Here is a 144,179-nt window from a genome sequence, read left to right as displayed (position 1 = left end):
TTTGGCAACAGGAAACATTCAACTCAGTTTCCTCTGAAAAGTAGAACTCGGGGAGATCTTATTTTTGCATATTCTTCTTTATAACTGGAAAGTTATCAATTTTTTGATCAGGAGTTTGTATTTCCTTTATAATTAAAAACATTCATACTTTTTAACACTGTGTCAAGGCCACAGTTTTATTTTTAATTTTTTTTAAGGCTGCACTGCTCAGCATTTGACTTCCCTGGTGGCTCAGATGGTAAAGCGTCTGCCTACAATGCGGGAGATCCGGGTTCGATCCCTGGGTTGGGAAGATCCTCTGGAGAAGGAAATGGCAACCCACTCCAGCACTCTTGCCTGGAAAATCCCATGGACGGAGGAGCCTGGTAGGCTACAGTCCATGGGGTCACAAAGAGTAGGACACAACTGAGTGACTTCCTGATCATTCACAATCTCAGTTCCGCAGCCAAGAATCAAGCCCGTGCCCCCTACATTAGGAGCATAAAGTCTTTAGCCACTGGACTGCCAGGGAAGCATCAGGGCCACGGTTTTAAACAATCTACCCCTGAGGAATAGGAAGGAAATATTATTCCTTACTACTCTATATATTACTTATTACTCTCTCTATATATTCTCACTTATTACTATATATATTTATACTTTAGAATTTCAAATGTGCATGAAATTAAAACATTTTAAGACTTTCGAAACACTGTCATAAAAGAGGAGAAACAAATAGTTGATGTTGCATTCTCTGATGTTCAGCATTAAGTGCCAGGCACAAGGATATAAAGTCCTTGCCCTTGGAGTGTAAAGAGATGGGACATAATGCAAAATTGTTTCTAAGTGCTAACCCCGTGTACAAAGTAAAAATCATGGCACACGTTATAAGGCCCTTGGGACTGATAAGAAACAAAGTAATTCGATACTTTCTAGAGCAGTGTCAGTGGGCTTCTGGGGACAGGTTTTAGAAATGAAGGAAAGATTGAATGATGGTAAAAAGAAGGCATCAAGTGTAAACCACTCACCTGAAATCACTACTGGGACAAAACGCACTTTATAGTAAAGTGCTTAGGAGTCCATGCTCTAAAGTCATTAACATATGGGTATGAATCCTGTCTCTGTCTCTTCACATTGTGTAGTCTTCGGTAAATCACTCAATCTTGAAAGGGGATAATGGTAATATTTGCTACATAAAGTCTCACAAGAATTAACTCTGATGCTACATGTAAAACATTTAGTTGGGTACCTGGCATAATGTCAGTGTTCAATAAATACTTATTTTTACTTGTCAAGTTGCATTTATGTCTGTTATAAAATATAAATGTAGCAAACATGGGCCTCCATAAGTTCAATTAATATTTACAGTCTATTCCTAGTTGTTTATGCTAATATAAAATAACATAGCATGAAAATAAAGATTCATTACAATAAATGCTTTGAGAACACCATGCCTGCAGATATGCTACAAAATGTATGAGATATTATCCCTGCCTTAAACACTAATTTGCAAACAAGATTTTAAAAGATATGTAACAATACAGGTCAGCTAATGCCGTGTTCCAAATGCGTGATTTGGATCAAAGTGGTTCTGGAGATTGAGGGTTAAAGAAATCACTGAGCACAGAAAGAACGAGGAAAGATGTTTCAGGAATAAGATTTGAATTGATCTGAAGAATAGGTAGGACTTACGAAAGTCAAGAAAGGAAAAGGGCATCCGGGGGAGGGAAAATGTGATAAACAGAGCTAGAAACAAAAAAATGCACCTCATCTAAATGAACATGGTGTCCTGGACTGTATCCTAGGAGAGCCAAAGGACATCAGCAGGGAAACGGGTGTTTAGTTAAGAGTAACATATTGATGTTGTTTTGTTAGTTTGGGAAAATGGCACATGATAATGTAAGATGTCAACATTTAGAGAAACATTTAGGTGAGGAGTACAGTCTATTCATCAGTATCCCAGGGAGACTGGTTCCCGAACAGTATTCCTGTGGATACCAAAATCTGGGGATGCTCAAGTCCCCTATATAAAATAATGTAATATTTGCCTAGAACATAGGTACAACCTCCTGTATACTTTAAATCATCTCTAGGTTATTTGTAATGCCTAATCCAGTGGAAGTACTATGCAATTACAATTGATGGCTTGTGAGAAGTTTTGCTTTGGGGAATTTTTTGGAATTGTTTTAAAAAGTATTTCCATTCATAGTGGTTGAAATCTACAGTTGCAAAACCTCCAGATTCAATGGGTGAACCATGTGTAGAAACTCTCTCTACCATCTCCTTCTCTATAAATCTAAAATTACTCCAAATTAAAGCTTATCTTTAAAAATGAGTTTGTGGAAAAGTAAACAAATATAACCAAAGCTCAGAATTTGGTTAGGAAAATACTGGTGAATTTAAACGAATGGGTGGGATAAGGGACAAAATAGCAGACAACTATGCAAGCCTGGCGGGAGACTTTGGACTTCCGCAGTCCTTGGTCACTGAATGTAGACAGGTGGTCACGTGTCTGAAGGAGAAAGGGGCAGAGCCAGCCTTGAAACGGGCGCTCTGTCCCCATAGAGGCTTGAATGTTATCATTATTAGTTTGTAATTGTTCAATCCCACACTCCCTGAAAAACAAATAACACACATTTTCGCTTTCATATTTTCCCTGGTTATTAAAATCCTAACGCTGGGTTAAATGGAACCAGAACTCACAGAACCTTTCAGAGTTCATAGAACAAACTCTAAATCAAAACGGAACCAGGACACACAGATCCTTCTGGAGTCCATGCCAAGACGTACAGATCCTTCCAGCAAACAACTGAACAAACTGATTAAATGGAACCGGAACTCACAGAACTTTCCAGGGCCCACTGAGCAAACTCAATTCAATCACAACTCACAGAATCTTCCAGAATCCACTGAGCCAACTCAGAATTAAATGGAACCAGAGCTCACACAACCGTCGGAAGCTCACTGAGCAAGCTCAGAATTCAACCGCACCAGAACACACAGAACCGTCCAGAACCCACCAAGAGAACTTTAAATTAAACAAGCAGAACTCACCCGGAAGCTCTGGGCTCGCAGAACCTTCGGCAGGCGGCCAGGCATCCCTCCGCATCCGCATGAGCTGCGCTGTGCTCGCCAGTCCCGGCAGCCCAGCTTCTTTGACTCCTGCGGCCCCCAGAGACAGCACACACCGCGCTGCTTTGCGTCGCTGCCTCTCACTGAAGTGGGGTCGGGGGCTGAATGCTCCTCCTCCTTGTGGACCACGAGCCCACCCGTTGGCATCACCTGGACCTTGTTAAAGTCCTGCATCCTAGGCCTTCGGCAGCAGATGGTTAGGGAATCTGCATTCGACAAGGTTTCTCAATTATCTGTAGCTATATAACAAACCACTCCAAAACGGAGATGTTAAACCAGCAAACATTTACGATCTCACACCTTTGCCGAGGGTCAGGGAACACCTTCATTGGAGGGCTCCTGCTGAGTGCTTCCTAAGGCTGCAGTGGTGTTGCGTTAGTTGCTCAGTCATGCCTGCCTCTTGCGACCCCGTGGACGGTAGCCCGCCAGACTACTGTCTCCCTGGAATTTTCCAGGCAAGAATACTGGCGTGGGTTGCCATTTCCTTCTCCAGGGGATCTTCCCGACGCAGGAATCCAACCTAGGTCTTCTGCATTGCAGGCGGATTTTTACCAACTGAACTAGGAGGGAAGCCCCTGCAGTAGGCCGTGGCCAAGGTTTTCCTCGGTGGTGGGGGAATGTCCACTCACTGCCTGGCCAGTTAATACTAGTGTGACCAGAGACGACAGCTCTTCATCGCGGGGCCTCTCCTCCCAACAGGACAACATGGCAGGTGGGGTCCCACGGCAATGGTCCAAGAGGGAGCCAGGAGGACATCCCAGCGCCTCCAAAGTCGCCTGTGTGGTTACACAGGTCATGTGTAATGACATGACCTGCCTCACTCAGCCCGGGAGGGACACCCAGGGCCGGGACTCCCGACCAGCAGGCTCACTGGGGCCGACCTGAGGCTACCGACCCTGCCCAGTATAGTCGGGGAAGCACCAGCTTCACCCAGAGCTCACAGCCCTGATGCGTGGGGGCTGGGAAGGTTTTTGAGATTCCTTGCCACTGGCAGGATGCAGGGCCTCCTTCAGAGTAATGGGCTGCTCGCACTGTCCAGTCTGGAAAAGCCTCACCCGGCTCTTGCTGCAGATGCCAGAAGGATGAACACATCGAGACTCACTGACCCGCTGACATGAGGGCTAATTGAACACCATGGTGGCTTGTGAGCACCACTGTCTTCCCAAGGAGCCTAGGTGACTGGCTCTCCCACTGGCATCTCCATCCCTCTGCCTCCCATCAACACAATTTCTATGTTTTCCGTTTTGGTGGGTGTGAAATGGATCTCATAGTTATCATGTGAATTCTCAAGATTAGTTACTAAGGCTTACTAGCCATTTAGAGTTGCTTTGTGTGACATGCCCATTTTTCTACTATGGGGTTTCTTTCTTGACTATTGACATCTTTTATATATTTTGGATACTAATCTTTAGCAGTTACATGTGTTACAAACAAATAACAATTCTGCTGCTGGGGTAAACTCCCAGAGGCTGGGGAGATGCAGGTAACTGATTGACTCCTCCCCCCGCCCCACGCCCCAACCCTAATCATTCAAGCCTTCATGACTTGGCCTCACTCAATAGCCATAGTCTTGGAGCGGACTTTTTCTTTATGAAAAATTAGTATTGGAATGAGGTGCCGCTTCTGCTGTATAGCCAAGAACAACCCCTTGGAGGATACTGCTTCCTTGTAAAGAAGGATGAAAAATCAACAAAGCCCCAAGTTATGGAAATGTGAGGCAAACAGGCAGTCCTGCCAGTGAAAGTTTACGTGTAGATGTGGGTGTGTAAAATGACTGTGTTTGTTGCTTACCAACATTTGACTTTCTCCTTTAGGCGCAAGGGGAAGATCCCTTGTTGGGAGGAGTCGAGGTGGTCCCATCCTGAAGGAGTGAAGCTGGCTCTATGGGGAAGATTTATTTCAACACCTCAGGATGCTGGGGCTGGGTTTTTTCCAACATGGCCCGCCTGGCACTGTGCTAAGCTTTAAGGGGAAATGGCTGGGCGTGTGACTATGATGTTAAAGAGAAGTGTCCTCAGGGTTCAGGGGGACGCTACTGGGGTGATGGAAAGAACAGAGCTGAATCAATAGGAGTCTCTCAGCAAGCATGAACAGGTTTCCTGCCATCAGAGTGTGCAGGACCACCTGTAACCTCCCATGGCAGAGACCCAAGGCCTGGCGTTCGTGGACTGGTCACACTTCCTGGTTTTCTCTCTCTTCCTGGCTTCTTGCTGCAGAACCGATCCGCTTTGAACTAAGTTCTAGTGTCCCAACCCAAGTAAGGTGGTTGGGGGAGGCTCTGGGAAATGAGGAGACTTCCTGTCACTGAGGGCAGGTGGGTGCTCAAGCAATACACTGAATAAATAAAAGGTGAAGTGTTTATACTTCAAGCTAGTATGTGGATCACTCCAGACACACTACTGACACAGATTTCAACCCAGTGAGTCATTTCCCTTACGGTCTCTCTCTAAGTTTCTTAAATGTATTCCCATAACACCTGCAGTTAAGCTCAGTGTTTCTGGGAATGTAAGAAGCAAAACAGATCTCTGAGAAAAATGGACCCACAGGGTAATAATGAGGGCTTTGAGAACGGGAAATCTGCATGTTCTGGTCTGGTTCTTTATGCTTCTTCTTGCTCACCTCCCAGCAGGCTGCCTGTCTGAATCCGTCTGTAAGGACACTTGCAGGATCCTCTAGGTTAGCCATTCCATGAAAGAGTTCTGTGCTCCTTAGTGACCTACAGGAGGGCCAGTTAGAAGCTCAGTAAATATTTATTTAAAAAGATGAATCTAGAGCGCTAAGAGACATGAAAGTATCTAAATACTACCATGTAGGATTGAAGATGAATGATGGTTCATTTCTGCCCATTGAAAACCCTATAGGGAGGGACCAGTTTCCTCGGAGAAGATTTGGTGCAAGGAAGGAACACATTAATACAGATACCCTGCGGAGAAAGCCTGTGTGATGGAAGGCTTCGGTCTAGGTCTCTCGGAGTTAAAATGAGCCAAAGAACATTTGCTTACTGACAAGTATCCATATCAAGAGGAAATAGAGAGCTTCAAAGAAAGGGAAGTAAACCTCAATATTCTGGGCCTGATGCCAGATATTCTAGCACATGAAAGATGACCGACAAAGGAGACAACACCTCGAGACCTATTCCAGACTGTATATTTTCCTCCCTTTGTGGGTCAGCTGCTGTTGAGTAATGTGTGTCCAGGAAGTAATAGAGAATGTGAGGAAAGATGTTTTCTGCCGCTCTCTCTGTAACTCTAGGAGCCACACTGTCAGGAAGGCTTGAGGTCCAAGTCATGTTGTGATGTCTAGACTATGTGAGAAGAAACAGGATGATGGTAAGATGTAGCTTATCCAAGGATGCTTGTGGCTGAACATGTATTAATAGTTTGATCCCCCTCCCCCCAAAGTGACTGGAAAGGCCAAGGCAGCCTCCGTGCTGTGCTGTGCTCAGTTGCTCAGTCCTGTCTGACTCTTTGCAACCCCATGCACTGTAGCCTGCCAGGCCCCTCTGTCCATGGGATTCTCAAGGCAAGAATACTGGAGTGGGTTGCCATGCCCTCCTCCAGGAAATCTTCCCAATCCAGGGATCAGAACCCTGGTCTCCCACATTGCAGGTGGATTCTTTACTGTCTGAGCCACCAGGGAAGCCCCAAGGTAGCCTCTACTTACTGGGAAAGAGGAATATTTTATCTTTTTTTTTTTAATTGTTGCCAGGTTAGGAAACTATTGTTGCAGGTTTTCTGGGACTTTGTACCATGTTTTTCTCCTTAGGCTAATATAGAGAATGATCTAGTAAATCACCTGTATCTTGCTACTTGTTCAAGTTTCCCTGGTGGCTCAGAGTCAGACATGACTGAGTGATTAATACTAACTCTTGCTACTTGTAGCAGGGGAAGAGTTTTGAAAAATGTAGAATTTTGAAAAGGCACAGGGTTTATCTGATCTGAAAGGTTTATACCTAATTCAGGCAGAGTGGGGAGGCTTTCTGCAAAGATGAGAACTGCAAAGCATTGGAGTCTGAAAGACTGAAAGAGCTATGGGCTCTAAAAATCTTGAGTAGAAAAATAAACACATTTAGGGAATGCAAACTAGGATAGCCACTATGGAGAACAGTGTGGAGATTCCTTAAAAAACTGGAAATAGAACTGCCATACAACCCAACAATCCCATTGCTGGGCATACACACCAAGCAAACCAGAATTGAAAGAGACACGTGTACCCCAATGTTCATCACAGCACTGTTTACAATAGCCAGGACATGGAAGCAACCTAGATGTCCATCAGCAGACGAATGGATTAGAAAACTATTGTACATATACACAATGGAGTATTACTCAGCCATTAAAAAGAATACATTTGAATCAGTTCTAATGAGGTGGATGAAACCAGAGCCTATTATACAGAGTGAAGTAAGCTAGAAAGAAAAACACCAACACGGTATACTAATGCATATATATGGAATTTAGAAAGATGGTAACGATAACCCTGTATGCGAGACAGCAAAAGAGACACAGATGTATAGAAAAGTCTTTTGGACTCTGTGGGAGAGGGCAAGGGTGGGATGATTTGGGAGAATAGCATTGAAACATGTATATTATCATATGTGAAACAAATCGCCAGTCCAGGTTCAATGCATGATATAGGATGCTCAGGGCTGGTGCACTGGGATGACCCAGAGGGATGGTATGGGAAGGGAGGGGAGAGGGGATTCAGGATGGGGAACACGTGTACACCTATGGCAGATTCATGTCAATGTATAGCAAAACCAATACAATATTGTAAAGAAATTAAAATAAATAAATTTATATTTAAAAAAGAAAACAAAAAAGAAAAAGAAACACATTTAGAAAATTTATTCATGCAGGCTGAGTTCTCACTACTGTAAAAGTAGAGGTAAGATTTAGCAGGCGACAACATTTTTACAGTTTATATGCTTTTCCTTATTAGTGAAAGGACCATTTAAGGAAAGCAATTTGGCAAAAGAATAAACTTGTAGTGAGGCTGTTTTACACAATTAGCATTATTGACATTTAGGAAGCCTTAGTAGAATAAAGTTAATAAAATTAATAACAGGTATTCATCATGTTGTTCAGTTTTGGTTCAGTGTATTCCTTTATTAAATAAATATTTCAGCATAAATAGTATATTGATCACTTACGAAAGGAAACCCAGAGCCCAAACATCTGAGTTTAAAGTAACAGTTGGGGAGTTGCTTCCTTTGCAAATCTGTGCTGAGCGCCTGTGGTGGGGCCGACCCTGTAGCGGGTCTCTTGAACACACGGCTGAGCAACACCTAGGCACTTGCCTCGTAAGCAGCTCATATAATCCAGGCAGGAGATGCTCACACAAAGGCAATTCATAAAATAGGGGACACTGAGTTCGTGCCGAGTGGCAGCCTGCACTATACGTAATTCTCACAATCTTACCATAGAAGGCCTATTAATCCATTTCCTAGATGACACAAGGAGCATCAGCTCCTTGCCCAATCTCACAGGGCTAACCTGGCTCCATAGCTCTTGAAGCTTTCCTCTGGTTATGTGTAATATATACAATGATGGGCCTGTAAGTCATGGACACACGCACAGTATTATAAAAGCACGGAAGCAGCACTTTTGACTAGGTTGGTGGGAATAATGAGGGAACGCTTCCTAGAGGAAGCCAGGCCAGACGGAAATCCTAAAAGATGTATGAGTATTAACGTTACCAGCCAGGGTTCTCGGCCTTCCCCAATCGATAGAAATTGACCAGAGGCCAGACAAGAAATTCAGGCAAGGCTTTACTGGGGCCCCTGCTGCAGCAAGTGTGAACTCAGACAACAGGGTGCCTTGCTTGCTTGCTCCCTCAGGGGCCTGAACTTGTTCCTTATATGCGGTGAGTGGGTGAGTGGCTGGGCATCGGGCTGGAGGGGAGCTTAAGGCGTTTTGCCCACCCCTCTGGTGCTGTTGAGTGCAGGCGACGACAATGTGCAGTGCCCTGCCTTTACTCCTGGCTCCTCAGAAGTGGCAGTTAGGGTTTCTGGTCTCTTTGCATCTTTTAGGTCAGGAATTTGCTCCAACTGTGCATATATGCAATTGTTTTCCTTCTCATACAGTTTCTTTGCATTTTGTTGCTCAAGGAGCGGTGTGTCCAGGTGCTAGCACTGCAGCCCTGGGTCCCAGGTCCCACCCCGTCTCAGTAAGTTGATGGTTGAGGGGAGGTAGGCAGGAACTGGTGCTGGAGAGCCCTGTGAACCTTCCCACGGAGCTTGGACTTCTCCCTGTTTTCAGGGAGAGTCTACCAAAAGGTTTTAAGCTGGGAAACAACACGGCCAGACTTTTAGATCCATCTTCTCTGGTGGCTTTTCAGAGCGGTGGATCTCAGAATTGAGCATTTCTCTGAGGGCTTTTGGGTTTCCTTGGTGGCTCAGCTGGTAAAGAATCTGCCTGCGATGCGAGAGACCTGGGTCTGATCCCTGGGTTCAGTCCCTGGGTTGGGAAGATCCCCTGGAGAAGGGAACAGCTACCCACTCCAGTGTTCTGGCCTGGAGAATGTCATGGACTGTACAGTCCATGGGGGTCCCAAAGACACATGACTGAGCAACTTTTACTTTCACTGAGGGCTTTCAAAACAGAGGGCTGGGCCCCATTTCCTGAGTTTCTCCTCCAGTCACCTTGGTGTGAGGCCTGAGAATTTGCATTCCTAACAAGCGATACTGCTGTGGCTGCAGGCGCCACACTTGGAGACCTCCACTATTGTTGTGCAGGATGTATTTGAAGGGGGTGAGGCTGGAGACCATTTAGGAGGCTAATATCAGTAATTTAGGAAAGAGAAAAGGAACATCTAAAGTCTAGAACTAGAGTGTAAGCTCTATGAGAACAGGAATTTTGTCTTTATTTAATTCTGTATTTCCACCATCAAGATTACTGTCTGAAAGTGAACGTGTGAGTCACTCAGTCATGTCCGACTCTTTGCTATCACATGGACTGCAGCCCAGCAGGCTCCTCTGTCTGTGGGATTCCCCAGGCAAGAATATCGGAAGGGGTTGCCATTGCCTTTCCTAAGGGATCTTCCCAACCCCAGGATCAAAACCGGGCTCCTACATTGCAGGCAGATTCTTTACCACCTGAGCCAACACAGAAGCCTCGATTACTGTCTAGCACATAGTAAGTGCTCAATAGGCGTTCACAGAAAAAAAGATGGAGTTCCAGGTTCCTAACCTGGATGACTATGAGTGATGCCATGAATAGTGGTAGATACTACAGGATGAACGTCAGCTTCGGGATGAAGATGGTGATATGTTTTGGATATGTTGCATCTGAAGAATGTGTGAGAGCTCCAGGGGAATAAAATCATGACAGTTGGGTGTGAGAATCTAAAGCCCAGAGCGTGAGAGCTCTGGGCCAGAGATACCCGTTAGGACCCTACTGGCAGTGGATAGCTGGTAGTTAGAGCCAGGAGATTAGTCAGTGAACTTGTTCGAGTGGAACAGTTGGAGTGAGAAGAGCCAAGAGTAAACAGTGAAGCACCACAATGTATGGAACAAGGAAAGAAGAAGGAAGACAGAGGAGATGGTCAGAGACGCAGGAGAGAGCTAGGGGAGTGCAGTCATGGGAGTCAGGGGTTTTAATTATTTGCTTTACTTTTTATTATATAAAATTCCACACATAAAAAAGAGTGGAAAGAGTAATATGATTCCCATAGAGCCCTCAACAATGGTTAACTCACAACCAATCTTATTTCACTTATATTTCTACCCAGTTCCTCCTGCCAACTAAATGATACTATTTTTTAAACGAAAAACACACATCGTATTTGTTCATTAGCAAATATTTCAGTACATGTCTCTGAAAGGGAAGAGCTCTTTACACAAACAGCACCAGTATGTTAATTCAACTAGTCCTCTAGTTGAATGGATATTTGGGTTGTTTCCAGTCTTTTACAAAGTTTTTGAGAATGAAGGAACAGCTTGTAGTGCCCAGTGAATCTGAGCCATCTAATGGAAGACATTAACATATTCATTGGATTTTGCAATACGAAGGTCAGTGAAATCTTAACCAGGGCTAAGGTATACATACACAAACTACCCAGCAGTATGCAGTACCGAGCTTGGCAAGGCTGACATCATGGTGCAAACAGATATCAGAATACAATGGGTCACTGGGTGACCGTAAGAAAATGGAGGCGTCAGGACGTATAAACTACTCTTTGAACAAGTTGGACAGGAAAGGACACAGAATTGTAACTGGATAAGCATTTGGAAATAAGGGGTTTTATTGTGGGGGGGCTCTGTTTTCTATATTTATGAATGTATTAGAAGATATACAGCATGTATGGAGATATAGAGTTAAAATGAAAAAAGAAATGTGGATGGCAGAGAAATGCTGTAACTCTTCATTTTTGAAGAGAAGACTTGCAGTTGTTGAACGTATGGTTGGACAATCTAAATATGTAACAAGCATCTTTAAAAAAAAAAATTTCCTGAAATGTATAGGAACTCAAAGTCGCCATGAAAAGGCAACTTTCACTGGCCTAATCGTTGTCCCCTTGAAGCTTATTATAAAAGAGGCATTTATCCTTACAACAGCATTCTATGATCTTTGCTACATTTCTATCACTGCTGCCTAGCCGAAACCACCATCTTTTCTTGAGACCTCCATAGTAGCCTCTGAACTGCCAGCCTGCTTTCATTCTTTATTCTTATGTGGTTCCCCTTTTCTACAGAGGACCTGGGAAAATGTAACTCAGATCCTGCCTCTCCCCTGCTTTAAACCATTTAGTTCAGTTCAGTTTAGTTCAGTCACTCAGCCATGTCCGATTCTTTGCAACCCCATGAATTGCAGCAAGCCAGGCCTCCCTGTCCATCACCAACTCCTGGAGTTCAGGAGTTCACTCAAATTCACGTCCATCAAGTCGGTGATGCCATCCAGCCATCTCATCCTCTGTCATCCCCTTCTCCTCCTGCCCCCAATCCCTCCCAGCATCAAAGTCTTCTCCAATGAGTCAACTCTTAGCACAAGGTGGCCAAAGTACTGGAGTTTCAGCTTTAGCATCATTCCTTCCAAAGAAATCCCAGGGCTGATCTCCTTCAGAATGGACTGGTTGGATCTCCTTGCAGTCCAAGGGACTCTCAAGAGTCTTCTCCAACACCACAGGTCAAAAGCATCAATTCTTTGGCGCTCAGCTTTCTTCACAGTCCAACTCTCACATCCATACATGACCACAGGAAAAACCATAGCCTTGACTAGATGGACTTTTGTTGGCAAAGTAATGTCTCTGCTTTTGAATATGTTATCTAGGTTGGTCATCACTTTCCTTCCAAGGAGTCAGCGTCTTTTAATTTCATGGCTGCAATCACCATCCACAGTGATTTTGGAGCCCCCAAAAATAAAGTCTGCCACTGTTTCCACTGTTTCCCCATCTATTTCCCATGAAGTGATGGGACGGGATGCCATGATCTTCGTTTTCTGAATGTTGAGCTTTAAGCCAACTTTTTCACTCTCCTCTTTCACTTTCATCAAGAGGCTTTTTAGTTCCTCTTCACTTTAAACCATTCAGTGACTCCCTATTGCAGTTGAAAAAGACTCCAAAGTCCTTGGAAGAGCGTGCAGATGATGATTTGTAACTTTTTCCGTCTCCTCTCTCTGTCCACATCTTAGCTCAAAGCTCTTCCCTAGAAGGGCCATCTCTGGCTGCCCTACCTAAAACAGAACCCTGCCCATTCCCTAAAGTCACTATTTATCACCACGTCCTGTTTGTCCCCCTGGCTTAAATGATCACATCTTCACTCACCTTGTGTTCATTGTCTGTCTCCCCAATGAAAACACAGACCAACCGAAAGGAAAAGCTTTTAGTTCATTGTAGTACCCCGAGGCTTTAAGCAATGCCCAGAACACAGTAGCCACTCAACAGACATTTACTGACTCTATTAATACTGTTCTTTGACTCTTGCAAGGACCTGTTATCTTTGTACCACTTATTTTCTCTCCTTTGCTTTTACACAAAGCATTTCAACTGAACAATTATGACTATGGGGAATCAAACTTTGAAATGGACAAGATGGAGTGTGAGTTCCTTAACAACAAAATGCAATCTTTAGGGAGCTTTATATAAGCAGAGTGGAGTATCCCTGAGTTAACTGGAAAAAAAAAAATCCTGATCGCCTTGCCTCAAGTGGAAAAGTGCAACATTAGCCTTCCTTTTGAAAGATGAGATAACTTGGAGTATGTGCAGATGGAGAGTGGAAGAATCCTTTAGGGAACCAGAAGAAGGGTGTTCTTGGTGAAGGAGTAACCCTTTTGATCCAGCTATAGAGATAACTTGCAACCCACAATGCTAATGCCTGAGACTGCCTACTTTGGAGGCAAAGTATTAGCAAGCCAATTTGGCTACAGATCTATGGCTAAATATTCCAAGCTACTTTATGGATAATGAAGATTGTGTTTTGAGTTCCACGTCCCTGACGTTTGGGTTTGGTTATTGTTTGTCCCCATACTCAGGAGACAAAGGAAGTGTTATTTATCAGCTATCCTCCAAAAATTCTTGAGAAGACAGTGGCTTAAATGTGATTGATTCAGTTGGATATCCAAGCCTTATAGAGCAATTATTGCTGATCATTGTTTTAATTTTCAAATAAGTTTCCTCATCACAATGGCTATAGTCAGAAAACATTAGCTAGAGTAAATTATAAAAAGCAAGATTTTTAAAAGAAATATCTCATATAAGAAAAAGGTTGACTGTATTTACACAGCGGACTTGGAAGGTGATGCCTGTGTCATGCCATGCTCAGCTGTTTCAGTCACGTTCGACTCTGTGAGACTCTATGGACTGTAGCCCTCCAGGCTCCTCTGTCCATGGGATTCTCCAGGCAAGAATACTGGAGTGGGTTGCCATGCCCCTCTCCAAGGGAACTTCCCAACCCAGGGATCAAAGCTACATTTCCTGTGTCTTCTGCACTGCAATAAGTTTCTTTTTTTTTTTTCTCTCTTTTTAAAAAAATTTTTTTAAATTGAAGGATAGTCATGTATGGATGTGAGAGTTGGACTATAAAGAAAGCTGAGCGCCAAAGAATTGATGCTTTTGAACTGTGGTGTTGGAGAAGACTCTTGAGAGTCCCTTGGACTGCAAGGAGATCCAACCAGTCCATCCTAAAGGAAATCAGTCCTAAATATTCATTGGAAGGACTGATGCTGAAGCTGAAATTCCAATACTTTGGCCACCTGATGCAAAGAACTGACTCATTTGATAATACCCTGATGCTGGGAAAGATTGAAGGCAGGAGGAGAAGGGGATGACAGAGGATGAGATGGTTGTATGGCATCACCGACTCAATGGCCATGAGTTTGAGTAAACTCCAGGAGTTAGTGATGGACAGGAAGGCCTGGAGTGCTGCAGTCCATGGGGTCGCAAAGAGTTGGACATGAACGAGCGACTGAACTGAACTGAATTGCTTTACAATATTGGTTTGATTGCTGCCATACATCAACATGAATCAGCCATAGGTATATATATGTCCCCTGTCTCTTGAACCTCCCTCCCACCTCCCATCCTTTCCCACCCCTCTCGGCTGTTACAGAGCCCCGGTTTGACTTCCCTGAGATACAGCAAATTTCCATTGGCTTTCTATTTTATATACAGTAGTGTATACACTTCCTTGCTACTCTTTCCATTTGTCTCACCCTCTCCTTCCTCTCTCCCCCATCGTGTCCACAAGTCTGTTTTCTATGTCTGCGTCACCATTGCTGCCCTGCAAACAGGTTCATCAGTACCATCTTTCTAGATTCCGTATATATGCGTTAATATAGGATATCTGTTTTTCTCTTTCTGACTTACTGAACTCTATATAATAGGCTCTAGTTTCATCCACTTCATTAGAACAGACTCAGATGTGATCCTTTTCATGGCTGAGTACTATTCCATTGCATATATGCACCACAACTTCTTTATCCATTCATCTGTCGATGGACATCTAGGTTGCTTCCATGTCCTAGCTATTGTGAATAGTGCTGCAATGAACATTGGGTACATGCCTCTTTTTCTATTTTGTTAATATGCCTAGAAGTGGTATTGCTGGGTTGTATGGTAGTTTTATTCCTAGTTTTTAAAGGAATCTTCCTACTGTCTTCCAAAGTGGCTGTATCAATTTATATTCTCACCAGCTGTTGGAAAGCATTCTCTTTTCTCCACAGCCTCTCCAGCACTTGTTTGTGGATTTTTTTGATGATGGCCATTTTGATCAGCGTGAGGTGGTCTCTCATTGTAGTTTTTATTTGCATTTCTTTAATAATGAATCTAGTCAAGGCTATGGTTTTTCCTGTGGTCATGTATGGATGTGAGAGTTGGACTGTGAAGAAGGCTGAGCACCAAAGAACTGATGCTTTTGAACTGTGGTGTTGGAGAAGACTCTTGAGAGTCCCTTGGACTGTAAGGAGATCCAACCAGTCCATTCTGAAGGAGATCAGCCCTGGGATTTCTTTGGAAGGAATGATGCTAAAGCTGGAACTTCAGTACTTTGGCCACCTCATGCGAAGAGTTGACTCATTGGAAAAGACTCTGATGCTGGGAGGGATTGGGGGCAGGAGGAGAAGGGGACGACAGAGGATGAGATGGCTGGATGGCATCACTGACTCAATGGATGTGAGTCTGAGTGAACTCCAGGAGTTGGTGATGGACAGGGAGGCCTGGTGTGCTGCAATTCATGGGGTCGCAAAGAGTTGGACACGACTGAGCGACTGAATTGAACTGAACTGAACTGAATAATGAGTGATGCTGAGCATTTTTTCATGTGTTGATTAGCCATCTGTATGTCTTCTTTGGAGAAATGTCTGTTTAGGCCTTTTGCCCACTTTTGATTCCCAGGGTAGGCCAGATGGCTTCACAAGTGAATTCTATCAAACATTTAGAGGCGAGCTAACGCCTATCCTTCTGAAATTCTTCCAAACTTGCAACAGAAAGAATACTTCCAAACTCACTCTATGAGGCCACCATCACCCTGATACCAAAACCAGACAAAAACATCACACACAAAAAGAAAACTACAAGCCAATATCACTGATGAAGATAAATGCAAAAATCCTCAACTAATTCTAGCAAACAGAATTCAACAACACATTAAAAAGATCAAGTTGGGTTTATCCCTAGGGATGCAAGGATTCTTCAATATATGCAAATCAATAAGTATGATACACCATGTTAACAAATTGAAAGATTAAAAACTTTATGATAATCTCAAGAAATGCAGAAGAAGCTTTCAACAAAATTCAGCACCCATTTATGATAAAAACTCTTCAAAAAATGGGCATAGAAGGAATCTACCTTAACATAATAAAGGCCATATACAACAAATCCATAGCAAACTTATTCTCAATGGTGAGAAATTGAAGGTATTCCGAGATCGTGAATAAGACGAGGGTGCCCACCCTCATCACTATTATTCAACATAGTTTTGGAGGTCCTAGTATGGCAATCAGACAAGAAAAAGAAGTAAAAGGAAATCACATTGGAAAGGAAGAAGTAAAACTCTCACTATTTGCAGGAAGATTCTTTACCGCCACTGGGAAAGCCCTTCAAGGTGATAAAACAGTACTAAAAATTCCAGTCCTTGAGACCTTTCACTATTCAGCTAAAACTATCACAATATTGTTAATTGGCTCTACCCCAATACAAAATAAAAAGTTTTAAAAAATAAAATAAAAATGTTTTAAATAAATGAAAACCAAATTTTAAAAGATATCATCCAAAGAAATATAAAGTTAAAGACAAGTTTAATGGAAAATTTCAAAGGCTTCTCTGTCACTTATTAGTTTATCATAAGAGAAAGATAAAGAAAGATCTAAAAGTACAACTTGTGACTTTGTTTCTGATGCTCATTTTGAAATACCCTAAATTGTATTTTTGAGGTAAAATCCCATAGGTGAGGTCATCATGTTCACCAGCCCTTGAAATTTACTTTCCAGTTTCTGGCTCAGCTCCTGAAATCATTCTTCTTATGTTCTCTCTCCAAACCAAAGGGAAGGCAGTCTTTGTGCCTATCAATGCTGTGTTCTCAAGGGCCTGGTTGTGTTCAAAAAGGACAGCAAAAACAAGACTTACCTAAGGAGTCTCCTCTTTTAGGGGTGAAACACCATCAGTTCCTCCTTATGATCAGGAGGAGAAAATGTTCCCCTGTACTCTTTTTCCAGGAATGCATTTTGAAAGAAGAAACTATTTCAAGAATTTTTATACCTCAGTAGAGTTAGACCTTAACTCAAAAAATCTGGTCTGTCTTTGCGATAGCTTGATATGACAGATGTCTAAACACAAAATGTAGGAGCTGTTTCTGCACATGTGTGAGTCTTACCAGAAGAGAATATTTTTACATAAAACTTTTTCAAGTTCCAGAACAGAAACTTATTAGTGTTTTATGACATCCTTAGCTTAATACCAAAGACAAACTTTTACAATTTCTAGGAATATAATAAAACCTAATATAAATGGATATGCCTAACATCTTTACACGGAGAAGACAATGGCACCCCACTCCAGTACTCTTGCCTGGAAAATCCCACGGACGGAGGAGCCTGGTAGGCTCCAGTCCATGCAGTCGCTAAGAGTCGGACACAACTGAGTGACTTCACTTAAAAGAGGAGTGTTGTTAATATGCCAAGTACTTCAAAAGATTATCTGCTGAAGTGTTCACAAGCCGCAACCATTGTAACGTCAGAGATAAATGACAAATACGGAAGGGCTTCCCAGGTGGCGCAAGTAGTACCAATGCAGGTAGAATAAGAGACGTGGGTTGAATCCCTGGGTTGGGAAGATTCCCTGGAGGAGGGCATCTCCACTCCAGTATTCTCACCTGGAGAATCCCAAGGACAGAGGAGCCTGGTGGGCTACAGTCCATAGGGTCACAAAGAGTCAGATAGGACTGAGGTGACTTAGCATGCATGCAGAGTGTGGAAGATGAGAAGCCTTCTGCAGCAGGGACTTCTTTTAGCTACCTATCCAATATTCAGCAGGATGCTGGTGTATATGTCTAACAACAACAATAAAGAAAGTCTTAATTTTTTGGTGTTTGTCAGTTTTTGTGGTGTAAATGTTCCCATTGTGACATACTTCAGGCTACCAATGTGTTTAACAACCACCTTGTTAAAAAAAAAAAACAAAACCTGGAAATTTAACCATTAGCTCTCACAAGCCAGAATGAGCTATTTGGAGCACATCACTGCATTCATCCTCCTCTTTTTCATTACTAACAGAACTTCCATTTTGTTGCACTGACAATTTTCGAAGATTAAAAACAAAAGAAAGGCGTTTCCCAGTCATTTTTTTCCCCCCAAGTCATTCTTGAAAACACACCATAAGACATGCGCTGATGAGAAGTGGGCACAAGTCATGGTGGCCGTGGTGCTAGTGGTGTGATCCTTACCAGAGCTTCAGAGTGAGTCACCCTTAGTGTCCTTATCCTTTCCTTTCTCCTGCCTGGAATGCAGACATGATGACTGGAGCTGCAGCAGCCATTTTATAATCAACAGTGAGAGAGGAAGAGCAAGGAGATCACAGAGACCTTGGCCCTGACATCTTTGAGTTGCCTTACCACCTCTGAAATTCTTATTTCTGATCTTTTTGCTTGTTTTTTTTTTGTTTGTTTGTTTGCTTGTCTTTCCTTATAAGAAAACACATTCCTATATTGCTTAAGCAACTGTTTTGTGTCAAAGGTAGCCAAAGCCCATCTTTTACCTTGGGCAAACTTATCAATGGATGTAGACCTCATGAAAAGAAATTGCTACCAAAAGCAAACATGTTTAATTTCTTTTCTGGATATCACATAGCCATTAAAACTTCTAAAGACTGACCAATCCACTAAATATTTTGTTGGAATAAGCCTACCTAAAATAGTTGACTTTGGATGCAGAAATTGTATCTCAACACAGCACCACGAATGTTCAGTGAAAAGAATATTGGCTATCATTATTGAACACCTCCAGTGTACCAGATACCACGTTAAGCACTGTAGAAGCATCAGCATACTTGCTGTGTGACCTTGGGCAACTCACTTAACATTCTGATGCTTTTCTTGTCTATTAAATGGAGATAATGTAATAACTATATCATAGCGTTGTTTTGAAAGATAAAGGAGTTAATAATATCTATGTAAGGTGTTCAAAGCAATCCCTGACAAACAGTAAACACTAAATAAATGTTAGCTATTATTAGCATGGTTATTATTTGCCACAAACACTATTGGATAGGCACTGTTATTACCAGCAGATGAGGGTAAGGGCATCTGTTTCATAGGGAGGTTGTGAGACTACCAGGAGATGATGCCTCTCAAGTGTTTAGCATCGTGCCAGGCAAACGTTCAATAAACTCCAGCTATGATGCAACCCACTCCAATGTTCTTGCCTGGAGAATCCCAGGGACGGTGGAGCCTGGTGGGCTGCCGTCTATGGGGTCACACAGAGTCGGACACAACTGAAGCAGCTTAGCAGCAGCAGCATGATGAGTTCAATACAGAACAGCACTCAGATGAGACTCTTCAGTGAGATCTGTGCCAAAATAGTGTGAAGGAAAAAAGTAGTTTTGTGGGGATGGGCGTGGGTGGAGGGTCGGGAAGGGAAGGTTAGTGTTATTCATCTATCCCTATAACATACTCATGGTGCCTTGTGATAGATAATTAAGCTGTCAGAGAATGAGTGATATTTGACATGCAATACATATGAAACAAATATATGGACATGACAAGAAGGAAAAGGAGCAAGAAGGCCTCGGTTTGGGGGCTTTGGCATAGCGAAGAGAGAACTCGGGCTCAGGGAACCTGGAGCTGGCCCTGATTCTGCCACTTACTGGTTTTTGACTTTGGGCAAAGTATTTAACTTTTCACTTCCCTCACTTGTTAAAATGAGAATTCTGAACTCGATGCACTCATCCATCCAACTTTTCGTTGTCTGTTAATTAATTCGTCCATGTATTTGGCTTCACCAGGTCTCAGTTGTGGCATGCAGGATGTTCAGTTGCGGCATTCGAACTCTCAGTTGCGCCATGTGGGATCTGGTTCCCTGAACAGGGACTGAAACCAGGCCCCCTGCATTGGGAGCACAGAGTCTCAGCTGCTGGACTACCAGGGAAGTCCCACTTCAACCAATAAAAGTAGGAATTTTGTTTGTTTAGTATCTAGGAGGTGATGTTGGACCATAAGGAATAGGCCAAATTTTGGAAACTGGAGGTGCTGGTTCATACACCAAGTATGAATGCTGCTGCTGCTGCTAAGTCGCTTCAGTCATGTTCGACTCTGTGCGACCCCACAGATGGCAGCCTATCAGGCTCCGCCGTCCCTGGGATTCTCCAGGCAAGAACACTGGAGTGGGTTGCCATATCCTTCTCCAGTGCATGAAAGTGAAGAGTGAAAGTGAAGTCACTGAGTTGTGTCCGACTCTTCGAGACCCCATGGACTGCAGCCCACCAGGCTCCTCCATCCATGGGATTTTCCAGGCAAGAGTATTGGAGTGGGTTGCCATTGCCTTCTCCGAAGTATGAATGCAGGACATAATATTTAGATGCATTGGGGTAATACTGTTGCAAATTTGCCAGCATTTTGCTTGAGAGTATGAGTGAGACCAGGAAGGAAATGTGAGTCAGGGTCATGCTTTGAGAACCTTGGGTACCAGGCCTTGAAGTTAGAAGTGTATTGGAAGCACTGCTAAACTATTGAACTTTTCTCTTTTTTTAATATTTATTTATTTGGTTATACCAGATCTTAGTTGCTCCATGGGGAATCTTTGATCTTTGTTGCAGCATTTGCATTTGGGATCTTTTTTTTTTCCCTTGATATGGCATTAGGACTTTAGTTGCAGGATGTCGGATTTAGTTCCCAGACCAGGGATTGGACCTGAGTGCCCTGCATTAGGAGTGTGGAGTCTTAGCCACTGGATCATCAGGGAAGTCCTCATTGAACTTTTCTGCCCAAATCACTCCCCTTGGGAGATTATTTCAGAAAGCAGAATTTTTTAAGGATCACCTGAGGTATGGAGGAGGGTTGGGGGACCACTCTAGAGATTTAGGCATGAGATCAAAGCAACTAGAGGCATGGGAAAGGAAGGATATGAGACAGTGTCAAGAAGGATGGGAGTATCACATGGAAGGGATGAACCCATGGAAATTCTCCCACATGATTTCATTAGTAAGGCATTGACGTGACAGTTCAGCAGTTTAGTGCAGAGCCATTCATTCTTGGCACGACCTAGGGGTCTGAACATTTGTTAGGTGAATTTGGAAACAACAGTTTGAATGGTAGGTGGTAAACTCATAAACTCAGGGATCAGCCTTTGTTAACAACGGTTGAATTAACAGGTCAGATAAGCAAAGAGAACCCTATCGATTTATTATAGTTTTGGAATTCAGTAGCTTTAATATTCACTGTGAGTTTGGGGGGATAGCAATATTGAAATTCCTTGTGGTAGAAAAAGGGAGGACGGTCTTCAAAGGCCTATCACTAGATGCAGCAAGTACTACCTGACCCAAATGGAAATGTGGTCTCAGAGAATAATCCTAAGCAAGGATTCTAGAAGGCCTCACACACTTCAGAAACTGTTGAAATTCTTCCAAAATTCTTCTGTCCCCGGGATATTTATCATCAAATGTCCACATAGAACTTTTACAGAGTGTACAGACTGTTTTGAAACTCTTAAGGCTAACAGCTTTTGGGAAATTCTTAGAAGTATCATTAGATCTGAAATTTAGAGTTGAGAGTAACGACCAACATGAGAAAAAAAAGCATTACTGTGAAGTATGCTCTCCTCTGGGCTTCCCAGGTGATGCTAGTAGTAAATAAACTGACTGCCAATACAGATAGACGAAACAGACTCATTCGATCCCTGGACTGGGAAGATCCCCTGGAGGAGGGCATGGCAACCCACTCTAGTATTCTTGCCTGGATAATCCCATGGACAGAGGAGCCTGGAGGCGGCAGTCCAAAAGGTCACACAGAGCCAGACACGACTGAAGCAACTTAGCACGCATGCCCGCACGCACATGCTCTACTTTAAGAAAGATGCCCATTGGAATTTTCACAGCCATTCTATTACAGATTTCTTTCTTCAGCAAATATTTGAGTGTCTACAGTGATAGGTCTGTGCAAACTTTGAGGATGTAATGAAAAACAAACTAAATAGAGCTCCCACCTTCATATTACTTAGAAGGCTGTAGTCTTCCCATGAATACTCAACAACATACCTAAATTTGTCTATAACTACAAGCAGTTCAAAAGCTCTCTGGAGGGAAGGGTATGATGAGAGAAGAAAGGGATATTAACATCCAAAATGTATGAATCTCGCCACCCCATTATCGCTGGAACATGCCCCCCCTTACTTTGCCTCCTGCTTCCTTTTTCCTTCAAGTTTTACTGAGATGTGATTGATACCAGCACTGTATAAGTTTCAAGTGCACAGCATAATGATTTGAATGACATACATCATGAAATGATGAGCGCAATAAGTTTAGTGAACATCCATCATCTCGCCTAGATATAAAATGAAGGGAACTCTTCCTTTATTAATGTGAAGAACACCGAACCAGTGATCCTTGGCAGGCTCCTTCCTGGGAAACATTCACTTCAATTCACTTAAAAAGCTGATACACAAACTCTACATTGCATTTATTTTTTCTGTAGAACCATCTCTTGACATAAGCTTTTGGGTTCAAAGTTTGCATGTATAAAATTTGCAGCCAATTTTACCCACCTTTTGGTAAGTGATTAATGATTGATGGACAAACTGCTTACATAGCAGAATGAATTTGTCTTCTGTCCCGTGATACCTGCTTTTCTGTGAGGATCTGGTCCACCTCCCTTGCTCAGCCCATCCACTTTCTCTGATCATACTGCTGAATCTTGTCATTATCCCAGACTCTCCCAGCTCCATGATTTTAATCTCCAGCATCCCATTCTCATACTGTTCCTCAGCTTTGGGAGTGGTTCCCAGCTCCAGCAATGGTTACAGCCCTCCCCCACCCCAGACCATCATTCCTTTGATCTTCTCACCTTTCCATCATCAGCACACTCTCCTGTGTCCTCTCCTCCCTCCTTATCACAGCTTTTCAGAGTCTCTCCCTTGCCTACACCCTCTGCTTTCTGATCCTGGTTCCCTCCATCACATCCACTTGCAAAACCCCAGCTCTGCCCCTTAGGCCGACCGAGGCTAGAGGGAAAGCCACAGCCATGCTGACTGGCCTTGCTTTAAATTCATGACCACTAACCTCAAACAGGCACTTAATAGTGCTGCCTGGCAAATTTGCTCTCAAACTCTTCCCAGAAGAGAACCCTCTCAGTCTGGTCCTCTCTCTTCCAACCTCCAGCATCTCTTCCACCCTTACCAGTTCTCAGGAAGTAGGGTCTGTGGTTATTTCACCAAGATAAGAGAAGCAGAGACAAGAGAACGTCCCTGTGTTTCCAGCTCTGCAGTCACCAGCCCGTGTGTGGCTGGCTTCACACACTTCCTTCCTCTGCTAGCATCTCCCCGCTTCAGCACGGAGGCTCCTGGCTCTTCCGTGAAAGGGAAAAGAGGACTCAGCGTCAGGGTCCTTTGCGCTTAGAAAATCTCACTGCAAATCCCGTGGTAGACTCCTTCTTCCTTTAGGACTTCTTGACAAGAAGGTTTTCCCTGCTCCATGGACATAGCAGGGCTTCCCAGGTGGCACTAAAGGTAAAGAATCCGCCTGCCAAGCTAGGAGACAACGCAGGTTCGACCACTGAGTAGGGAAGCTTTGCTGGAGGAGGCCATGGCACCCCACTCCAGGATTCTTGCTGGGAGCACCCCATGGATAGAGAAGATCGGCGAGCATTCTTGCAGACTGATTCATTCACTCATTCATTTCTCCAACAGTGTCAGGCTCTGCTCTAGGCACAGCGGTACAGCGATGAATAGGCACGGAATCCTGCAGTTTTGGTGAGGGAGGTACTTAGGTAGTGATAAGTGAAGTGTCCACGCCAAGCAGGGAACGAGGATACAAAGTGTATGTATCTGGTGGAGATGTGGTGGTTGTGGGGTGAGATTTTTGAAGTGACCGGGGTAGGCCTCATTGAAAGAGGAATGTTTAAGTGAAGACGGGAGAGAGGTGACGGAGAGTCCCGCGTAGGCATCTGAGGGAAGGGCTTTCCAGGGAGAAAGCAGCTGGTGCAAAGGTCCTGAGGTGTGAGTGTGGCCCGGGTGATTCCGAGACTTGTGAGATCACGGTGACTCAAGGAAGGAGCAAGGGATAGAGCAGAACAGGTCAGGAGAGGAAAGGGAGGCAGGAAGGAAAGTTCATGAAGGGCCTTCTCCACACTGCGAGAACTTTTGGGTGAAGTGAGTCAAGGGAAGACTTGGGAGCATACAATGACATCAAGGCAACCCACATTCAAGTTTCCACAACTGTCTCAACAAGGTCCTTTTAAAAATAGTTCAACTTTCTATTGCCATTGAAAGAAATAGCTGGCACCTGGGGCAAAATCAAATTTCATAGCATGTGTGGACATGAGTTTGGGTAAACTCCGGGAGTTGGTGATGGACAGGGAGGTCTGGCATGCAGTCCATGGGGTCGCAAAGAGTCAGACACGACTGAGCGACTGAAATGAACTATGCTATTAGTAATTATCATTTGGGGCTACTAGGCTGTGCTGGGAAAGGTCATCTATAGGTTAAAAAAATTAACAGCTCTATGTCTTTTTACAGCTTCCCCCCAGAATCCAGGATCCAAACATGGATTAATTATCATGTCTTTTTAAAAAACAGCTTTATTGAAATAAAATGGACATGTCATGTAAGTTGCCCACTTAAAGTGTACTGTTCAATGAGCTTTAGTATATCTGTACAGAGTTGAGCAATCATGATCACAGTCTAATTTCATTTTATTTATTCATTTATTTTGGCTGCACTGGGTCTTAGTTGCAATATGTGTGCTAAGTCGCTTCAGTTGTGCCCGACTCTGTGACCCTGAGGACTGTAGCCTGCCAGGCTCCTGTGTCCATGGGATTCTCCAGGCAAGAATACTGGAGAAGGGTGTCATCCCTTCCTCCAGGGGATCTTCCCAACCCAGGGATGGAACCCATGTCTCCTGCATTGACAGGCGGATTCTTTACCTCTAGCGTCACCTGGGAAGCAGTTGCAGTATGCAGGATCTTCATTTGAGGCATGCCGGCTCTAGTTCCCTGACCAGGGCTTGAACCCTGGCCCCCTGCTTTGCGAGCATGGAATAGCAGCCATTGGATCACCAGGGAAGACCCAGACTAATTTTAGAACATTTTTGTCACCCCCTAAAGAAACTTCATAACCTTTGGTTATCACACCCCACCCTCAGCCCTTCCATTCCCCCAAACATAGGCAACTATCACTCTACCTTCCAGTAGGAGCACCTGTCCCCGATATTTTGTATAAATGAAAGCTTACAACCTGTGGTCTTTCATGTCTGGCTTCTTTCACTTCGCATAGTGTTTTCAAGTTTCATCCATGTAGCTTGTGTCAGTGCTTCATTCCTTTTTATGACTGATGGGGAAACAGTGGAAACAGTGTGAGACTTTATTTTGGGGGCTCCAAAACCACTGCAGATGGTGATTGAAGCCATGAAATTAAAAGATGCTTACTCCTTGGAAGGAAAGTTATGACCACCCTAGAGAGCATATTCAAAAGCAGAAACATTACTTTGCCAACAAAAGTCCATCTAGTCAAGGCTATGGTTTTTCCAGTGGTCATGTATGGATGTGAGAGTTGGACTGTGAAGAAAGCTGAGTGCTGAAGAATTGATGCTTTTGAACTGAAGTGTTGGAGAAGACTCTTGAGAGTCTCTTGAACTGCAAGGAGATCCTACCAGTCCATTCAAAAGGAGATCAGTCCTGGGTGTTCGTTGGAAGGATTGATGCTGAAGCTGAAACTCCAATACTTTGGCCACCTCAGGCAAAGAGTTGACTCATTGGAAAAGACTCTGATGCTGGGAGGGATTGGGGGCAGGAGGCGAAGGGGACGACAGAGGATGAGATGGCCGAATGGCATCACCGACTCGATGGACATGAGTTTGGGTGAACTCCGGGAGTTAGTTGGTCATGGACGGGGAGGCCTGGCGTGCTGCGATTCATGGGGTCGCAGAGTCGGACACGACTGAGTGACTGAACTGAACTGAATGTTCCATTGTATGGATATAGCATACTCTCTTTATTAAAGGAGGGTTTGAGCAGAGGAATGACCTGATCAGAGTGGCATTTAACAAGGCTCACTCCAACTATTGTTTCAAGGAGTAGAGAATGAAGAATTGTGTCAAATGTTGATTTTAGGGAAAATGAGATGAGGCCCAAAAATTGATCTGTAATTGCTCAAATCATTTAATGAAGAAATTAGCAGAAATAGTCTGATCTGTGTATAAACACGGTTTACATATTTCGGGGGACTTGTTGCATTTCCTGTGAATAATTAAACATGGAATGCAGAAATAATAAAATAGCTAATAAATAAGAATTTCAAATGAATGTGCACATGTAAAAGTACACGAACAATTGGAGAGTACCATTAATTTTCTAAAAATACTGGTGGTAATGGTTCTTTTGGTACTCGTGAAATTTATTCCTCAGAATAATTATTCGCCTCTAAACATAATTCATCATTATGGTAATTATCCAAGATTTCGTGCCAGCTTACAGAGAGCTGGCCAAGAGAAAAATTAAATCTTACAAAAAGACACTGTCAATGTCTATGCAGATCAGGTTGCTGGGAGTTAGTTCGTTTTATTTGGGGAAGTTCGTGACATTTGAAAGACTTAGAAACTGGATGGAAAAATTGTTAAGTTATATTGTGGTATTTGTCATCTGGAGCAACGAGGTAACCAACTGGCATCATTAGATCCCGAACTGGCATAAAACACACGTATTGATTGATTCAAGGTTTGCTATAAACACAGGCAATAGTCATTAGGTTATCCAGTTCTGGGTACGAGCAACTTTTGGGGCTTGCAAATCACTGAGTAAGTGAAGGGCAAGGAAAACTAGACAGTAAAAAGGCGAGGCTCGAAAGGTAATTGTCAAAATGCACTCTGCGTTTCCAATGCGGTTCGGTGGGCACGGTGGGAGTGTAGATGAACATTTCGGAAATAAACACTGAAGGCGAAACTTGACCGGCAGGTAAGGCACAAGTCCGTTCCCCCTGGACTCAAGGAGGCAGGGGCAGTAGTGTTTTCTCCTTGGAACAAGCGGGGCGTGGGGCTGGAGGCGGGGGAGGCGGCGCGGGCTCAGCGCTCGCTCCGGCAGGGCGGGGAATTTGGAGAGGATCCCTGGTCGGGCGGCGGTGGCGCGCGGGTGCGCGTGTGAGCGAGCGAGCAGGCGGGCGGGCGAGTGCGCCGAGTATTGGCAGCCGAGGAGTGGAGGCTGGGCGGCTCCGACTCCCTGACGCCAGCGCGACCAGATCAATCCAGGCTCCGGGAGCGAGCGAGCGGGCGAGCGAGCGGGCGGGCGGGAGGAGGAAGGAGAGGCCGAGCCGCTGAGCCCGGGCCGAGGCTCGGGGAGGGACCCTGCGAGCGCAGCGCGGCGCAGCGCCCGGTCGCCCGGACCGGGGCCGCGGGGGACCCGGCTCGCCCGGCCAACTCGTGCGCCCGCGCGGATGGGCGCGCAGCCAACCCGGTAAAATGAAACAGACCCGAACCCAACTTTCCCCTCCGCCGCGTCCCCGCCCTCCCCTCGGCGCCCCGGGCTTTCCAGCGCCGCCGCCTCGGGCTGGGGCGGGCGCGGGCGGGCCGGGTGGCCGCGACGGAGCGCGGGGCCGGTGGCGCGGACTGCGGCGGGGAGGGGGTCTCTTCCCCGCGTGGGGCGGATCGGGGGACCCCCACCCCCGCCCATGATGGCGCCTCCCGGCCGCTCTAAAGGAGCAAACCTGCCACCTTTTGCCCTCGGCGCCGGACCAGCCGGGCTGGGCTCGGGCCGCGGTGCCCCGCGCGTCTTTGTTGGGTCTGCGGTGGGGAACCGCGCTCCGAGGCTCCTGGGCTCCCGGCCCTGGCTGCGCCCGGCCCTCCGCGGCCACCCTCCCCCTCCGCCCGTTCCCCTTTCCCTTCCTGCAGCCGGGCCTGGGCAGTCGGCGCGGCCCGCGGGCCCATTGTGTCCCGCGCCGGCCCGGGCGACCCCTGTAGGAGTCGGAGGGCGGCCGCCGGCGCTGCCCTTTCCGCGGAGCCGGGCTTGCGCCAGGGGGACACCCGGTGCCGTGGGTCCCTCCGCGTGCGGGGCGGGCTCCCTCCTCTACCCCCACTAGCCTCTTGGGGGTCGAGGTCAAGGAAAGTTCGCACCGAAATTCCCTCTAATTTATTCAAAGGTCTGGCGGCGGCGGCGTGTAGATTTTTTTTTTTCTCTTCCGCCTACCCCCCCTCCCCCGCGCAGAGTCTCAGAGTGTCGTCTCATTCCTTTCCCTTTCCCGGATTCGATTGCCTCACTGCATGTGTGTTTGTGAGTTCGCGGTGCAACAACTGTTCATTTACTCTGCGCTTGGTCTTTGTTAAGTGTTTCTCGGGGTTGTTGCTGCGGGAAGGTGGGGGTGGTGGGTGTGAAAGATGTGGGCTTGTTTTTCTAGTTGATTAATATATATATATTTATATATGAAGGCTTCCAGGGAGAGCGTTTTCTTGATGTACTTTGGGAAGGGCGGGGGAACCGATGCCTGCAGGATCTTACAACTACAGTAGCTGCGGCTTTTGTTTATTTTGCGGCGCGGACGTTGCTTCCATGCACTTGCAAGATCGCCGGTAAGGCACTTCCCTTTCTGAAAATCCGGGCGCGTCTCCCAACCATCTCCCGAGAAAGCATCGTTGTTCAAAGGGCTGTGACAACCGGCCGCCTGTTTGTTTCCCCTGAGGTTCTCTTGCCATTGTAGCTGAAGTTTCTTGAGTAGGTGGAATGACACAGAAGTTGCCTGATTTCTCGGTGTGCTGTTTCTGCTGCTGAAACTTTGAGCACGCCGCTCAATAGCAGAATGCCTTGATTTCAGAACATTTCTCTCTCTCGTGGCCTGCCGTGGATAGCGTGCTTACATTCAGGAACACAATGAGAAAACTGTTCTCTGCGCTGTGTTGATTTTTCATCTTGTTTCTAATAACCGCCTGATGCTTTATTGGAGGTAGGTGAGCTGTACTGGAGCCACGATTGAAAAAGAATCGGGACCGAATCAATGTTCACGGCCCCGGGATTTTTCAGTGGTTTAAATATTTTGCATCAGTGTTACTCTGTTGGAGGGGCCAGGCCTGAATATGCTGTAACTGATTTAAGTGTTTGTGCTCTCCTCTCCCTCCGTCCTTCCCGTTTGCAGTTATTTGATATTTCTGTGCAGGTGGTGTACATTTGTGCACTATTGCAATTCTTTAGGAAACTATAACCAGGGTCTTGGGAGGTGGTTTTCTAGAGGCGGGTGATGCCAAAGTCTCTGGAGGATCCGGGCAGGATCAGGTTTCTTCTGAGGGTTAGGGATTTGTCCTTGATTTAGTTTTGACCGGTCCAGCCATAGGTATGTAACAGAATACATTTTTCCTTTTTTCAGTGTCCTTTGGTGTTATACCCCTGAGGAGCTGATGACCTTTGCATTTTAGAGAATTGACAATTTTTAGGCCATTTAAAATGTTAACTTATTATACCTCTTGGAATTCAGTTTTCTACTAAGCTCAATGAAGCATTAAAAGGAAGTATCTCATTTTTCCAAATACATTTATTAGTTGAAAACTAAATTGCAGTTTGTAATTTTGATTTCTAGTAATTCTGGGTTTAATAACTTGGTTAGATTGGAAAAAGAATAAACTTGAGTGTAATTAGATGAGTGTATTTAAGCTGCAGTCACCGCCATAATCAAGGCCAAGTTGTGTGTGTATAAAAGATCTCATTTGTGTAGTCTTACAAGGCTAATGGAGGCATCATTGAGGCTTTATAAATAATGTAAGTTGTGTATAATGTAGAGTCTCCAGAGACGGCACAGAAAGCATCATTACCAGCCTTTTCAACCTGCTTGAGATCTTAAATTGATTTACAGCACTGAACTGGTGCAAAATGATACATCAGGATGACATGGGGTCAGCCTGTAAAAGTCTATGATGTCAGCCTATTAGTTCAGTCATCATAATTAAACCATATTACAGGGGCAGCTGAGCAGGAGTCTGGCGTTATCCTTCAGATATGGGTGGTACATGGATTCTGTTTATAGCGGAAATGCGGAACTGGTGAGGAACGGTCGCATTTCTGGAAGAGAAGAAAGGCTTACAGAACTCTGAGTTTCTGAAAAGAATTGAAGATAAATTAAGGGATGTTAAGTCTTCGTTAAGTAGCTTTCCATTTGGTAGTGGACAAGCAGATGCTTTGGGGGTGCTGATAAGGACCTTTGCAGCTCTGATCCCTGCACTGAATCATGCTTCATGTGAGCTTGAATTTAACTTGGCCTAAGGGACCTTCTAAAAAGAACCACATACTTCGCATCTCTGATCCTTAACATGGAGTTGCACTATATTGATGTATCCGCTGGTACGTTATTTCTTGAACTAATTAGAGTTACCAGCTCTCTACTGGAAACAGAGACACTAATATTTGAATTGAACATATGAACAGTTCAGGAAAAGAAGATCCTTATTTTTTGCTTAAATTTCTGGCACTCCTTATTCAGCGTATCTGTCATCTGGGGATGACAATCTGGTAGCCATATTGTGCTGTCCAATCTGGTAGCCATAACCACATGTGGGTATTTAAATTGGAATTAATTAAAATGAAATAAAAATTCATCTTCCCAGCAGCACTAGCCACATTTCAAATGCTCAGCTAATGTGGCTAGTGGCTACCACATGGCACAAGGTATACACAGAATGTTCGCATCGTCACAGATGGACAGTGTTGGACGCTGCCCCTCTAGAACCTTCGCCTCTCCTCGCCCTTGCTTTCTACCCATCTTTCAGCTGCTACTCTGCCTGTTACGTCTGTGGATGAGTTTGTAGGGTCAGAGACAGAAAGAGCTCCATCACTTAATTTTGCTGTTTTACTAGTTGCTTTTGTTAAAAAAAAAAAAAAAAAAACGCTTGGAAGTAACCATTGAAGCTGCTGTGTAAAGTGAGGTTGACTTTTCTGTGGATCCTATTTATCATTGGTGTCATGGACTCTAATTTGATTTGGAGCTTTGGGAAGGAGAAATAATGGTAGCTGATTTTTTTTTTTTCCCCCAGGTTTTTACCGTATCCTTGTCTTTAATGCTCGTATCTCATTTAAGCCTCAAAGCTTCCCTAAATACTGTTGTCACATTTTACAGGTAAGGAAACTGAGTTCAGAGCAATTCATTGTCTTGCCTCAGGCTACATAACTAGTGGTTATATTCTTAGCAGTGATAGGAACCAGGCAGCCTCACTCTAGATTCTGTCTTTTTTTTTTAAACTGTTCTCCCCCTTTTAACTTACTTTTTAAAATTGGAGGGTAATTGCTTTACAGTGCTGTGTTAGTTTGCTGTACAACAATGTGAATCAGCTTTAAGTATATATGGGATCTTTTCTCATAGCTCAGTGGGTAAAAAGAATCTGCCTGAAAGGCAGGAGACCAGGGTTTGATTCCTGAGTCGGGAAGATCCCCTGGAGAAGGAAATGGCAGTCCAGTATTCCTTCCTGGAGAATCTCATGGACAGAGGACCCTGGCAGGCTACAATCCATGGGGTTGCAAGAATCAGACACGACTTAGCAACTAAACCACCACCATAATATATGCTTCTTTCTTGAGTCTCCCCCCACCCACCCATAGAGCCTCGCTTTTAAATATATTAATATATCTAGGGTACCTAACTCATCATTGTTCTGCTGGGCTTTATTATTCTGGTATAGTCGTAACTTTACTTTTATTTTTACACTTTTAGGCAAATTTGCCTTCTCTTATTGTGCTCTACTGGGTCATTTTCTGTTGTCCTTTAAGTGCTTAAGAACGGAAATAATAATGATCCTATGTATCTAAGCAGGACATAATTGGAGGAATAATTCTGGCATAAAAGTAATGCATTTCAAAGCCAAATTAGTTTTATCTCTGCTCTTCTGGAAACCTATCACTTTCTTTTCCCTTGCTCTTTTCTTATATACATCACAAACTGATGGTGCTAAAAAAATGTTCCAGGAGTTCTGTGTATCTCATTAAAATTAATCTTCCTTTAGTTGGTAAACACTGCATCTTGAGATGCAAATCGTTCACCGCAAATTCCTTGGAAAACTTTTTTCTTTACATTTAGTGTCTACTTTAGTGTAGTTTTGTAGTTCAGCCATTGTTAAATTTGGGTGGAGGGCAGGGCCATCAGGGCTGTTTAAGAAATCTGATGAAACCCTGGATCCTCTGTCTCACTTGCATCCTCTAATCCAAACATGCTTATTTGCTCTGGTAAGCTTGTGTGTACAAAAAGTACCCTAATTGCGTGATATTTCAGGTGAAGGACATCCATGGGCCTGCCTTGCCAAGTGTGCTTATAAACACAGGATTTGTAATTTCCTTTACAAAGAGTAGAGATACTGAGTGTTAGAAACTGCTCGGATGACTTTCTGCTCCAGTTGGTTCCTATCGAGTTGAGCGATCGGGATCAGGGAGGGACGGCGGACTTGCCTGAAGTCACCAGCCAGTGATTGGAGGAGGGAAGCCCATACTTGGATGACTCTCACTGTCAAGTTCCCAGGTGTTTGTTTTTTATCCACCATGCCTGCGGTGTTTCTGGGCTTCCCTGGTGGCTAAGATGGTAAAGAATCCGCCTGTAGTGCAGGAGACGCTTTATTCCTGGGTTGGGAAGATCCCCTGGAGAAGGGAATGGCAACCCACTCCAGTATTCTTGCCTGGAGGATCCCATAGACAGAGGAACCTGGTGGGCTACAGTCCACAGGGTTGCAAAGGGTTGGACATGACTGAGCAGCTAACACTTTCACAGTGCTCCTGGGGCTTTTGGTCTGATCATATCCAGTGTTAATTGGAGAAGGGAGGAAAGAAGAATTTTTTGGCATCATACTGACTGTGTGCCCAGTATTGTTTGAGATGAGATGATAAGGGATAAAGTCTGATAGCCTCACAGAGACTTTTTTACACATTAAAATTGATTTTTTTTTTAAGAGAAGGAAAAGAAAATGCCTCATTTAATCAATGAAACCTTTCTAGAAAATGGGAGATCCAAGATACAAAGCTCAAATGAAATCAGCTCAAGATTGAGGTATTTAGGGAAGGAGCTAGGGGGTACTAGGGAGAGAATTGGAAGGTCTAAGGAGAAAAAGGATAATTTAAATATAACAAGGTAGAGAAATTTGACATTAGTTATAAAATGACATTGAGGTTGATGAAGTTTCTCCTGTTGTTGTACTTCTGTTTGTGGTTTTTCTTGTCTATTTGAACCGCTGTTACCGGTTTATTGTAAAAGGGTATGTAGGTCAGGAACAGCCAGATGGGAGAGATGCACAGGAGAGGGTACCAGAAAAAGTGCTCCATGCCCTCTGCAGGCACCCCACTCTCATAGCATCTTTTTTTTTTTTTTAAACCAAGGCTTGCTATTTGTTTGGCAGCATCAGATCTTAGTTGCCACACATGGGATCTTTGTGGTGGCACATGGACTCTCTAGCTGTGGCTTGCGGGCTTAGTTGCTCCGTGCCATGTGGGATCTTAGTTCCCCAACCAGGCATTGAACCCGCGTCCCCTGCATTGTAAGATGGACTCTTAACCACTGGACCCCCGGGGATATTCCCTCTAAGAGCGTCTTAATGTGTATTCACCAGCCTGGAGGCTCTAGTCTTAAACATTTTGGTACCAAGACGAGCAGGACATGCTTTGATAGCAAATAGAGGCACCTCCGCTTTGCCTTGAACTGAAGTCTCTTGACTCTTTATATCCATTTTCTGTTATTACCTCGTAGTGCAGCTATTCTGCCTAATCTGGTGATCTGTCATCTGATTTGCTGCAAAAATACCTGAGGTATTTTTAATACTTCTTCTGGAGTTACTTTCTTTAAAAAGAAAACAAAAAAAGCTAAGCTAAGTTGCATGAATGTGTTTACTTAAAATCTAAGTCTAAATCTTCACTTTGGTGTTCATTATTTTTTTTTTACATTTTAATAGTCATTAGTAACAGAAGAATCTCCACTAGTATTTACATAGTACAAAAAAAGCTGTTATTACCCCTAAAATGTGATATAGCAGTCATCCTTCATAACAGCAAGAGAACAAGAGTAAAATACCTTCGTGTTATAATTCACACTAATTTTGCTAGTTTTTAATTTGAACATTACAATGAAGACCTTAAATTATAAATTGATGTGGTATGTTTAGAAATTAAATTACAAAATAATACAAATCCTTTTAAAGTATAATGTGCCAACAAAGTTTAGGATTCAGGTTTCAGATTAGGCAAACAGTTTGATTCTGTGAAGTGTGTAAAGTTTGGAAGGAAGAAGGTAGGAAGAAAATAAATTATTTCACAAACTTTTTTTAAAAGATCAAAAAAAGATACAGTGTTTAAACAGATAAGTTAATGTTCTACCTTGTTGGGTCCAACATACAGAAAATACTTACCTTTTTTTTTTTAAGCAAACTGTGTTCCTTATTAAGATAGTGTCAGTTTTAAAGACATACTGCTGATCCTAGGCAAAAAAGTAACATTTACAGCTATTGCTGGCTGACTTGCAAAAGTAGCAGGCCCTGTAGAACATTCATTTGCATAATGAAAACTGCCTTTCAGTCGGGAAAAACCAGTCTTTAATAAACAGTTCAACTCCAGTAACTGCATCAGGTTTTTAGGCAGATACTAGAAAGTGCAGTATTTGAGCAGTTTAACTTAACATCTTTGTGATTTTTTAATAATCTAAAATGAGAACTTTAGGGAACATCTTTGTGATTTTTTAATAAGCTAAAATGAGAACTTTAGGGAAAATTCCCTCTTGAAGATAAAGCTTCAGCCTACGGTTTAAGGGAGTTCATGCCTGGCAATTCTCCCAAATCTCTGCTTGGTTCGTGTGCTTAGATAGGAGCCTTATTTAGAACCCAGGTCTATGGTGTGTGGATTGATTTCTTAACTAGTTTTCTTGAGACAGACAAGCGTGCGTTTCAAGGAACACATATAACATACACAACAGTTAATTATGCATTTATATGCTTTTAACCTCATAATGAAAATAAAAATTCACTAATGTCATGTTTGCAAAAAGGATGGAGGAGTCTAGCTTTTGATTCAAAAATATATGCATACTTATTTAATGCTTTATTTGTAGTTTCCTTTTAATTTTAGGGCAGCTATGTTGTATTTTTTCCTACAATCTCAAATAGTTAGGGTATAGTTACTCAAAGTATTCATTCATTTTACCTCTCCTTGTCTATCTTTTGTGGTTTCTTTGCAGTGTGCTTTTGCAAAGTGGAAGTTATTTCAGACCTCTATAGTTTTGTTTTGTTTTGTTTTTTTTAGTTTCAAATACCACAAGAGAAAAAAGGGAACTAATTATCTTTCAAGTATTATAATTAGGCATTAAATTAAGTCATTATTTAGTTAGCTAAATGCAAGATCTTTTTGGTTTTTTTTCAACTGAAAGAGAACATGTCTTTTTAATGAAGGAGAAGGGTATGAAATGTCTCCTTACTTGATAATTTTGATGTAGTATAGTAATGAGCATATGCTTCACTTAGTCACCAAATCTTTATTAGTTCAGAGTGGCTCAGTAATTAGTGAGAAGACAGGAAAAAGTGAAAAATTAGATGTAATACTGCAAGAGTTATTACATAGTGTTAATAATATAGGGGTAAGTTGTACAGAGAGCACACATGAGGTCTTCTGTGGTGTGGAAGGACCTGTAGGTTTGCATGGGTCAAAGAATGAGACATGGGGGCAGAGGAGCGGCTTGGAAGACTGAAGGGAACATAAGCATTAAGAGAACTTTCTGCCGTGATAGAAATGTTCTGTAACTAACGCTGTTCAGTACTATAGCTGCTCATGACAAGTGGCTGTTGAGCATTTAAAATATGGCTAGTGCAACTGGGGACTACATTTTTAATTTTCGTTAACTTCTGTTTAAATAGCTACCTAATTAACAATGAGCTCTCTTTTTGGACAGCACAGATCTGGAGGCGAGCATGCAGCTCCAGAGGGTATTCCCACAGGGCGTATTCCTGACGGGGTCCTACAGGGCAGCGGTCCCCAACCATTTTGGCACCAGGGACCAGTTTCATCCAAAACAGTTTTTCCACAGACAGAGGTGGGGGTGGGGGATGGTTTGGGGATGGTTCAAGCTCATTACATTTATTATGCACTACCAACGTAATGTGCACTTTCTGTTATTAGTACATTGTGATATATAATGAAGTACATACAACTCACCATAGTGCAGAATCAGACCGTCAGGCATTAGCTTCTCGCAAGGAGCATGCAGCCGAGATCCCTCACATGCCCAGTTCTCAGCAGGGTTCGGGCTCCTTTGAGAATCTAGCGCCATCTGCTAATCTGATGGGAGGCGGAGCTCAGGCCACAACTGGAGTGCTGGGGAACAGCTGTAAATACAAATAAAGCTTCCCTCGTTCACCCACTGCTCGCCGCTCACGTCCTGCTATGTGGCCCAGTTCTTCACTGTGGGTTGTTGTGCCTGGAGTTGGGGACCCCTGATGTAGAGTGAGGTAGGAGAGGTGTTCCCCAAGGGGAAATTGGGTGAGGATTTGAGGACCTCAGCATGCCTGAATAAGGAAGCATTGGGAAGTCACTGAAGGTGTTTGAACATGCAGTTTACGCTGGAGAGGGTAAAGCCCATGTGCCAGCAGATTGATAAGAAAGCACTTTGAGTTCTCTCTCTGATGCAGTGGGTTTTGTGAGTGAAAAAGTTATTTGACTATAGAGTAATGGGAAAGAGAGATGTCAGAGATTATGCTTAAGCCTCCAGTCTGTGCGTGCATAGTTACTTAGTCGTGTCCAGCTCTTCGACTGTGGCCCTTTGGGCTCCTCTGTCCATGGGATTCTTCAGGCAAGAATACTGGAGTAGGTTGCTGTTTCCTTCTCCACGGGATCTTCCTGACCCAGGGATCAAACCTGTGTCTCCTGCATCTCCTGCGTTAGCAGGCAGATTCTTGACCATTGGGTCAACTGGGAAGCCCTTCCAACATGAGTGGGTAGAAAATTAATAAAGCTTTTACTTAAGAATAGAGAAGAACTGGTTGTGGAAGGAAGGTTGTGTGAATGATAAATTAGAACTGACAGGTTGAATGTAACGTGGTGTACCCAAGTATTCTACAGGCAAGTTAGAGACACATAGCTAAGCTAAAGTCTGTGGAGGGCTCGGAGCTTTCTGAGGACTCCACATAGTAAGCTGCTGGGAAGGACAGTGGAACATCTAGGAATGGATGGGCATTCGGAGAGGGTCATGAATGCAGAAAATGAGAGCTGGTGGGTGGACCCTTCACTGATGCCCACAGTTAGGAACTGGTAGACAGGAGAGGCATGTTGGAAGTAGACCAAAGAAGGAACTGGAAGAAAGGTGTGGGGTCAGAGGCATTAAACTAGGAAGCCACAAGGAGAGGGATCCTAGAGGAATCTCTGGGGAGTGTATTGTGTGGTTCAGGGTGAAGGAGAGGAGGTCAGCGTTCATCAACTGAATGCAGCTGAGGTGAAGAGGCTGCGTATATTAAGAGAAATAGTCTTATATACCCTCGAGTGACTTACGTTTCAAAATTGATGAGACTTCTTCATATTTGAAGGTTGAGGGAAAGAAATTAATGGACAAAGAACCAGCACAGATGATGGAGTTAGTGATCTGGAGACGGTGATGAAACCACAGTCATGGCAAGGAGGGAGACTGTGGAAGAGGCAGATTGGGGTCCATAGAAGAGAGGGAGGCAGATGGCAGCGCTCATGCCAGCTTGCGCTGGTTTCCCCGGCAGTGGAGGAGACAGGTCAGTCCCTCCATTGGGATAGTGAGTGGGAGTGGAGGATCAGAAACCGGTACTGAAAGTGTGAGAATACTGGAGACGTTTGGGAATAACCATCATCGGTGGCATGCTAGGAAATCTATGGAGAACTTAAAGTTTGAACAGCCTAGGGAAGCCTGGGGTAGAGCTTGATGTGACTGTAGAGCGGACTAGTAATTGTTGCTTTTTAATGTTGATACAACTTTGTGGCCTGAAAGCAAGGTTGAAGAGCACTGGCAGAGATGATTCTGGCCTGGGGAGAGCAAACAGGTTAGGAAATGAGGCATTAGAGTCAGGTTGCCTGGGTTTAAGTCCATACTCCTAACATTTACTTACCTTTTTTTTTTTTTTTAAACTTTGAGAAAGCTACCATTAACTTTTGAACGTCAAGTTTCCTCATCTGAAAAATAGAGATAGTAGTCTCAGCCTCAGGATTGATATAGTAAAATGAGTTATCCTTCCATATTTCATCCAAGATGCTGCTAGTCAAAGATGCTATTTCATATGCAGCTGAGGGACCACGTACCATTAATTGTAAATTTCCTGGTTTGGAGCGGGTGCATCTTGCTGTCAGCGACGTAAAGAATACATGAAGGACTTAGCCTGGGGCCTGGCACATAGTGAGCATTCAGAAAATGATAGTGTTCATTTGTAAGAGGCAATGTGATTTTGGAGTCTAGAATGTTAACGAGAGCAATATGGAATCCAATATAGATAAGGGGTCACAGGTTCTAAGGAGTCTTATGCATTAAATGAATTGAAAAGGGTTAAGCAATGAGAATCCTGATAAATGAAATTGTAAAATATCAGGTTTGGGAATTTGTAGAGCAAGTGTTTCCCTGACAATTCCAGATAAATCTTTTTAAGAAAAGTATAATTGAATTAAGAAAAGAATCTCCTTTGATGATTTTTTAAAAGCTGTTTAAGTTGCCCAGAGCTTTTGAAAGTATTCTGAAATTTATCTTTGTGCTTATCTTTCAGTGTTCATCAGTGTTAAAAAAAATTTTTTTTGACTCGGAGAATGCATGCTCAGTGCAGAAAACTTCTGGCATGGATTCTTGTCGTAATGTTAGAGTGGAAGGGGGAGATTGATTCTTGATAGTCATTGATTGAGTGAATTGATTGTCATTTTCAAAAGATAGTGGAAGGGTAGTATATACATTGAACATCTGTGTGACCAAGCACACATTGATGAATGACCACACACAAAAACACAACCTTTCAAATCTGCAGCAAGTTACTTTTCTTTGTAAGAAACGTTTTAAATCAATAGAAAATACACCCCTGCAGAAAATTGGTACATGGACCTAGAGAGTATCATACCAAGTAAAGTCAGACAGACAAAGACAAACATCACAGGATGTTATTTATACGTGGAATCTAAGAATATAATACAGTGACCTTAACTGCAGAACAGAAACAAACTCACAGACAGAAAATAAGCTTACGGTTTCCAAAGGTGAAAGTGAGGGAAGGATGAACTAGCGATTTGGGGTTAACAGATACACACTACTGTATATAAAATAGATAATCACTGTGTAGTACAGGAAGCTGTATTTCATGTCTTGGTATAGCTTGTACTGGTTCGTCACTGTTCAGTCTCTAAATCATGTCTGACGCTTATGACCCCGTGGATGGCAGCACACCAGGCTTCCCAGTCCTTCACTATCTCCCAGAGTTTGCTCAGATTCATGTTCGTTGAGTTGGCGATACTATCCCACCATCTCACCCTCTGCTGTCCTCTTTGCCTTTTGCCTTCGATCTTTCCAGTGAGTTGGCTCTTTGCAGACTGTAGCCTGCCAGGCTGCTCTGTCCGTGGAATTCTCCAGGCAAAAGTCCTGGAGTGGGTAGCCATTCCCTTCTCCAGGGGATCTTCCCGATCCAGGGATTGAACCCAGGTCTCCTGCACTGCAGGTGGATTCATTACCGTCTGAGCCACTGGGGAAGCCCAGTTTATAATGGAAAAGAATCTAAAAAGAATATAATCGAAATCATTTTGCTGTACACCTGAAACACTATTAACCAACTATGCCTCAATAAAAAATAAATTCTGATAAAGTTGGTAAAGGGCATGAGCAAGCAATTCACAAACAAATGCAAACTAATAGCAGTGAGATGTTCTGCTGTGTCCTGGATGAGACTCTTCATTGGAATGGGGACAGTGTCTTCTCTTTTACTTAACTGTATCATTCTTGGGGACCAGGAAGGATCAGTCTAGGGAAACTGCGCTTTTCTTCCTGAAGGAAAGGAAGCCAAAATTTCCCCGCCTCCTGAGAGAAGCAGGAGTACAAAGAGGTACCCAATAAATCTAAGTTGGCATTTTAGGAGACAAGTCAGCTCCATCCCATTTCCTTAATGTTGCCCCACGCCCCTCATGACTTTGGGCTCGGAGTCTCCTTGTTAGCACATGAGCTGTTCCCGACACTTCGGGGCTGCCAGTTCCAGGCAGTGTCTCAGTCAGCTGGCATGATCAGTGCACCTTAAGGACGCCAGTGCTTCATAACAAGATGGGCCTCTTTCTCTCCTCCCTGAGTCGTGGTCTTAGATTTGATTCGTTGCAGTTGTCTCCTTTTTCATATGAGACACAGCGATGGTCTTGAAACATGGTTTTGATTATTGAGCTAGACTGGCTCATAAGGTATTAAAAATAACAAGTTCCATCACATAGTAAAGCCTCGTATAAAGTGAAAAATATTTCAAGTTAGGCATCAGCATTTAATTGTCTCTTAAGGGTGATACTGTAAGTCTCCTACATACAAACAGGTTCTGAGAGCCCGTTCGTAAGTCCAGCTTGTTGATAAGTCCGACAGAGTTAGCCTAGGGAGACCCAACTAACACAATCGGCTATATAGTAGTACTGTACTATAACAGATTTATAATACCTTTCACATAAATAATACATTAAAAACATAATAAAGGGACCGTTTTTAATCTTACAGTACTTTGAAAAGTCCAGTAGTAAGGTACAACATCTGGCATGCAGGGGTACGCTTGCATCTTGAATGTCCACAGCTTGAAGGTTCGTGTGTAGGGGACTTACTATAGTTAAGATTGTGGGTGTAAGAAAGGCTTTTCATGTGACACCAGTTGGTGGTTGGGTCTTTACCTACTGAAGTACACTCAGTCTTATCTCAGCATTGAGTTTTTACCCGGCTGCTAGACAGAAGAGAATTTGTCAGCATCTTCTGCCCCACCATCTCCTTTCTTTTAAAATGATCTGCAAATATTTCAGCATTTGGCGGGGGGCGGGTAGGCTTTTGAATCTCACCCACAGGCTTACCCCTGGGCCTGTTGCCTCTCCTCTTCATTCCTAAGTCCTTTTGGGGGACAGTGACTGGGAGCAGGGGGCCTGAACCGGTAAGCATTAGGCAGACACATCCCTCAGACTCTTTCGACGAAGTTGGGGAGGGAGGAGCCATGCCAGCACCAAGAGTCTTTTGATTTTATCAAAGTGTGTCTTTAATTTTATGGGTAGCCTTGCAAAGGGCGTGGTAACGCTGCAGTGAGTGTCTCTAGGAATTACACCCTCAGCCCTCTGCCGTCCCACCTGTTATAGCTTCCTGTTGTGTGGCTTTGCAGTCTCGTATAATTAATAACAACCTCTTTCTTTACCCAGTGTTCGTGTTGTGTGCTCAGGACTTCTATTCAGTTTGTTCAAGCTCGAGAGAACGTTTGATTCGTTTCAAATGGTCGTCTGTTAAACTGTGAACAAAATTAACTTGTTTATCGTTGAAATGATCGGTATTCAAACCGTGTTGATAGCTTTTGTTTGCATGGAAACGCTGAAGACTTCTGTCTTGTCACGCTGTGCAGGCTGAGATATTGATCTGTAGTCCAGGAAAGCCTCCTTTAAAACTAGGTGCACCCTCACTTACTGGTTCTGTTTTTTGTTGAGCCGGTGTTAATCGATTCTGCAAGTATTTCACACGTCCAGCACTGAGTTCTCTCTCGGGGAGGGAGAGAGCAGCGTCTCAGTCAGTGTTTTCCCTGCAGAAGCAGTCTTAACTACCGATAAGAGGAGACTATGATTCTTTGGTGGCTCAGAGGGTAAAGAGTCTGCCTGCAGTGCAGGAGACCCAGGTTTGATCCCTGGGTTGGGAAGATCCCGTGGACAAGAAAATGGCAGCCCACTCCCGTATTCTTGCCTGGGAAATCCCATGGATGGAGGAACCTGGTGGACTACAGTCCATAGGGTTGCAGAGTCGGACACGACTGAGCGACTTCACTTTCACTTTATGATCATACGAAAAGTTGAATAACAAGGCATCGTTATTTATGTTATAGCATCTTTGAGGGTATAACTCCAGTAATTGGGATGGCCTTTTAGAATCAAGGGATTGGAAAGAAATTGGATGCAGTTGATAGAACTGTGTCCTGCCCACTTCCAGCTTAGTGGATGGATTCTCTCAGCAAGTTTTTGAGAGTCTATTTATACTTCTGTCGGTGACATGAGGGGTGATAAATGTAGGATTTGCACCGAGAGCTTGTAACTTTGGGGAAAACGTGAACCTTGTCTAGTTGGCTTCTGTTTTAATAGCTTTTATTAGAGTTATCTTAGAAGAGAATGGCCACCCACTCCAGTATTCTTGCCTGGAGAATTCCATGGACAGAGGAGCCTGGAGGGCTACGTGTGGGTTGCAAAGAGTTGGACATGATGGAGCGACTAACACTTGCACTTCACTTTCATTCAGTTTATAGACTGCGTTCCTTGAGGGTATGTGGACAGTGTCTTTATGATTTTTGTGTTAGCCCAGTGATTCTCACTTTGCACATCAGAATCCTGTGAAGGACAGCCACTGCACAAACACCAGGGCCCATCCCTGGGGGTCTGACATGGGGGTTATGCTTGGGAGCGTTTAGAAAAAGTATCACAAATGAGTTTCACATACAGCAGCCTTAAGAATTGTCGGCCTGACACATGCTAGTTTTGAGTGAGTTTTTTCATTTTGATGTCTTTAAATATGTGTCAGGAAATACGTAGGTCCCTTATGAGTGCGAACGATGTCTCGGTACCCAGCAGTGCTAGGCGCTGGGTGATACCTACCCTCGGTGCTCCTTGCTCCCCGGGTAGTTCTGAGGGTTACTGCTTTCCACCCCCTTTTTTTTCTCTGAGGAGAAAAGAGAAAGAATTTTGTGTCTTTGAAAGCTTCCTCTTTCCCTTCTTGAAGAAATCAGCAATTCCTGGTGTGCTGGAGTCTAGAGGTTCAGTTCAGTTCAGTCACTCAGTCGTGTCCGACTCTTTGCGACCCCATGAATTGCAGTACGCCAGGCCTCCCTGTCCATCACCATCTCCCGGAGTTCACTCAGACTCACGTCCATCGACTCAGTGATGCCATCCAGCCATCTCATCCTCGGTCGTCCCCTTCTCCTCCTGCCCCTAATCCCTCCCAGCATCAGGGTCTTTTCCAACGAGTCAACTCTTCACATAGCATCATTCCTTCCAAAGAAATCCCAGGGCTGATCTCCTTCAGAATGGACTGGTTGGGTCTCCTTGCAGTCCAAGGGACTCTCAAGAGTCTTCTCCAAGACCACAGTTCAAAAGCATCAATTCTTCAGTGCTCAGCCTTCTTCACAGTCCAACTCTCACATCCATACATGACCACTGGGAAAAGGTGGGGGCTCATAAAGACAGCGGTTGGAACCGGAGGCCCCAGGAGCTCACAAAGAGGAGAGGAGTGTTAGAGGAGCGCGGAGGCCGTCTGGAGGAGCGCGGAGGCCGTCTGCGGAGCCTGGAGGAGCGCGGAGGCCGTATGGAGGAGCGCGGAGGCCGTATGGAGGAGCGCGGAGGCCGTCTGCGGAGCCTGGAGGAGCGCGGAGGCCGTCTGCGGAGCCTGGAGGAGCGCGGAGGCTGTCCGCGGAGTCTGGAGGAGCGCTTGGGCGTCACAGCTGTGGGGAGGGCAGCGCTGTTACCACCAGCATCTCATGGGGAGAGGCCAGGGATGTGGCCAGAGATCCTGTGATCCCGAGGGTGAGAAACCCTGGACCAGGGGAGAACCAAGGGGACCAGGAGGCCAATGGGACCCAGAAGTGGTTGTGTCCCTGACCACTGTTGCTGCCACACCTGTCTGCTGTTGGCTGTGTCCTTATCCTCTCCCCCAGATCCTCCGGAGTTGAGAGTACCTGTTTTGCCCCTATCTCTAGACAGCATTATGACTGCCAGCTGTGTATGAGCCATTAAAATGAATATCTTAATATTTTCTAGAATAAAATGTGATAGTTGGCAGAGTCCTTTAGTTATTTTCCATCTCTACAGTTACTAGAATGGAACAGTGTTCAGTTCAGTTCAGTCGCTCAGTCGTGTCCGACTCTTTGTGACCCCATGAATCGCAGCACACCAGGCCTCCCTGTCCATCACCAACTCCTGGAGTTCACTCAGACTCACGTCCATCGAGTCCATGATGCCATCCAGCCATCTCATCCTGGGTCATCCCCTTCTCCTCCTGCCCCCAATCCCTCCCAGCATCAGAGTCTTTTCCAGTGAGTCAACTCTTCGCATGAGGTGGCCAAAGTAGTGGAGTTTAGCTTTAGCATCATTCCTTCCAAAGAAATCCCAGGGCTGATCTCCTTCAGAATGGACTGGTTGGATCTCCTTGCAGTCCAAGGGACTCTCAAGAGTCTTCTCCAACACCACAATTCAAACGCATCAATTCTTCGGCACTCAGCCTTCTTCACAGTCCAACTCTCACATCCATACATGACCACAGGAAAAACCATACATGACCACAGGAAAAACCATAGCCTTGACTAGACGGACCTTAGTTGGCAAAGTAATGTCTCTGCTTTTGAATATATTATCTAGGTTGGTCATAACTTTTCTTCCAAGGAGTAAGCGTCTTTTAATTTCATGGCTGCAATCACCATCTGCAGTGATTTTGGAGCCCCCCCAAAATAAAGTCTGACACTGTTTCCACTGTTTCCCCATCCATGTCCCATGAAGTGATGGGACCAGATGCCATGATCTTTGTTTTCTGAATGTTGAGCTTTAAGCCAACTTTTTCACTCTCCTTTTTGACTTTCATCAAGAGGCTTTTTAGTTCCTCTTCACTTTCTGCCATAAGGGTGGTGTCATCCACATATCTGAGGTTATTGATATTTCTCCCAAGAGTCTTGATTCCAGCTTGTGTTTCTTCCAGTCTAGCATTTCTCATGATGTACTCTGAATGGAACAGTGTTAACCTCATGGGAAAAAAAAAAAAAAGAGCCAGTAATTTTTGTTGTGTTTTGTGTATATTTTCAGTAAAGGACCTGAAGTAAAACTGGAAGAAAACATTAAAAAAAAAAAAAATCTAGTCAGTCAGTCTCTGAGAAAATCAGAATGAAAGGCAACTTTACAATCTTAACAGAGGCTGGCTACTAAAAACTTATTTTTTAAAATGTTATTTCTTGGTGAGTTAAAGTTGCTCAGTTATATCCGACTCTTTGTGACCCCATGGACCATACAATCCCGGAATTCACCAGGCCAGAATAGTGGAATGGGTAGCCTTTCCCTTCTCCAGGCGATCTTCCCAACCCAGGGATTAAACCCAGGTCTCCTGCATTGCAGGCAAATCCTTTACCAGCTGAGCTACCAGGGAAGCCCAAGATTATTGGAGTGGGTAGCCTGTCCGTTCTTCAGCAGATCTTCCCAACCCAGGAATCAAACCAGGGTCTCCTGCCTTGTAGGTAGCTTCTTTACCAGCTGAGCTACCAGGGAAGCCCAAGTTATTTCTTAGAGCATCATTTATAAAGGAAAGGTTTGAGATAGCCCAAGTGTTTCCCTTTTAGGAGTGGATAAGAAAATACAGCCTGTACTTCTACTTTTTTAAAAAAGAAAAAAACCTTGAAAAGTTCTGAAGATGACGGTTGTGATGGTTGCATAATGGTGTGAACATACTTAGTGCTACTAAAGTGCACACTTAAAATGGTTAAAATGAAAATTTATGTTTTGTATATTTTCACACAATAAAAAAGTGCCATATGAAAGAGGAAAAAAAAAACCCACTACACAGTAATTGGGAAAAAATAAACTAGATTTTAAAAAGAGAATAATCAGTGAGAATGTAAAGAAAATGAATTTCTTAAGAGGAGTTTAATTGTAATGTTCCACAGACTCATCACAAGAAAAGAATATTAATAGTCAAACACATAACATGGGCTGTTAGTGTGAGGTAATGGTGCTAACGGCCTTGTGTAGTTATAACTTCTTATCCCTATTTTAGGCTCTTTAGATAAAAATGGACTTAATTTCTTACTTGCTGCCCTGGTAAAACTCTTGGTTTTTCCATGTTCTAGGAAAGTGGCAAGATACCAAGAAGGAAAACAACACCAAAAACAAAAGTTGGGGCGGGAAGGAGCTAGAGGGATTAAAATAAAACTGTAAGCAAATCCTTGCTTGTCAGTCCCTCTCCTTTATGCATGAGACAAAGGAGGAGGTTATTCAGGAGAAGCAGGATGGTAGAGGGGTTGCCTTGGTAAGCCCTTAACCTTTCTGCACTTTGGTTTCATCATCTCTAAAACAGTGTTTACGTCATGGGATTCCTGTAAGGATTAAGAGAGTTAATAGGTATAAGAGCTTGGGACAGTGCTTGGTGCTTCATTGTGATGGTGGTGGTGGTGAGAGCAGAAGGCTTTTCTTGCTCTCTCTGAATACTTGAGCTGTGTTGGAAATTGACGGCACCATGGATACGCTCTTGCGTGATGTTTCCCATAGAACCACTGGCATGACAGCCCTTTGAAGTGGGTGGTGAGAGTTTATGGAGTCCTCGAACTGGCATGTTTCAGATATTCTGTAAAGACTGCTGCCAATACGATGAATTTCAAGAGGAGCATAGAGTGATTTCTGTGACGGAATAGGTTTTTAAATTTTTATAATAAAACCATAGTTAACTCTGTCATCTATGTATTTTCTACAGCTATATTAGAATCTTGAACAGGCATTTCTTTAGAATTTGGTATGTTCTCAAGAGTATGGAATAGTTTTATGATTAGTGTAATAAGCAGAATGTGCTAAGGAATGAAGAACTTCTTTGATAAAAGTATAATGCATATTTGAGAAGTAATGGTTAATTTTTATTAAGGCTGCTTTGGATGATGCATTCTGTAGTTCATCCCCACTGATGCACACGGTTGACAGCTTAAACTCGTTTGGATTTCTGCATCAGGGTAGGTAACAGAAAGCCTGGGGTACACAGGAGATGGAGTTGTGGTGAGGAAATGGCACAGGCTTTTGTCCACCCTCCCTTAGATAATTACAGAGCCTGAAGACGTCCTGCGACTCATCGCAGTCAACCTGATAATGTGGTTCTTCCACCCTTCACGCCTCCCCTCCACTTAGCAGCAGTGAGCTTGGTGATTCTGGAAACTGTAGCCTGCCCAGTTTTTTTCTACTGTACCTGTATGTAAGCCCTTACCGAATTATCCAGTTAAATACTGAATTAGTGGAGAGTAAAGCTGGTTAGAAAGTTGAACATACAGAGGAGGAGAACTTGCATTCGGAAGCCTTCCAAGTGCACTCTTGTTTATCGGGTTTTTCCATCCCCATTGGTAAATAACTGACTCTGGGGAGGCTAATGGGTAGAACTGGACTAAACAACTGACCTGAGGCGAAAGAGGTCTAGGTTTGTGGTGCAGGTCTCACCTCATCCTGTAGGTGACGCCTGCTCGTACCCACAGCATCATTTCCCTAACCCGATGAAAGACAAGCACTTCTGCTGCTTTTTTGCTCTTAGCTGGAGGGAGCTCTTGCTGTAGGTGAAGCGGGCGGCCGCTCTTTGCTCAGTTTCTCCTCCTGAAGGCCTGTTAGTCCAGCTTGGGTTTTTGGCAGATTGAAAACAAGATGTCATTGATTGTGAAGGGGAGTGAAATCTGGCTGATCTCAATGTTTGTTTCAGCGGTTATGTAAACTTAGATTTTGAGGAGTTATTTTATTCTTCCAAATAACAGATTGACATACTGGGAAAGGACAGGACCGAATTGCTTTAGAGGTATCTGATTAATACAGAACATTTCTTTGGTAAATTAATGCATTGAAAAATGTGAAGGATATTTGAATTATTAATGGAAGGGGACTGGAACCGGGAGGAAACTTATTTTTTGTTATAACATGCCATTTTGTAAAATTGAGTTTTTTGATCATGTGGTTGAATTGCTTAATAAAAAAGTATATTCCCATCAAATGTCCTATTCATCCAGAATTAGGTTATATATCCCAAATCCATACATAGGAATACATTTCTAGTAATCCTAGTTTAGTGATAATTCTGTTCTATACAGAAACACTTTCATTGTTTTTTTTTTTTTCTTTATAAAAAGATAAATCTTGCCACCTGTTAGTCATAATAGTGTCTTCTGGGGCCATGTAGAACAAATCTCTTAACCTACTTTCAGTTTTTATTTGTTTTTATTATTGGGGTTTTAAATTGGAAACAGTTATTGGTTGTAAGTAAAAATGGTCTGCTCTCCTCTCCTCTCCACCAGCTCACTCCGTAAAGTAACTGCTTGTTCAGATTTGTTTCTTTCCTGGCTTTTCAAGGTACACGTATATTTTACATGTACAGGTTTTGTTTCCATTCGAGTTTTTAAAATGAGATTGTACTGTGTGTAGTGTTCTGCAGCTTTTTTTAAAAAAACTGAACAATTATACGTTTTTTTTTCCATGTTAGACATGAAAGGCTGTCCTCCCCCTACTTTTTTACCGGTTAACATCATTGTCGGATGTACTATAAGTTAATCATTCCCTTATTGTTGGACCTCTGGGTTATTTGGTACGTGAATGGTCTTGAACATAGGTCATGCTCACGAACATAGCTCTTGCTCACGTGAGGATGCTGCTTCCCTGGGAGCTGTTTCTCCGGCTGTTTCCCTCATAACCCTCATACCACAGGGTCTACAGGAGTGGGGGTCTCCGCACTGCCCCCTTCAGACCATTCTTCCAGCATCCTCCATAAAAACACCCAGCTCTGACTGTCACGTCACACTGTGCCACACTTCCCCTCATTATTCACTCCCCATCCTCCACCCTCATCACTACAGGATTTACTGTCCTTATTCCCTCTGTTGGGGCTACCTTGGTGGCTCAGACAGTAAAGAATCTTCCTGCAGTGTGGGAGACACAGGAGACATGGGCTCGATCCCTGGGTCGGGAAGATCCCCTGGAGAAGGAAGTGGCAACCCACTCCAGTATTCTTGCCTGGAGAATCCCATGGACAGAGGATCTGGTGGGCTACAGTTCATGGGGTCATACAGAGTCAGACACGACTGAGTGACTAACACACACACACACACACACACTCACACTCTCTCTCTCTCCATCTCTCCCCCTCTCCCCTTCCTTTCTACCTCCTGTGATCATTCTTGAGAGAAGCCTGGTGGGCTACAGTTCCTGGGGTCGCAGAATCAGACATGACTGACTCACACAGACCCACTCCCCTTCTACCTCCCATGATCATTCTTGAGCTACTTCTTTGGTGACCTTTGACTCCACCTCAGGTACGCCATCTCATAGGGCTGTGATACGGGATTTTAACAGATCCCAGAAAAACTAAACAGACATCACCAACTTTATGGTTAAGTATTTTCTTCATAAAATGTATTTGTTCATAGCCATAACTTCAGAATGTGTTAGCCATTCAGTCATATGACTCAACGGACTGTATAGCTCTCCAGGCTCCCCAGTCCATGGGATTTTCCAGGCAGGAATACTGGAGTCAGTTGCCATTTCCTCTTCCAGGGGATCTTCATGACCCAGGGATTGAACCCCGACCTTCTGCATCTCAGGCAGACTCTTCACCATTTGAGCCACCACAGCAGCTAAGGCCCGACCATGTCTGCTGGAGTGATCCAAACCTTTATCATCTTGACCCACAGCAACTGCTGTAGCTTCCTAACTGGTCTCCTTACTCCTTCTTGCCCCGTCGCTCCTCCTCCTCCTGCTCCCCCACCTTCCAGCCTGTTCTCAGCCCAGCCACACCATAGTCGCCCCATGAAGCTGGCGGTGGGACCACACTGGCATCTCTGCTCCCAGCTCAGTTCAGAGGGGAGGAAGCTCCAGAGTGCTTGTGGCCTTGCTGTCTGCTCCTCTGCCTTCCCTCTCTCCCTCCAGGCCGTGCCGACTCCGTGCTGCCCCTGGATCATGTCAGGCACGCTCCTGCCTCTTGGCCTCTGCTCTTCCTTGCTCCCCCTCTGCTTGCCATGTACATCCTCAGACTGGCTCCATCTCGCACCTTTTTAGGCTTCTGTTGAAAGATCACCTTCTCAGTGAGGTGACCTGACCACTAGAATGTAGGTCTCATGAAGGCGTGAACTTTTTTTTTAAAACTGTTTTTTCCCTCTCGTTCAGTGCTGTGTCCCCGTGCTTAGAATAGTGTCTAATAAAGGGGGCCCAGGTTTGATTCCAGGGGAAATCAAAAGGGGCCAGGGAAATAGATCCCATATGCTGCAACTAAGACCCGGAGCAACCAAATAAATATTAAAAAAAAAAAAAAAAAAGAATAGCATCTAATATATTCTGGGGGTTTGTCAAATGAGCTGAATGACTGCGGTGGTTATCAGCTTTTCTTTTTATCATTTTCTTTGTACAAAGTTCAAACTTCACTGGACAGACAAAAACGAAGACACAAACTTTTGTTTGTGTAAACAGAATATTAAAATTAGCTTACTGTGAACCCACTCTGTAAATATGTTACTTTTCTCAGCATGTTAGAATTTTCAAATCAATTTTACGTATTCCCATTTAAGGCTCGGAGAAGGCAATGGCACCCCACTCCAGTGCTTTTGCCTGGAGAATCCCAGGGACAGGGGAGCCTGGTGGGCTGCCGTCTATGGGGTCGCACAGAGTTGGACACGACTGAAGCGACTTAGCAGCAGCAGCAGCAGCATTTAAGGCTGGTAACAACCCAGTGGGGTAGGTGGTGAAATCAAAATTTCATGGAAAAGCAAATTGAGGCTCAGAGGTGTTTTATTCAAAGAGCAGCTGCTAAGTGGAAAGCTTCCCTTTAGACCTGCCTTTTTTCATTCCAAGGGAAGCTCCTGTTTTCTCACTTAGAAATGTCTTAAAATGACAGAAACATGGTGGGGATCTGATCTGAAAGTCTGGAGACTGGGTCCTGATTTCTCCCTCTGGATTTTGGCCTGCCTTTTGTTTCTGCTTCGCAAGCACATGAAATAAATGGTTCGCTTTAAAATTCCTGACAATGACAGAGCAACAAGTTTTATTTCTCTCACCTGTGGAGGAAGTGGCCTCCACCCAGTTTTACTGAATTAGGAGGGAAGTGATTTTTTCAAGTGATAAAAAGAAATAAAATTCCACGTTCTTCCCAGAGGAGGAGTTAACAATTGGGAGAGTGGCGTGAGACCACATGTTGGTTTGTAAAAGGATATAACTTGTAAAGATGTTTCCTTTGATGCCTGTGATGAATATGGATGTGTTTCCCTTTTAGAGGGTTCTGATTAAATGACTCAATTAAGAGCAGAGCTGGAGGATCTAAATATAGGGAGAGGGCTCAGGCGGCCCTGCCTTGTGTATGTCACTCACCCCTACAGATGTGCGTGTTTGTGGTCATAAACAGCACCTGTGAGATCAGTGGAGCAGGAGCAATGTTCCAAAAACTGAAATACAGCAGGATTGGCGCGTTTTTTTTTTTTTTTCCAAGTAAAAAGGGTAGTTTTTTTCCTCTTCTGGCCTATTCCGTTTTCATCTGTGAATTTAGTATTGGAATTACTTACTGTTTTAACCTGATGAATAGACTTCAGTATCTGTTCCTGGTTTAAGTTATAGATCTACCGCTTACTAGAAAATGATCTGGGAAAAGTTACTTAACCTCTGACCCTCAGGTTTATTAGTAAAATGGAGATAATGATATGCACCTTGAAAAGTTGGTATAAAAAGTCAATATGAGTGTAAAAACTACCAGTACAATCCTTCCATAAGGTAATAGCCCAACTGAAATAGTTTCTTCCATTTGTTAATGATTGAATCATTCATAACAGGTCACTTAATGGAAATTTACCACATTTAGCATTCTTTGCAAGCTGTAAAATTGCTCTTTTATGATAACTTAAAAGACTCAAAAGAATTTTTTTCTAAGAGACAGCTACTGCAGACCTTTTCCTTCTGTAGACAGTGAAGTTTGGAAATGCCTCTGCTCTGCCATCTCCAGTGTTTGAGGAGTAAGCAGCTGCAAGCCAGTAACTCTACAGTTCTTGAGTTAAGATGACTACAGATGAGATTTATCAGAGTGAGGTCTTTCAGTTCAGTTCAGTCACTCAGTCGTGTCCGACGCTTTGCGACCCCATGAATCGCAGCACGCCAGGCCTCCCTGTCCATCACCAACTCCCGGAGTTCACTCAGACTCAAGTCCATCGAGTCCATGATGCCATCCAGCCATCTCATCCTCGGTCGTCCCCTTCTCCTGCCCCCAATCCCTCCCAGCATCAGACTCTTTTCCAATGAGTCAACTCTTCGCATGAGGTGGCCAAAGTACTGGAGTTTCAGCTTTAGCATCATTCCTTCCAAAGAAATCCCAGGGTTGATCTCCTTTAGAATGGACTGGTAGGATCTCCTTGCAGTCCAAGGGACTCTCAAGAGTCTTCTCCAACAACACAGTTCAGAAGCATCAACTCTTCGGCACTCAGCCTTCTTCACAGTCCAACTCTCACATCCATACATGACCACTGGAAAAACCATAGCCTTGACTAGACAGACCTTAGGACCTGGATATCTTGAAAGGCTTACCACGTACAGAAGGACAGTTTTCCATTATAAGCATAAATTTGAGAGGGGAATTCAGGGCGATTAAAGAATGCTGTACAACTTTTAGAAACTTCCCTTTAACTCATATGGTAAGGAATCTGCTTGTGATGCTGGAGACCCAGGTTCGATCCCTAGGTCAGGAAGATCTTCTGGAGAAGGGAATGAATACACTCCAGTATTCAACTTTTAGAGGAAGTGGCAAGGAGATGTAGAAAGAAGCCAGGTTTCTTGGTTGAAGTTGAGGACAGTAAGGAAACTCTACTTTAAGCATTTACCTAACTAGACAAGTATCATCCAGTGAAACAAAACCAAACTGACGCTATTCTGCAGGGATTATCTATGACTAAGAAAAACTGACCAGGTCCCCTGTCGGCAGCCTGATTTTGTCAGGATGGAAGCACTTGTGTAGCACCGCAGAACCAGAAAGAGTTCTTGTCTTGAGGAATTTTCCAACACAATGAACATACATTGAATAGCGTACTTAGTCCACTTGAATATGTAAACTACAGCACTGTCGGTCAAAGACGCATCTAAGTGTGACATCCCTAAATCCTTGATTCCTTTTCATTGAGAGGACGCTGCTTTTGAAATCATTGGGCTGAAATATTACAGCCTGCAGTGAACTTCAAGTGGCAGGTGGTAAAGCGCATCCTTTTCTTTTTGATTCCTACAATTCCTGCTCACTTAACACTCGGTTGAGAGAGACCGCATCTCGGCAGCTCTTGCTGGCTTGTCCCTCTGATCACACCTAAGAGACTGGAAGAGAGGCTGTCGGTGCCTGTGTTTTAAAGGCTCCAGTACCTGCATGATTGCATGATGAAAATTAGCTTTCAAGAGCTGGTCCTCTCTTCCACCTTCACCCCCTAGTTTCTCCAGATTTGGAAAATTAATCTCTGAAAAAAATTTTAATGAAAAGGAGGCAGACTAGCTATTCTATGTCATCAGTCTTACATTTAGAAAGTGGGGAAAGGTTTGGAAGTAACTGAAACAGGCTGAATAATAAGAAACTCAGGAAAGTTGAAGTCTGTCTTCTGGGTGTTTGGGCTTCCCTGGTAGCTCAGCTGGTAAAGAATCCGCCTGCAATGCAGGAGACCTGGGTTTGATCCCTGGGTTGGGAAGATCCCCTGGAGAAGGGAAAGGCTACCCACTCCAGTATTCTTGGGCTTCCCTTTTGACTCAGCTGGTAAAGAATCTGCCTGCAATGTGGGAGACCTGGGTTTGATCCCTGGGTTGGGAAGATCCCCTGGAGAAGGGAACGGCTACCCACTCCAGTATTCTGGCCTGGAGAATTCCATGGACTGTATAGTCCATGGGGTCGCAAAGAATCAGATACAACTGAGCAACTTCCACTTTTCTGGGTGTTTGTGGCAATAGGACATTCTTGCTGTTCCAAGACCAGCAGAATTCCTCTGTGATCTGCAGTGGATGTTCACGTTGCTTTCTTGTATAGGAACTATAAATATGTACATTTATAGCTTATATATATATATATATATATACACCCATATATATATATACACACACGTATATATATTTACCCCCTAAGGACTCAGTCAAAGTAGAGTTCCTTTTAGCCCAACTTCTGAGCAAAGAAATAGGTGGTTTAAAAAGTGCTTTAAGTCTATCAAAGAGATAGAGGTTTTAGTCATCTGTACTTTTTTCTTGTTCTAGGATTTTCTTTCCCTTCCTTTTGATTAGTGGCGAGCTTTATTTAGCTGCGTTTGACCTGTTTGAAATTGGGAAATGTTGAATGAAAGTTGAGGGCTAACTGCTTGTTTGATATATGAAAAAAGAAATGCAGAGTGACTTACAGGACAAGGATCTCAAAACCACCTGAGTTCCTAGCTGGAGTAACTGGGAAAAGGAAACATTTGAACAGATGATTTGTTGAAATCACAGACCATTGTTACTTTGGGGTCTTTTCTGAGACTGAGATAGCTAGAGAAAACCCTTCTCTCTCTCTCTTTCTCTCTCTACTTTTTCCTCTTTGGGATGTCATTGTACTTGTGTAGCAATTTTAACTTTATTTTCCTCCCTCGTTTGCCTTAAGAGTAGATGATGGTGTCGCATTTTCCTTAGGGAGCTGTGTGATCAGTGCTCTATGATGCTTTTATTCAGAGCTGTTTGGAGTTGGTGCCGTTCCGGTTGTGTCCTGTGTGTTCCCAGAGTACTCTCTCTGCCTGTCTTCATTACTGCTTTTCCTTGGTCCCCTTCCTAGGGTTAGTTTTCCAGCTGGAAATGTGAGCGTGTGTGTGGCTTCAGCTTTCCTGTTCAGGCAGTCTGTGGGGTGTCTTTGGTTCTGCTTTTAAGTAATAGGTATTTTAGCTTTATCCAAAGCTTGGTAGTTTCCCAATTCTTCATAACTTTTCATTAATTCTGTAGCCTAATTTTATTTAGGCCTGTTTGGTATGGTTCTCCCCTTCTTTCTGTGAATTCTCCATCATACTCTTCCCAGCAAAGCTCATGGCAGTTCTTGGATTCTTGGTTTAAAAGGGTTGCTCTTTATGTTTTAAAATATATACTAGCATCGGGTCTTTGGAATATTTTTATTTGCAGGTCTTCATCTTTTTAAGCATTTTCAACCCAAATCTGTAGTGTCTAGTCTGTGATTCTGTGGTTTCTGTGAGTGTCAGGAATGTTTGGGTGTCTGTTTTATCCTTCTTGGCAATCATGATTTGTTCTGAGGAGTCTGCTCTTGGTTAGAAGTATATATGGAGAAGGAAATGGCAATCCACTCCAGTATTCCTTCCTGGAAAATCCCATGGACAGAGGAGCCTGGTGGTATATGGTCCTGTTGGGTCGCAAAGAGCCTGACGCGACTGAGCAGGAGTATGTGGTTGACATTAGTACCTACATGAAATAAAGCAGGTTAAAAAAAAAAAAGTCCATTTTGAAGTAATGAAAAGTTACATTACAGATTTCCTGGTATGTTCACTTTTTGACCCTTTTCGATATTTTAATTTAAGCATCTCAGGGGAGGTAAGAGTTCTCATCAGGCCTTGAATTCTATCTAAAATTGGATGTTAGGATAGAAAACACCTTTCCACAGTACTAATTAATATTGCCACCAGTCACTTTATGCAGTACACCTCTGAGGTACTTCCTGTTTCCATGGCATTCTAGTGAGGTGTATGGTGAAATGATTTAGACATGAAACCACTAAACTACAGGAATCATATAGTTTGCTTAGGATTTCTCAAAAGCCCCACAGTCGCTCTTTGAGAACTGGAGTCTTTTTCTGTTTCTTCACAAGATCATCAGTTTAAGAAGAGCTGGTGGTATGTCAGGAAATACACATGGAGTTTATTTAGTTACTTGGAAATACTTTCTCCAGCAAAATGGATCAGACTTTTTCATAGAAAGATAATCTTTACAAAGTTGTCTGCTTTCTCAAGTAACTTATCCAACAGTTAAACAGTTCTAAAGCGAAGTTAATCAATATCCCATACTTTTAGTTCCTTGATTCTTTTGATCTTTTTGCCTTGATGTTTTACCATTAGAGTTAAGACAGCAATGAACCAAAGAGCAAGAGGTTGGGGCCTGGGGTGAGTCACTTGCTTCACTGACAATAGACCATTTATCTACTTTTTTTAAGGTACCTGGAAGGAGTCTGTGATACTTTTCCCCCAGTCGCTTTTGGAGCCTATATTTTATGCTGATTTGGTTGAACAATTTAGTTATTCCTCAGTATTTAAAGGGATCATTTATTTTGTCTAGTTTACTGAATTCATGCCAGTGCACAGGTTGTAACAGCGCTAGTCTGCAGCTGCAGAGGGCGACTGGCCATCATCTGTCCCCTCTTCTTGTGCTTTTCTCGATTTGTAGTGCTTGGCAGCCCCCAACCCTCACCCCACCCCACCCCCATGTCTTTTTTTCGTATCTTCGGATACAAATTGGAATAATTTTCCTTTGAAACTTTCAGTGGGAATCTGGGATCTGAGGTATTGCATGGCAGAGAGTGTATTTTGTTGATGCTCACACAGTTGGATAATGACATGTTTCTTTACTAGATGAGGCAGAGGTGAAGAAAACGCCCCTTGTGCGATTGGCTAATGAGGGTTCCTTTCAATGTAGAGCAAGTTCACACAGCAGTTAAAGTTAGTTTACAGCTTTTTGCTTTTTTTTTCTTTTAACATTAAGGAATACCACATAAGTTGCAGAATTCAATAGCCTTGTCAAAAGGAGCATTATAAGCGTATTTTTCACATTTGGTTCTGGTAGTGCTAATAGAAATCCTTTCCATGAGTGAGACTCTATAGGGAAAGGTACTGACTTTAGAACCCTGTCTTAAACTGCATTTTTATGACGTCCTAAATCGGGTCCCACTGTAAGTCTAATCTGATTTATAAGTAGACTTTGTATGTGGCTTGAATTAATGAATTGAGGTGGTTTTTTTGTGTGTCATTTGTATAGAGGCTTTTAAAATTTTTTTAAGTTACAGATTTTCATTAAAGAATGTTTGAAAAGTTTTAACAAGTAAGAACAAGAGAGACTTAACCTTGCAAACCCAGCCACTGTTAATACTTTGATATATTTACACAGTTGTTCAAGCTATACACACAGTTTTATATTCTGCTTAAGGTTTTTTCCAAGTTATCATTTTTATGAACATAATTTTTAAGGACCACATAATATTCTTTTGAGTGGGCTATACTACAGCTTCCTTAACTATTTTCAAATTTTTAGATATTTATTTTTTTCCTTACAGTAAAGAATACTCCGATGAAAATCATGTGCAAAAACAGTTTTACGTTTTCAGTGCAGAATATTTCCTTAGTGTACCTTTCTAGAAGTGAAGCTACTGGAACAAATCTCGCCCTTTTTTTAAGACTTCTTGGGGGCTCTTTACCAGCTGAGTGCTTTTTCGTCTTTGTCAGTGTGAAATGTTTGTATTTGGAGAAGAGGGAAGGAAATCTCTGTTTGCTGACTCATGTTTTTATTTTGCGCTTTAAACTGATAAGGCCACTTAGCTCTTGACATAAACTAAAGCAGGAAGTACCAAAAGGGGCAGAAAAAAACGAGTTGTCTTGCCAAGGCCGTCGTGTCATGGACTCTTGAGTTCCTGATGGGAGGTGGGTTACTTGTTTGACTTGAATATAAAAAAAAAATGCTTAACCCAAGGAGGCAAAAATCAGTCATCAACCTGCGTTTTGTTTCATATGCACATTTATATGCAAGAGTTTATGATCTTGTCCTTTTAATATTTTTAGTGGCATCAACTCCCACCGCCCCCTGTCCCCCCGTGCCCGCCCCCCCGCCCCCCACAATTGGCCCTAACAGTGTGGGTTTTGGTTGTTGTTGTTACTTTACAGGGAGGCCTGGCGTGCTGCGGTTCATGGGGTCGCAAAGAGTCGAACACGACTGAGCGACTGAACTGAACTGATTGACAAGGTTGTGATTCAGTTTTTTGATGTTGTTTTTGTTCCCTGGGTGGAGAGGCCTTCTATATTGAGGATGTCACCTTAGCTGTCTTTCTGAAACATGAAGCTAATCACACTGATGGTCTGATTTAAAACCTTCCATTTGCCCACAGGATAATAGGCATCACAGGCCCTTCACAGTCTTGCCCTGCCCTTATCAGCCTTGTATCATCTACATCAACCTTGAACCCTAGCATTTCCCTGATGTCGGTTAGAACTACCTATTTAGAAAAGTGGTTTAAAATTTGAGGCTCTAGAGCCAGAAACATGGGTTCCCTCTCTGGCCCCACCACTTACAACCGTGCACATACACCTTGAACAAATTAATTAACTTTTCTGTATTTCACTTTCCTTACCTGTATAGTAAGGAAAACAGAATGCTCTCTTAAAGAGGGTTTGTCACAAAGTTTAAACCAGGTAATAAAGGGAACAGTGTCTCTCATGTAATGACTCCAAATATTAGTTCTATTGTTTTGCAAAATTCTGCTCATCCTGTAATGATATTTCCTCTTTGGGAAAACTTCCTGAAATCCCTGGAATTAATTGTTCCTTCCTTTTCTTCTCTCCTTTTCTGCTTTTCTGTATTGTCGGGCAGCATTTTTCCGTGCGGTAGAGCTTTTGTGACACAGTCGGTGGTTGGTTCATGGTCGGCACATGCACAGTACAGGGGCCGCCTCTTCTGTTCCTGCGCTGAGTTCACCTGGTTCCACTTGGAACTCCTCTCCTGCTGAGACCTGCACTTGCCTCAAGACTGCTCAGCACAGTCCTTGAACTTGGCATACGGGGAGCCAGTTTCCTTCCCAAGAGCTCACTGTTAACACACTGGCTCTTCAGGATGGAGCCATCTTTGTCTCTGGCCTAAGTACTTAGGTACTTAGTTGGGTAGCCTAAGTACTTAGCAGGCACTCAGTGCAACTTCGTTGAATGAATGTCGATTAGAATAGCTAAAGCAAAGGTCTGAAATTGTGGTCCTCAGTCTCCCCAACTCCCCACCCCACCCCCCCACACACGCCTTTTATGATAAATCTTATCAGTTCTAGCGTTTAAAATAGCCCCAAGTGATTTTGATAGAAACTCACCCCTTCAATTTGAAAACTGTTGACTGAAATATAAAAACGCAGCTTTTGGAGTTGAAGAAAAGGGCATACAGGATAAGGAGAAATGTATTCCGCTGATAAATTGTTACTAGAGGACAAGGAAAAAAAGTTGTCTTTCTTGTTCTTTTGCACAATTAACCTTTAGTAAAAGTAAATAATCATTTCAGGAGGTACACTCTGACCAAGTGTGACTCTTGATGATAGCATAGTGTTTTGTTTTCTCTTTTATTGTTAGACAAAAATAATGCCACTTTCAAAGAACTGGTAAATCTGAGTAAAACTTTACAGAAGGGAACAACTGAGCCCCTATAACCTATTGAGTAAGTAAAGCTCCACTCTTGGCCTTCTAATTCCTTCAGGGAGCTGAATCATTCATCAAACATTTATTGAGACTGATATGTGCCAGGTACAGGGCTCTGCTCCAAAGACAGGGAGACAGTCAGATAGAATTCCATTTTCCTCTAGTGAGGAAGTAACTGCTGGCATGTACAATTTGCCGTGATAGCAGTCCATCATTATTAGCCCTTTCAGTTCTCAGAATCAGTAGTGACTTCCCCCTTTTATTCCTCTTACTGGTAATCTCTGCCTTTTCTTTTATTGATTAGTTTTGCTAGAGGAATATCTGGTTTTATTAGTATTTTCAAAGAGCCGACTTTGATTTTATTTTCCTATTTTATATATATATTTAATTTTTGCTCTCATTTCCTTTAACTGTCTTTGGGTTTAATTTTTCTTCCTTTCTTTTTTTTTCTTTGGGTAGATACATAGAAAATTAGTTTTCAGCTGCTTTTATTTTCTAATTATGCACTTAAGATTATAAACTTCCCTCTAAGCATGGATTGAGCCACATCCTACAAGTTTGATGTGTCAGATTTTTATAATCATCCCATGTAAAATACTTTCTAATTTCCCCTATATTTTCTTCTTTGACTCACAGGTCATGTAAAAGTGTAATTATTTTCAATAACAGTATTTGGGCATGTATTCTTAGTTGTAGTATGATCAAAGAGCATATTCTGTATAGTTTTATTCCTTTGATATTTGTTGAGATTTGCTTAATGGCCCATTATATGGTCCTGTGTTTTTTAAAGTACTATGTATGCTGCAGTTGCTGGGTGCATACATGAATTGAGTCAAGTTTTTAAACATGCAATCTCCTATATCTGTCAATTTTTATTTGCTTGTTTTGTCATTTACTATGTTGATCTCCCACTAAGACTGTTTGTCATTTTAACTATGTCAGTTTCTACTTTATGTATTTTGAAACCATTACTGCTTGGATAAAAAATGAGGATTGTGATATATTCATGGTAGAGCACCTCTTTTAACATTATAAAATGTCCCTCTTTTATCCTTGGTGATACTTCTTTCTTTGAAGTCTCTTTTGTCTGGTTTGATAGCTCTGTGAACTTTTTTGTTTAGAATATGCACAGTACAGTTCTTTCCATTCTTTTTCTTTCAGCTTTTCTCTGTCCTTATATTTGATATGTGTCTCTTGTAAGTACACTATATATTTTCATTTGGCTTATTTAGTCTCTTGATTTGTAAGTAATTCTCGAGACTTTGAGGATTATATCTGAATCTTACTGTTTTCTATTTGACCCACCTATTATGTACTCCTTTTTGTTCTGAAGTTTTTTTGGTTAATCATATCTTTAGATAGAATTCCATGTTTTTAATTCCTCTATTACCTTTTTATTGCTTTTAAATTATTTTTTCAGTGGTTGCTTTATTGTGACATGAATTCATAATTTGTATCTAATAATTTAATGCGTTAGCATTGCCTGGGTAGTATAAGGACCTTAGAACTCTGAATTCATTTATCCCTTCTGCTTTTTTTTTATGCATTTTAATTCTGTCTTTTAAGCACCACAAGATATTCCTGTAATTGTTTTGTAAAGTCAGTACCCTTATGGAACTCTTCATTTTTTCCTATAGTTTCCTGCTTTTCCCTTGTGCTTGAGAATGCCTCTTGGAAGCCAGTTATTTCAGATTTTGTTTGTTGTAAAGCACTTTTATTTCGCAGTCATTTTTGAATGACTTCTTTCCCTCTGAGTATCGCGTTCTGAGTTACCAGCTATGTGTTACATTTGGCAGGCTCAAGATACCATTTTACTGTGGTTTTGTTCTCATTGTTCCTGTTGAAATGTCAGCTGTCATTCTTATTGTACTCATTTGAAAGTATTGTGTCTTTTTAAAGATTTTTGTGTAGGTTTTCAGCAGTTATACCATGATATGACACATGAAAACCTGTGGATTTCTATGTCTCCTTCTTGGGATTTGTAGGGCTTCATGAACCTGTGGCTAGATGTCTGTTGCCAGTTTTGGAAAGTCTTTGGCCAGTAACTTTCAATATACCAAATCCTCTCTCACAGTTTTTCTCTCCTTCTTTCCTTTCATCTTGATCTAGTCTAGTATTAAGATGATTCTAGGCTGTTTCTAAACACTATCCATTTCAGTTTAGCCCTTGCACTAGGGCATACCTCTTCAAGGGTCTCAGCGGAAAACCTGGTATGTTTACCAGAATTTCTCCTTGGCAGGCCCTCAACTCTGTTTTTTTTTTTTTTGGATGGGGGGACTCTCCTCAACACTGTGAGACTCCTGAAATCTCTGCTTGGTCCTTTGGCTTCTTTCTACTTGGCTTCTTACAATGTAGCTTTGGCAAATGCCTTGAGAAGAAAAGCAATGAAGAATGTTTAGCTTATCACTTCATCGCTTTTCACATCTTTCCAGATGTGGCCCCTCATGTCCTGAGTACTTTGATTGCTCATTGATGCCTTTAAAAAGTTGGGCTTCCCCCCCGTACCTTGATTTATTCATTTGTATTTTATTCAACTTTTATAGTTGTTTGGGGAGGAGGTTGATTGGATACCTGCTACGCAATCTTAGCTGGAGTTGGTGCAAAGTTATCATCTTTAATCTTTTTCACCATTTGCATTTTTATCTAGTGAAGAGTAACTGGAAGGTTTAAATGAAACAGCTTGACTAAAGTATTTGGTACAGTATGGGTTCATGCATTTGATTCGTTTCACGTCAATAAAAAGCGTATTTGAAGAAGCAGGGAATGAATTTCCTACCTTAATTGCCTGATAGTCCAAAGGCATAGACTTATTTACTGAATAAAGACCCTAAAATGTTGCTACATTTATCTAGTATAAATATAACTAACTACTTTTTCTTTTAGCATGAGATACTTGAGCAAACCAAAAACAGATGTTAAGACTGTTGTAGTTCTGTTGCTTTTAGTTTTTGTTGACTGAGGTATATTTTGAAATAAATATTTTAGAGCCCATGAGTGACCATAAATATAAAATATCACAGTATCTGTTGAGAACTTGAACTTTTTTCGCACTAAGGGAATATTGCTTCTACCTCATAACTCGTATAAAGAGTAGCATACTTCCTTTTAAATTGCATCTCAGTTTATTCATCTATAAAATTGCAATGATTGTATTACCTAGTTGAAATAATTATTTAAAGGGTTAAATACTGTGCTGGTCTGCTGCCATAACAAAATGCCACTGATGGAGTGGCTTAAATAGAAATGTATTTCTTACAGTTCTGGAGTCTGTGAAGTCCAAGATGAAGGGTCCAACCAGTGTGGTTTCTGGTGAGAGCTATCTTCCAGGCTTGTAGGCAGCGGCCTTCTTTCTGTTTCTGCAGGTGGCCTTTCCTCAGTGGGTGCACACATAGGGCAGGAGAGAAATCTCTCCCTTCTTATGGGGCCACTAATCCTCTCAGGTTAGGACCCCACCCTCATGACCACATTTGACCTTAATTACTTCCTTAAAGGCTCCAGGTTCCACCTCCAAATATAGTCACACTGAGGCTTCAATATGAGTTTGGGGGTGGGCGGGTGCATAATTCATTCCATAGCACACTGTAATACATAAAAGCGCTTAAAATAGTACCTGGCCCATGGTAATTGTTTAATAAATTGTGATTTTGTGGTGGAGATGATTTTAAACATCTTTTCCCCTTTTTTCTTTTCTAGGTGCTCGCTTTGGGTTCCTTTTGGAAACACCAGGAATGGTCATTTCTACTTTTCAGGACCTCCGCGCGAAGAAGCTAAGGAGAATCTTATGTAGATAAAGTGAAGCCTCTCTCACTGTCCTTTCACGTTTGGGGACGTCTGTATTTCTCCCTCCACAAGGAGTGTGCGCAGCACCATCATGAACGTGACAAGTTTGTTTTCCTTCACAAGTCCAGCTGTGAAGAGACTTCTTGGCTGGAAACAGGGTGACGAGGAAGAAAAATGGGCAGAGAAGGCCGTTGATGCTTTGGTGAAAAAACTGAAGAAAAAGAAGGGTGCCATGGAGGAACTGGAAAAGGCCTTGAGCTGCCCGGGCCAGCCCAGTAACTGCGTCACCATTCCCCGCTCCCTGGACGGCAGACTGCAGGTCTCCCACCGGAAGGGGCTGCCTCACGTCATCTACTGCCGCGTGTGGCGCTGGCCCGACCTTCAGAGCCACCACGAACTGAAGCCGTTGGAATGCTGCGAGTTTCCCTTCGGCTCCAAGCAGAAGGAGGTGTGCATCAACCCCTACCACTATAAGCGAGTAGAAAGCCCTGGTGAGTGAGTCCGTTCCTGTAGAGGCATTTAGCAGATCTGTGTTGCTTCTCGAAATCATCCCTTTCCATGTGTTTTTTGTTGTTGTTGTAATTTCTGAGTATTAGGGGAAAAGTCATGTCTGTCAGTCCTTGAAAGGGTCATACGTTCTAACAGCATAGTCTCTAGTTAACCTTATATCTTAGGAGCAGGGCTGTGAAAACTGTCATGCAGGCATTAATACATCTACCTTTTCATAAATTGTTTTTTTTGCTACATTTATTCTTTATGTTTCCCTTTGTTTCTGTGCATTTCTCGAGACAGAGGTAGCTATGATTTTATTGCAAGGGAAGAAAATCAGGAAAGAAGCATGATGTTGCTGTCTACATACTTGAGGGTGGTTGCCAGTGACTTATATCACTTTATCCTTAAAAATAGCGCTTTTTATCATCTCCAGTAGAATTTTGCGATGGCATACTCCGTGTGGAGGATATGAAGGAATTATGCTCTGCTGTGGAATCATTTGATACTATTACTTTATATGAGATACTCCTAGTTTTTACATGTGTGACCTTGGAGGGGGTGGAGGAAGCATAATAAAGGTTTAACATTTACTTGGTTTTGACTTTAATTAGAGTCCACATTCTGGACAGTGGCATCAGTTGGAAAGTGATTAGGCAATCTCAGGCACTTAAATATCTCAGTGTCAGATTGGAATCAAATTTGCTGATGGATTAGTTATTAATAGCTGATGGTTACCAGGTGTTCCCAAATGAGGCTGTGTGTTAGATTCATGTGGCTCTCTCCCAGAAATTCTTATTCTGGCAGAGCCCAGTGATCCATGTTTTTGTTTTTTGGTTTTTGATCCATGTTTAACATGTACTCCAGATAGTGTTGATAGGGGCTATTGGATTGGTGTTTGGAAACTATGCTATATCCCGTAATAACCTGATTGTCAAATAAAAAGCATTCTGGTTTCTTATGGAATATTTATGACATTTACAAAGGGAATAATAAGCATCTTTGTATCCACCACCCAGCTGCCTTCAGTAACTACTGTTCTGAATTTGATGGTTAGATTTGATGAACATCATTCCCAGGCATGCTTTTTACTGTTGTTTTGTATGTATGAATCCTTGACAGTATGTACTGTTATTTTGAATATTTAAAGGTATTGTATAGGGATATTAGAGTATCCTTCTACAACTTGCTGTATTCATTCAACATCATGGTTTTGTGATTTCTGTATTGCACACTTCAGGGTTACTTTGTCAAGGCCTGTGAAAAATCCTCAGGAGGTTTTATTTGAATTTCATTGATTTCATTTGGGGAAGGATTGACATAGTTGTGCTCTTGAGCACAATATTTTTCTAAATTTATTTAGGTTTTTAGGTTTTCTCCTTGAAAGTTCTTGCACATCTTTTCTTAGGTTTATCAGTATTTCTAGATAACCAGGTTTTACTGTATCCTTTTAAAAGTTACATTTTGTTAACAGTTGTGCATGGCTAGAACTGTACTTGATTTTTTCCAACAATCTTGATGAATTCTCCTTGTTCTAATATACACATTCTTTTACTGCTTGTTATATCCACCATGATGTAAATTTTAATGTATAATATATACAACAGGGTCATTCAGGTACATGGCTTTTTGATTCCCATAGTAACTTTAAGAGGTACAGAGGGAAGATTCTAATCCCACCTTACCAACGGCAAAACTGAGGTCCCTATAAACTAAGTGACCTGTGTGTCAGACAACTAAGAACTGGATTGAGAAAACATTGTGGATCTGTTTTCTCCAGACCTCTCCCTCCATCCTATGACCTTTCACCCTGTGCAGCAGCAGTTGCCTCCTGACTGGTGCCCCCTGCAGGGGGACTGGTGCACTACAGAGAGTGTTCTTCCAGGCTGCAGGCTCTAGCTGTGTAACCTTCGTGCTTCCCATTCCTGTACACACAGCTGTGTGTTCTGGTCCTCGCCTACCTTGCCAGCTTCTTTTCCCACCTTGATTCTTTCATGTACTTCCCTGGTGACGCGAGTGGTAAAGAATCTGCCTGTCAGTGCAGGAGATGCAAGAGACACAGGTTTGATCCCTGTGTTGGGAAGACCCTGTGGAGAAGGAAACGGCAACTGGCTCTAGTATTCTTCTTGCCTAGAGAATCCCGTGGACAGAGGATCCTAGTGGGCTGCAGTCCATGGGGCCACAGAGAGCTGAGCGTGACTGAGCACGCACACGCTTCGTGTGGTTGAGTCACATGGGAACGCTTGGATGCACTCCTCCCACGTGCCTCATTTCTTCTCCTTCTCCTGAGTCTTCCTTGCAGGATAGTAAGTCAAGCTCCAAGATGGCAGGAACCATGTGCATAATTAACATCTGTACTTTTAATAATGAGCACAATTCAGTACATTTCTGATACTAAAGGCAAACACTACTTTTAATTTCTCTGGCCATTTTTTTCTTTTTTGACAGATGAGTGTTTGGTTGGTTTGTACCCTCTGACCATTATCTTCCCTTTTGTTTCCTTTCATTGCCATTACTATCTGACATTAGATGAATATTAAAACATTAAAAGTTAAGACGGAAATGATTTTGTTACTGTTAGTAATTTAGAGATCCTGATGCTGGGAAAGATTGAGGGCAGGAGAAGGGGATGACAGAGGATGAGATGGCTGGATGGCATCACCGACTCAATGCACATGGGTTTGGGTGGACTCTGGGAGTTGGTGATGGACAGGGAGGCCTGGCGAGCTGCGGTTCATGGGGTCGCAAAGAGTCGGACACGACTGAGCAACTGAACTGAGTAATTTACATGTAAAAGACTTGACAGGTAGGAGTTGGAAAACCAGCTAAAATAAGGCATTTTGAGACTCCATGGATATCACTTCATCCTCCCCTTTAGCCAAGAATGGGGAGCCATGTGTAGACCAGTTCTCAAAACCTACGAGGCCAAGATCTGGTGAATTTGAACAGGTCAGGATTTTCCTTCTATTTTTCATACTGTGAAGAGGATTGAGAACAAATGGACTTTTTCAGAGACCACCATGAAGCAATCCCTGCACTTTGTGGGGGAAAAGCCCCACTAAATCAAAGTGCTGGGGGGCCTTAGCCCCGCACACTCGCAGTTACTCAGGCATGCGGCAGGGCACACTCCTGGCTGTTTCTGTGAACTGGGAAACAAGGCGGAGTTCTGAGCTGCAGAGGCACAGCTCAGCACTGCGTTCCTTTGAACCTTATTTTTACCTCTGAACTGTTTTACTTCAAATACAGTATTTCAAAGAGCAGTTTAGCCGTTGAAGCATAAGTTAATCAGGTCTCCCAGATTTGTTGTTTTCTGCCAAGGCCCCTGTTGAGACCTCAGGAGGAAAATCCAGGAGAAACTGCAAGTGTCTGGAAGGTTTAGAGCAGTGGTTTTTCAAAGTGTGTGGTCCCCAGACCAGCAGCATTGGCATCACCTGGGAACTTGGTTGAAATGCATATTTTTAGATCCTTCCACAGACCTATTGAATCAAACTCTGGGGATGGGGCCAGCAGTCTGTGTTTGGACAGGCTCTCCAGGTGATCCTGATTCAGGCTTAAAGTGTGAGAACCACTGGTTTCCAGGCAAGTCATCAAGTCCAGTTGACAAGATGAGGTCTCTTACTGAAAAGAGATGCTAATGAGTTAAGAGTTTGAAATCCCTCTTTATTTAGAAAGTTGCATTTTGTTAGGGGTATAAAATTGACTTGCTTGCTCTAGAATGTCCCTTCCTGCTGATATTTATAAAGATTAGCATTCTGATACAGTGAGTCTTTAGGGGGGGTGGGAGAGTAGACAGGGAGAAAGGAATGCTTTGTTATTTGACCAATAGACATTTTCTAATTGTTCTTTTCGATATCTTTTACTATCTCTGTTTCTTTGACCAAAAATAATTTTAATGGATTTAAGTAACTGCTGTTTTTCTATAACCTATGCCATTTGTTTTGATTTTTTTAGACACAAAAGAGTCTAAAAAATTGTAGTGGTCTGGGAAGAAACCAGAAGTTATAGGAACACTTGTATTCATCACAGTTAACAATGGGATTTACCTATGGCTGATTTATGTTGTGGTTTGACAGAAAAGAGCAAAATTCTGTAAAGCAATTATCCTTCAATAATAAATAAATAATTTTTTTAAAAAACCCAAAAAACAATGGGATAGGGTGTGAGAGGCAAGAACCTTTTAGGCTTCCCTGGTGGCTCAGACGGTAAAGAATCTGTCTGCAATGCAGGAGACCCTGGTTCAATCCCTAGGTTTGGGAAGATCCCCCTAGAGGAGAGTATGGCAACCCACTCCAGTATTCTTGCCTGGAGAATCCCTTGGGCAGAGGATCCTGGCAGGCTGGTAGTCCATGGTGTCACAAAGAGTCGGACACAACTGAACAACTAATTTCTTTTGTTCTTTTTTGGTAAGTACTTACCAGAGCTAGCACCAAGGTCCAGAGTAGCTTGGCCATTAATGAAACATGCATCTTTGGGAAAAGTATTGATAGAAAGCAATAAGACTTGTGTGCAAGTGTGTGGACAGTTGTAGGAAAGAGGAAGTCCTTGCGGCTTCTGAAGACTCTGACCCTGTTGATGATGTAACAGGCGGCTGTTTACTTGGGCTTTTGGTAATCTTTAGAGTCCAGGCTACTTATTAGTGGTTGGGTTAAATGGCAGTCTTCTCTTTCTTCACCAAAGAAAATGCTGACGTGATGAAGTCAGTTGTCTCGCTGTGGAGTGAAAGCCATTCCGTTGCTATCTGCCGCCATTAAAATGCCTTGGTGGAGATTTCCTGTCTTTTTTTTTTTTCTTTTTTTAATGTTTTTCACATGGTTCCTGAGAATTATCTTCTCTGCTTTGAACTTCAAAGGCCATGTCGAATCTGAGCTTGAAATTCTGACATTTCAATTTTGATTCGGATCTCTCAAGTAACACCCTGGTGTTCGCTTCCTGGTGCTTCTTTCATGTTCAGCATCATAGCTCCCAGCTGTTTAAAATTCACCTAAAATCCTCTTCAGAATTCACCTAAAATCTTCTTCACCTGTTGACTGAGTGCAGCGTTTGCCCCTTCGGCTGCTTCAGTCACCGGGTAGTTCCTAGCTCCGTAAATTTTGCCTTAAAATCTTAGAAATGGACAGTGCATGGGCGGTTCCTGGGATCTGAAGGGGAGTGGGCGTGGCTGTAAAGGCAGCCTGGGGGAGGGACCGTGGGGTGGATGGAAGTGTTCCGTGTCTTGGCTGTATCTGTGTCCGTGTCCTGGCTGATCCCGTGCTAGTTTTTCAGGATGTTACCCCTGGAGGCTACTCGGTACAGGGTAGACAGGATTTCTCTGTTATTTCTCACAGCTGCATGTGAACCTGCCATTATCTGAATCTAAAAATGGTGATCCCCAAAAGAAGCAGCTAGTCTTGAATCAGTCACCTGAGTGCCCCTCCTCAAGACACACCGTTGTGTCTGGCAGGCAGCAGAGGTGCTCTACGAGTAGTTTCATTTTGTCACACAGAATATGAAAAAGACGTATACTGAAGGCTCAAGATTTAATAAAATTAATATTCAAAAATAGAATAAAAATCTGTAATGTGTTTCTTCATGTTAATGTGATTTTTTTTCTTGAGCCAATGATGACAAAAACCTCTATGTAATTAAAGTGCCTTTTTTTAGTCTTGCATTAGCATATCCATTTGGAGGATGGGGAAGGGTGGTGGGGGGGAGTATTAACTCTGCCTCCAAGTTTAGCTGAGTGATGTGGTAACTGAAGCTGTAAGCCAGATACCAAGATGCAGCAGTTAGAAGCAGAAGCAGTTGGAAGCAGTTGTGAAGATTTGGGATTAACCATCAACAGTATCAACTATAAAGGTTAAAGCTTTATGACCTGTGCGTTATACTCAGTGTTCTCCAGAGAATCAGAACCAATAGGATAGATATAGATCCTGTGTATTTATGAGATCCTGTTAAATTTAAAAATTTACTAATTATCCTACTAATAAGGCTACTATTGGTACTTCCCTGGCGGTCCAGTGGTTAGGATTCAGTACTGTGTGATGAGGGCCTGGGTTCAGTCCCTGGTTGGGGGACCTCAGATCCCACAAGCTGCATGGCATGCCCTCCTCCAAATAGATTTTTGAAAGGTTTAAAAAGAAGTCTAATATCTGTTATAGATTTATTATGGACGCTGGCTCACATGAGTGTGGAGGCCAAGAAGTCCCACAATCCACTGTCTGCAAGCTGAGAAGCCAGGCAGGCTCTTAATGCAATCCCAGTTTTAGCCCAGCGGCCTGGGAACCAGGAGCACTGGTATGCAAAGGCAGGAGAAGACATGCTCCAGGCTTTTTGTTCGCAATCAGCATTTGGGTGCAGTCCACTCACGTTGGCAAGGGTGGTCTTCCTTAACTCAGTCTGTCATTTCAAATGCTTCTGTCCTCTGGAGACCCCCTCCAAAGACACAGCAAGAAGTACTGTTTCACCAGTTCTCTGATCATCCTTTAGCTCAGTCAAGGTAACACACAAAATTAACCATCCCACCGCATGGAAAAAAAACAACAACAAATAGAAGCACTATTGTAACTAATTCAATAGAGACTTTTAAAACGGTCCTTGTGAAAAGAAGAAAACTTATTTTCACTCACACATCTACAATTCATGTACAACTTCCCAGGAACTGAGTCTGCCCCAGAAAGACTGTAAAGAATCTGCTGGCAGTGCAGGAGAGCCAGGTTCAATCCCTGGGTCCCCAGAGAAGAGAATGGCAACCCACTCCAGTATTCTTGCCTGGAGAATTCCATGGGCAGAGAAGCCTGGACGGCTACAGTCCGTGGGTCGCCAAGAGTCAGACACGACTGAGCAACACACACACACACACACACGCACACACAGGAAAGACAGGCATGAGAGTATAGCGCAGCGTGCTAAATTGAATGATACAAGTGTGTATAGGGGACACAACCAACTCTTAGAAGCCTGGGGGTGCCCCTAGAACTCAGCTCACCTGACTCTAATGCGTCGGACATTGTGTTCCAGTCTGTGTGGTGGTCCAGATAATATATGTATTAACGTGTGTCTGTATATATTTCATTGTACAAAGTATTTAAGTCAGTTTACGAGGAGACTTGCAGTAGAGAGTATTACTAATAAGGCAGGCCAGGGGGAAAAAACTTAATAAGGAAGGTCAAGACTAAGGAAAATCACCACATGTGTGCTCCAGGAATGACTGATACAGGTGTATCAGAGTCGAGTTACTGAGTGTGTGCGGTCCTAGGCTGGATGGTTTGCTCCTGCTTTTGGTGTGGGAGAGAGATGTGTGTGACCCTGAGATGAAGGAAAAATGCTTTAAAGGTGGTAGAGCATTTGTGCCTGAGGCTGGATGGTGGGTGAGAGGCACTGAGGCAGTATGCAGAGACTTCCTGCTGGAGGGGATCCTTGGGGCAAGAGCGGTGTCCTCAGACTTTGAGTTCCTTTTCCATCATCCGCTCAGGGCTCTATTCTCCCATCCATGTGGAAGGTTTGTTTCGCAAAAGCATTTCGCTATTACTTCTGCTTCCATCCAGGCTCAAGGCACAGCCACGTGGACGTGGACTTTAGATGGCAAACTTCTTTCCCCTGTATTATCATTGGCATGTGGCTTGTGTCTGATAATTTCATCACTGCCATCTGCAGTTTTATGAGAAATGGATGAAGTAATATAATCATGTGTAGGATTTTATACCCAGATCTCTTAGTGGATTCCTTTATCTTAAACCCAAGACAAAATATGAAGTTTATTGTTTTGCTCTTTTCTTCTTTCCTTGAGCAGCTGTTCTTAGTGCCTGATTTGGGGGCACTGGTTTTGTGTTATTTATGAATGGATGAACTCATGGTAAGCTTTAGCAGTTACTGTGTATTATTTGTACATAAAATATAAAAGTACATGAATTACGTAAGTTGAAGCAGATATCTAGATAATTATTATGTGACTTGTTTCTGGGTAGAGTTTTTTTATTGCCAGATCTTTCCCAACTTGAAGTTTTAAGACTGTGATCCGCAGATTATACGAAGTATCTTACTCATACTTTTGTTTTCCTGACCATTATCCTCTACTTCATTCCGTTTCTGTCTCTGCAACAATTAGGTGGGCTGCTGCTGCTGCTAAGTCGCTTCAGTCGTGTCCGACTCTGTGCGACCCCATAGACGGCAGCCCACCGGGCTCCCCTGTCCCTGGGATTCTCCAGGCAAGAATACTGGAGTGGGCTGCCGTGCCCTGCTCCAGGGAATCTGCTTATCCCAGGGACCAAACCCCCATCTCTTGTGTCTCCTGCATTGGCAGGTGGGTTTTTTACCAGTAGTACCACCTGAGAAGCCCTCCTCAAACCCATTCCTTGCACTGGAAGCGCAGTCTTTCCACCACGTTAAGTTCTGTCCTCCGCCCCCACCCCATTCTTTAAATGCCTGTTCTTATGCTCTGGAGTCCCTTTAGCAGATCTTACAGTGAAAGATGAGGTTCACATCCTACTGCACCGTGATGTCAGCTCCAAAGCAGCTCTCTGGGGTGCTGCTGTCCTCCGCCCCCTGCTCTCTCTCACAAAGCAGCCGTTTCTTACCGGAGTTAAGAGTATGGCTCACCTGGTCACACATCACCTGACCCCCTGCCCCCTTGCCTGGGTGGGCTCTTCAGTCAGGAAAAGGCAAAAGGAGAGACTGTGACTCTTGAGAATTATTTGGGCGGCTTTTTGTAAACTGAAGGTAAACCTACATATGGCAACAGAGTGAAATTAATTGCCTTGTATGTTTTTTCCTGTATGTTTCCCTATAATTCCATCTAGCTAGCTCTGTAGCAGACTCAGCAGTATTTTTTCTGTGGTGGTGTTGTTTCTTCAAGCATGTAAAAAGTGTCTCCAGGGTATGGTGCTGTATTGGAAAGGGTTTTTTTTTGTTGTTGTTTGTTTGTTTTTTAAAAGAAAACATTAAAAAAAATTTGTTTTTAATTGTAGGAAAATTGCTTTACAACATTGTGTTGGTTTTCAGACAGGTATTTAGGTACAGTGGTCAAGTTAGGAAAGAATTGTGGGCAAGTGCTTTTGAAACATCTAACGACAGCTTTTCAATAGGAAAGAGAACAGCTGATGTTAAAATGAGTTATTTTTCAAAGAGAAAACTGATAGGAGCATGTCCTAAGGACTCAGGTCAGCTTGAAGGGGCTGTTCCTGGCTAAAGCAGATAGTATGACCAACAAGATGATTAAGGTCAGAAATGAATTATCAGCCACTGGAGGATAAAAACAGGGATCCAAGCTGATAATGAATGAGGGAGAGGGCTTCCCAAGGTGGCTCAGTGGTAAAGAATCCGCCTGCCGATGCAGGAGATGCAGTTTCGATCCCTGAGTCAGGAAGATTTCCTAGAGGAGGAAATGGCAACCCACTCCAGTATTCCTGCCTGGGAAATCTCATGGACAGAGGAGCCTGGCGGGCTCCAGTCCGTGGGGTTGAAAAGAGTCAGACACGACTCAGTGACTAAACAACAACAGTAAATGAGAGAGGAGGGCTGTTGCTTATAGTAGATGCTGACTCGCAGATGTGGAGTTCTCTAGGAAATTCAGGACAAATGGGAACTGTTAAGGAGATACTTCTCCGTAGTTGTAAGGTTAAAATGTGGTGGGGTAGAAGCTTGGGTCAGAAGGCTTGGACTAAAATTTGGCACTTGGTAATTTTGACCTTGGGCTGGTTCCTTCTCTTTGAGCTTGTGTTTGCTAACCTGTGAAATGGGGAGTGATAATATCTACCTTCCAAGGTCATGCTGAGGATTAAATCATGCACTTGAACAGGCTTTCTGCACTCTGGGAACATTAAATTGTGGCTGGAACAGTGATACAAAGAGCATAACTTTTGTGCACATCTTCTTCAGAATAAAAACAAAATTCATGTTATGTTTTCACCAGACACATCTTCAGAAGACTATAGTACAGTTGATTAATGAACAGTTTGGAGTTTGGAGCCCTCCACACTGTGGAAAAATCCATGTATGAATTTAAAGTTAGCCCTCCATATCCACGGTTTTGCATCCTGGGATTCAGCCACCTGAAGATCATGTAGTACATATTTAGTGGAAAAAAAAAAAAAAATCCATGATTGTGGATCTGTGCAGTTCAGATCTGTGTTATTCCAGGGGCAATACTTATGGTATTAATAACAGTAACAATAAAAATTAAAACAGCTGCTTTTTATGTGCCAGGCACTGTGCTCATGGACTCATGTGCATGCTCATTTCCTCCTGACCTCAGCTGTAAGAGGTGCAGAGAGATGCCAAGCAGCTGGGCCTCTGAGCTGCTGTTTGTGTCACGTGGCTTTAAGGGGAGAGGCGGCTTTCAAACTTCAACTTTACAAAGCCCACGCTGCCACCCACCACACTGCTGGTTCCCTAAAGGAGTCATTCCCCACACTTAGCCAGTTTTCTTTCTTTGGCAAAGGAGAAAGGTATCCAGAATTTTCAGTAGCAGAGGATTTAATCCAAAATATATATGGGCACCAGCTGCTTAAGTTTGGGATTGATAGATCAAATCAGTCAATTCTAAAGGAAATCAGCCCTGAATATTCATTAGAAGAACTGATGCTGAAGCCCAAATACTCTGGCCACCTGATGGGAAGAGCTAATTCACTGGAGAAGACCCTGACTGATACTGGGAAAGATTGAAGGCAGGAGGAGAGGGGACGACAGAGAATGAGATGGTTGGATGGCATCACCAACTGTGAGTTTGAGTAAGCTCCAGGAGATGGTGAAGGACAGGGAAGCCTGGTGTGCTGCAGTCGATGGGATCGAAAAGAGTCAAACACGACTGCGTGACTAAACAAAAAATGGTAAATTGAGAGTCTACACCTGTGCTTGAGATGTTTCTGGAGGTTTTATTGGTATTTATTTCCCATCAGTCAGTCTTCATCATTAGATGACAAGTGCCTGTTTCCTGGAATATATTTTACAGAATCAAAGTTGATCTCAGAATGAGAACTAATTGCATGCTGCAGATGACTGCCTGCTGTGACACCTGGGGAATGACCGAGGACTTCCATATCAGTAGCGGCCAAGAGATGCTTAGGCCCACTAGGCCAGGGCTGACCAGAGCCCAGGAACTTGTTAAAACTGACCTGAGCAACATCAAGAGACACCTGTCTCCACTGCTGCCTGGTTGTATATTCATGGGCAAGTTAGGCGGTATCTACCTCCGTATTCAGAGTTGTTATGAGGTCAGAGTTGTTATGAGGATTGTTACTGTTCTTCGGTCGCTAAATTGTGTCCGACTCTTTGCGACCCCATGGACTGCAGCACGCCAGGCTTCCCTGTCCTTCACCATCTCCCAGAGTTTGCTCAAACTCCTGTCCATTGAGTCAGTGATCCAACCATCTCATCTTCTGCCTCCCCCTTCTGCTCTTGCCCTCAATCTTTCCCAGCATAGATTAGTTAACATTTGGTACAGTACTTGACATAAGTCAGCACAATGTAAATGATTAAATACAAAGAAACCTGTGAGAAGTACTAATGTTCCCATTTCACTAGTAAGAAATGAAGTGTAAAGAGTAAATTCCCCATCAGTTGGCTCCTAAGTAACTGAACAAGACTTCCATCCAGAAGTCCAAAGCTAAAGCCTGCTTCTAACTCTTTTTAAACTTCCTGTGAACCTTAGCAAGGACCTTTTCCTCTCCTGATATTTTAAGCCAACACCCTGACTTTTTTTTTTATCTCTAACAAGCTATGAAGTCTCTGATAACATAGCACCTTCCTTCTGTGGGAGTTAAGCAAATACATATTGGGCAGAGGAAAGGAACCTGGAGTAAGGATGGAAGAGGAGCTGGAGAGAGGAGCCGGCCACGTTCAGCCTCCCAGAACGGGATCTCTAGCCCTGCAGGGAAACGGAGGCTCCTGTGCCTGAATTCACCCCGCCAGGACCCTGGGCTTCTTAATCTAAAGCCATTGCTTTTTCTGTGGCTCTAAGCCTTCTGACCAAAACACCTCGACACTGAATTTTCTTGTCAGCTTAGTATAAAGCCATGCTGGTCTTCTCTGTATCATTCTAACTTAATCTACATACCCGAGGATTGAGACTGATGCTATATCGAGTTTTAGAGGTGGAAGGGATGCTGCTCAGACATCTAACAAGGTGAGAAAATTGAAGTTCAAGTTCCACAGCTAGTTAGAGATGGAGACAGGACAGGAAGCCTGGGGCTGCATTGCCAGTAAATATGGGAACCCCTCACCTTCCTCACCCAGGCTGTGTTCACTCAAACCCCAGAAGGTCCTATCTGTTGTGTGCGGTGAGGTAGAGGAATCTTCCTCGAAACAAGTGTCTTCCTAATTCACTGAGGACTGTGCCTCGAGCAAGGTCTATATTAGTCAGCTTATAATAACTAATCCAAAAATAGTAATATAATTCACAAACATAAATTAATTGAAAAAATTTATTAGGGACCTATTATATACCAGTCGCTGGATGATACAGAAGAGAAAAAGCTCAGTTCTCCCCCGAAGAGGCTGGTGGTCTGAGTGAGGTAAAGTCAAATTAGCAGTAAAATGTTGCTGATGCCATGATAGTCTAAGCCTCAGTGGGGCACAAAGAAAAGAGAAATTCATTTCCTCTGGGGGTGGGTAGAAAGAACAGGAAAGATACCCTAAAGGAAATGACACTGAACCTGAGATTTGGAAGTGTATCAAGTAAGCAAAAGTACAGGAAAGGTACACTCCAGGCTTCCAGCAGGTGGAAACTGCCGGAAGCTTGGAGCGGCTGGGTAAGGAGTAGGGTGGGAGAGTTACCCCAAAGGGTAGGTTGCAACCTGTATCTGCAGTAAGTCATGGAGTCTTAGAGGACATGCTGTGGGCACATAATCGTGTAGATAAGATGCATGTCAAGGGGATCGATCCCCTTTGGTGTTTGGAAAGAGGGAATCCCCTATTAGGAAGTTGAGTTCTCAGAAGTTGATTTTGAGTTAGGCCTTTTTAAACACATTATTGACTTTTGGGGATTTTTGCAGAAACTTAATACCATGGCACAAATTTGTGTCTGGTCAATAATGTGTTAAATAAATTTAACCTTTTTTCACAGATACTGTTATTGAATACAGTTCACTTTGTTTATATTTAAGTTTTGTTCACATGTTCGTCTTCTGTTCATGTATGTACTCAAGGGTGAGTTCTAATGAGGTGGATGAAACGGGAGCCTAGTATACAGAGTGAAGTAAGTCAGAAAGAAAAGCAGCAATACAGTGTATTAATGCATATATATGGAATTTAGAAAGATGGTAATGACTACCCTATGTGCAAGACAGCAAAAGAGACAGATAGAAAGAACAAACTTTTGGACTCTGTGGGAGAAGGCAAGGGTGGGATGACTTGAGAGAATAGCATTGAAACATGTCTATTACTGTGTGTGAAACAGATCACCAGTCCAAGTCTGGTGTATGAAACGGGGTGCTCAGCCAATGCACTGGGACGACCCTGAGGGATGGGATGGGGAGGGAGGTGGGAGAGAGGTTTGGGATGGGGGGACACATGTACACCCGTGGCTGATTCATGTCAATGTATGGCAAAAGCCACCATAATATTGTAAAGCAGTTAGCCTCCAATTAAAATAAATTAATAAAAAAAAGAATAATTGATACATTCCTCGGAAATAAATACTACAAAGTGAAAGGAAGTGAAGTCGCTCAGTTGTGTCCGACTCTTTGTAACCGCATGGACTGTAGCCTACCAGGCTCCTCTGTCCATGGGATTTTCCAGGCAAGGGTACTGGAGTGGGTTGCCCTTTTTTCTCCAGGGGATCTTCCCAACCCAGGGATTGAACCTGGGTCTCCCACATTGCAGACAGACGCTTTACCATCTGACCCACCAAGGAAGCAAGTACTGTAAAGTTGCTGTCTTTAGACAAAAATCATCTTAACTTTTAAAAAGATGTTCCCTCCAAAAACTAAGCAGAAGAATGAAAAGAGAATGTTAAATACACAATCTCTTTCCAGTCTTGCAGTACTGAGTACAGTCGTCTGGTGGTGATTATGAGCAGAACTTGATTCAAACCCTGGCCCTCCACTTAGCAGCTGTGTGACCTCAGACGTTGTCACAGAGCTGGGCTGAGGCTGCTTCTGTGTCTGCCATGAGGATTCGGGATCTGTTATAAACTCTGGCTGGGCAGGGACAGTGGCTGTCCCACTGATGTCTGCATCTGCCCTGTCCCCCCAGAGCCTGGCCCCGGGGTTCAGTGAGCATATATGTACTGCCCAGTGAACATTAGCTAATGTTGCTTCACACCCTCCCTTGTGCCACGTCACTGCCAATAAGCACACAAGATAAAGTGCCCCTGTTCAGGGACTTGGGGCTCTATTTGCGTTAAAATTTAACCTCAATTAAGTGTCCTGAGAATCTTTTCTTCAGTGTAGTTTCCCTGACATATCCTGAGGTCAGGAACTTTATTTCATAATTGCATATACTATTAACTTTTAAGTAGTTTTACCCTGTCCACCACTCTCTCCTGGAAATGTTTCTATTTAGGAGGTCACGAACACACACCGAATCGAGGGATATCTGCTTGGTACAGTTATGATACTGGACACAGCTGCTCTGGCGTTGACTACCCTCCCCCTCCTCACGCCCCCCACGCCTGTTTTCAGATGAGAATTGAGGCCACAGGACCTGACCTCAGGGACCTAAGCTCCCATTAGCCCTGGACCATCCTATTCTTGGGTGACCTCACTGACAGTCCTGAGCGAGGTGTGGTCCGGCACTTGGGCACCATGACGCTCCAGATGAGCACAGCAGCAGCGGCAGACTTGCCCAGTTCAGGGCTAGAAGGGCCTTCAGACCTCTTGCTCTGCGGAGTGAGGAAAATTGAGACCCTGGAAAATTAAGTGACTTTCTCAAAGTCACAGAACTAATAATTAGCATCATCAGGCTAGAACTTGGGCATCTCCACTGTACCCTAAACTCCTTTTCCATGTCTTCAGAACTAAAGAGTGTTTATGTACTGCTGGGTCGCAGCCAGCTTATTTGCCATCACGTCTGTGTGGACAGAGGCAACAGCCTGGCAGCTTTGTTATCAGAACTCTCTTGTGTGTGAAAAAGAAATTTTTGTCCATGAACATTTGGCATATCGTAGCCTCATCTGCCTTCATCTGGTTACAAGACTACTTTATGCAGATGACTTAGTGATAGAATTTCAAATACTTCAAAATCTTAAAAACGTTCACCGATCTGGAGGGTGTGCAAGAATACTTTGCACAGCACAGCCTCCGTCTCCAGGGTTAGCTGTTTCTCGTTGTTTTTTTTTTTCATTCCTTTTCTCTGTGCCCTGGTAACGCAGAAAAGCTGAGTCCAGTGGCAGAATCACAAATGTCTCCCTGAAACTTGGTTCTGGAAACAAAAATAAATCCTGAAACTTTCCTAGTTTGGTTTCCCTATTGACTAGAAATGGGATTTTATTTCATTTTTTAACTGAATGGTGGCGGTGGTTTTAGTTGCTACATTGTATTTGGCTCTTGGAACCCCATGGACTGTAGCCTGCCAGGCTCCTCTGTCCATGGGAATTTCCCAGGCAAGAATACTGGAGTGGGTTTCCATTTCCTTCTCCAGGGGACCTTCCCGACCCAGGGATTGAACCCACATCTCCTGCCGCTAGGGAAGCCCCAACTGAAATAGATGCATAAATACTTCAAAAGGCAGAAATTTGACTTTTTTCCTCTTGAGCGATTAGGAAAAGATACGCAGTTACTAGGAATTTTTGAGTAGGTGGAAGGAGGTGTCGTGAAATTATCTAGGAGCCTTCCCTCTCACCCCCCAAACTAGAATCCACCTGAAGAGATAGTGTGAAAACAGCTCAAGTTTTTTGTTTATTTTAACCAGGGTTGAAAAGTTGAAAGTTAAGTCGCTCAGTCGTGTCCGACTCTTTGCGACCCCGTGGACTATAGCCCACCAGGCTCCTCCGTCCATGGGATTCTCCAGGGTTAGGACTCTTAAAATACAAGGATGATACTACACATTCAGATTTTTAAATGATTCAATTCAAAAAGAAATTTATGGGCGTAAAGAAAGTGTTTAAACATTGGGCCCCTCTTTCAGAGGAGATTCTCACAATTCAACTGAACCAGTAGGAACAGTCCTTAAAGGGAAGCTGCAAACTTGAGTCATTCTTTCAAGTTGCCAGGTAGGAGTAGTTTTATCAGTGTGCCGAGGAAAAGGGTTGCCGGAAGAGTCAGTGCTCCCCTGTTTCTCTTTTCCCTAAACTAGAAATACACTGAAACATGGAAAGAAATACTAAGAGGAGGACATGCCTCACCCTCTCTCCCTTCCAGTTTCTGGCCTGAGTCAGTTGTAGAGTTCGCATCTCACTCCTCTCGCCTGGCTCAGCAGCCTCTCACCCAGGAAATAAGAATTTCATAGAGGTTTGTTTACACATAGATAATTGGTCTGAATATTTTTTCTCTTCTCTTCCCCCAATAGCAAACATAGCTTCATATTGAAATATTGCTGAAATGAAAGGAAGAGGAACTGGGGGGTTGGAGAGACTCTGGGACAGAGCACGTATCTCCCTGTCCTCAGGAGTCAGCACAGGCGAGGCACCTGCCCTCAATTTAGAGCAGCTTGTGTGTGTAGACGTAACCCTGCCTAGCTCGCTTCCCCCCATCTCTTCTCTTTCGCATTAATACTTCATTCCAGGTCTAGCAGCTGTTTCAGACCCCCATACCATTCCTAAATGTAATCAGTTATTAATAGTTTGGATGACCATAAGATTTGCTGTCCAAACCAGAACACTTTTGAGAGTGATGTGCTAAGTTGCTGCAGTCGTGTCTGACTCTTTGCACCCCCGTGGGCTGTAGCCCACCAGGCTCCTCTGTCCATGGGGATTCTCCAGGCAAGAATACTGGGGTGGGTTGCCATTCCCTTTGCCAGGGGATCTTCCCCACCCAGGGATTGCACCCGTGTTGCTCATGTTTCCTGCATTGGCAGGTGGGTTCTCTACCACCAGCGCCACCTGGGAAGCCCTTTTGGGAGTGACATTGGGTCACCTATTAATAATTCCATCAGAAAACAGCTACAGGCTGGGACTGTCCCAGGCAAGCCAGAATATACAGATACTTTATAATCCTCAAGCTACATGAATCAGATTTGATAGTGACTCACCTATTAGCATCATCAAGGAGTTAGAAGTGTTTCATAATTGAACTTATTCACCTAGACTGGAGTTTTCTCCTGTCAGTTGCCTGACCTTAACTTTAATTTGTCCAGAAACACTTCTAGAATTTATTCTACTCACTTATCCCTTAAACATCCCTTAAACAGACTATATCAGACAGAATTTAACATTCTTGGAAAGTTGGTCATCAAGTCAGCAGAACCTCAGGGGTTGAGAGTGCCCGTTGCCTTTGTTTGAATCCCAACTCTCCACCCTTTCTCTGGGACCTTAGGTAAGTTATCCCTCCAGCTTTCTTTTTTGCAGGGTGTGATAATGTGCTCAGCATGGTTCTAGGCTTAAAGTAAATAATTAAGTATTAAGTAAGGTTAAATAAGGAAGAAATGGAAGACATTAAAAGATACAAATAGAAAAATCATCATATAACACCAATAGAAAACTATGTTTAGAGTTTCCTCTTTAAAAACCACAGAAGACAAATAATTACATCACATAGAAAAATGTAGTAAATATAAGAAATAACTAACAAAAAATAACATGACAGAGTTGATACCAAGCGTGAGTCATATCAATAAATATAATAGGCTTAATCACCTATTAAAATTAAGAGATTTTCAAATGGGTTCATAAAGCAAAACTTTATGCTGTTTTCAAGAGACACATCCCTCCCCCCCAAGAAAAAGTGATTAAAAAGCTAAAAATCAAGGAATTAGTAAAGATATATCAGGCACCTATAAACAACAAGTGGAGGATTATGATTCTGATATCACACAAAACAGAATTCAGAAGACCAAAAGGCACGGACCCAGAGAGGCACGGACCCAGAGAGGCACTTCAACATGTTATTGACTGGGGCGTTTTTTGCAGAAACTAACGTGTGGGTGATTGTTTTGTAAGTGAATATTGAAACACCCTTGTTTGAGTAAATAACAACTTCTTTTGCACTTACTGTGTTTATTTGAAATTTTGTATGTCTCACTAAAGCATTCTAATACTTCATTGGAGTGTGAAAGCAATATAGCTGACATCTCTGTGCAGAAGAGCAGAACGTCTGTTACAAATATACCGTGTATCACTGCACTTTCCCTTAGAAGAGCAGACGCTGCACTTTTGGGCAGCATTTTTCTTTCGTCCTCTGGGCATTATTTCCTCTAGAACATGTTTCTTTTATTTTACTCGATAGTCAACAAGGCGGATGTCTTCAGGGGCTCTTTTAGAAATGAGAAATTTCGTGATGTGTCATTTTTTAAGATTTTATGGTCATAAACTTGCATTTATAATATATACGCGGTTGGAACAAAGACCTGAGAGTGACATGTGAATGATTATGACAATCATAAGTTGTGTAATGAACGCTGGATCGACCTTAAGCTCTAAAACTTCGTGATACATATGGTCAGTGATGTGTTAAAGTGAACATATATGCACCAGATATCACAGCAGCCTCCTGTATAAAGTACAGTACAGCAGGAAAAAGAAATAGAAACACACCCAATAATAGGAACGTTAATACCCCAGTCTAAACACATGACCGGTCATGTGGGAAAACCTAAGTAATCAGAGCAGCCAGAGATTGGAAAACCGCCCACAGGCCAAGTCAAGTCTGTGAGCTGTTTTTGTAAGTAGAGCGTTTTAACACAGCCACGCCCAGCCGCTCTGCAGTTGCAGTGCCCAGGCTTCTCATTGCAGCGACCGCTCTTGTGGCGGGGCACAGGCTCTGGGGCTCACAGGCTTCAGTAGTTGTGGCACACGGGCACGGTTGCTCTGCGGCATGCGGAGTCCATCTAGAGCAGGGATTGAACCTGTGCCTTGTGCATTGGCAGGCGGATTCTTTACCACTGGGCCACCAAAGAAGCCCCATTCCCATTTTGAACGTAGTATTGGCACTACTCATCAGTTCAGTTAGGCACAAGAAAATAATTTGAAAGGAAGCAGTAAAATTAGCTGTGGGAGACATGATCATTTGCTGGAAAACTAACTCTACAGTGAGTCAATGATAAAAATAACTGAGACAATAAAAGAATTCATCCAGAAAATAGAAACGTCAATAACCAATATATAAATAATTATCAGATAGAAGGTATAAGTGAAAGTGAACGGTATAAGGTAAAAGTGAAAACTCCATTTAAAATAGCAACAGAAAAGATAAAATACTTAATAAACTTAATAAGAAATGTTTAAAACCTAATACAGTGTTATAGGTTAAATTCTGTCCCCTGCAAAATGTATCTGTTGAAGCCCCAGTCAGAAGTACCTAAGAATGTGACTGTATGTGGAAATAGGGCCTTTAAAAAGTTAAAATGAGGCCGTTAGGCTGGACTCAAAACCGATTGGTATTCTAATAAGAAGAGGAGATGGCGACATACATAGAGAGAGACACCAGGGAAGTAATACGGAAGAACCACAGCAAGTGGCCATCTGCAAGCCAAGAAGACAGGCTTCAGAAGAAACGAGCTTGCCAAACACCTTACTCTTGGACTTCCAGCCACCAGAACTTTGAGTAAATAAATCTCTGCGGTTTAAGCCCCACGGTCTGTGGTATTTTGTTATGGGCAGGCCTAGCAAACTGGTACAGATAGTAGCTATGGAATGATCCTGAAAGACGCAAAAGTAGACTTGACCTTCCCGGTTCTTGAATAAAGTAGTTTAACGTTATAAGATATTAATTCTTACTAAGTTAATGATTAAATACAATGTGATCCCAGTAAAAGGATCAATAATCTTCTTTTTCTGGAGGTCGACAAGGTGACCATCGAAGTTCATATGAAAAAATAAGCGTGTGAGTAAAACTGTGAAGTGGACTTTGAGAGGGGACTAGCCCTACAGATACTAGCATACACTATAAAGTCTCTACAGGGCTTCCCAGGGGGCTCAGTGGTTAAAAATCCGCCTGCAGTGCAGGTGATGCAAGAGACGCGGGTTCAGTCCCTGGGTCGGGAAGGTCCCTTGGAAGAGGAGATGGCAACCCACTCCAGTATTCCTGCCTGTAAAATTCCGTGGATAGAGGAGCCTCGCAGGCTACAGTCTGTGGGGGTCGCGTAGCATTGAGCGTGACTGAGCACGCTTGCACACACAGAGTCTCTATAATTAGACAGAGTGACACGGGGCAGCGGACTAGAACGGAATGGGATGGAACGTCTGTAAAACAGACCCTAACATACGCGGAAGCGTATGAGAAAGGCGGCATCTCTGACCACTAGGACAGAGGTGGGCTCTTTGGTAAATGGTATTGGGGCAGCTGGCTAGCTATTTGGAAAGATAAAATTAGATCTATTCCTTATGGTATAAATAAACTGAGCTCCAGATGAATCAGAGATTTAGATAAAATATGGTACCTTACATGCATTGGAAGAATGCTTGGATGAATCCTCCTTACAACCTGGGTGTAGAAGAAGACTTTCTATGACTCAAAATTCACATGCAATTAAAAAAAAGAAAAATTGACTACCAAAAAATAAACTTGCACATAAGCAAAGTTAAGCAAACTGACAGACTGTGATAAGCTATTTGGAACATAATATAATCATGGGCTGATATCTCTAATATATATAAGATATATAGATAAGATATAATATTTTATATATAGATAATATATCTTATTTATGATATTATTATATCTTATATAGATAATATATAATATCTATAATATGGATAAGATATTATATATTTGCCTATATATTTATATGATTGATTTATTTTAATGAAAAATGGAAAAACCAAAAATGAGCAAAAGGTACAAGCAGACAAAAGAAGACTAAAATAGGTCTTCTGAAGTACATGAAAAGATGATCAACATGAAAAGATAGAGAAAAGGAATATAAAAGGGCACCAAAGTGCCTACCATTTTTTCACCCATCCAGCTGTCAAAAAAGTAAAAAACTTGACAGAATAGTCTGTTCAGGAGACATCTGGGGGGAAGTCACTTTCGTTCGTTGCTTGTAGCTATGCAAAATGGTACAACCCCTATGCATGGATACTTGATGATAACAAAATTATACCTTTCTTTACCCTTTCACACAGTATTTCCACTTCGAGGATACACCTTTAACAGTACTACAGTATATGCATGGAGTTATTCATTGCAGTATTGTATATAATGGTTAAAATGTTGCAAACTACCTACATGCCCAGATATTGGAGATAGGTTGAATAAACTATGGTGCTGTTAGCTATAAAAACAAATTAGGAAGATCTCTATAGGTAGTATGAAGTTAATTCTAGAATGTGCCAAGAGCCATGTCATTGGGAAAGATGCTGGGAAGGATTGAAGGCCAAAGGAGAAGAGGATGAGATGGTTAGAGAGCATCACAGGCTCGAAGGATGTGAATCTGAGCAAACTCCGGGAGATGGTGAAGGACAGGGAGGTCAAGCGCAGTCCCTGGGGTCTCAAAGACCAGGACACGACTTGGCGACTAAACAACAACAAACAGTTGAAAAAAGCGACGTGCAGGGGCTGCCTTTATTTTTAGTAATAAAGATGAAATAAGAAAGCAAACATTTATCTGCTTAATTTCCTCAAGAAGATGCACAGGAACCAGAAAAAAAAAATGAAATTGACTATTCTCTGAGGAGATTAGATGGGCAAACTGAGTAAATAAATTGTAATATATACGTGTAATGAGGTGTTACACGCAACATTGGATGAGTCATAACATCATGTTGAACTAAAGCCAGACACAAGGGTGTATATGATTGCGTTTATATGAGGATTTGTACATGTTACTATAGATGTGTGATACCTCAGTACCTTTTTTAAGTTCATTAAAATATACCTGTACCTACATCAGGAGTGGCAAAATCATCTCACCTTTTAATTATCAGAGGTGAGAAAAAAGGTATTGATCTTGTCAAGTTCGTCTATAGAGTGCTGCTTTGTTGAAACTGGTGGTTCACTTCAGAGGTCACGTACGAAAGCTGATGGATCTCGCCTGTGGTGTACACCAAGGGCAGACCTGTGCTTTAGAGCCAGACCACTGCACACCAAACAACAGGTACACGGGGACACGTGCGCAGAGCATCCACCGGAGGTGCAGAAATACATTGCCTTCCCTGTCTTCCCCTGCAGGCAACGGGGAAGACAGAAATGCCCAGCTGTAAAGCTGTTAGCCAATAGGAGTCGCTGAAACAGGAGCCCAAGTAAGGTGGGGAGGGGAGGGCGAAAGAAGAGAGACGGAGAATTGATTTTTCTGTTGCTGTCTGTGCTCCTGTTGGTAGGAGGGTTTAGAGGCCAGTATTTTCTAGGTTTTAAAGGTAAGCATCAGAATGGAGAAGTTATAGTTAGGTGACTATAAACACAAATAGGGAAGCGGTAATTCAAGTTGTAACAGCTGAAAGAAAAAGGGAAAGTGTTTGATTGTGTAGGTAATTTAAGGATATTTGCACTAGTTTACAGCATGTGTCTATTTTGGAATATATTGGGTTGACCAAAAAGTTCATCGTATGGAAAAACTCAAATAAACCTTCCAACCAACCCAATAGATTTCTGTTGGTGTTGGGAAAGTGCTCGTGGCTATTGGAAACTTTTTCTTCAACCAGAGTAGTTTACATTTCAAGTGATTACTGAAAGGTAAAAGGAATAATTATGTTTTTTTGTTTTCCTGTATTTCTCTTCATAGGTCTGTTTTTTTTTAAATTGGAGTATTATTGATTTCGGTGTTGTGCTTGTTTCAGATATACAGCAAAGTGATTCTGCTGTATACATATATATACACACACACACACACACATTCTTTTTCAGATTCTTTTCCATTATAAGTAACAATCATGCTTTTGATTTGGACAAACTCCATCACTTTGTGAAAAAGGAAATACATTTATTACACTAAAAAGATTTGTTTCTAAGGGATTAAGTTGTAGGGAAATCAGTGAATTTTATGGAGGATTATGGAGACATTTAAGATGCAGCATATGAAACATTTTAACACCTTCAGAAACCCGATTTTTACTTAAACAATTTTCAGCTCGTGAATCAGTTATAATCCAAGTGTTAAGAGCACTTTCTCCTGTAGAAATGATATAAGCCATGGATAGATTCACTGGAAGGCCCTCAAAAATCTACTTAATTCCTAATGCCACTAAATATGGTTTCTTGGGGAAAATGTATTCTGAGTCCTAACTCCTAGTAACAATAACAGATTTTAAATCTCCTTTCTCCTCTCGTGCAGTTTACCAAATGGACTGTTTCTCTCCTTCTAACCAAGGCCACAAGAGCAGTAGGGATTCCAGGGACCTTTATTTTTCGGGAGGAGCCATCTGGTGACGCTGGCAAGAAGCTTAGGGACAACCCAGTTAGGGTTCTGGTAGCTGGCCCATCCCTTCCCTTCTCATCGCCCTTGTAAGTGGCTTTGCTCTGGAGTTTTCTGGAGATTGAGAACAACCCTGCTAATTATTGACTCCTTAGGTTCCTAACACACAGAGCTTTGGGGAGTGATTTGACTTGTTTTATTTCCTTCTCTACTAGTGGGTACATTTTTTTGACCTTTGTACCTTGAGTATTCAGTTGGTAAAATGCTGATTGTATTGCTTCCTTTTCCTATCTGGTAGTGATAAGGATTGCTGAGAAGTGGTAAATACATTCAGATCCTTAGAGGAAAGTGTTCATGAAGTGTGGCTACTAGGACACACTGTAAAGTCTGTCCCACAAAACATTGTATTTTTATCTAATTAATTATCTTCATTGGCATTTGGATTTTATACTGCTCATTGTATTTATCCTCTCAACCTTAGTTACTATTGCTTTGGTTTAAAGTGAGCTAACGTGTCCATTTAAAACCTCTGTGGTGAGTGAGTAGGAGCCACCCCGGTGGTCCAGGGGCTGGGATTTCGCCTTCAAATGCAGGGGGCGCGGGTTCGGTCCCTGGTGAGGGAGCTGAGATCCCACGTGCCTCACAGCCAAAGAAATCAAAACATTAAACAGAAGCAGTATTGTAACAAATTCAATAAAGATTTAATTTTAAAACATTTATGGTGGATAATTCACAGCATTCAATAAATAGTATTAGCTCTTAAGTGTGAAATCTTTTCCACCAGGGAGGTAAACTGGAATTGTCAGTGGCGCTACCTTGGTTTTTAGTGGGTGAGAACATTAAGAATCGGGGAACTTTAACATTTTTCACATAAAAGAACGTATTTTGCAGTCTTTGCCTGGGCACTTTGTTGATGCTGCCGGTCTCGGGCTGAGCTGTCAGTGATTCTGAGCAGACCGTCGTTTTTACCGCATTTGTGCATTTGTTCCCGAGTGGGAAATGGCTTTTCATTTGAATGGGGCTTTTCATTTGAATGGGGCTTTTGAGTTGGCAGCAGGACAAGGTTCAAATAACTTGTTGTGACTTACAGATTATGTTTCAACTTTGTTGTGTTTTAGTGTGACCTTATTAAAAGACTTTTCATCATTCTCACTTTGGCCCCTCCTTTTGTTTTTTTCCCCTTTCCTCCTTTCCAGTTCTTCCTCCAGTACTGGTTCCAAGACACAGCGAATACAATCCTCAGCACAGCCTCTTAGCTCAGTTCCGCAACTTAGGGCAAAATGAGCCTCACATGCCACTCAACGCCACTTTCCCGGATTCTTTCCAGCAGCCCAACAGCCATCCGTTTCCTCATTCTCCCAACAGCAGTTACCCCAACTCTCCTGGAAGCAGCAGCAGCACGTACCCTCACTCCCCGACCAGCTCAGACCCAGGAAGCCCCTTTCAGATGCCAGGTAGGTTGCCGCGTTCGGTAATGTTCTGTGGTTAGTGAGACGCGTCATCACAGTGTCATGAAGAAGCCGGGTTTCCTGGAATGGGAAGAGCTCGCAAGCCTTGGGACGTGGCGCTGTGCTCTAAAACTCAGGATACAACTTTGAATGAAAGGACACACCTCGTAGCCAAGCAAGGCGGTGTTTTATTTGTCCAGCACAGATGCTTGAATACGTTTTCGTGTTTGATTTTTGAAAGGTTTCGAAACAGCTGCATCCTTCCGGGAGTGGCATGGCTGTTCCAGCCTTTGCTCTTGATAAAAGCAAGCGGAAAAAAAATAGCACGCCGCACACATTTGCTGTTTTCATGCAAGGAAAAAAAAAAACCCTGTCATAAGTGCAACCTCAGAAAAGATATTTCCTGGGGGATCTCACACACACACACCCCCCACACACACACACACACTTAATTAAATTCGTTTAAGTGGTGATGTAATCCTGAGAAACATACACTTGAACAACAAAGGATTTGCAACAGAAGCACGGGAAACCATCTGCTTGTTTAACTTAGCAAAGACAAAAGACCATTATCCTTCTGTAGGCTTCTCTGAGGGTGTAATGTCTGTCAATTAAATGATTAATTAGGACATTATATTTTTTGAGTTATAGGTTAATAAGCCAGCATCTCAGAACAATAAAAATGATTAGTGCCAGATTTCTAGCCAGTCAGCCTCACAGAGGGTACATTAAACAAAGATACACTTGACATCTATTAACATTTCAAGAAGGGAAAATGAGTGGGCAAGCATGTTTAACATATTGAAATCTTTGGGGGCAAATTTGAATTCGATAGCAGAGCTAGTGTCTTCTCAAAAAACTACAGAGTGGCCCATACTTGGTATTCTTATCTTTTATTTATGTATTTAGTGCTTTTTTACATTTTAAGCCTGTTTATATTGAACTGGCTTGTTTTTCAGTCAGAAACTGTTTAAGATGAGGATGGGAGATAGATTTATTTCAAAGTCCAACTCATACCATCTGGTGATTTCCTGTCCCCCTCCTGGACCCGTTGAGTTTGAGGAACAGGTTAGAGGCAAAGGTTAGATGTTTTGGGTGGCTTTGAAGCAGTGGCAGACTCAAGGTAGCCCCAAGGGTGGAAAATAGTGAAGATTATTGCTTGAACTTACACCTTGTCCCTGGCTGTCAGGGACGGAGGCGCAGGCCAAGTAGAGAAAACGTGAAGCAGAGAGAGCTGAAGGGGTGGGAGGAGGGCCTCAGGGAGAGAGCAGAGCATCACCCATAGAATGCGGTCCTTCCCACCGGAGCTGAGGCCACAGGGGCTTGATGAGGTTTTCACCAGTCTGCTTGCGGAAATGTATTGGATTTGGTCTCAGAGGAGGCTCTTTGTCTTCGTTTTTGGCTGGAAGTAAAACAGAGGCAGTGTTACAGCTGCAAGGAAGAAGCTGAATTTTAAAAAAGCAGTAGAAAGGGCAGAAAAGGCGTCCGGGTCAGGTCCCCGCAGTCCTGTCTCTGTGCTCAGTCCTGTCTCTGTGCTCGTAGTGGCTGAGGGGCGAGGGGGTAGGGGGTGGGGGAGACGGTGGAGGTGGCCAGGGAGTGATTCAGCTGGGGAGTCAGTCTGGGAAATCACTGAGAAACTCTCCGGGAGCCGCGTTAGCTTTTTCTGTCTGACGGTTGCCCCGAGTGGTGTCGAGCACTCATCCAGGCTACTGGTTAAGGTGAAGCTGTGTTTCCTGCACTGTCATGTGTGCCAGATGGTACCATGAGCTCGCCATGGCCCTTGAGGAACTCATTTTTCCATCACAAAGAATTATTTGTGGGAAAGCCATACCCTTTATTTTACTTAAGAAAATACAAGACTGGGACTTCGCTGGTGGTCCAGTGGTTAAGACTTCCTTCCAGAGCAGGGGCTGTAGGTTTCATACCTGGTCGGGGTGCTGAGGTCCCACATGCATCGTGGCAAAAAAAAAAAACCAAAACATGAAACAGAAGCAATGCCATAACAAATTCAGTAAAGACTTAAAAATTGGTCCACATCAAAAACAAAAGTGAAAAATGTGGAAGCACAAGATTTGTGTTAGTGTTGTTTCAAAAATCACGGTGTTTGCATCTTATTTGCCAGTTGATTGTGAACTTTTCCAGAAGAAATGTATACAAAAATTCTGAAATAGAAGATAGTTGTGACAAACTGATTTATTTCCTCTAATTCTGTTGCTAGAGGCTAGTGACTGTTTGAGTGGATAGGGAGTTAGGTGGTCCTAGCGGACTTCTTGAAGTCATGGGAAATTCAGAGTTTGAGTCAGTAAGTTGGCTGTTGGGAAACTCAGTTGGTAAGTTCCTAAGAGCCCATAGATTTAATGCATGAGACCCTGAATCTCCTTTTCTGAAGAAGTCCTGTGTAGCTTTCAAAAGTTTTCCATCTATGGGGGAAATGACAAAATGCGGAGGTCCTTTGAAAGTGGGTTGTCTGCAAGAACGTTTAAATGCTCTTCTGATTGTTTTAAAAAGGAGTGATCCCGAGTAGGCAGACAGCTTCTAGAACTGGTACACGATGCTTTTTTCCCACTGAATTTTCACTGCAGTCATATAAGAATATGAGATGGTAGCCATCTTCAAAAAGCATACCCCAAGTATCATCTAGTCTTCAGATGGGGAGGGTGAACTGGCCACTTAATCTCATAAGAATTTCGGCATGGAATAGAATATATGTTTTAAGCTTGTGTGCTTGCATGTTTACTAAGGATAAACAAAGCTTTTTTTTTTTTTTTCCAAATTTTGTAGCAGATACACCCCCACCTGCTTACCTGCCCCCTGAAGACCCCATGACCCAGGATGGCTCCCAGCCCATGGACACAAATATGATGGCGCCTTCTCTGCCCTCAGAAATCAACAGAGGAGGTAAAATGAACGGCTGCTTATTCTCTTTTTAGAGTCTGAAGTTCTCTGTCCAAATGTTGCTCGCTCTCACAAATTTTTTATTAGTCTTGAAAAAGATAGCTATTTGAAAAGGAGCATTTATAATAAGAGAATCTCACTAGACAGAATTCCTTGGTTTAGAAATAAGCCTTTTATACGAAGAACAGATACACCGATTTAGCTAATGAAAGTCTAAATATAATTGTGCAGCCATCTGTTTAGAGCCTTAGTACTTAATACTTCCAAACTGGTGATAAAAGAATATTTTTAAGTGAAAGACAAAGGGATGTTGAGCGGGGTTGGGAAGTGAATATAAAATTGAAATAGAGTTTTCACTGTGATTTCCAAAATGAAAGTTCATCCAACAAGGCGTTCCAAACGCTTCTTTTGTTGTCAGGATAAATATTCATAAGCCTCATCTTCCTTCTGGCCCTCATCTAGAATAGTGGCAGCTGAACCAAACTAATAGCATTTGTTCCCTGTGTGCATGCTTCAATTAAGGCAAATTGAAGGATTTCTCAGGTGGCACAGTGGTAAAGGATCCGCCTACAATGAAGGACACACAGGTTCAGTACCTGGATTGGGAAGATCCCCTTGAGTAGGAAATGGCAACCCACTCCAGTATTCTTGCCTGGAGGATTCCATGGACAGGAGCCTGGCTGGCTACAGTCTGTGGGGTCACAAAGAGTCTGACACGACTTTGTGACTAAAAGACAGCAACTCAAATTGAAGTTAAAATACAAGTTCATTATTAGGTATGTCTTATTTCATTCTTTCAGTTCAGTTCAGTCGGTCAGTCATGTCCGACTCTTTGCAACCCCATGAATCGCAGCATGCCAGGTCTCCCTGACCATCACCAACTCCCAGAGTTCACCCAAATTCATGTGCATCGAGTCGGTGATGCCATCCAGCCATCTCATCCTCTGTCGTCCCCTTCTTCTCCTGCCCCCAATCCCTCCCAGCATCAGGCTTTTTTCCAATAAGTCAGCTCTTCACATGAGGTGGCCAAAGTATTGGAGTTTCAGCTTTAGCATCAGTCCTTCCAAAGAACACCCAGGACTGATCTCCTTTAGAATGGACTGGTTGGATCTTGCAGTCCAAGGGACTCTCAGGAGTCTTCTCCAACACCACAGTTCAAACGCATCAATTCTTCGGTGCTCACCTTTCTTCATAGTGCAACTCTCACATCCATACATGACCACTGGGAAAACCATAGCCTTGACTAGATGGACCTTTGTTGGCAAAGTAATGTCTCTGCTTTTGAATATGCTATCTAGGTTGGTCATCACTTTCCTTCCAAGGAGTAAGCGTTTTTTACTTTCATGGCTGCAGTAACCATCTGCAGTGATTTTGGAGCCCCAAAAATAAAGTCTTCCACTGTTTCCCCATCTACTTCCCATGAAGTAATGGGACCAGATGCCATGATCTTCGTTTTCTGAATGTTGAGCTTTAAGCCAACTTTTTCACTCTCCACTTTCACTTTCATCAAGAGGCTTTTTAGTTCCTCTTCACTTTCTGCCATAAGGGTGCTGTCATCTGCATATCTGAGGTGATTGATATTTCTCCCGGCAATCTTGATTTCAGCTTGTGCTTCTTCCAGCCCAGCGTTTCTCATGATGTACTCTGCACATAAGTTAAATAAGCAGGGTGACAATATACAGCCTTGAAGTACTCCTTTTCCTATTTGGAACCAGTCTGTTGATCCATATCCAGTTCTAACTGTTGCTTCTTGACCTCCATACAGGTTTCTCAAGAGGTGGGTCAGGTGGTCTGGTATTCCCATCTCTTTCAGAATTTTCCACAGTTTATTGTGATCCAATCAAAGGCTTTGACATAGTCAGTAAAGCAGAAATAGATGTTTTTCTGGAACTCTCTTGCTTTTTCCATGATCCAGCGGATGTTGGCAATTTGATCTCCAGTTCCTCTGCCTTTTCTAAAACCAACTTGAACATCGGGAAGTTCACGGTTCACGTATTGCTGAAGCCTGGCTTGGAGAATTTTGAGCATTACTTTACTAGAGTGTTAGATGAGTGCAATTGTGCAGTAGTTTGAGCATTCTTTTGCATTGCCTTTCTTTGGGATTGGAATGAAAACTGACCTTTTCCAGTCCTGTGGCCACTGCTGAGTTTTTGCAAATTTGCTGGCATATTGAGTGCAGCACTTTCACAGCATCATCTTTCAGGATTTGAAACAGCTCAACTGGAATTCCATCACCTCCACTAGCTTTGTTCATCGTGATACTTTCTAAGGCCCACTTGATTTCCCATTGCAGGATGTCTGGCTCTAGGTGAGTGATCACACCATCGTGATTATCTGGGTCGTGAAGATCTTTCTTGTACAGTTCTTCTGTGTATTCTTGCCACCTCTTAATATCTTCTGCTTCTGTTAGGTCCCTACCATTTCTGTCCTTTATTGAGCCCATCTTTGCATGAAATGTTCCCTTGGTATCTCTAATTTTCTTGAAGAGATCTCTAGTCTTTCCCATTCTGTTGTTTTCCTCTATTTCTTTGCATTGTTTGCTGAAAAAGTCTTTCTTATCTCTTCTTGCTATTCTTTGGAACTCTGCATTCAGATATTTATATCTTTCCTTTTCTCCTTTGCTTTTCGCCTGTCTTCTTTTCACAGCTATTTGTAAGGCCTCCTCAGACAGCTGTTTTGCTTTTTTTGCATTTCTTTTCCATGAGGATGGTCTTGATCCCTGTCTCCTGTACAATGTCACAAACCTCCGTCCATAATTCATCAGGCACTCTATCTATCAGATCTAGGCCCTTAAATCTATTTCTCACTAATCGTAAGGAATTTGATTTAGGTCATACCTGAATGGTCTAGCGGTTTTCCCTGTTTTCTTCAATTTAACTCTGAATTTGGCAATAAGGAGTTCATGATCTGAGCCACAGTCAGCTCCCAGTCTTGTTTTTGCTGGCTGTATGGAGCTTCTCCATCTTTGGCTGCAAAGAATATAATCAGGCTGGTTTCGGTGTTGACCATCTGGTGATGTCCATGTGTAGAGTCTTCTCTTGTGTTGTCGGAAGAGGGTGTTTGCTATGACCAGTGAGAATTAGCACTTTTTAAAGTAAAGGACTGGAAAAAACCTCACACTTTGTCAGAAGTCGCAGATATTTTTTTAAGTTTTTCAAAGTTGATGATGAACTCAGAGATCTTTCCTTTAATGTGCAGTGCAATAAATTGGAAGTCATACCTTTTTAAGGTGTAAACATTTCTTATATCTTTTTTATTGGCTATGTGTTTTATTTTTTTACTGACTCTGGATTTTGATAATCTGTGAAGCATCTTCTCAAACATATAATTATGAGCTGACAAAGATTCTGGTTGGAGAAAATAACTCCTGTCTCACACACCTTTGGAATGTGTATTTGGGGAACAGAAGAGAACGGGCACAGCCTGAAACGGTTATGAGCATGTGGACTTGCGGCCATGGTTGTTAAACCCAGAATGTCTGATTTCAGAAAACAGACTTTTAATTGGCTTTCAGATTTTTCCTTTAAATGGCTAGAAATTGCTTCCCCATTAGAAAGTAAGTTTACAGTTAATGTTTTTCTAAGGACTGTTGGCTTTGTTGAACCTTGGTGGTTTTCCTGGAGCAAGGGGTCAGCACACTGCAGCCCACAGGCCACGTCAGCCTGCTGTCTATTTTTATAAATAAAGCTTTATTGGGACGTGGCCATGTTTATTCATTACATATTATCTGTGGATGTTTTTGCACAGCTAGGGCACAGTTGAATAGTGGCCATAGAGACTGTGTGGCCTCTAAGACCTTACTGGCCTTTTACAGAAAAAATTTGTCAGTCTCCAAGCTAGATGAATAGTACTTTGAATCATCCCGGTAGCTGATTAAAGCCTTCTCTTAATGACATTGCAGCCTTCTTTAAGATTTGGTACCTGTAAATCTGAAAGAACCTTGCTGATTGACATAATAGCTGATTGACATGGGATGACACTTAACAATCATGGAAGATGGTGTTTGTTTTCAACTCACCTGCTTAAATGTATAAAGCAGCTAATGTATGGATGGATTTTTTTTAATGATTGTTTTTCTTAATTTCTTTACCGTATTCTAAAGTAAGGGGCATTTTAATATTCATGGAGGTTGATGTTCAGAACACAGAGGTCATTCTCCTTTAACAGAGTTCATGCTTCCAACATGGATTTTCTTTTTTTTTTTTAACGATTGTATATTCCAGGCTTCATAAAACCTCAGATCATTACATATTGGCACAGTGGAAATATATGGTTTATATTCCTGGAATGTCTAAAGCAGTGATATAAGAGGTTTTACTGCAGAAGGAACTTATCTTTGGAACCTTTTAGTTGCAAATGTTTAGAAGCATGTTCTGTTTGGAGATTTGTTAGTCTTAAGAGATTTGACTTAACAAGCTGCATCCTGTCAGTAAAGTTGGGTAATTTCCATTGTTGGCCCATTCTGGGAATGGAGAGACAAAACACACCTGCTCTGCATGACTTAAAGCAAATATAAGGAAGTTAGCATGAAATCTGGGTGAGAGAGATATGATTCATCCAGGAAGAATGGCCAGCTGGCAGGATTTCTTCCTGAGTTTGAGGACTGGAGCAAGGCTGTAACTGTGAGAGTTACTGGCAACATGAAGTCAAGTAACTTCTCATCAATAATCAGAAACTGATTTTGCATTGCTTTGGAAAGGCATCGGTGTACTGAGACATTGTCCAGAGTCATTCCTTTTTTGTGCCAGCACCTTTGGCATGTTTCCTGTCCTCTATTGTTCTCTCCCCACTTGTTTTTTCACTTGCCACTTGTTGCCTTTCTTTAGATGGTGAGCCAGGGTCAGTGGTGGGGTCATTTCCATTTTGGCAAATTATAGAGCCAGCAGTGTCCTGGGAGTGTCCAGCACATACTGCTGGCGTGCTTAGCAGTTGTCTTGTTGATCCGATAGCCATCAGAGAAAACTGTCTTCCAATGGAAGGTGAATGCTCCGCTTAGCAAGGAGCCGCTGCTTCCGAGATCGGAGGTAAACTCTGTACCTGATAATAGCGGTGGCGTGTCACATCTTCATTCCACGACCCTGAGCCAACTTGACGCCACAGTTTCAGTTTTCGAACGCCTGGGGCACTCCCCGTGGTTGACTCTAAGCTTTCCTTTCTTGCAGATGTTCAGGCGGTTGCTTATGAGGAGCCGAAACACTGGTGCTCTATTGTCTACTATGAGCTCAACAATCGCGTGGGCGAAGCGTTCCATGCCTCCTCCACGAGCGTGTTGGTGGATGGCTTCACCGATCCTTCCAACAACAAGAACCGCTTCTGCCTCGGGCTGCTCTCCAACGTTAACCGGAATTCCACCATCGAAAACACAAGGCGGCATATCGGAAAAGGTGAGCCTTCGCTGGAGCTTCTCTTGAACGTCTGTCTGTTGTGTTCTCCTTCCCCCAGAACTGACCGGCAGTCTTTCCCGAAGCCAACGCCAGATAATAAACACCTGCTGCAGAATCCCAGGGACAGAGGAGCCTGTTGGGCTGCCGTCTATGGGGTCGCACAGAGTCGGACACGACTGACGAGACCAAGCAGCAGCAGCAGCTCCAGTTTGTAAATACTGTTTCAATTTGTGTCTTCAGGAAGTTCTTCATTTCCCAGTCAGTGATTTTTGTGGTTTACTGACTCATAATTGTTATTTAATTAGTTGAAATTGTGATGTGCTATTTGGGGATACTAATCTATCATATGTTTTGCTGCAGAACGAAATAGCTGTTAAAAATTCTTTACAACCTAAAACTAAAAGCAAACGCAAACAGGTAAACGCTAATGTATTTTAAGTGGAATACATTAACTTACTGGAAAAAAACTTCAAAATAACTTATGAATATAGTAGTAATGCAAGAGACCTGGGTTCAATCCCAGGGTTGGGAAGATTCCCTGGAGTAGGAAATGACAACCCTCTCCAGTATTCTTGCCTGGGAAATCCCATGGACAAAAGAGTCTGGTGAGTTGCAGTCCATGGGGTCGCAGAGAGTCGGACACAACTGAGCGACTAACATAGTATTTGCATATCCTTGGCCTGGACCAGGTAAAGTAGAGTGCCAACAAACATATCCTGAACTCTTTAGAGTAGTCTTGATTATTTAGTGGCAGAATGAAGGAAACAGTTATGAAACTTTAAGATGTATTCATATTATAAAATTAAGCAAATGACTGAATGTGTGGATGTTGTCAGGAACCTGGGTTTTCACTGTGGTATAAGAAGCATACAGGTGTGGAGGAGGGTAAAAAATAAACCCTGTGAAAGTTTTAGTGTGAAGTTATGATTTTAGTGGTGTGTATATGTGTGTGTGCATAACATGTTTGTGGTCTCCTGTATATGTGTGTGAATGAAGGCTTATGTATTGGGTTGGCCAAAAAGTTTGGATTTTTTTCCATGTTACAGACAAAGCCGAATGAACTTTTGGACCAATCCAATAGATGTGTTTCTGTGTGCATATAGTTTCTGATTCATCTATTGGGTTTGATCTGAATGCATATAGTTTTTGATTCATATGCTGAAAGGGTCAAGAGGCAACGATACCCAGCAGCACTAAGCACATACAGTGATCAGATCATCATTTCTTGACACCATGTTGCTAGAGAGGAACCCAGAGTTTGGAGAAAGGGCTGACTTCAAGGCTGGAATAGGTGGGCACAAGATGAGCATAGAATGTTTTGTTATGGCTGAAAGTAAAGAAATATGTACACACGATGGAGGCGTGTCACAGGAGCCAACTTGGAGTGATTTCCACTGCCAGCTTGGATAATTGAAACGCTGAAATAATAAAATACAGTGATGAGTTTTAAACCACTGGAGAACAATAGTAATTCATAAGTTCATACCAGTAATAGATAAGTAAATGAATGGCGAAGGCTGATGGCTATATATAGTGTGAGTTGGTGGAAAGTTTCCATTTTGCAACCCATCAGGCAAGAATCGTCAATGGATGCTAAGTATAGAGAAAATTTTTTAATGAGAATCAGGGTATTTGTATGATTTTTAAGTGTCTCCTCACAGACTGCCTATTACTTACAAGGGAGAGTAAAAATCAGTTATTGTATCCTGGAGAAGTTGGAGAACAACTTGACTAGGCTATCAGAGTTACCACCACCAGTGAGAGACAGGCGGCTATCATATGCCTGCAGCTGTGGTACCTTGATGAGGAGGTAACATCACCTACAGAGAATCCCAGTTGAGAATGCAAATCTGAATCTAATCACAGGGTACCTTCAGACAAACCACAGATGAGGAACATTCTATTAAAAAGGGTGAGGAGGGACTGTATTCTTCCAAAATATCAATGTCAAAAGACAAAAATGTGAAAATATTCCAAATTAAAAGAGGCTAATGAGATACCACAGCTCTGTAGTAATCTGACCTTGGACATGATCCTGTACCGGACAGGGAAAAAAAATACTACAAAGATTATTATTGGGGGTAGCAGACAAAGTTAGAATATGAGTGGTAGAAAGGATAGACATAGTGTATCAATGTTAAGTGCACTGGCGTAGCTAACTGTACTGTGGCCTATAAGAGAAAACTCCTGATTTTAGGAAATACACACTTAAGTATTTAGGGGTAAAGGGCCATTGTGAAATGGTTCAAGAAGAAATTATATATATCTTTTATATTTATAGATCAACAGAGAGAGAGCTATCTATCCATCTGAGAGTCCTGTGTCAGAATATATGCACGTGTGTGTGTATGAGGGTGTGTGTGGAAGAAGAGACGGAGGGCGGTACCCATGGGGAACATATGGAGTAAATTGTCACAACAGATGAATCTGGATAATGGTTATATGGGTGTTCTTTGTTCTGTTTTTCTTTGTTGTTTGTTCTGTGTCTATAAGTTTAAAATTATTTCCAGGGTAAAAACTTTTTAAATGGCCTCTTGTGAAATTTAAACCAAATTAAAAGGTTATTTAATAGATCTTTAAAAGACATTGGTGATGCAGTTGAACATTTAATCTTGGAAACAAAAATAACTCCTCATAAAGCAGGAATTGATAGATAGTTCCTTAGTATGGTTAAGGCAAAAAAATAAATCTAAACTACACATTTAATGATAGAATGCCAGAACTTAGGTTCATAGCATATAGATATCTTCCTGTGGTCTGTAAACCCCTGAAACTATCTATAAACACAGTTTTGCATACATTTGGGACAGAGGAACATATTTTTCATTACGTTCTAAAGTTGACTGTTACTGCACAGTAGTAAAAAGCCATTGTACTCTGGAACATTGCTAATGACAATTAGGAAGAAAACACGGATTCTGGGAATGCTGCTAAAATTGTTCCAGATGCCTTGACTAGAAGCACTCAAATGAAGATTTATAAATAATGGAAATAAGCCAAAATTATCATTATTTGTAGATGATATGATTAACTGATTGATAATATTTTGGGGATCAGCTCTTGAAGTGAAATTAGCAAGCCAAAAATTCTTGATGTATTTTGCCAAATTACTTTCCAGGAAATTTTTATTAATTTTCACTCATACCGGAAACTTAAGAGTGTCTTTCCGTTTTTACTCATTCAAAATTACTTACAATGATTGCGTCTAGTAAAATGATAGGATTGTTTACCTAGAAACTACTAAAGAATCTATTTTTAGAAATTGTATGTCAGTTTTCTTTAATCTGGCAATAACCAGTTAGAAAAATACAATGGAGAGAAAAAAGAACACATTCTTAGTAGCAACAGAATGCATAAATAACCTGAACCAGTGATATATGAGAATTATATAAAGAAAACCAGATTTAACTGAGAGAGAAAGAAAATTTGAACAGATAAATGGCAGTCGATGTTCCTTAAAGAGAAGACTTACTATGGTGAGAGCATTATAAGGATATTCTAATTTTTCCTAATTTAATTCATAGTTTAAAACAATCCATGTCAGAATCACAGTGTAATGTTTTTTGAAAGTTGGAAGATGTATATCCTGCATATTACCTGGAAGTATGCATTAAAGGGGCTTCCCTGGTGACTCAGATGGTAAAAAATCTGCCTGCAGTTGAGAGACTTGGGTTGGATCCCTGGGTATAAATTAGTGAAAATAGCTAAATTTTTCAATGAAGGAGTAAAGAAAAGAATCTTGAAGTGGGGGTTAATAAAAGATTATGAAGCTACAGTCAAATCAATCTTTAGACAAAGCAGTAGAATAAAATAAATTCAGACTGTACTATATATAAAAGTTTCATGTGTGTTAAATAAAACAAATTGGTAGACTGTTTCAATGGTCCTGTCATAACAAAGTTAGCTTTACAGGGAGGCTAACAGTTCAAATCCTGACCTCATTCCACAAATGCAGGTAGATTAATGAGTTGAATTATTTTATGGCAAGCTATTGAAAAGTTTGAAGAAAATAAACTGATCAGAGAAGCTAAAAAGCAACAGAAAAGTTTACAAGCGATTTGTCTACTTAGAGATTTCAAACTTCTGTGGGTTAAAGAAAAACAATAGCATGAACAAAATCAAAAGACAAAGGACTAGCAGGGAAACAAATAGGAAATAAATCATTCGTATCTTTCCTGTATGTGTAGCTCATAAAAAATATTAAAATACTGGAACTCCAGTGCGATAAATCGGTAAGAAATATGCACGGTAAATCCACAAGAGAAACACAGATGGTGAGGAAGCAGAGGAGCACATATTGAGACTCACGTGCACATTAAAACAATATTGTTTTCCAGCTATAAATTAGGGGAATTTTGTTGTGTTTTAAACTCAGACTCAGTACTGGCATGGGTGAAATGAGACATCTACTGCTGGAGACATGTAAATTGATTACGAGCACTCTGGCAAAGTGAATCAAAAGCCTTCGATCCAATGACTTAACTTTCAGGAGTCTCTCTTAAGGATATTATCAAGAATTATGCGCCAGCATTGATCATGGCATTGTTATCATAACAAAATTAGCATTGACCAAATGGTCCAGTAATGGGAGAATCCTTTAAATAAATTATTGTATTCATTCAGTCATGGAAATGTGTTAAATGTTTGCAAAGAAAGTTTGGTGATACCCAAGACCCAAAATGATGTGTATTCATAGTTATTACCTCTGGGCCACTAAAGGAGTGATCTTATGTTCTGCTTCTTTATTTTTTGCTTTACTTTCTAAATTTTCTAAAATGAAAATTCCTCGTTTTTATAATCAGGAAAAAGTAAAAAAAACAAACACACACACCCTCAAATTGTTTTCTCTATATCAGACAGAAAAATGGGCTTCTGCTCCAGCGGCGGTTTAATTGTTACAGGAATCTTAGCCATTGTGTATACTTATAAACACAGCACACAGTATTTTGGATGAGACAATAGTTCTAGCACTGACTAAGCCTTGCCAGAGTTACCTGCAGAGTCCATTGTTGAAAGCCGCATGGGATGTGACTCTGTTTGCTGGGTGGCCTGTAATGATACCGGACTTTGTCAGAGTGGGTTTTTTTTTCCCCTTTCTTTCTTTGTTTTTTTAAGGATTGGATAAGGTCAATTTCCTACAGTCCTGGCACTCAAGATCTCACCGGAAGACATTTGGAGCAGATAATAATTCAGCGAGATCATATTCTACACTGAATTAATTTTTTCTGGGCTTTTTCCCCTGGACCTTTCCTTCTTTCTGCTCTCAGCAATACTTCCTCCACCTGTGGTTTTCTGGTTCTTTTAGTCCTCTTGATCCTCCCTTTCCTTACCCTAAAATTTTTTGAACAGCTTAGCTGCAAAATAAATATGAGAGAGCATATGTGATGAATATCGGTAGGATCCCATAATCAAATCCAGCTTTCTTATGCTATATTTTTAAAGTGAGACTGTGCTCTCAATCCATGGCCAAATAGGGCATTAAATGCTTTTCAAAATGAAATTGCTATCCTCTGTTAACTGATTTTTAAGTTAACACACTTTGCCGTGTTATTAAATATTTTCTAGAGATTGTCTAGACATGCATGTTGACATATGGGCTTTGTATTAACTGATATTGTTAACTAAGATTTTATCAGTTGTGCAAGACTTAGGGAATGTTTATCTAATAACCGTGTAAATTTACATTCTGAAGCTACCGCGATGCTCGTCAGCTGTGAGAAGCAGTAATAACCACACTGTGCGCTTGTCTTCCTGCAGGAGTCCATCTTTATTATGTCGGAGGTGAGGTGTATGCCGAATGCCTCAGTGACAGTAGTATTTTTGTGCAAAGTCGGAACTGCAACTACCATCACGGATTTCATCCCACTACTGTTTGCAAGATCCCGAGTGGGTGTAGTTTGAAAATTTTTAATAACCAAGAGTTTGCTCAGTTACTGGCACAGTCTGTGAACCACGGCTTCGAGACGGTCTATGAGCTCACAAAAATGTGCACTATCCGCATGAGCTTTGTGAAGGTAAGTGGTTCTGGTTCCTCTGGTCAGGGTTTAATGCACTTCGGCATTATATGTAAATCTGTATCCTCTTGATATATGTGACACCAACTTATTATCTAGCCATTTTAACCTTTAATAAGAGGTCAGCTATTGGGAAAATATCATTGGAATGTAGGAGTGTTTGTGTTCAGTGTTAATAATAGCAGGTTTTTAAAAACTTTCCCTTATTTGAATAGTGCTATTTTATCTATTGTAATATTATTAGAATATGTTATATATATAACATATATACTCTAAGTGCACGGTTGTCTTATGAGACCAATCCTGTAAACACACCCCTCTTTTTTTTAATTCTAGATTTGTTAATATTTTTATGATGATAAACACTTGGTACTTTTGTTTCAACAGTAAGCAAGGGATTTTTTTTGTAGAGTCAAAGCATTTTTTGAAAGTAAAGGTTTGCCACACTAGGATTTATTTTTGATTGGTCCAGGATTTTTTTTTTAGTGGTTCCAGCAAAGCTTGTGATTTTGTTATAATTCAAGAGTTTAATAAGGCCCTTGCCTCAGCACTAAGATTGTGCTGTTAGGTTTGAGGAGGGTCAAGGTTACAGACATTGTTCACTAGGAGTGACCTCTTTGCTGCCTCTTCTTCTGCCAGTGAGAAGTAAAAATTTTAAGATGCCATCAGAGTATTAAAAAAAGTTCAAATATCCGATTTAATTTATAAGTCCGTAAGTGGCTCAGTGGTAAAGAATCCACCTGCAACATAGGAGACGTAGGTTCGGTCCCTGGGTCAGGAAGAAACCCCGGAGAGGGAAATGGCAACCCACCCCAGTGTTCTTGCCTGGAAAATCCCACGGACAGAGGAGCCTGGCAGGCTTCAGTCCACGGAGAGAGTCAGACACGACTTGGCGACTAAACCACCACCAGCAACAGCTTATTGTGGCTGACTTGTCTCTGAATTCTCAAACGTAGATTTTCCCCCTCTGTTACCCTGAGTAGCAAAACTAATTATATATTTGGGCGAGGCAATCACCTTTCATGTCCTCTCCTCAGAAACTCACTGAACTTGTTGGTAGACCTGTTCTGTGATGAATTTATTACAGAGGATAATTTTGGAACCTTACTCTGTTAATCATCCTTTACATCAAAGATAACTTTCGCTGAAAATCATTTTTTCCCTACTTCTCTGAGTCATGTTAGGAGAGTTTTCACTGGTTGTCTTAATGTTTGTTTTCTTGAAACATAATTCAGCAGTTTCTTACAGCCGAGTCTGGTACCTTTTAAGTATTAAAAGAGGTTTTCTACCTTTTAGAGAGGTTTTCCTGTATGCTGTATACCTGTGAGACCACAAAGAGCTTTCTCATCCATTATTAATATGCACGATTTAATTTTTTTTAACTTTATTTTTATAAAGTTTTTTTTTTTTTTATTGAACCATTTTTAACATCTTTATTGAATTTGTTACAGTATTGCTTCTGTTTTATCATTTGGTTTTTTGGGTCACAAGGCATGTGGGATCTTGGCTCCCTGACTGGGGATCAAACCCATAGCCCCTGCATTGGAGGGCGAAGTCTTAACCACTGGACCACCAGTTGTAGTTCTTCAGTCACTAAGTTGTGTCCGACACTTTTCAACCCCTTGGACTGCACCTGACCAGGCTTCCCTGTCCTCTTGTGTCCCAGAGTTTGCTCAAACTCATGTCCATCGAGTCGGTGATGCCATCCAGCCATCTCATCCTCTGTCATCCCCTTCTCCTCCTGCCTTCAGTCTTTCCCATCATCAGGCACCACCAGGGAAGTCCCTAATTTTTGACTTAGCATTTTGACTAAAATGAATTTTAAAATTAGGACGGTGACTTGCCAGCATTGTTTGTGTTTGTTGTTTTTATTGATAGGGAGGAAATATGATAAATAAAACATGAAGATCCATGTTCTTATTCTGTCGTGTGATTAAGGCCCAGAGAGTCCTTCCTGATCCCCTTGGTCATTATCTTTAAAATGGGTGGCTGTAGGTAGGGAACTGGGGTCCCTTATTATTATCAAAGGACCACTCTAGGAGAATTTACGACTGTAATGCTCCAATTGGCTTTCTTCTCAAACTTATCTCTTATTGATCACCCAATCAATTTTAATGATTTTACTTTTATAGGTTTTTAATTATTTACTTTTACAGAAGTGAAAACCACCTTTACACTAATAAAAAGTGTTTATAATCAAAGATATGCATTAAAAATAGATTAGCATTTCATTCATTCAGCAAACATTTTTTAGCACCATTCCAAAATAGCAATACAAAAATGATAAAACACCTGAAGTCTCTAGCTTCAGGATTGTGATGGCTCAGCCTATGTTTGATTATAACATAAATTGATAAGTACTGGAATGAAGGGTTATACAAGCTATAAAGGACAAGGCTGAGAAGCTAGATTTGAAGAGTGAAACATTTTAACCTCTTGCTGACATGATAAAGGGCAGCTACTTACTACATGAGCCACAAAAAATGTGATCACTGTACAGCCTTGTTCTGTATTAGCATAAGCACTACATACTCTTCCCTCAGCATCTTAGAGAAAGGATGGAAAACATTTTAATAATATTAATAGCTGATTTTGTACTACTTAGTGAAAATGATCAATTTTGGACTTTAAACATGTATTTTATAAATTATTTGCACAGTAGACTCCCCATATGTGAAAATTCTAAGTCATTTCAGCTCAACAAGCATCTTCTGCTTTGTGCCCATCACTCTGCTAGATGTTTGGGAGAAAAAATAAGTGAGATCTGGTCTCTACCTTCAAAGAACTTACTGTCTAGTGCAGGAACATGCACTTAAACAAACCTTTCCACTAAAGTTAGCAGCTTGTTGATATATTTACAGATGCGTGGATGTTTATACCTATGCGGTTCATATATTTCAAGTTTCTTCTGAAAGTTCTGATATTCAGATACATTACTTGAAATTCCTGAGATAGATAAAGAGAACCCAGCCTTCTCTGACATCTCTCAGGAAACAAGGGTTTATCAGTATCTCATATGCCTTCATCCACCACACCTGTAAGGATTTGATGTTTGCAATAGCAAAATTATTTTTCTCTTTTTCATAGAGACTTCTTCTGTCCACTGTCATGTCCTAATTCAGTAATCCTGAAGGTCTCTGGCAAGCTACCCTCTTTAACAAATGATCCAAGTCACTGGTTAGGTGTTCCTAATAGATTTTTGGATACTTACGTGCTCCTTCCAGATTTGCTTAGAGATCAAAAGGTCAGGAGCTCTGTGTTAGCAAGGGAACTGTCAGTGGCTGAATAGGGAGAAACAGAATGTCAGTTTGTCTTACATACCTTTTTTTCTTATTTTCTTGATGATAAGATAAGAGTTTAACAATACCTGTCGTCATAGTACGGGTAACATAATGGACAGTGAAAATGAAAGTTACAAAGTGGCTATTACAACAGCCTTATAATGTAGTTTGGGCTTCTGTGGTGGCTCAGACCGTAGAGAATCTGTCTGCAGTACAAGAGCCATGGGGTCAGTCCCCTGCTTGGAAAGATTCCCTGGAGAAGGGAATGGCAATCCGCTCCAGTATTCGTACCTGGAGAATTCCATGGACAGAAGTGCCTGGCGGACTGCAATCCTTGGGATCACAAAGAGTCGAACACTTAATAATGTAGTTTAAAATTTTCATTCCCCAAGACTGATTCTCTTTATTTTATTTTATTTTTTTAAATTTTTTTGGCCATACTGCATAACATGCGGGATCATAAGTTCCCTAGCCAGGGATCCAGCCCGAGCCCCCTGCAGTGGAAATACGGAGTGTTACCCACTGGACCACCAGGGAGGTCCCCTAAGACCAGTACTTCTTAATCTGGAATCCACATATGGTCTTTGGGGAGCTATGAAATTGTCTGCCAAATCATGCGTACACATTTGTGTTGTGAAGAGAACCGTATCTTTAATAGGAGCGTCTGGTTGTGTGAGCTGTTTTTACTCCGTAAGTTGAACCCCTGAGTCAAGCAGGTTAAATGACTCCCACTCTTGTTTCCAGGGCTGGGGAGCAGAATACCACCGCCAGGATGTTACCAGCACCCCCTGCTGGATCGAGATCCATCTGCACGGCCCCCTCCAGTGGCTGGATAAAGTCCTTACCCAGATGGGCTCACCTCATAACCCTATTTCATCTGTGTCTTAAACGCCTCAGGCTTCTGCCTCTGGAACACTATTGAGCCTTGCATGTACTTGAAGGATGGATGAGTCAGACAACCATCTGAACTGACAAAGGAGCCTTGACAATACTTGACCTCTGTGACCAACTGTCGGATTCAGAAATTGAAAAACCGGGGTAACATACTGTTAATATCAAGAACCTGTTTCGTTTACATTGTAACATTGGATTGTAAAATCAACTAAAATGCATACTTTTTAGCAGGACTTTGTGTATAGTTAAAGGAGAGAAGGCCAAGCCAGGGACAAATCACCTATTGGAAAAACGATCCGAAGAGAGTCTTTTGTGTTTGGCACTTTAAGGTCATCGTTTGGCAGAAGTTAAGCATTAATAGTCTTTCTGACGTGTGTTTTTATCAGGTTTAGAGCCTGCGTGGAGTATTTTCTTCGTGGGTTTTCATAATATTTTAAAACTATTCGTTTAGTAAAGGTTTTTGTTGGTTTTTTAAGTAAAGGTTAATCTTGGTGATATACATAGTAATCTTTCTAAAATTGTATGCTGACCACAACGCTGTCAGAATAATGTTAGACATACGCTCTTTGCTAAATATATATGTACAGAATATTTGAAAGTTAAGAATTGATTAGACTAGTGGGCTTAGGAGTATTGAAGGGGGTGGGGGGAGAGGGAAATGACAAATGTAGAAAATACTGTAAAAATTCAGTTTGTTGCTTTAAAGAAACAAACTAATGTCTGAATTTTGCTGTGTTTCAATTTTTTAGAGATTTTATCCTTTTTTTTTTTTTTTTTTTTTTGCATCTTCTATCTCATCCTCTCCAAAAATGAAGTTATGCAGCTGGTTAATTCATGTAACTGTGAGAGCAAATGAATAATTCCTTCTGTTCTGAAATTGACTGCCTGTGTGTTTCAGTACCACAGTTGAATGGAGTTGCTTGAATTTAATAAGGAGTTTTTATGGAGTTTACAATACAGAAATAGGCTTTAATTTTCAAGTGAATTATTTGCCAAACCTAGTAACTCTGTTAAATATTTGGAGGATTTAAAGAACATCTCTGTTTAAACCAATTTCAAACTTTAAAAAAAATTTTTTTGTACTATGTTTGGTTTTATTTTTCTTCTGCTAATCTTTTATATTCACTTACGCTCTCATACATTGAGTACTTTTATTCCAAAACTAGTGGGTTTTCTCTACTGGAAATTTTAAATAAACATGTCATTATTGCTTACTTTGATTAAAAGTTTGTTGTTTCCTTTCTTCACATGTAACATGTTAGGATTCATAAAATTCACTGCTCTCTTGAGAGATTTTTCTCAAATATTCTTTGCCAGACATAACTAAATGTCTAAAAAACGAAATTGCAGAGGCAGGGAGACTTAATCATGAAAAGAGCAGTGCGTGTCTGCTCAGTCACTAAATCAGGTCTGACTCTGCGACCCTAGGGACTACAGAGGATCCCACCAGGCTCCTCCGTGCATGGGATCCTCCAGGCGAGAACACTGGAGCCGGTTGCCATCTCCTCCTTCAGGGGATCTTCCCAGCCCAGGAATGGAACCCCAGTCTCCCGGGTCTCCTGCGTTGTCAGGCAGAATCTTAACCATTCCACCACTTGACTTCAGTTCAGTTCAGTTCAGTCACTCAGTCGTATCCGACTCTTTGCGACCCCATGAATCGCAGCACGCCAGGCCTCCCTGTCCATCGAAAACTCCCGGAGTTCACTCACAGTCGCGTCCATCGAGTCAGTGATGCCATCCAGCCATCTCATCCTCAGTCGTCCCCTTCTCCTCCTGCCCCCAATCCCTCCCAGCATCAAAGTCTTCTCCAATGAGTCAACTCTTCGCATGAGGTGGCCAGAGTACTGGAGTTTCAGCTTTAGTATCATTCCTTCCAAAGAAATCCCCGGGTTGATCTCCTTTAGAATGGACTGGTTGGATCTCCTTGCTTCTCCAACACCACAGTTCAAACGCATCAATTCTTCAGTGCTCAGCCTTTTTCACAGTCCAACTCTCACATTCTTACATGACTACTGGAAAAACCACAGCCTTGACTAGACGGACCTTAGTCGGCAAAGTAATGTCTCTGCTTTTGAATATGCTATCTAGGTTGGTCATCACTTTCCTTCCAAGGAGTAAGCGTCTTTTAATTTCATGGCTGCAATCACCATTTGCAGTGATTTTGGAGCCCAAAAAAAGAAAGTCTGACACCGTTTCCACTGTTTCCCCATCTATTTCCCATGGAGTGATGGGACCAGATGCCATGATCTTCGTTTTCTGAATGTTGAGCTTTAAGCCAACTTTTTCACTCTCCTCTTTTACTTTCATCAAGAGGCTTTTTAGTTCCTCTTCACTTTCTGCCATAAGGGTGCTGTCATCTGCATATCTGAAGTTATTGATATTTCTCCCGGCAATCTTGATTCTAGCTAGTGTTTCTTCCAGTCCAGCGTTTCTCATGATGTACTCTGCATAGAAGTTAAATAATCAGGGTGACAATATACAGCCTTGAAGTACTCCTTTTCCTATTTGGAACCAGTCTGTTATTCCATGTCTAGTTCTAACTGTTGCTTCCTGACCTGCATACAGATTTCTGAAGAGGCAGGTCAGGTGGTCTGGTATTCCCATCTCTTTCAGAATTTTCCACAGTTTATTGTGAGCCACACAGTCAAAGGCTTTGGCATAGTCAATAAAGCAGAAATAGATGTTTTTCTGGAACTCTCTTGCTTTTTCCATGATCCAGCGGATGTTGGCAATTTGATCTCTGGTTCCTCTGCCTTTTCTAAAACCAGCTTGAACATCAGGAAGTTCACGGTTCACGTATTGCTGAAGCCTGGCTTGGAGAATTTTGAGCATTACTTTACTAGTGTGTGAGATGAGTGCAATTGTATGGTAGTTTGAGCATTCTTTGGCATTGCCTTTCTTTGGGATTGGAATGAAAACTGACCTTTTCCAGTCCTGTGGCCACTGCTGAGTTTTGCAAATTTGCTGGCATATTGAGTGCAGCACTTTCACAGCATCATCTTTCAGGATTTGAAACAGCTCAACTGGAATTCCATCACCTCCACTAGCTTTGTTCATAGTGATGCTTTCTAAGGCCCACTTGACTTCACATTCCAGGATGTCTGGCTCTAGATGAGTGATCACACCATCTTGATTATCCGGGTCATGAAGATCCTTTTTGTACAGTTCTGTATATTCTTGCCACCTCTTCTTAATATCTTCTGCTTCTGTTAGGTCCATATGATTTCTGTCCTTTATCGAGCCCATCTTTGCATAAAATGTTCCCTTGGTATCTCTAATTTTCTTGAAGAGATCTCTAGTCTTTCCCATTCTGTTGTTTGCCTCTATTTCTTTGCATTGATCGCTGAAGAAGTCTTTCTTATCTCTTCTTGCTATTCTTTGGAACTCTGCATTCAGATGCTTATATCTTTCCTTTTCTCCTTGGCTTTTCACTTCTTTTCACAGCTATTTGTCAGGCCTCCCCAGACAGCCATTTTGCTTTTTTGCATTTCTTTTCCATGGGGATGGTCTTGATCCCTGTCTCCTATACAATGCCATGAACCTCATTCCATAGTTTATTAGGCAGATCTAGGCCCTTAAATCTATTTCTCACTTCCACTGTAGGGAATCCATAAGGGATTTTATTTAGGTCATACCTGAATGGTCTACGGTTTTCCCTGTTTTCTTCAATTTGAGTCTGAATTTGGTAATAAGGAGTTCACGATCTGAGCCACAGTCAGCTCCTGGTCTTGTTTTTGCTGACTGTATAGAGCTTCTCCATCTTTGGCTGCAGAGCATATAATCAATCTGATTTTGGTGTTGACCATCTTGTGATGTCCATGTGTAGAGTCTTCTCCTGTGTTGTTGGAAGAGGGTGTTTGCTATGACCAGTGCATTTTCTTGGCAAAACTCTATTAGCCTTTGCCCTGCTTCATTCTGCATTCCAAGGCCAAATTTGCCTGTGACTCCAGGTGTTTCTTGACTTCCTAACTTTTGCATTCCAGTCCCCTAGAATGAAAAGAACATCTATTTTGGGTGTTAGTTCTAAAAGGTCTTGTAGGTCTTCATAGAACCATTCAACTTCAGTTTCTTCAGTGTTACTGGTTGGGGGCATAGACTTGGATTACTGTGATATTGAATGGTTTGCCTTGGAAACAAATAGAGATCATTCTGTCATTTTTGAGATTGCATCCAAGTACTGCATTTCGGACTCTTCTGTTGACTATGATGGCTACTCCATTTCTTCTAAGGGATTCTTGCCCGCAGTAGTAGATATAATGGTCATCTGAGTTAAATTCACCCATTCCAGTCCATTTTAGTTCGTTGATTCCTAGAATGTTGATGTTCACTCTTGCCATCTCCTGTTTGACCACTTCCAATTTGCCTTGATTCATGGACCTGACATTCCAGGTTCCTATGCAATATTGCTCTTTACAGCATCGGACCTTGCTTCTATCACCAGTCACATCCACAGCTGGGTATTGTTTTTGCTTTGGCTCCAACCCTTCATTGTTTCTGGAGTTTTTTCTCCACTGACCTCCAGTAGCATATTGGGCACCTACTGACCTGGGGAGTACTTCTTTCAGTATCCTATCATTTTGCCTTTTCATACTGTTCATGGGGTTCTCAAGGCAAGAATACTGAAGTGGTTTGCCATTGCCTTCTCCAGTGGACCACAATCTGTCACCACTTGGGAAGCCCAAAAAGAGCAGAGTCACTGTAAATCAGAAAAGAAAGGATATAGAGGAACTTTAAATGTGACGAGAAAAACAGATTTGCTCAACTTGGAATTCCGGATCTAAATGTACGACATTTTTTTATGTGAGGAATTTCAGCAGCAGCTGTTATTGGTGGGTACTTCTCAGTCAACCAGAAGTCCCAATTACTAAATTTCAGATGAGGATGAAAGGGTGACTATGAAAGGATGTGTGGGATACTGGAGGAGGAAGGAAAACTGAAATTGCAACTGGACAGAATGATTGCCTCTGCCATCTCCTGGGGACTGGGCTGATCCCGTTCTCTTTCTCAGCCCCACCCCACTCCCAACGCTGAGCTGTGAAGGACACAAATTTGGGAAGGAGACTCAGGTTCTTCCCTGGCCAAACAGATCCCACTGCTTCTCCTGTACATTTTTATACCTCTTCCCCCGGGGTATTTATCAGCCTCATTTACTCTCCAAACTATGACCAAGCAGAAATTTCCTCTGCATCTTGCTGTCTCCAAACACATCATGGTGTAAGTGTAGAGAGTCAGATGGCAGACCTCCGTCATAACACACATTGATACGTGCTTTGCTGGGTTGTTTCGTTGCTGTGAACCTCCGTACCCTTACCTGTAAAATGGAGATAATGTTGTGTCCTCGCCGCAAAGGTGAGGAGAGGATCTTTTGGAAGAAAAATATGTGTGAATGTACCTTGCAAACATAGCTGCCGTGCAAGTATGTGGTCAGTGTTTGCTTGGATCCTCTCCGTACTCTGTTTCCCCCCTTACCTGCTAAGTCATTCCTGGCCCAGGTGATCTGGATACCCAATGGTGATTGGTATGCATTTGTGCTAAGTCCCTTCAGCAATGTCTGACTCTTTGCCACCCTTTGGACTATAGCCTGCCAGGCTCCTCTGTCCATGGATTCTCCAGACTAGAATATGGGAGTGGGTTCCCTCCTCCAGGGGATCTTCCCGACTCAGGGATTGAACCTGCATCTCTTACATCTTCTGCACTGGCAGGCGGGCTCTTGACCACTAGCGCCACTTGGGAAGCCCATGGTGGTGAGTGAGCTATAATAAAGAGAAACTTCTCTGGTGGTCCACTGGCTAAGAATCCACCTTGCAATGCAGGGGACGTGGGTTTGATCCTTGTTTGGGGAGCTAAGATCTTCCTTGGTTGGGGAGCTAAGATCCTATATGCCGTGGAGAAATGAAGCCTGCAAGCCACCACTAGAGACTGTGTACGCTGCAAGGAGAGATCCTGCATGATGCAACTAAGACCTGACAGCCAAGTACATAATTAAGAAATGAAAAATAAACAAAGCTATCAGGCTTCAGCAATGAAGTGTAAGTGGACATTGTCTAAGAATAAAGTGCTCAGGTCAGGGTTTCTCACCTTGTTCTTACTGGACAGCTATTTTTCACTTTCCTATGTTCCTGGGGCTGCCTATTGGGACAGTTTTGCAAGTGTGTCACTACACAAGCAGCCAGCTTGGAAATCTACCAGGTGAAACTCCCAGGTGTTCCAGGGCCCTAGGAGTTGGCAGTATGGAGCCTCTATCAGCCCTTCATGCTCAACTGCCACTATTTGTAGTTTTGGACAAATCCTGGGACTATTTTCATCAGCCATGTGTGTGCTGAGTCATTTCAGTAGTGTCCAATTCTTTGTGACCCTATGGACTGTCGCCCACCAGGCTTCTCTTTGTCCCTGGGATTCTCCAGGCAAGACTCCTGAACTGGGTTGCCGTTTCTTCCTCCAAGGGATCCTCCTGACCCAGGGACCGAACCCATGTGTCTTTACCACTCCTGCCACCTGAGAAAGCCTATGTCATCAGCCATGGAGGCTTTTAAGTCTCCTGGAAGTGTTTCATTAAAGGAATAAAAAAGTCAAGCAACCGTTTGTGTGGATTACTAGAAAAAAATGTAAACTAGTTCAGACAAGAAATAACTAATGTGAAGCGTTTCATGGTAGCTGTGTTTTCTGCCCCTACGAAACCACCAGCTGGGATGATTAGAGGTGGAGGACCCTGGGGCCACTGCCTCACCCGACTACTTCAAAGATTGGACTTCCAGCAAATTCTGAACTTCTCTGCCCTTGTTTTCTCATCTGTAGAAATAGAGGCAATAAAGTCTTATCTCACAGGGGTATTGGGGTGATTTAGTCAACCTCTCATGAGTACTAGTACTACTGGTTAAATCTGGCTCAGAAGACAATCTGAAAGGAATTCAGTTCAACAAACATTTGATGAAGACCTACTTACCATTAAGCCATTTAATAAGGACAGTGGAAATTTCTGAATTTAAGGACTTTAGAGCCCAGCAGGGGAAATGGGAAGAGAAAAAACTAGCAGTTCATGAGTATCTGCCGAGCCAGGTTCTGTGTCTAGAATTCCCACACAATGTCTTCCATCCTCACAAGAACATGTGATTTACTGTGTCCTTGACTCCTTAACTTTAAAAAATAAATAAATAAATGAAGAAACTAGTTCAGATGTGAAATAACTTGTCCAAAGTCACCTAGCTAGGTATCATTGTTGTTGTTCAGTTGCTAAGTTGTGTCTGACTCTGTGACCCCATGGACTGCAGCACGCCAGCCTTCTCGATCCTTCACTGTCTCCTGGAGTTGGCTCAAACTCATGTCCTATGTCGATGATGCCACACAGTCATCTTATCCTCTGTCACCCCCTTCTCCTCCTGCCCTCAATCTTTTCCAACATCAGGATCTTTTCCAATGAATTGATTCTTTGCATCAAGCGGTCGAAGTATTGGAGCTTCAGCTTCAGCATCAGTCCTAGCTAGGTAGCACAGATTTTTAAAATCTAGTTTCATTCCGGTCTGATTTTAAAATCTAGAGTTTGTTTTATTATATTCTGACTCTTGTCACTTTGTGACATGTAAACTTACTATAAAATAAGGCAAAATGGAAAGCACAGGGAAGCACAAAGAAAATTTTTAAAAAAGAGTTCAGACTTGGCTAAGTGAAGATCAATGAAGGTTTTACAGAAAAAGTTGTGTTTAAGGTTGAACCCAGAAGGCTGGAAGCATTTTGAAATTTTGAGGCAAGAGAACAGTCAGAGTAAAAGTCTGTATGATAGCTACCTGGTGTTTGAAACACACCAGCATCTGTCTACCAATTTCTAAGACCAGCCTCCAACCCACAGGGTTATTGTGGGGTTTTCCATACAGTATAATGTGATATTCCTTCTGGTTACTATCACATGGTCCAGGTGGGGTCCTCTTCAGGGACTGCAAGTAGGAAAGTGCCTGGCTGAAGCTATGGTAAATCTTAGCAGAGTGGCCTGCTGCCATCTCTTGTGCTATCTGAGCTGGAGATGAGAAATGAGAGAAACAGGGTTCTCAGGGAATCTGGGTTTCCAGGTCTAGGATTTCCCAAGTGCTGCCACAGCCCTCTTCTTTGCTCTCCGGGGACACACCAGAATCTGTGGAGAATCCCCTCTTCTGCTTCATGTACTTTGATTTAGATTTTTGTTACCTGCCGATGAATGTGATTTAAGCAATTATTTGACTTTTTAAAGTTAGGTCATTTTTATAAGTAATTTTGAAAGTGAAAGTTACTCAGTCATGTCCGACTCTTTGCAACCCCGTGGACTATAGTCCAGGCCAAAATACTGGAGTGGGTAGCCTTTCCCTTCTCCAGGGGATCTTACCAATCCAGGGATCAAACCCAGGTCTTCCACATTGCAGGTGGATTCTTTACCAGCTGCGCCACCAGGGAAGCCCAGGAACACTGGAGTGGGTAGCCTATCCCTTGTCCAGGGGATCTTCCCGGCCCAGGAATCAAACCAGGGCCTCCTGCATTGCAGGTGGATTCTTTACCAACTGAGCTGTCAGGGAAGCAAGGGTTAGTACAGGTGACTTTAAATTCTTATTTACTCAAGATTTTAAAAGTCCAACAAAAAGAAGAAAGTGAAAGTCACCTGTACTAACCCTTGATAAGTAAATTAAGTTTATCCTTGAACTAGGTGATTATGATAACTTAGCAAAGAGATATGCAGCAGGTGATGAGAAATTCAGGTCTGAAAGTTGATCTTCATTTTTATAAGTAATTTTGAAAGTGAAAGTTACTCAGTCATGTCCGACTCTTTGCAACCCCGTGGACTATAGTCTAGGCCAAAATACTGGAGTGGGTAACTTGGGAGAAATATCAATAACCTCAGATATGCAGATGACACCACCCTTATGGCAGAAAGTGAAGAGGAACTCAAAAGCCTCTTGATGAAAGTAAAAGAGGAGAGTGAAAAAGTTGGCTTAAAGCTCAACATTCAGAAAACAAAGATCATGGCATCTGGTCCCATCACTTCATGGGAAATAGATGGGGAGACAGTGGAAACAGTGTCAGACTTTCTTTTTTGGGGCTCCAAAATCACTGCAGATGGTGACTGCAGCCATGAAATTAAAAGACACTTACTCCTTGGAAAAAAAAATATGACCAACCTAGATAGCATATTCAAAAGCAGAGACATTACTTTGCCGACTAAGGTCCGTCTAGTCAAGGCTATGGTTTTTCCAGTAGTCATGTATGGATGTGAGAGTTGGACTGTGAAGAAGGCTGAGTGCTGAAGAATTGATGCTTTTGACCTGTGGTGTTGGAGAAGACTCTTGAGAGTCCCTTGGACTGCAAGGAGATCCTATCAGTCCATTCTGAAGGAGATCAGCCCTGGGATTTCTTTGGAAGGAATGATGCTAAAGCTGAAACTCCAGTACTCTGGCCACCTCATGCAAAGAGTTGACTCATTGGAAAAGACTCTGATGCTGGGAGGGATTGGGGGCAGGAGGAGAAGGGGACGACAGAGGATGAGATGGCTGGATGGCATCACGGACTTGATGGATGTGAGTCACAATGAACTCTGGGAGATGGTGATGGACAGGGAGGCCTGGCATACTGAGATTCATAGGGTCACGAAGATTCGGACACGACTGAGCGACTGAACTGAACTGAACTGAACTGAAGGTTGATCTTCTTACAGAGATGATGATTGGCATTTATTAAGCAGTTACTGACACCAGCCATTGTACTTGGTATTACAAGTGAATATGTCCTTATATTGGGAAAGGAGTACGTCAAGGCTGTATATTGTCACCCTGCTTATTTAACTTTTGTGCAGAGTACATCATATGAAATGCCAGGTTGGATAAAGCACAAGCTGGAATCAAGATTGCCGGGAGAAATATCAATAACCTCAGATATGCAGATGACACCACCCTTATGGCAGAAAGTGAAGAGGAACTAAAGAGCCTCTTGATGAAAGTGAAAGAGGAGAGTGAAAAAGCTGGCTTAAAACTCAACATTCAAAAAACTGAGATCATGGCATTCAGTCCCATCACTTCATGGCAAATAGATGGGGAAACAAGGGAAACAGTGAGAGACTTTATTTTCTTGGGGTCCAAAATCACTGCAGATGGTGACTGCAGACATGAAATTAAAAGAAGCTTGCTCTTTGGAAGAAAAGTTATGACCAACTTAGACAGCATATTATAAAGCGGAGACATTGCTTTGCAGACAAGGGTCTGTTTACTCAAAGCTATGGTTTTTCCAGTAGTCGTGTATGGATGTGAGAGTTGGACCATAAAGAAGGCTCAGTGCTGAAGAATTGATGCTTTTGAACGGTGGTGTTGGAGAAGACTCTTGAGAGGCCCTTGGACTGAGCACACACCTACACACGAGGGTGAGAAAGGAACTAACGAAGTACGAAAGAATCACTGAAGCCAAGCAGAGCCTGTCAACAAGGAGGGTTTAATGAACAACACGAAGAGAACAGACAGAGAAGGGTGAGAACTTAAGGCTTACAGTAGTTTCTCAGAAAGTCCCTGGTGACCTTAGAAGTTTTGGCAGGGAGGGTTCATTAAGCCGATAGATAAGAGTTAGAGAGTCTGGACTGAAGAAGTGGAGGCAGAGTACTGATTCTAGAAAAGCTGAGTGGTGAGTAGGAGCCAGGGAGAAGTGAATATGGTGAGTGGAGACAGGAGGGAGTGAGGAAGGCTGTGTTAGAATGCAGAGCTGTTAGGTGCCTGCGAGATGAAGTCTGCCCCCACTGAGAGCATCCCCTAAGGCTGGACTGAGGAGGCTCGGAAAGGTCGGAACCTGCTCTGAAGAGAGGATTCAATCAGCAACAAGTTGAGCTCCGGGGAGAGCGTCAGTGGCACGGCTGAGGCGGGGATGTGAACGGGGAGTAGATCCCACCTTCACGGTTCCATAAGGCTCTGGAACTGGGGGCAGGAGTAGGGGAAATGAGCGTGGTCACCTTCCCACATTTCCAGCAGCTGAAGGAGTAAGGTAGAAAGGATGACAGAGGATGATATGGTTGGATGGCATCACCGACTCAATGGACAAGAGTTTGAGTAAACTCCGGGAATTGGCGATGGCCAGGGAGGCCTGGCATGCTGCAGTCTATGGGGTTGCAAAGAGTCAGACACGACTGAGCGAGTGGAGTGAACTGAACTGAAATGAAGGTACAAAAGCTGCTTGCCCACTGCCATTTCTAGGGAGCATGGGTGTGGAACCTTCAAGCAGATTCTGGACTGGTACAATACTAGCTGAATCATTTACAACCATAGGTATTTCTTAAAAGAGTGTGTTTCATGTGTTGCCTGCATTGGATCGACAGTGTTTTCTGACACTAGCAGAGTATATTAACGAGGAACAATTTGCCCAGGGCCTTGCAAATGATTGTACTAGATTTAGGTTTCATTACCGTTTCCCCCAACTTAAAAGATGAGCTGTTAGCCTCAAGGTTAGTTAATTCTTCAATACATATACTTTTTTTTTTTTTCTGGGAGAATTGGGATTGCTGAAACTGTAGGCAGTTTACCGAAGAGCCTATTTTTATTTAGTCCAGTGATTATATAAGTGTTGTACTTTTATCATTCTTAAGAGGCTTCAAGGCAGTGGTCCCCAAAGAGGGTGCCCCTAGGACTCCTCAGGGCTGCAGTTTCCAAGCACTGAAACTGGAAGCCTGTCAGCAGATCTGAAGCCCAGTGCTGGCAACTGAAAGGCTGTAATCCATGTCAGCTGAAATCTAGCATGGTATTTAACAGGCAGGGCCGTATTATATTTAAAAGCTTGGGACTGACTTTGTGAAAAGCTGACAATGTATAAATGCCCCACCTCGGTCAGCAAACCAGTTAATCAGAGTAACACAGGGCTCTTTATCCCTTAACATAGAGTAAGTTTTAAAAAGAAAAAGAAAAAAAAAATTGAAATTGAGCTGCCATTCCCCTCTAGGACCAGATGCCCTTTGAAAACCTGAGAGAGAAAATGTTCTTCTTTCCCTTGATCTTGGGTCAGGTGGCGTCACTTCCACCTTATTTCCATCCCATGCGGATGTGAATCAGGGCACCTGAGTTTTAGGGACCAGTTTTCAATGCCAGCTCCGTCACTCTTGAGCTGTGTGTTCCAGGCAAATCAATTAACGTCCGAGCTTTAGTCTCATCATCTGTAAAACAGGAAAATAGTTGCCATGTTCTTGTAGGTTGTGTGATTTACTCTGAATCACAGGCACACTATGAACACTTAGTGGCTTGGTAGCACTGGGGATGCTCACCTAGCCAGCATCATAAATGCAGGCCTGTCAGTAAAGAGGGGTGGTAGGGTTCTAAGTATCTCTGCTAGATGGGAGATAATTTAAAACAGAATTTTTCAAATCCCCACAAAATAATAAACATTCTAGTAAAGAAATGGCAACTTTCTAGTAAACAATGTTCTAGTAAATAACACTCTAGAAAGGAAATGGCAACCCACTCCAGTATTCTTGCCTGGAGAATCCCCATAGAGAAAGGAGCCTGGCGGGCTACAGTCCATGGAGTCACAGAGTTGGACACGACTGAGAGACCAAGCGCACACAAATAAACATGTAGTGAGTTCTGGCAAAGAAAAAATGAAGGAAAAAAACCGCAATGCCCAGTTAACCATAACTAATGTTAATAAAACAAATCTTGGTCTTTTTTTCTGATGCTTCCAACAAGAGTCCCATCTGTGGATTCTTTTTTGTTTTGTTTTTCTGCATTTTTTTCCTCTTTTAATTGCATGAAAAAGGTTCTTTGAATTCTATAATGCTTTATAGCTTTCCAAAGTTTCACACCCATGATTTCATATGTGCTCAGCCGTGGCCACCTCTTTGCGACACCATGGACTATAGTCTGCCAGGTTCCTCTGTCCATGGTATTTCCCAGGCAAGATACTGGAGTGGGTTGCCATTTCCTCCTCCAGGGGATCTTCCCAAACCAGGGATCGAACCGGCATCTCCTGTACTGAGGGCAGATTCTTTACCACTGAGCCATGGAGAAAGCCCTATGATTTCATATAATCCCATAACAACCCCCTTTTCCTCCACCCCTGTGCTACCCTCTGCTTCTCTCTGCCTGGTGGTAATGGCTAGTTTGTTCTTTGTATCTGTGAATCTGCTTCTTTTTTGTTTTACTCACTCGTTTGTTATATTTTTTAGATTCCACATATAAGTGACATCCATCTATCGATTCTTGAATAAAGAATCTCGAGATGACTATACTGCACGTTTTGTCTTATTTACTAAAGAATTTTGCCTTCAAGGTGCTTATACCTACTGATTTTCCTTTCTTTTTTTTTTTTGTTAGTATTTTTTTTTCAGTTTTTATTCCTTTTTTCCTTTATTTTAATTTACAATACTGTATTGGTTTTGCCATACATTGACATGAATCAACCACGGGTGTACATGCGTTCCCAAACATGAACCCCCCACCCACCTCCCTCCCCATAACGTCTCTCTGGGTCATCACCGTGCACCAGCCCCAAGCATGCTGTATCCTGCGTCAGACATAGACTTGCGATTCGATTCTTACATGATAGTATACATGTTACAATGCCATTCTCCCAAATCATCCCACCCTCTCCCTCTCCCTCTGAGTCCAAAAGTCCGTTATACACATCTGTGTCTTTTTTGCTCTCTTGCATACAGGGTCGTCATTGCCATCTTTCTAAATTCCATATATATGTGTTAGTATACTGTATTGGTGTTTTTCTTTCTGGCTTACTTCACTCTGTATAATCGGCTCCAGTTTCATCCATCTCATCAGAACTGATTCAAGTGTATTTTTTTTAACAGCTGAGTAATACTCCATTGTGTATATGTACCACAGCTTTCTTATCCATTCATCTGCTGATGGACATCTAGGTTGTTTCCATGTCCTGGCTATTATAAACAGTGCTGCGATGAATATTGGGGTACATGTGTCTCTTTCAATTCTGGTTTCCTCGGTGTGTATGCCCAGCAGTGGGATTGCTGGGTCATAAGGTAGTTCTATTTGCAACAAAGGAAAATATAAGCAAGGTGAAAAGACAGCCTTCTGAATGGGAGAAAATAATAGCAAATGAAGCAACTGACAAACAACTAATCTCAAAAATATACAAGCAACTTATGCAGCTCAATTCCAGAAAAATAAACGACCCAATCAAAAAATGGGCCAAAGAACTAAATAGACATTTCTCCAAAGAAGACATACGGATGGCTAACAAACACATGAAAAGATGCTCAACATCACTCATTATTAGAGAAATGCAAATCAAAACCACAATGAGGTACCACTTCACACCAGTCAGAATGGCTGCGATCCAAAAATCTGCAAGCAATAAATGCTGGAGAGGGTGTGGAGAAAAGGGAACCCTCCTACACTGTTGGTGGGAATGCAAACTAGTACAGCCACTTTGGAGAACAGTGTGGAGATTCCTTAAAAAATTGCAAATATAACTACTGATTTTCCTTTCTGTTTTTTCCCTTTGGCTATGCTTCATGGCATGTGGGGTCTTATTTCCCTGACCAGGGATCAAACCTGCGCCCCTTGCAATGGAAGCCTGGAGTCTTAACCACTGACCCACCAGGGAAGTTGCTGGTGAAATGAAAATAGTGAAATAAAGTGAAAGTATTGATTTTCATTTATATTGCTTCCTATATTACCCCTAATGTACAGACTAGCTCCTTGTTAGGACATCTCTTACCCTGGCGATTTCCAGTTCTACAATCCTTCCTCCTGGCTCCCTCCTGGGCTATTTGACATGGATGTTTACCACACTGGATCTCAGACCTGTAACTTGCACCACCAGTCTTAGGGGGCTGCTAACCCCAAAGAGTTCAAGCCACTCTTCCGTGCTCCCTTTCCCCCAGATTCCACTCCCTCTGCTGAAAGAATACCCTACTGGGAATTCTCACCCAGGGTACTTCTTTGCCACAACCTCAGCCGTTGTTCTGCACAGAGCCACATTCCACATTCTTGTTTATCCCTTTGTAGGCAAGGCTTTATTTTGGTGGTGTAATTCTGTCTCCACCGGTCAGGACATGGACGCCTGGAAGATATGATTCCTAACTGGGTAAGTTGGCGGCCACTCTGCCCTGGGTGTCTGCCTAAGTACACAGCAGATTCTCCCCTTACCAGTCATCAGATATTAATAGCTCATTTGTATCTCGTAAAACCCATTAACTCAGGGCCCGACCAATTTTCCTCCTCCACCCAGGCACTTGCCTAAATATATTTAGAAACTTCAATGAGCATAGGTCCTTTGGAGAGGAAGGTGACAAGATAAACCAATTTAACCTTTATAGGATATGTAATTCTACTTAAGTATAAGGCATTAAAGGTAACACCATTAAGAAATGTTTCTGAAGTTAAAAGCAGTAGGACAGTAAAACACTCTAAAATTTGAGCCATTGGGAAGCCAGTCCCAGTGGGTTGTGACACTGATCTATCTTTAAAATGTGTAGATGGTTTCTAGGTATATTCCAGGATCTAGATGCTGGCTTTTGGGAGACTGGGAGCAGGATGAAGGAAGGGAGAGGGAAAGGCTTTGAGTCAGAGATTGCGTCCCCATCCTGCCCCTGATCTCCCCTCATGGTGGCCTCTATAAAGTTCTCCAAATTCTCACAGGCCATATTTTCTCTGTAAAGTGGAAAGCATTCCTCAGAGATGTTGTAAAGATCGGGAACAATTCTGTAAAACGCTGCTTGCCATACCTGTCACCCGAGTTGATGCCCAATCAACAGTAGTTGCCATTCTTATGTTTACTTAAACCAGTGGGGTAATCTTTTTTAATTGAGGTATAATTGCTTTACAAAATTCTGTTAGTTTTTGCTGTACAACAAAGTGAATCAGCTGTATGTACTACATGTATACATATATCCCCTTCCCCCTGGGCTTCCTTCCCACCACCCACCCCCCAGCCCAGCCATTTAGATCATCACGGAGCACCGAGCTAAGCTCCCTATGCTAGACAGCACCTTTTAACTTATATGTTTATTTGACAATTCACCATAACTGTCTTCAAATTCAAAACTATTAAAGTTGTATGGTATGGGGTAAAGAAGTTGTATATGTGTGCGTGTGCACTCGTGTCTGACTCTTTGCTTCCCCCTGCACGGTAGCCCACCAGGCTCCTCTGTCCATGGGATTCTCCAGGCAAGAACACTGGAGTGGGTGGCCATTTCCTCCTCCAGGAGATCTTCCCGACCTAGGGATTGAACTCGTGTCTGCTGCATTGACAGGCAAATGTTTTACTGCTAAGCAATGGAAGATATATACACATCTCAATAAAGCCACAAAAAAGAAAGATTTTTAAAATTTAGAAAATGGAGTCTATCAAGTTCCATTAGGAAATATACAGGTGATTTTTAAAATGAAAAATCTCAGGACCTATTCTGCAGGGGACCTGTAAATATTGATTAATGTACTTCATCTATAGTTTTTCATGAGGATACAAGCCCAAGTTCTCCCTTATATAGCCTGCCCTTAATCCAAACATTAATGACTATTTTTCTATCATAAGATTGTTTTGATAATCAGACTTTACTCATTGGAAAATAATTTGAAATTCATGATAAAATACATCCTCATGCTTTGATAAATGAGTATAGTTGGTTTCCAAACTTTTTGTTCATGAGCCCAAAGTGGTGTTATCAATCATTAAATATTCCCATTTAAATTAATGGAAAACATCTGTGTTTCTCCTAATGGAATAATTAATACAGTGCCTCATTTAGCAGTGTTAGAGGACCCCAAGGCTCTGTCCTGACCCCACTTCGTTCCTCCACCAACCCCTTCCTCCAGGGAGACCTACTCCACCCTCCAACCTCATGGCTTTGGTTGCCCTTTATGTACCACAGACTCAGCTCCGGCCAGGGCATCTCTCGGAAACTCATACACCTAACTGGTCACCTGATGTCTCCACATGGGTGTCACGATAAACTTAACATGGTCAAAACCACACTCACAATTCTCAGACCACTTCCCCACCACCTATGTCTTCTTCTCCTTCTTTGTAAACAGCATCACTAATTTTCATTCTGAAAGAGATGGGAATACCAAACCACCTGACCTGCCCCTTGAGAAACATATATGCAGGTCAGGAAGCAACAGTTAGAACTGGACATGGAACAACAGACTGGTTCCACATAGGAAAAGGCTGTATATTGTCACCCTGCTTATTTAACTTCTATGCAGAGTACATCATGAGAAACGCTGGGCTGGAAGAAACACAAGCTGGAATCAAGATTGCCGGGAGAAATCTCAATCACCTCAGATATGCAGATGACACCACCCTTATGGCAGAAAGTGAAGAGGAGCTAAAAAGCCTCTTGATGAAAGTGAAAGAGGAGAGTGAAAAAGTTGGCTTAAAGCTCAACATTCAGACAACAAAGATCATGGCATCTGGTCCCATCACTTCATGGCAAATAGATGGGGAAACAGTGGAAACAGTGTCAGACTTTCTTTTGGGGGGATCCAAAATCACTGCAGATGGTGACTGCAGCCATGAAATTAAAAGACGCTTACTCCTTGGAAGGGAAGTTATGACCAACCTAGATAGCATATTGAAAAGCAGAGACATTGCTTTGCCAACAAAGGTCCATCTAGTCAAGGCTATGGTTTTTCCAGTGGTCATGTATGGATGTGAGAGTTGGACTGTGAAGAAAGCTGAGCGCTGAAGAATTGATGCTTTTGAACTGTGGTGTTGGAGAAGACTCTTGAGAGTCCCTTGGACTGCAAGGAGATCCACCCAGTCCATTCTAAAGGAGATCAGTCCTGATTGTTCTTTGGAAGGACTGATGCTAAAGCTGAAACTCCAGTACTTTGGCCACCTCATGCGAAGAGTTGACTCATTGGGAAAGACTCTGATGCTGGGAGGGATTGGGGGCAGGAGGAGAAGGGGATGACAGAGGATGAGATGGCTGGATGGCATCACCGACTCAATGGACATGAGTCTGAGTGAACTCCGGGAGATGGTGATAGACAGGGAGGCCTGGCGTGCTGCGATTCATGGGGTCACAAAGAGTCGGACATGACTGAGCAACTGAACTGAACTGAACTGAAAGCCAAAACCTTTTTCTCATTCCACAGCAGTTCAATCAGTAGATACCGTTAACCTCTCCTCTCAAAACACATCCTCAGTCTATCCATTTCTTTCCACCTTTGTTCCTTCCATCCTAAGCTCAGGCAGTATCATCTATTGCCTAGAATACAGCCATCCCTTCCTGACTGGTCTCCCCGCATCCATTCTCTCCCCTGCTGCAATCGATTCCCCACGTGGCATCCAGAACAAGCTTTTAAAAATGCTAATGGTTTTTGTCACTTCCTAGTGCTTTCAGTGAGCTCCCCCTGGGCACATAGAATCAAATTCAAACTCCTTCCACTGAGGGCCTGCCTCAGTGGTTCTTGTTTCTGGGGAGTGATTGGAATTGCATAGGAGCATTTTTGATTGTCATACTGATTAGGAGGGGGGCTGCTACTGCCATTTAATGAGCAGGGTAAAGTAATCCCATGGACAGGATTTTCCCAGCAAGAATACTGGAGTGGCTTGCCATTTTCTTCTCCAGGGGATCTTCCCGACCCAGGAATTGAACTCAGATCTCCCACATTGCAGGCAGACTCTTAACCCTCTGAGCCACCAGGGAATCCCTAAAGTATACCAGATGTCCCATAATTGTGGGACTCTTTATTCTGCCTGCCGATCTGTATCTGGGCCTGGATGCAGACTCAATGTTATTTTTATTTATTTATTTTATTATTTCTGGCTGCAGCGGATCTTTGTCACTGCTTGTGGGCTTTCTCCAGTTGCAGCTAGCAGGGGCTCATTTTTGTTGCAGAGCATGAGCTTCTCATTGTGGTGGTTTCTCTTGTTGTGGAGCGCAGGCTCTAGGCATGTGGGTTTCAGTGGCTGTAGCCCTCAGGCTCAGAAGTTGTGGTGCAGGGGCTTATTTGCTCTGAGGTGTGTGGAATCTTCTGGAACCAGGAATCAAACCCCATGTCCCCTGCATTGGCAGATGGATTCTTATCCATCACACCATCAGGGAAGTCCCTGACTCAGTATTATACATTAAACACAAAGTAGAAAGGATGTGCTTTGCTTGGCTCTAAAGTTTATCAAAAGATGTTAACCATTTCAGAAAGTCATCCATTTCTCGGAGAAGTCACTGGCTGTGTCTGAGTCACTATGGCAAATTTCCTTCACGTGCACAGTGATCCTACTTAGGTGGGCAATCATTCATTTACTTCATATCTTCCAATAGAGCTGTGCCTAAGCACTTACATGTTGAAATACAAAATGCTTTATTACAAATTCCTTTAGCACAAATTAGATTGGTTGATTATACCAGTCCAGGCTTAACAGTAAAACTTTTGGACTAACTATGTTCACCCCTTGAGGGACGAGATGAGGGCCCTTAGATATGAGGCACAATTTGTTTCCCAGTGTGTAGAGTATGGTGGTCATAACAACCTTATAACCAAATAAACAGTAACTGACATGGGACCTGTAGGAGTGACCTTACTCTTCTCAGGAGAAAAATTGCAGATGAGGTCCATTAATCTATGGACCACCCACAAACTTGGGGCTGGAATTTCAGTTTTAATATTTCTTTTGTTTCCTTGGAATTGGATAGATTTTGTCTTCTCAATATGTTTTTAAATTTAAAAAACAGTTAAGGTGAACTTGAAAGTGAAGTCGCTCAGTCGTGTCCGACTCTTTGCAACCCCATGGACTGTAACCCACCAGGCTCCTCCATCCAAGTAATTTTCTAGGCAAGAATACTGAAATGGGTTGCCATTTCCTTCTCCAGGGGATCTTCCCGACCCAGGGATTGAACTCGGGTCTCCCACACTTGAGGCAGACGCTTTACCGTCTGAGCCACCAGGAAAATGGTCTAAGGTGAAAAAAGATCCGTATTATCTGGGAGTTTCACTTTAGGGCAGGTCCATGGGGTCGCAAAGAGTCGGATACGACTGAGCGACTGAACTGAACTGAACTGGAGGACCACTACAAAGCATATTTTTTAAGGAAGCATCAGGTCTCAGGTTTGAGAACCGCTGTCCTGCGTGGTTCCCTGGGCTTCCCTGGTGGCTCAGATGGTAAAGAATCCACCTGCAATGCAGGAGACCTGGGTTCGACCCCTAAGTTGGGAAGATCCTCTGGAAGACGGCGTGGCAACCCACTCCAGTATTCTTGCCTGGAGAATCCCATGGACAGAGGAGCCTGATGGGCTACAGTCCATGGGGTCACAAAAAGTTGTGTGCAACTCACACACGACTGAGTGACTAAGCACACACATCCTGTGAGCCCTGGCTTCCGCTTACCTCTCCAGCCTTGCTTCATCCCACCCCAACACAAGTCCCCAAACACACCACACCTTGTTGCCCCTGAGCACCTCTGCACCAGCCGCTGCCTCTTCCTCCGATGTTCCTTCTCCTGCTGTTTGTACAAGGGTAGGAACCTCCTTGAATTCTTCCTTTGGGGTCCTTCCTGACCTCCGGCAGGCGTGGCCCTGAGCCACTCGGCACTCACCTTCACATCACCTACTTGAATTCTCTTTAGCCCTTGTCATCACCTGATGAGGAACCTTTTCTGTCTTTTCCCACAATGTGCAGTAAGTCCCCTCTTCAAGTTGCAGACTTTCAAAGATGCGAACATGTATTCCATCAGCGTGAGGCATGAGTGAAATTGCAGCTTGCCCGCCATCTCCTCCTGCTGACGATCCTTCAGCCCCACCATCTCCCACCTCCTCTTCCTCCTCCAGTCCTTAACTCTTCTTGCCTGTTCACTCCATGCCAGCCCCTGTATGCCAGCTGCTGTCCTCTACCACTGTACTTTTCACTGCACTGTAAGAGTAAAAATGTTTTCTTAATTTTTTGTATTTGTTTTTTATGTATTACTTGTGTGAAAAGCATTATAAAGCTATTACAGTGCAGTACTATATAGCCGATTGTGTTAGTTGGATACCTAGGTTCTGTGTTGGACTTATGAATTGGACTCGTTCATAGGTAGGGGCTTCCCTGGGGGCTCAGATGGTAAAGAATCTGCCTACAGTGCAGGAGATCCAGGTTCAATCCCTGGGTCAGGAAGACCCCCTAGAGAAGGGATTGATAACTCACTCCAGTACTCTTGCCTGGAGAATTCCATGGACAGAGGAGCCTGATGGGCCGAAGTGCATAGGATCACAGAGTCAGACACGACTGAGCGAGTAACACACACGCATAGGTAGGGGACTTATTGTATTCTCTGTGCCTTGAACATTGTCTGGGATATGGTAGGGGCCCAGTAAATACCTGTGGAATGCAAGAATGAATAAGATACTGCAAGATAAAGCAACTTGGTGGTGATATATAAAGAGCATTCATCATTTGATCATGTCTAAAATGTTAAGGCACTTGAACCCATTTTGTGGCAGAGGTGGTACCCAGACTCACCATTTCAAGACTGCACGTTAGTGCTAACTAAAAATGATGTTCACAATATTTTGCACGCTTTTATTTTCCAGTTAGGTGTGGTGCTTCATGTGATTAGTTGCTTCAGTTGTGTCCAACTCTTTGCAACCCCATAGACTGTAGCCACCACCACCACCACCCCCGACCCCCACCCAGCCTCCTCTGTCCATGGGATTCTCCAGGCAAGATTACTGGAGCGGGTTGCCATGCCCTTCTCCAGGGGATCTCCCTGACACAGGGATTGAACCTGTGTCTCTTGTGTCTCCCTGCGTTGGCAAGTGGGTTCTTTACCACGGGCACCACCTGGAGAGCCCAGTGTTTCTTAGTTAAATTGTATTTGTGGGCACAGGTGGAGGACATAAAAGCTCATATATGTGAGATCCTGTTCAAACTGGGGTGGAAAACAACATCGTAATGGGTGAACATGCTGCTGCTGCTACTGCTGCTAAATCGTTTCAGTCGTGTGTGACTCTGTGCGACCCCATAGACGGCAGCCCACCAGGCTCCACCGTCCCTGGGATTCTCCAGGCAAGAACACTGGAGTGGGCTGCCATTTCCTTCTCCAATGCGTGAAAGTGAAAAGTGAAAGTGAAATCGCTCAGTCGTATCCGACTCTTAGCGACCCCATGGACTGCAGCCTACCAGGCTCCTCCATCCATGGGATTTTCCAGGCAAGAGTACGGGAGTGGGGTGCCATTGCCTTCTCCAATGGATGAACATGAGGTTAGATAATTCTGGAAAATGGTTGTGTGTGTGTGTGTGTGTGTGTGTGTGTGTGAGAGAGAGAGAGAGAGAGAGAGAGAGAGAGAGAGAGAGAGAGAGAGAGGGAGAGAGGGAGAGAGAGGAGAGAGAGAATCATGTCCGACTCTTTGTGACCCCATAGACTGTAGCCTAACAGGCTCCTCTGTCCATAGGATTTCCCAGGCAAGAGTACTGGAGTGGAATAACCACTCCAGCCATTTCCTTCTCCAGTGGGTTGCCATCTCCTTCTCCTTCTTCCTGACCCAGGAATCAAACTCACATCTCCCTCACTGACAGGTAAATTCCTTACTACTGAGCCACCAGGGAAGCTCAGGTGGGCTTGCTGATTTCACTAAATTCTCCAAACCTTTTGTGCCAATAAAGGGTTAAGATACAGCCTGCTCTCAACCCCTGTCCCTTTATGAAATAAACTGGGGCCTGAGCAGCTGGGTGATTTGTCCAAGGCCTGGCAGCACCTTGATGTCTTAGCTGCATCTAGAACCCAGTCTCCAGGGGTTTTTTCACCCCTTAACCATGTTGCTATCCTATCAGAGAGGGATGATGCTCTGACAGTTTTCCTAGCAAGGTTTCTTAAATTCTTAAACTGATGTTAAGATCCCACTTGTCCTAAATTAAATATAATATAAAGAGGTACCACTGTAAAACTAGGGGTAAATGTCTGTTACATTGGTCTCTGTTTTACACCAAGACTACATAACTGTACTACAATTAAGTGCTATTGAATACTCCATTTTTTTCCCTACGTGCATTTTGGAGACACTGTAAAATTTCATTTAAATTTGTCTTACAGGTCAGAATGCAAATTTTGTAATAAAGTTACTGAGCTGTGTTTGAGCTTTAAAACTGCAGTTGCACAGGCTCTTGGTTTCTAAAATTGAAATGACTTGCTTTATTTATACATGAGCCAAGTTATTTAGCTCTTTTAAAGGGACTATGAATTTTATTACTTTGTTTTCTCTGTTGGAAATGACCATCAGAAGTTCCCTGGACAATTCTTATGTTGACTCCATTTTTATGCTTTAGAAAGAGGAGCATCACTGCTCTTTGATTGGGGATGGTAAAAAGAGGTTCTGTGTTTCCGTTCCTTGTGGAATGGGACCCTCTTTAGAACTACTAGCTTGGGGCAATTGCTGTCAAAAGCGACAAAAACAGTCTATTTTCACATGCCTATTTTCTTAGCTTTCTTAAAAACTGGAGTATAGTTCATCGACAGCGTTGTTTAATTTCTGCTGTGCAGCAAAATGATTCAGTTGTGCATATGTGTGTGCTGCTCAGTTGCTTCAGCCATGTCTGATTCTTTGGGACTGTAGCCCACCAGGCTCCTCTGTCCATGGGATTCTCTAGGCAAGAACACTGAAGTGGGTTGCTATGCTTTCCTCTTCCCAACCCAGGGCTCGAACCCACGTCTCCCATGTCTCCTCCATTGCAGGCAGATTCTTTACCCACTGAGCCACCTGGGAAGTTATACATACATATGTATTATATTTTCTTTTTAAAATTTCTTTTCCATTATGGTTTATCATAGGATATTGAATATAGTTCCCTGTGCTTATACAGTAGGACCTTACTGTTTATCCAGGCTATATATAATAACTGATATCTGCTAACCCCAACCTCCCACTCCACCCTCCCCCAACCCCCTTTCCCTTGGCTTTTGAAGAACACTAAAGAACAGGAGTTTCTTCCCAGGTTGCACAACTGCCTGTGCCTGCGGTGATTCTCCTGAGATCTTGGAATTATTGCTGAAAAAGTCTCAGTTAGAGAGCTCAAATCAATCAGGGGTGGGAGGGGAGAGAAAGTTCTGGGTTGCAGGAGAGCTCTGTGAGATATGTCACTATCATTCTGAAACACCTGTCCTCTCTCTGAGATCCCTAAAAATGACTAGATGGCGTGGAAGAAGAAAGGCTGGAAAGGAAATGATAAGAACCTTATGTAAATATGGAGAAATGAAGCATTAGCACCACGTCTGTAGGAGGAACAGCTGGGGGTACACTGCAAACACAGAACAGAATGGAGGAGAGCAGGAGGGGCCCCCAGAAGCCTAGACCAGGGGAAAAGCCACCCAAGGCAGGAGACAAACAGGAGCAGAGTCCAGAGCCGAAGGAAAAAGAGGAAAAGGAGAAGACTGTAATCTGCCCTCCACTCCCCATTCCCCTCAACACCTGCCTCACGTGCTCACCAGGCACCCCCACCCTCACAGAGACACCCTCAGGTGCCCGCTTGCTGCCCTGCTTCTTTCCAAACCCCACATGCAAGCTTCTTCCTCATTCGTTCATGTATGCGAGCATCTACCTAGCAAATGTTTACTGAGAATGGCTTCTGGTAAAAGTCAAGATTTCATCTAGCCTTGGAACAGGGCTGCCAGGAAATTGCAAACAGGAAGTAAAACCTGGGATGGTTCCAAGGAGAGCCTTAATCAACTGCAGTGTGAGGTGACACTCTGATAGAATTGGGGTCACTGGCAAAATGGCCCCCCCTTCCCCAGGTTCCATCACACAGGAGTCAAGTAGTCATTTGCTTTGAGCTGACCATAAGTGTGAGCAGCCAACATGACCTGATGAAGCCTGGAGGTTGGAGAAATGCCCTCTGATAGTGATTAGGGGTCAGATGCCAGGTGGTGTTAATGATAAAGAACCCGCCTGCCAGTGCAGAAAATATAAGAGACGTGGGTTCGATCCCTGTGTCGGGAAGATACCCTGGAGGAGGACATGGCAACCCACTCTGGTATTCTTGCCTAGAAAATCCCATGGACAGAGGAGCCTGGTGGGCTACAGTCTATGGGGTCGCACAGAGCAGACACAACTGAGCACGCACACACGTTTTGTTATCACGACATTGTACTTGACTTATTCTCTGGTGTTCTTCCCCAGTCTCCAGCCCAGTTGTGTGCACCACCGTACTGAACGTTGACCCCCAAAGGTGAATCTTCAAGGGCCTTCATTGAGGGCACAGGCAATAGAAGAGTAGGTGGAAATCCTGGATTCCCGTTGTAAATACTGTGACCACCACTGTTCCCTCTTGTGCCTACCTTTCACCTCTTACAAACCTCATGTGACCATTTGCTTTGGTTTGAGATTTTGTTTACAAATACAATTATTTAAATTCTTCATAAAGATAATGTACACGTGGTTGATTAACAATCAAAGAGTAGAGAAGGACTCATCATGGAAAGCAACTGTCTGGACTCTGCTCTCCTCTTGCTTCATTTTGCTGCCCACATGCAACCATTGTGCCATCTGTTGTTTCCTTTTGGTTGCCATCTCCACAGCTCTGAATAATAAACTTCTATGTCTAGGTCCTGATTTATCAATTCTGGACTTTGTGTGTTGATTCCCTCCTGTGATAGAAGATTTAGCTAATCTGTATGGCTCCCACATCCCCTTCCTGCCTTCTGCTGTCATGGATTCCAAGTTTGTGCTTCTCTCTGCACTTAGCTCCGTTCAATTCAGTCGCTCAGTTATGTCCGACTCTCTGCAACCCCATGAACCACAGCATGCCAGGCCTCCCTGTCCATCACCAACTCCCGGAGTCTACCCAAACCCATGTCCATTGAGTCGGTGATGCCATGCAACCATCTCATCCTCTGTCATCCCCTTCTCCTCCTGCCCTCAATCTTTCCCAGCATCAGGGTCTTTTCAAATGAATCAGCTCTCAGCATCAGGTGGCCAAAGTATTGGAGTTTCAGCTTCAACATCAGTCCTTCCAAAGAACCCCCAGGACTGACCTCCTTTAGGATGGACTGGTTGAGTCTCCTTGCAGTCCAAGGGACTCTCAAGAGTCTTCTCCAACACCACAGTTCAAAAGCATCAATTCTTCGGCATTCAGCAGCTTTCTTTATACTCCAACTCTCACATCCATACATGACTACTGGAAAAACCATAGCCTTGACTAGACGGACTTTTGTGGACAAAGTAATGTCTCTGCTTTTTAATATGCTGTCTAGGTTGGTCATAACTTTCCTCCAAGTAGTAAGCACCACAAGCCAATAAATTTAGAGACAAGTTGTTGGGGGCAAGAACAGTGACATTATTCAGAAAGCCAGCAGACCAAGAAGATGGTGGACCAGTGTCCCAAAGCATCATCTTGCCCAGGTTTGGATGCTAGTATCTTTTCTAGAGCAAAGACAGGGAAGTGAGGAGATAAAGTAGACGAGGTGATGTTGTTTAGTCACTAAGTCATGTCTTAATGTTGTCCAAGCTATAGGCAACATCCTTTTAGGGACTGCATGTATGCTTAGTTGCTAAGTCATGTCCCACCCTTTGTGACCCCATGGACTGTAGCCCTCTGGGCTCCTTCTGTCCAGGAGATTTCTCAGGCAAGAATACTGGAGTGGATTGCCATTTCCTTCTCTAGGGCATCTTCCCAACCCAAGGATCAAACCCAAGTCTTTTGCATTGGCAGGCAGGTTCTTTACCACTGAGCCACCTGGGAAGCCCTTTTACTGATTAACTTGTAGAAAAAGCAGTAGCACACAAAGGTTAAAATAAAAGAAAGGGATCCAATATGGAGTCGGATTAGTTCTTCCCCATTACACTCCCAGTGTAGCAGTTTCACAATTCTTATCTCTTTCACTTTGCCCCCAACTTCTCCTCCCAGCCTTGTAACCTGAACCTCTGTTTGTACGATATCAAGGTTGAAGCATTTATGCTGTGTTCCTTAAACAAAGTCAAGCCTCCTGTGATTTGCCCACAGGTTGACTCCACATGTTCCAAGCCGGTAAACAGAGTTTACTATCATTACCAGGTAAATAGTATCCATGTAGAGCCAAGTCCTGAGTGTAGTCGTAAGATTGCCCAGCCTCCTCAATGGCCGCAACATCACAACCATGCCCCTCAATGGAAAATGTTTCTATGGTTACGTTCAAATGGATTCTCCTCCTCCGTGCTCTATCATGTAACCAAAATAACATTTAATTTTAGTTTGCTTTTTACTTAGACATACTTTTTTTTTGATTATCAAAATTTTATGTTGTTAAAAATTTGTATTGGAGTATAGTTGGTTTACAATGATATGTTAATTTCAGGAGTACAGCAAAGTGAATCAGTTATACATACACATATATCTCTTCTTTTTCAGATTGTTTTCCCATATAAGTTAATACAGAAAATTGAATATAGTTCCCTGTGCTACACAGTAGTGGACTATGACTTTCTGATGATGGAACTTTTTTTCTTGTAGTTTCTGATTCCTTTTCTTCTCTTTTCTTTTGCCTATGTGGGATGAGGTTTTTGATATGTCAGCTTGTCTAGTCTGCTGCTGCTGCTGCTAAGTTGCTTCAGTCGTGTCTGACTCTGTGTGACCCCATAGACAGCACCCCACCAAGCTCCTCCATCCATGGGATTTTCCAGGCAAGAGTACTGGAGTGGGGTGCCATCGCCTTCTCCATTGTCTAGTCTAGAGTTCTGATATTCAAACTCTAATCAAGGTGTTTCTGTGAAGAGCTTTTGGTAATTAAAGGCCGCAATCAGTTGATTCTAAGTAAGGAGGATTAAAGTGGATGGGGTGAAGTTTCTCTCAGAGAAAAAGAAGACATTTCTCTGGACCTGTGCACAACAGCTTCAGCCTGTGCCCATGGTTTCAAGCCTGCCATGATGTTTTCTTCCTGATAGCCTGGCCTATGGGCTTGAGACTTGTGTCTCCAAGCCCACAGTCAAGTAAGTCCATCCCTTTGTAATCTATCAATCCTTTCATCCATCAATTTTCTACCATCGTTAACTGCTTCTGCTTTTCTCTTTGAACCCTGCTGTTCTTTTATCACAATTTCAAGATTTACCAGTGTTTTACCTACTGTTTAGTCCACCAAATCCCCCGTTTTCCGTAGCTGTTCCCCCCACCTCCAATCCACATACACCATTCTCTGGCCCCAACAGACAGCCACTTTCTCAGGACTTACCTTCACTGCTTTCCCAAGTTGAACTTCTGTTTCCTGGATTCATATCATCCTGTCTATTGGTTTACTTCCTCATTTTGTTGGAGTTCAACCAAAAGTTATTTCCTTAAAAAAAAAAAAAAAGAAGGTAAATTTTGAGAAAATGTTTCACGTTTTGCACTCCCTGTTGCTGGACAGTTTGGGTACAGAATTCCAGGTTGAAAATGACTCTTCGCTAAAACCTTTGAAAGCACTGATAAGAGTTTCTTTGCTCTCTAGGACTGCTGGTGAGAAACCTGTACCAGCAGATTATCAATATGTTTTTAGATGACCTATTATCTTTCACCACTGGAAGCTTTTAGCTTTGTCAAGCTAAATTCAAATGATAGTTCTCATTGTTATTAAAATTATTCCACCAATTTTGCTAGGCATACCCTGTTCACTAGAACCTGTGAATATGTTATCTTACAAGGCAAAAGGGATTTGGCAGATGTGACTAAGTTAAATATCTTGAAAGTGAAAGTGAAGTCGCTCAGTCGGTCTGACTCTTTGCGACCCCATGGAGAGTGTAGCCTACCAGGCTCCTCTGTCCATGGGATTTTCTAGGCAAGAATACTGGAGTGAGTTGCCATTTCCTTCTCCAGGAGATCTTCCCGACCCAGGGACTGAACCTGGGTCTCCTGCATTGTAGGCAGACACTTTACCTCTGAGCCACCAGGGAAGTCCCCAAAAGGGAGAGATTGTTTGATGGTCCCAGTGTAATCACAAAAGTTCTCATGAGGGAAAGAGGGAGGCTAGAGAGTCAGAATTAGAGAAGGAGATGTGACAGTGGAAGCAGAGGTGGGCACCATCCAAACTGCTGAGGGTCTGAATACATTAAAAAGGCAGAGCAAGGGTATATATTCTTTTTTGTTTGAACTGAGAAATCCTCCATCTCCTGCTTTTGGACACTGGTGCTCCTGGTTCTCAGATCTTCAGATTGGGACCAATTATACCACCAAATTTCCTGGTTCTCCACCTTGCAGAAAACAGATCAAGGGATTTCTTGAACCTCATAATGCATGAGTGCTGGGGTCCTGCCCCAGTTGGATCCAGGGTATCCAAAGTGTGACGGCGTCGGCGAAGAAATTTAGAGAGAGATAAAGAAAGAATGTTGCAGATAAGAAAATAGGGGAGAGAAAGAGGCTGATATTCCTTGGTTTACACAGAAAGTCAATAAAGTCCCAGAAAAGGGACTTTCTCTGTTCACAGAGGCCACAGGCGCCCTCCCGGTCTCCCAAGGGAGTGAAGACACAGAGCACCTTCCCGTTCAGGTCTTAGAAGGCCAGGCAGGAAAGTGAACGCAGAGAGCCTCTGTGCTCCAAGGGATCAGCCTGAAAATGAAAAAGAGAGTAAGAGAGAGAAAGAAAGAAAGAAAGACACGGGGGAACCAGGCTTTCGTGGAACTGATCCTGGTCCGTCACTTTATTTTTCAGGGAAGCTTTTATACGTTGACTTGTACATAGAGGGAAATGAAAGATGCAAAGTCATACAGAGTCAGCCCAAACATTACATCTGTTTTGTCTTTATTGAAACCAGGATTTTTTCTGCATACCTTTCCCATAAACAACATTGTGTACATTATCTTCTGGCCTTGGAGGCCTGTGAACATTTTATGACCCTCTTTTGATAAAGGCTGCTCAACCAGAAAACTTATTTTCCCTTGAAATATTTTTTCTTTATATTTCTAATCTATGTCAGCCTCAGAAAGTATTAAACAGAGTTACATTTCTCACAGAGCAAAGGTGCAGTGAGTTACAACAAAGAAAGAACCAATTAGCTCAAAGGTCTGATGTGGTTAATTCCAAGGCTACACTTGTTTTTCTTGCATTCCAACTATGTTAACTAATGCACTCCCAGGTGCACAGTGGATAAGAGATATGGGAACTTAGCAACAAGCATTGGCTCAACAATGAAATCTTACGCCAGCACTACTCTAATAGCTTTTAACTCTTTGAAAGGCTCTATATTTTTAGAATTTTTTAGGCTTCCCATGCCTCTCACCATTGGGAGGCTGTGAATAATCACATGCGTAGCTGCAACTCAGCATTAATTTTTTTCAATCATTAGCAGAAATGTTCACCACTCATTCAATAAATAATTAAGCATCAAGTTTGCACAATATAATATAATAAGATCTATTTGGGGCTGGATGCTTGGGATATAAAGGTGAGCAAAAGTAGATATATTTTCTGCTCTCATAGAGTTTACGGTCTTGAGATCACAGAAGCAAGTGTAAAATTACATCTGTGGTGAGTGCTTCAAAGAAGTGGCACAATAGTCTATGACTGAATGCAGGCTTGCTGACCAAGTCTGAGAGGTAAGTGAAGGTTTCTGTTAGGAAATGACTTGTGAGTACCATAATTTTCAGTAAATGCCATTTTATATTTGATAAACATTTATATACACATTATTACTGCATATGTAGATTTCACCAAACATATAGCACATGAAAGATGATAGAGTAGAAGTGTGAAGTGTTTAGCATAGCGTATGGGGAGACCTGAGAGGCCGGAAGTCTCTCAGTATCAGCTTTGCCAGCAGATGGCTGTATAGCCTAGAGCAGCTCAGCTTGGCTTCCCTGAGCAGGAGTTTTTTAGCTATACAGTGATGGAGTTGGATAAAATGATCTGTTAGTTCATTTCCAGATCTATAAGTTTGTCAAAATTTGTATATTTTCACTATAAGTCTTGTCTCTCTTAAGTGTTTTGATTTAAGAAATAATTCTACTCAGGTCATGTAGAATTTCCTAAGGAAAGATCACTTGTTCAAGAAATATTTGGGGGGTACTTGTTGTCTAATTGTGTGTGCATGAATATGTGTGTGATGTGTATGTGTGTGTGTAGAGAGAGGGGAAAATGTGAGTAAGATGGGTCATTTTAATTGAAAATAGAAATACATTTCTATGTTGACAAATACATATTTTTGTCTGTTTCTGGGAGATGCATTGACTGAAGAACAGGGTTTCAATCAACGATTACTTTTTGGAGCATTGATTAAGTATTCCCTTGGGACTTTTTATATGAATCCTGACTTTGTTTTCAATTGTAAAATGTCTTAAATGTTAGCATGCAACAATGTTAACACCTGCTCTGAAAATATTATTGAAAACTGGATGAACAGTGCATGCATGCACGCATGTGTGTGTGTGTGTAGTTCATTTATTGGTAACAAAAGCCCTCTTGGGGGGAAACACAAGATCTATTTTCTAATTTCATAGAAATATACTTAGAAATGACTGCATGATTTGGAAAATTCAAAGGGAAAGTTGTATGTAATAAAAAAAAACTAAAATCGATTTTAGAATTAGACTAACTCTGTTTCTTGAAGTGAGTGATCTTTAATATTTTGTTTATCAGTTTGTACTTATTCTGGTATGTGATTAGAGATGCTTATGGTTTAGAAACAGTACTATAATCCAAATGAATATTTTTTAAAAATAAAGACATACACTTCCATTTTTTATTTAATTTAATGTCAAAATATCCTGTTCATAACTTTAATTGCTACTTTGGGCTTCAAATTGCAGGGAAATTTGAAGCCCCTTCAAATTGTTCTTTCACCACTGAAGCAGTCCTTCTCACCAAGGACAGCGTGGGAACTCAGCTGAACTCACGGGAAGCGTGAGTCTGCCATGATTTCTCTGGGTACTGTTGAGTCAGTGAGGAAAAAGGAACCGTAAGTGACAAGGGGAGGAGCCTCACCGGGGTCACTGAAAACAGTCAAGAGAGAAATGGCTCATTTCACTGACGCAGTCTTGAGAAACCGAGGTTCGCCAGCGGAATGCAGTCCTCAATCCCTTTTGATCTCAGAGGGCCTTTGAAAGGCACACATAATTACAAATAGGCTTTGGGTGGCATGTGGAAATGCTTAGGTAGCATCACCTTTGGAAAAGTGCTGGTGTCCTCCTTCCACAGATCTCAATTCAAAAGCCGAATTCCTTTCCTGGAAAAAGTTTTGTATTTTTCCCATTTTCTGTAATGAACTTTGTGTTTCAGTTGCTAACTACCATTTATAGTCTGGCCTACACAATGAGATGACTATTAACGCATAAATAACTACATGTGAACTACTAACAGGTGTCTCTAGAAACTAAGGTCCCTTTCCACAATTCATCTGAGAACTATAGTATAGGCAAAAATAGTAACACACAGAACCTTGATCAGCTGTGGGTATATCCAAATAGCCAAAATGCAGCTGTGGGGGGATTAGGCCACATGGGCTAAATCCTTTCTTTATAATTGTATTAAAGTGCAAGACAGAAGAGATAAAATAAATGAAGCCATTTACATATTTCCTAAAACAACAAAGTCTGTGCCAATAGTTCAGAAATACATTTTATTACTTTGCATATGTATTTGTAAATATGGAATTTTTTAACCATTAAAAATTATACCAGTCATTCCTAAAGGAAATTTACCCTGATTATTCATTGGAAGGACTGATAATAATGCTGAAGCTCTAATACTTCGGCCATCTGATGAGAAGAGCCGACTCATTGGAAAAGACCTTCATGCTGGGAAAGATTGAGGGCAAGAGAAGGGGTGTCAGAGGATGAGATGGTTGGATGACATCACTGACTCAATGGATATGAATTTGAGCAAATTCCAGGAGATAGTGAAGGACAGGGAAGCCTGGCATGCTGCAGTTCATGGGGTCTCGAAGAGTCAGACGTGACTTAGTGACTGAACAACAAAAATTATACTGTGGATGAATATTGGTTGCAATGGGAAGAAGTTTGTGGTAGACTTAATTTAAAAATCAGATTTTTAAAAATGTGTACTGAATGGTCTCCTTGTAGTAAATAAATGTATAATATAATACATTTTTATAATAAAAAGAGAGCTGAATTGATAACCAGTAGTTGTTAACAATGATTGTCCCTCAGTTCAGTTGCTCAGTCATGTCCAGCTCTTTGTGACCCCAGGGACTGCAGCACGCCAGGCCTCCCTGTCCATCACCAACTCTCGGAGCTTGCTCAGACTCATGTCCATCAAGTTGATGATGCCATCCAACCATCTTATCCTCTGGCTTCCCCTTCTCCTCCTGCCTGCAATCTTTCTCAGCATCAGGGGCTTTTCCAATGAGTCAGGTCTTTGCATCAGGTGACCAAAGTATTGGAGTGTCAGCTGCAGCATCAGTCCTTCTAATGAATATTCAGGACTGATTTCCTTTAGAACTGACTAGTTAGATCTCCCTGCAGTCCAAGGGACTCTCAAGAGTCTTCTCCAGTACCACAGTTCAAAAGCATCAATTCTTCGACGCTCAGCCTTCTTTACGGTCCAGCTCTCACATCCATACATGACTACTGGAAAAACCATAACTTTGACTAGACACACCATGGTTGCCAAAGTAATGTCTCTGGTTTTTAATATGCTATCTAGGTTGGTCATAGCTTTTCTTCCAAGAAGCAAGCATCTTTTAATTTCATAACTACAGTCACCATCTGCAGTGATTCTGGAGCCTAAGAAAATAAAGTCTGATTACCCCTAGATAGGTGTTTTATTTAGTCTTTTTGCTGATCTGTGTTTTGCAATTTTTCTTCAAGAAGATTGCATTGTTTTTTCTAATAAGAAAAAACAATGAGTATTACTTTAAACATACATCACAAAAACTGTTAAGATCATTTGAGAGCAACTGAGCCACTGATAGATAACATGCAGTGATCATATAAGACATGAGTGAGAAGCAAATAAATAACAGTATAAATGATTTTCTTAATTCTGAGACTAATTCCAATGTGTGGGGTTTGCCCTCACCACCAAGAATTTTTCTGACATCAGCTGGGTGTACTGCAATTTAACTCATTTACCTACCAAGAACCCTATAGGTGAAGGGCTCAGTTCCTCAAGACTGGCTCTCACCCCAACAGACACACACACACATACACAAACACATCACAGACACATACATACCACACACAACTGCAAGTCTGTTTATGCCTTGTGCTTCTTATTGACCAGCTATGTGGAGATTCCAGTGACCCCCTCTTTGGATTCAATTAATTTGCTAAAGTAAGTCACAGCACTCAGAGAAACATTACTTAACACATTACCAGTTTATTATAAACAGGTGTAACTCAGGAACTGCCAGAAGGAAGAGATGCACAGGGCAAGATAAAGGGAAAGGACACAGCTTCTATGACCTGAGAGCTCCACTATCCCCAAATCTCTGCATATTCACCAAGGAGGCTCTCTGAATATCATCATTTTGAGGCCTCTTTACATAGGCATGTGTGTGTGCTTAATTGCTCAGTCATGTCTGACTCTTTGCAACCCCATGGACCATATCCTGCCAGGCTTCTCTGTCCATGGGATTCTCCAGGCAAGAATACTGGAATGGGTAGCCATTTCCTTTTCCAAGGGATCTTCCTAACCCAGGGATCTAACCTGGGTGTCCCACATTGCAAGCAGATTTTTTACCATCTGAACCACCAGGGAAGCCCCATCACATAGGCATGGTTGATTAAATCATTGATTATTGACAATTGATTCATTTTCCAGTCCCTCTCCCCTCCCCAGAAGTCAAGGGATGGGCCTTAAAGAATGATATACTGCCATTTGAAGCAACATGGATGGACCCAGAGAATATTATGCTTAGTGAACTGAACTGAAAAGGTACAAACTACTATATACAAAATAGATAAGTATATACTGTATAGCACAGGAAATTATACCCATTATCTTATAACCTATAATGGAATATAATTTGCAAAAATATTGAATCATTATGCTATCCACCTGAAACTAACATAATATTGTCAATCAACTATATTTCAGTTTTTAAAAAGATACCTTTATCATTCTTATCAGTTAGAAAATATGAAGAGTTTTAAGAGTTCTGTGTCAGAAATGGAGGGAAAAGCTGAATAAATACTTCTTATCACAGCATCACAATTTCTTAAGGCCAATCTTCCCTGGGGTGTGCTCCCCAGAACACATGTGCCACGAAGCACTCTGTAAAAAATACAAAGGAGGTCAACTTTAAGACCTACTACAGTATCAGCAACATTTAAGAAAGGACTAACTTACACTACTGGGTGTAAGACAGGTTCAGTGACGTATTACACAATATGGAGAAAGCTAATACTTTGCAATAAGTGTAAATGGAAAGTAACCTTTAAAACTTGTATTAAAATTGTTTTAAATAAAAAGAAAGCACTAACTTTTACTGGGGCTTCCCCAGGGGCTCAGCTGTAAAGAATCCTCCTGCGATGCAGGAGATGTGGGTTCGATCCCTGTGCCTGGAAGATCCCCTGGAGGAGGGCATGGCAACCCACTCCAGTATTATTCTTGCCTGGAGAATCCCATGAACAGAGGAGCCTGGCGGGCTACAGTCCGTGGGGTTGCACGGAGTCGGACACAACTAAAGCGATTTAGCTTGCACACACACTCTTTTATTGATTTAAAAAACACTCTGGAAAGTTCTGCAGTGGAGAAACCTGCAGCAACTGTTACTGACTGGACCAAACATACCTTTTCTCATAAAACCCTTATTAGCATTCCATGGCTCACTTTAGGAGCCTGTCTTCCGGTTAAAGCCAAGGAGATGCTCCTCTTTGTTTTAAGTCCCAAAGGGCTCTTGTTTCAATTACTGCCATTGCCTAAAGAAGAAATTCCGTAGCCAAAGGTTTTCAGTTGAACATGTCTAAATAAATTAAAGTGCAAAATAAGGGACTTCCCTGGCAGTCCAGCCCATATGCTACGAGGTGCAGCCAAAAGTAAAATAGAAATTTAAAAAATTATGAAGTGCAAAATAAATACAACTGTCAAACAAAGAGCAATCAGTGTCCTTCTGTTGCCTGACACTGAACAGAATTCTCCTTGGTGAGAAAGACACCAAACATTTAATTTCTCTTCAGACTCCAGAGGAGAATGGATTCTCCACAGCAAACTATGGGGGGCTCCAAATTTCACCTCCGGCCATCATTCTTCAAGACCTCCTTTTGGCTTCTGCCAATGTGTTCTTGTTTCCTTTATTCTGTAGAAATTGATGTTTCAAAAGGATGTGATGAGAATTTCCAGAGCTGGCTTCCAGTGTGCCCAGGCGCTTGTTGGGTGTTTGGCTCACATAAAACTAACCACGTGGGGTATATGTTAAAATTAATTTATGTTACAGTTCTAAAATAGTAATAAAATAACATTTTTCACTGTGGTAAAATATATACAACATAATATTTACCATTTTAACCAGTTTTGAGTGTAACAGTTCAGTGGCATTAAGTATATTCACGTTGTTATGCAGTTATCATCACCATCCATTTCTAGAAATGTTTGATCACTCCAAACAGATTCTCGTGCCCATATCTGTACCCATAAGACACTAATTCTGCACTTCCCTCCTCCCACCCCCGCACCCCTGGTAACTTAGTTTACTTTTGGTCTCTACAAATTATTCTTATACTTCGTATAAACAGAATCATTAATATTTGTCCTTCTGTGTCTGGATTATTTCACTTTGCATAATATCTGCAAGGTTCATCTGAAATAAAATAGTTTTCTATGAATGATAATAATTATTATTTTATATCATTGAAAGGGACAATACTGTTCATAATCTTTCACCAAGATTTCTTTAACCCACTAAAAGAAGGAGCTCTAGAGGCACACATCTGGTCAGACTCTTTTTTTTTTTTTTTTTTGGTTACACCAGGAGGCTTGTACGGTCTTAGTTCCCCCACCAGGGACTGAACCTGGGCCATGGCAATGAAAGCTCAGAATCCTAACCACTAGCCCACCAGGGAACTCCCCAGATTTGTTTCTTACTCAATTTCAACTGAAATAGAAAATCCTAACCATAATTACTGGTCATCAGAATTAGTAAAATTTTCATGACCTCTGATACTCCTAAATCTTTGTCTCAAACATATACCCAGAAAGTATGTATTCTGGTTTCTCTCTCAGCAGTAAGTCAATTGTTAGGATAAAAATTTTTTTTATTATTATTAGGAAAAGAAAAAATTTAGGATTAAAAAATTTCCCACACGTAATATCCGGAATGTTCTCTATAACAAATTCAGTGTTCTGGAGAAGGGAATGGCAAGATGACAGTAAA

General features: G+C 42.5%; 1 protein-coding gene across 1 annotated transcript; it reads left to right on the top strand.

The window, feature by feature from the left end:
* The first annotated feature begins 27,657 nt into the window (after positions 1-27,657).
* SMAD1 (SMAD family member 1) lies at positions 27,658-107,715 on the top strand. Its single transcript, XM_068989487.1, has 7 exons — positions 27,658-27,691; positions 63,193-63,770; positions 88,320-88,577; positions 91,353-91,469; positions 96,629-96,850; positions 102,608-102,864; positions 106,890-107,715. Exons 2-7 carry the CDS (start codon positions 63,371-63,373, stop codon positions 107,031-107,033), a joined length of 1,398 nt encoding a protein of 465 aa, XP_068845588.1. The 5' UTR covers positions 27,658-27,691; positions 63,193-63,370; the 3' UTR covers positions 107,034-107,715.
* Positions 107,716-144,179: the final 36,464 nt, after the last annotated feature.

Source organism: Capricornis sumatraensis, chromosome 17 (genome assembly GCF_032405125.1).
Source record: "Capricornis sumatraensis isolate serow.1 chromosome 17, serow.2, whole genome shotgun sequence".
In the NCBI taxonomy this organism is placed as follows: domain Eukaryota; kingdom Metazoa; phylum Chordata; class Mammalia; order Artiodactyla; family Bovidae; genus Capricornis; species Capricornis sumatraensis.
Note: the sequence above shows the minus strand (reverse complement) of the source record. Positions and strands in the feature narration are given on the sequence as shown.

Bases quoted from the DNA above. Each gene is read 5' to 3' on its own strand.
- SMAD1 (XM_068989487.1), top strand. From the start codon at position 63,371: ATGAACGTGACAAGTTTGTTTTCCTTCACAAGTCCAGCTGTGAAGAGA. The intron at 88,578-91,352 runs GTAGGTTGCCGC...CAAATTTTGTAG, and splicing joins AAGCCCCTTTCAGATGCCAG to CAGATACACCCCCACCTGCT. The intron at 102,865-106,889 runs GTAAGTGGTTCT...TCTTGTTTCCAG, and splicing joins TCCGCATGAGCTTTGTGAAG to GGCTGGGGAGCAGAATACCA.